This window comes from Mercenaria mercenaria, chromosome 1, assembly GCF_021730395.1.
Source record: "Mercenaria mercenaria strain notata chromosome 1, MADL_Memer_1, whole genome shotgun sequence".
NCBI lineage: Eukaryota > Metazoa > Mollusca > Bivalvia > Venerida > Veneridae > Mercenaria > Mercenaria mercenaria.
Window position 1 is genome coordinate 2,971,941 of NC_069361.1, and position 121,896 is coordinate 3,093,836.

The 121,896-nt window shown below is 35.0% G+C and overlaps 4 protein-coding genes across 18 annotated transcripts in view; 3 read left to right on the top strand and 1 right to left on the bottom strand.

The window, feature by feature from the left end:
• The window catches only part of LOC123545166 (uncharacterized), a 15,587-nt gene extending 15,313 nt beyond the window's left edge, over window positions 1-274 (top strand). Inside the window, exon 3 of the mRNA XM_045331486.2 lies at window positions 1-274. This exon is cut by the window's left edge and continues 1,630 nt beyond it. The gene's annotated coding sequence lies outside the window, so the exon portion shown is untranslated.
• A 3,898-nt stretch (window positions 275-4,172) lies between these two features.
• On the bottom strand, window positions 4,173-65,572 carry LOC123524761 (tubulin polyglutamylase TTLL5-like). Of its 11 annotated transcripts, XM_053538025.1 has the most exons (36): window positions 65,422-65,571; window positions 60,526-60,721; window positions 59,335-59,447; window positions 58,633-58,822; window positions 58,180-58,243; window positions 57,603-57,669; window positions 56,955-57,037; window positions 56,101-56,255; window positions 55,484-55,585; window positions 54,972-55,063; window positions 54,057-54,164; window positions 53,560-53,641; window positions 53,031-53,092; window positions 52,600-52,688; window positions 50,644-50,676; window positions 49,230-49,420; window positions 47,014-47,076; window positions 45,908-45,970; window positions 44,317-44,343; window positions 41,119-41,173; window positions 40,272-40,371; window positions 39,469-39,898; window positions 39,137-39,251; window positions 38,194-38,340; window positions 34,755-34,778; window positions 33,274-33,303; window positions 30,723-30,841; window positions 30,110-30,222; window positions 26,771-26,917; window positions 24,430-24,633; window positions 23,664-23,756; window positions 21,902-21,988; window positions 12,079-12,817; window positions 11,318-11,388; window positions 10,520-10,539; window positions 4,173-8,348 (listed from the first exon to the last, which is right to left on the bottom strand). In XM_053538025.1, the coding sequence occupies exons 2-36, from the start codon at window positions 60,642-60,644 to the stop codon at window positions 8,301-8,303; spliced, it is 4,245 nt and encodes a 1,414-aa protein (XP_053394000.1). In that variant the 5' UTR covers window positions 60,645-60,721; window positions 65,422-65,571; the 3' UTR covers window positions 4,173-8,300. The 11 variants fall into 11 exon arrangements, with proteins under 11 accessions (XP_053394000.1, XP_053394049.1, XP_053394021.1 ...); XM_053538074.1 differs by lacking the exon at window positions 24,430-24,633 and having other exon boundaries at window positions 65,422-65,572; XM_053538046.1 differs by lacking the exon at window positions 50,644-50,676.
• On the top strand, window positions 65,531-84,105 carry LOC123545165 (lysophospholipase-like protein 1). 2 transcript variants are annotated; one of them, XM_045331484.2, is made up of 5 exons: window positions 65,531-65,646; window positions 76,691-76,793; window positions 78,283-78,458; window positions 79,089-79,204; window positions 81,588-84,105. In XM_045331484.2, exons 1-5 carry the CDS (start codon window positions 65,538-65,540, stop codon window positions 81,807-81,809), a joined length of 726 nt encoding a protein of 241 aa, XP_045187419.2. In that variant the 5' UTR covers window positions 65,531-65,537; the 3' UTR covers window positions 81,810-84,105. The 2 variants fall into 2 exon arrangements, with proteins under 2 accessions (XP_045187419.2, XP_045187420.2); XM_045331485.2 differs by having other exon boundaries at window positions 78,283-78,449.
• A 7,696-nt stretch (window positions 84,106-91,801) lies between these two features.
• Window positions 91,802-121,673, top strand: LOC123545164 (kinesin-like protein KIF28). 4 transcript variants are annotated; one of them, XM_053538098.1, is made up of 24 exons: window positions 91,805-92,264; window positions 96,057-96,245; window positions 97,026-97,232; window positions 97,708-97,836; window positions 99,252-99,386; window positions 101,142-101,305; window positions 101,685-101,796; window positions 103,378-103,445; window positions 104,108-104,235; window positions 104,835-104,916; window positions 105,278-105,408; window positions 105,548-105,605; window positions 105,897-106,023; window positions 106,286-106,549; window positions 108,568-108,675; window positions 109,125-109,270; window positions 109,573-109,833; window positions 110,491-110,654; window positions 111,154-111,209; window positions 113,618-113,653; window positions 115,553-115,612; window positions 118,650-118,764; window positions 119,165-119,323; window positions 119,786-121,673. In XM_053538098.1, exons 1-24 carry the CDS (start codon window positions 92,208-92,210, stop codon window positions 119,950-119,952), a joined length of 3,123 nt encoding a protein of 1,040 aa, XP_053394073.1. In that variant the 5' UTR covers window positions 91,805-92,207; the 3' UTR covers window positions 119,953-121,673. The 4 variants fall into 4 exon arrangements, 3 of the variants coding, with proteins under 3 accessions (XP_053394073.1, XP_045187417.2, XP_045187418.2); XM_045331482.2 differs by lacking the exons at window positions 113,618-113,653; window positions 115,553-115,612 and adding an exon at window positions 113,326-113,403; XM_045331483.2 differs by lacking the exon at window positions 115,553-115,612 and having other exon boundaries at window positions 91,806-92,264.
• Window positions 121,674-121,896: the final 223 nt, after the last annotated feature.

Consider the following 121,896-nt stretch of genomic DNA (forward strand, 5'->3'; position numbering starts at 1 on the left):
TTCCTGGAATTTCACTAGCTTTAAACAAATAGATTTAATACATCTCCAGTTCCTGGAATTTCACTAGCTTTAAACAAATAGATTTAATATTTTCTAGTTGCTGGAATTTCACTAGCTTTAAACAAATAGATTTAATATTTTCTAGTTGCTGGAATTTCACTAGCTTTAAACAAATAGATTTAATATTTTCTAGTTGCTGGAATTTCACTAGCTTTAAACAAATAGATTTAATATTTTCTAGTTCCTGGAATTTCACTAGCTTTAAACAAATAGATTTAATATTTTCTAGTTGCTGGAATTTCACTAGCTTTAACAAATAGATTAATACATCTCCAGTTCCTGAATTTCACTAGCTTTAAACAAATAGATTTAATATTTTCTAGTTGCTGGAATTTCACTAGCTTTAAACAAATAGATTTAATACATCTCCAGTTCCTGGAATTTCACTAGCTTTAAACAAATAGATTTAATATTTTCTAGTTGCTGGAATTTCACTAGCTTTAAACAAATAGATTTAATACATCTCCAGTTCCTGGAATTTCACTAGCTTTAAACAAATAGATTTAATATTTTCTAGTTCCTGGAATTTCACTAGCTTTAAACAAATAGATTTAATACATCTCCAGTTCCTGGAATTTCACTAGCTTTAAACAAATAGATTTAATACATCTCCAGTTCCTGGAATTTCACTAGCTTTAAACAAATAGATTTAATATTTTCTAGTTCCTGGAAACAAACAGTAGTTCTAACCCTGACCAAGAGTAGGCTGGAACGGACTTGGAGTTGATATACGGACTGTGTCAGAATCTTTCGAGGGTACAGCAATATAATCAAATAAAACAAGATGCAGTAAATATGAACTTATTATCAAGTAACTGCTTAGTTATGAATAAAAATAACTGAAAACAGATGGAATATTTCAATCATTTTATTTATGTGTTATCTGTGTAAACAACTAGAAGAATGAAAATCAAATAGGCATCTTTTTCAGCAACATCTAAGGAATAACATATTTCTTTGTAAATCTTCATTTAACTTTACCAGTCCTTCATATAAAATAAACATCATTGTAAAGAACTAATAATGACAGAATTTTTTAATTTTGACAAACATCCTAAGTTGTTCTAATGGCCAGAAATGTCTTTTTGTTGGAAAATCAGTATGTAAGATTTGGTTAATAAACTAAATATGTTCTTTTAACATTAATATTGTGTTTGTTTCCAGTACATGATTTTTGGAAAGTTTAATAATGGTCTGAATTGAAATGGCATCAATTTCATTTTATTGAAACATTGTGGCTGAAGTTTACCATGCAAATTCAAAACTATTTAACCTTTGAGTTCTTAAGTATGAAGTGAAATATATTTTTTATCAGGTACAGCTTAAAAGGAAATAAAATAAGAGCTGTCTCCATAGGATGACACATGCCCCCGATGGCACTTTGAATGAATAGTTATGGCCAATGTTAGAGTTTAGGACCTTTGACCTACGGACCTGGGTCTTGCGCGCGACACGTCGTCTTACTGTGGTAAACATTCATGCCCAATAATTTTAAAATCCATGCATGAATGACAAAGATATGGACCGGACACGCCCATCAATGCACTATCATAAAATATGACCTTTAACGTCTAAGTGTGACCTTGACCTTTGAGCTACGGGCCTGGGTCTTGCGCGCGACACGTCGTCTTACTGTGGTTCACATTCATGCCAAGTTATTTGAAAATCCATCCATCGATGACAAAGATATGGACCGGACACGAATGCACTATTATGAAAAATGATCTTTAACGTCTAAGTGTGACCTTGACCTTTGAGCTACGGACATGGGTCTTGCGCGCGACACGTCGTCTTACTGTGGTACACATTCATGCCAAGTTATTTGAAAATTCATCCATGGATGACAAAGATATGGACCGGACACGAATGCACTGTCATGAAAAATGACCTTTAACGTCTAAGTGTGACCTTGATCTTTGAGCTACGGACCTGGGTCTTGCGCGCGACATGTCATCTTACTGCCAAGTTATTTGAAAATCCATCCATCGATGACAAAGATATGGACCGGACACGAAAATTGCGGACAGACCGACAGACGGTTCAAAAACTATATCCCTCCCTTCGGGGGCATAAAAAACTGCTAATCAAATATTGATATACATCCGGTATGTTATATAAATCTTTGGTTTTAATTATAATACTAACTTCATTATATTTTTAACACCAACATATCAATCTCAAGAAGAAAAACAGGAAAAAATGATAAACAGTATACTATTCTACAAAGATGACCTTTGAACATCCAACAGGATTTTTGTCTTTATGCCAAAACCAATGTACACAAATACCAAAGAATGTCCAAATGAATTGTTAAAAAATGTTGGACATTTGTCTACTTTGATAAATTTTTACCTACGTTTTGTACAAAAAATAATTATATATTTCTAGTGCCCCTTTGTGCAATGCATGAAAAATGATTAAAAAGTGTACCATCTTTATACAGGTTTGCGCGAATGTCACTTAATGCCAGATTATTTAAACATCCATCGAACAAAAACTTGGACACACAAATTGGACTAGACGACACGGTTTAAACTATATCCCACGAGTTGGGATAAAACTTAAAAATATTATATACGAAGGTACTTTAATATAAATCATTTGGTAATAATTATAATCAAACATTTTACTATTATTATATTTAAACACCAACATATCAATGCATCAAGAAGAAGACGGTAAAAAATGTTTAAAATGTATACTATTTAAAGGCCTTGAACGTCCACAGGATATTTGGGCTCTTATGCCATGTACACAATACCAAGAATTCAAATAATTTTCATAAATTGTTGGCTTTGCTAATTTTAAATTTTTACTACGCTTTAATTTACAAAAACAATGTTTCTTTCTTGTCCTTTTTGATGCATCAAACTATTTTAAAAAATGGTCATATCTTAAAGCTGCTCCTCCACAGTTGGGATGAATTTTTAAACCAAGTTTAGAAAGGAAGTATCAGAAACACTGATACATTACAAAGTGTTAGATTCTGATAATTAAGAGCTCTGCCAAGTAGACCAAGTTCATGTGCTATGGACATCGTCTCATCGCCACCTACCTACATGCCAAGTTTGAAGTCAATACCTTGCATGGTTATTAAATTATGCTCCGGAAATAAAATATAATGGAGAACTTCTACCTTTTAGCTCAATTTGTGACACTGATTTTTGAACTACAGACTATTTGTTCCTTACAGCATTATAAGATGCCTGAAACATTAAATATGGCACATGCATATTGTCAAGTACCAAACTCGGTTGCTAATAAATAAGAAGTGATCTTCTATTTAGATACAAGTAGTGTTCAAGTTCTAACAAACCTTAAGTAGATGTAATCGCACCAAATTTTGATCTGCATGGTTAATACCTAGCCAAAGGGAAGATATTCAAGAGCTGGTTCAAACTGTCGTGAGTTGTGCTGCAGAGAAAACAAGCTTCTCCCATTGTATGTACATGACTTGGCTTAAAGGTTATAAATCACTTCAGAGTTAGTTTGTTGAAAGAGTATAAAAACTGAGCTTAGAGCCCAATCACAGAATGCATTTTTGTCTACTATTTATTTCAAAGTTTCAGTTTAAAAAAAAAACGTTGATATATTTTTTATGTAAAGTATTTCTCAAAATGCTCAACTTACAATCAAAATTATCAAAAAATCAATTTGCCTTTAGTATTTTCATTATCTGTGTAAATACGAATTATAATCCATGCTAATCACTTAATTACTGTAGTTAAAATCATGACAAGAATAATAGTCAATGCTGTTCTTTCTCAGTAATATAGCTATTTTTTTGCCATATGGCACCTGCAAAGCGTCTCCCCATACTTGGACATCCTTACAGATTTTACTTCTGATAGGATACAAATTTTCCGAACGTCTAGTTTATGCATTTGTGTTGTTACGGTCACAAGCCTTGGGTAACAACTGACATACTAGGTGACAGTTCTAGAGGACTCCTGTCTATCTTAACCGCAAGTACAGCAGTTGAAAACTTATAGATGTAAAGTATGATATGGTTATGTGTATTCACAGAATGATTTTCCTGTTCATTCTTAAAATAATCACATAATAAACACAAGTTTTGTAGTGTGTAAAAATAAAAATATCAAAAAACATAGTAAAACAATACACTGATTTATTTGAAAAAAGATAATTGTCATTTTTCAATAAAGCTGATCTTAATTTTACACTGATCTTCCTCATCCAGCCACAGGCGCTTGAAGCTCTATCAATAAATATAATATATATGCATTATCATATTCGACACACTTAATATACTATGAAATAGCTGAATCTATTTCAAAGCTCTTATGGAGATCTAACCTGTATATTTATATATATATTACTGATTGAACTTCAAACACCTGCGATCCTGCCTCCCATACAAGTGTTCCACATTCTTAAGAAAACATTAAAGAGTCATACAATGAAAGACTAGAGATGCTTTTGAGAAAAGCGCATGTCTCCCACAACTGTCCCTATGAAAAATATCTAGTTTCTCTACATGGCTTAGATGAATGGACCCAGTTAGACAGCTTGGACGAGTGGACTCTTATCAGTAATTCAAGGGCCATAATTCAAAAGTGCCTGGGCGGATTTGGCTAGTTATCGAACTTGGCCGAGGTCTTATGGTCAAACACATTATGTTAAGTTTGGTGAAGATCGGATGAGAAATGTTCGACTTAAGAGTGCGGACAAGCTTTGTGACAGACAGACAGACACACAGACTGGAGTAAATCAATAAGTCTCCCACATAATTACCTTAATAATGCATTTACTAGGTAACAAATTTAATTAGGTTTTTGATAATATACTTGGCGTCACTGGAAAGTTACCACTTACATATACGTCTTTACTTTTTTATACAACATCGACATCACCTTTTCATGGCCTGTGTTTGGTCTATCACTCACAGGCCCCGTCTGATTGTGTCTCCTTACCAGTTTCACGATTGTCAGGTGAGAACAGCCCATACGACGTGCAATTCACAAAATTTAAGTCCGGCGTCAACCATGCCATTGACCTGATGACGTTGAGCATCCCTTAAATGTGCATTCTTAACAAAGATATTCTGGTTTTGATTGTTTTTCTCTTACTCTGTCTACTAACTTTTAAGTGAAACTAGAAAATGCTTTTGTAAAAAAGCGCATGTCTCCCCCAATGCAAAGTCCTATAGGCAAGAAGTTAATAGGGGTCAGGAGCGAAAGTCAAAGAGACACTGATGGTTGGCTGCAATAGGGATCATCTACTTGGCATGTCCAGTCATCCCGCTAAATTTCAACACTCCTGGCCTAGTGTTTCTCAAGTCACTGTTCAGGCTCCTGTGACCTTGACCTTTTTATTAAGTGACCTCAAAATAAGTAGGGGTCATCTACTCTGCATGTCCAATCATCCTATTAAGTTTCAACATTGTAGGTCAAGTGGTTCTCAAGTTATTTCCAAAAAAATGATTTTACATGAACAGGCCACTGTGACCTTGACCTTTAATAGACTGACCCCAAAATCAATAGGGGTCATCTACTCTGCATGTTCAATCATCCTATGAAGTTTCAACATTCTGGGTCAAGTGGTTCTCAAGTTATTGATATGAACTGGTTATCAATGTTCAGGCCTCTGTGACCCCAAAAACAATAGGGGTCATTTACTCTGCATGAATAATCATCCTATGAAGTTTCAACATTCTGGGTCAAGAGGTTCTCAAGTTATTGATTGGAAATGGTTTTCCATGTTCAGGCCCCTGTGGCCTTGACCTTTAACAGAGTCACCCTAAAATCGTTAGGGGTCATCTACTCTGCATGATCAATCATCCTATGAAGTTTCATCATTCTGGGTCAAGTGGTTCTCAAGTTACTGACCGGAAATGGTTTTCAATGTTCAGGCCCCTGTGACCTTGACCTTTCACAGAGTGACCCCAAAATTGTTAGGGGTCATCTACTCTGCATGACCAATCATCCTATTAAGTTTTTTAACATTCTGGGTCAAGTGGTTCTCAAGTTACTGACCGGAAATGGTTTTCAATGTTCAGGCCCCTGTGACCTTGACCTTTAATGGAGTGACCCCAAAATCAATAGGGGTCATCTACTTTGCATGTACAATCATCCTATGAAGTTTCAACATTCTGGGTTAAGTGGTTCTCTAGTTATTGATCGGAAATGATTTTCCATGTTCAGGCCCCTGTGACCTTGACCTTTGATGGAGTGACCCCAAAATCAATAAGGGTCATCTACTCTTCATTATCAATCATCCTATGAAGTTTCAACATTCTGGGTCAAGTGGTTCTCTAGTTATTGATCGGAAATGGTTTTCAATGTTCAGGCCCCTGTGACCTTGACCTTTGACGGAGTGACCCCAAGATCAATAGGGGTCATCTAATCTTCATGACCAATCATCCTATGAAGTTTCAACATTCTGGGTCAAGTGGTTCTCTAGTTATTGATCAGAAATGGTTTTCAATGTTCAGGCCCCTGTGACCTTGACCTTTAACGGAGTGACCCCAAAATCAATAGGGGTCATCTACTCTTCATGGCCAATCATCCTATGAAGTTTCAACATTCTGGGTCAAGTGGTTCTCTAGTTATTGATCGGAAATGGTTTTCAATGTTCAGGCCCCTGTGACCTTGACCTTTGACGGAGTGACCCCAAAATCAATAGGGGTCGTCTACTACAGCAGCCCTACAACCCTATGAAGTTTGAAGGTTCTAGGTCAAATGATTCTCCAGTTATTGCTCGGAAATGAAGTGTGACGTACGGACGGACGGACGGAAGGACGGATGGACAGACGGATGGACGGACAGGGCAAAAACAATATGTCTCCTGGGGGAGACATAATGAATCGTTGGCGATAAAAGTTGCGTAAATGTCGACTTTGCTCGAAAAAGACATTGTGCATGTGCAGTCCGTGTCTCAAATGGAGTTCATCAAATTTGACAAATCTTTAAATTTTAAAAACCTACATGCATAAAATTGTTATAAACAGACATAAAAATGCTACAAAGGCCTTAAAGTTCCACTAAACACATTATTTGGAATGGTACAAAATTGAGCTATTAACTTTTATGCAAGAAAGAATTGTAGTCTAGACTTGAAAACTTTCAATTTAAGTATGACTGATTACCTTTCAAACAGAACAAACCTTACAGTATGGTCTAATATTTGAATAGATAACTAAAATTACTAAATGCATTTCATGACACTGTTTTCAAAAATAACGTTGGAGAAGTTTTGTAAGATGTAAATTATTTAAAAGAAATACGACATGTCTACACATGAAGAATATGTTGGTACTGCATACCAATGTCATGTTGATATATGTTCAAGTTTTAAAAAATGGTAAAGTATGAAAATAAAACAAATGATGTGTCGAAAATGAAGCTATGGGCAAAAACCTCTTACACAAAAGTTATCAATATCACACATTCAGATCTAATAAATTAACATTTAGACCAGTAAATCTGAACACCATAATCACACAGTTTCATATATTACAATATTGACAAGATAAAATATATATCACAGATTAAACATGAAAGCACATAATCAATGAATCAATAATGGACGGATGTCATACATATATACATTATATACATACATGCAAAGTTGATATGGCATTAAAAAGTAATTAGGCAATCATTCTCCTTTTTTAACAAAGTATGTTATTTTAAGATTCTAAATTAGATTTATATTAATTAACAATTAATAATTTTTACAATTTCACTTGAAAAAGATGTCCTGTAGTTTTTATTTTTCAGGAATCATATTCATGAGTTTGGAATGTGGGATAAAGGCTTGGACGCCAAACTGCAACATAAACAATTTGCTAAAATTTGATTTACAATTCTCTTATGCTGCTGACTTCTAACAAATCTTTACTCACTTTATTTTTTTTATTAAATGCATGAACAGAAGGTTATGCATCTTAAAATTTTGAAGAATATGGTCCCTGTTTGTCTGGGTAAAATGTGGGCCCTGAGCAATGTATGCATTTGCAGGGTTTCTGTAAATCTAATTGATTGTCAATATAAACAAACTATTAGTAAGTTATCTTTATTTGTTTCATTTAGTCAGATTTGCCTCACATTTACCATGGCATTTAAACATCCATGACACAGGAGAAATGCACTACCTTGGTATACCATAAGGTAAAATCACTGGATAATTTTCAGTCCAATTTATATTTTCACAGCATGATCTGTGCTGCTACGGGTCATAGTTGACAGTCTGTCCAATTATCAGCAAATAGCTGGGCATCAGAGAAATGTCTTCATCTGTAACAGTTTCTTTGTTAAGCTACCATCCTGAAACATGCAGACAACAAGTATTAGCAAAAGGCGGTTCCGGAGTTCTATGCTTAACACACATTTAAAATGATTTTGTTATTATTTGTGGCCATGCTGGATGATAACTGCAGAAATGACTTAATGATTTTTCCATCACATGTTTAGATCATTAGCTGAGAGATCTAGCGTGGGTATTTAATGTTATTGGGAAGTGACAGTCTACATATTTGACTCTAAAATATCATCATAGAGGTCATTAGGCTGACAGTAATTTAATGTTCTTTCCTTATAAATACACAAACAGCAAGACCAGTGCTGAGCTTCTGATAATCAATATCTAAATATTTATCAATTGATCAGGTCTGAACTGCTCTATATTCAAATAACAAGAAAGGTCCATTATCACATTGTTTAACCTACCATCATCCATCTGTTATCATATAATTAAGAAATAATTTATAGCAAAAGAGTGCTTTAACACTATTTATGCACAATGGTCAGTTATACGTTGGGTGTAATAATAGCACGAGGGCGCAGCCCGAGTGAAATTATTTGTACGATGTATAACCGCCCGAGTGTCTAAATAGTGTTAAAACACGGTTTTGCTATAAATTATTTCGATTCTTATATACCCTTAATCTGAAACAGTAGATAAAATATAGAAACGCTCTTTTTTGGTCGCAACAAAAACTTTGACGTCACTGCACATTAATGTGATGTCATTCTAGCATAAGAGTGTTTTAACAGAGACAAGCATGTTAGAATGCTATTTACAACATTATAATGTCAATCCTAATTGTTACAAGACTCCTTATATAAATTGCTGGTCCACAATTTGTGCTACATGACCAGTCTATATTCAGCATAATTATTATGTTTAGCTGGTTAATAAGTCAAACATTTAAATATAAAAGTGTGAAAATCAATAATCAATTTCTGATGTTATGCAATAAAACACTTATTGAATGGCATGTTGGTTAACAGTCAAAACTATTGGCTCTCGGTCTTTTGGACTTTGGGCTAGTTTTGACTATTGACCAGCAAGGCATTCAATAAGTGTATATTATATGGGATACTGTTTCATTTCTGTATCAATCTGCAATGGGATGATTCATTTTTGTATAGAAAAATAGAAAAGTAAAAAAATATTATACCAAAATAGCATCTATATAAATTGAAAATAAAATCAAAAAATGAAAATAATAAATTGGATTATACTTGAACTAATTTTTCTACTAAAGCATCACAAAAAGGTAATATGGGGAAGAACCTGAAATACATATTAAAACTCAAGATTTAATAGTGATTAATTCATCAACAATGAGAATACAAGCTGGGAGAAATACAATTCAAACAACCATGCTTTTAGGTACACTAGCACTGATTTTAGGCAAACCCCAGCATATCCAAAACCCTTTGCAGGTCAGTCTGATATTACGTCCAGATATATTGATGGACTAACTAAAAAGCTTCACTGGAAATCCCAGAAAAGCATGATGAAGCATAACTGCCTCTGTAAAGGTTTGAGAAGTGTATGGATATACCACTGTTATAGAAATTCCTGGTGGTCTGAATATTGCAGGTGCATCAAAAGCCCCTTCAAATGACACTCCAACTGTTCTACAACAGCAAGTAACAAACTTGGTTAAAAGAATCAAGAAAATGACAGAGAATTCTACCCAATACAAATCACCTACACGCTGTGACCTTTTCCTACAAATGTTGTGTGCAAGGTCATGAACAATCCAGGTGCTATATATCTGACAAATCATCAAGCGAAATACTAGTTTACAGAACTGATATATGGTATCAAACTGTGTATATAGGCAGGATAACAATTGATACCCAAGAGATGGGCACTGGTGCTTGAACCGTATTAACCAGAGCGCAAAAGGAAAGTAGAAAGCCGTGAGTGAGATGGTGTACATGTCTGATGCTGAGCCTAGCACTTTTACCAGTAGCGGATTACAATTCCAATTAAAGCATTTTTTTGTATTTTTCAGTTTTCATCTCAAGAGCCTTAACAATCACAGCTGTATGAAACAATGCACTTCTATAAAATGTAGTAAAAAAATAAATATGTTTACTAAGGATATATATATATACACATATAACCAAATTTTAAGCAAACACAAAACTAATTTGGCAATCAGTTCAGAAAATAAAACACAACAGGCAACTAAACAAACCATGACTGTGTCTGGTTGTGCTGAAATACAAGTGAAAGTAAATAACATATAACAACTAGCTGAAGTCTATAGTTTGCAGGACACTTCCCACCTATTCATTAATAGCTCTATATGGAAGATTATGGTTTTGTACTAGAATTTGTATCGAAGTACTGTAAACACACAAAGTTTTGCTGGGTCAAAATTTCGTGTTCGCGAGGTTTAATATTACAAAATTGTTAAAATGGTATCCTGCTTTAATTTAAACTATACTAATGGTCAATATTTAAGCAAGGATTAATTTTCCTGAGATGCAGGCCTCGCAAATATAGCGAAAATTAAACCCTCGCAAAAATTTCTGCTTTTACGGTACTGAAGCCCAGTCCAAATACACAACGTCTACCAATTTTAATCCAAAACAAGGAAATTATAGTATTAGGTACAGTCGAACATTTTTTTTAATATTGCCACTCATTCTAGTAGTATACACATTGTGTATCAATTGTTTCCAGCAGCAATGAAACACTTAACCATACAAAGTAACCTCTCATTGCTATAAAATTAAACTAGGGATGGGAACGGTTATCTGGTTAACTGAGTACTCACTCAGTGTTCTAAGAATTGACTACGAAATTAATTATTAAACACTAATATAAATGGTATGATATCAAACTCATTATAAGTACGAATTGTGATGGTATGACTGTGACATTTACAACAATAGACTGCAAATGATTATTTTTACAGACCAATGTGTTTGTTCCATCCCTCCCCCACCCCATTTCCACTCACCAATACACTAAATAAACTAACACAAACCTCCATTCATAGCTGATTTCTCGGTGGAGCAGAACTGGAAATTCAAGCTCGTCTCATCAGGTACAGCTCGTCTGAAACACAGTACATATTTCTGTTAGTGTATACAACTATTTCCATCTCACCCACAAGTCACAGTTAAATAGGGCTTCACTGATTGAAAGTTTCATATGGGAAACAGGATTTACAAACTGACAACTTATCAACAGCCACATCAGATCACACACAAAATAGTTGTTAAGGACAAAATGCCATCTTAAAAGAACTGGTCTGTAGTAAGCAGTAGCAATTAAAACTTACTACTAGTTCATTTTTCTATCTTATCTGCACCTATTTACCTAAGCTTTCTTTGCTCTGTTTGTTACTTTTTTGTTAACATAATATCCCTGATATTTTATATAATGAAACTTATTCAATGATGTATGTAAATTTAGCATAATTTCATGAAAGTCTGAGCAAGATGGTTTTAATGTTGATACAACGTTACTCAAGTTCCAGCATAGACTAATGCAGATTCCAGGTGAACTAAAAGCAGAAGATGAGGTTTGTTCTTGTGGTTTTTTTTTCTGTTGGCTTAGGTCGTCATCAATTATACATTCAAGGCGGTGAAAGAATTTTCAAATTCAACATAAAAAAAGAGAAAATTTCAACCTTTTATCAAAATTGTAGCCATTATGTTTCAATGAAAAACAAAAAGGTCCGATTTCAAATTTGTTAGCATTATTAATAGTAAAGACCATGACTTTCATACTAAAAACCCTTACCTAGGCATCCTATGGTGAGCACTAGCTGCCTTCCTACTGCCTGGTCTTACTGGTGGCTTGGGAGCATACATATGCACCATGCTGGCCTCTGACTCTGGCCTATCAAGTTTAAGCATTGACTTCTGGACGGCATGTGCTTGAGCAATCATAGCTTGATGTTTAGCTTTGCTTTGTTCCAGTAACACTTTACTCTGTTGTTTAAGAGCTTGTTGCTGCAGTATCTGGTACTGTTTGCTTGACTGGGATGGTGTGTGGTAATTTTGGGGAGTCACACCTGTAACCTGATTGTAGGCCAAGGCAAGATCATTTCGCCAATTAGGTCCAGTATCCTCTATAAAACTATTGAAAGTAGCATTGGCATTTTGTAGATTAACATTTGTCTGTTTCCTTCTATGAGCTTCAAAAGATTTCATGTCTATAGCTGAAGGCACACATTTAGGTACAGTACCTGAGGGAGGTCTATTTTTAGTAACATGATCCTCCATTGAAATATATTTACTAGCCATATCACCACTACCTTTATCAACCTGAGAAATGGCAGTTGCACTATTTATATTTTGTGTTTCATTCACTGGTTTTCTGGAATCTGATTGCTCCCTGTTACCACATGCAGATGAAGGTCTACTAGCGGAGTCAGATGGCACAAGACTAGTTCCATTATAAGCAGAATACTGCCGGGCTTGCTGCCTCATTGTCAACCGCTGCAGAGCTTCTGATATCACTTTGTCATTGTAAGGATCTGCAAAACCGGGAAGTATCTCATATTAATATGATAACAAAAACAATATTTACACTTCTTCTGTCTAATGGTTACATTACTATAAATTTGGTAATACTGACATTGGTTTTATATCCAATAATATTCTTGAATACTGCAATTTATAAATTCACAGGAAGTCTGAAAATTTACAAGCATATGTCACACAGTGTAACCATTTGTGTCATACAGTATAATCTGTTGTGTCAAACAGTGTAACCAGTTGTGTCATACAGTGTAATCAGTTGTGTGACACAGTCAAGCAGTTGTGTCTTATTGTGTAACCAGCTGTGTCTCATTGTGTAACCAGTTGTGTCCTACAGTGAAACCAGTTGTGTTAACCTTTAGCCTGCTGGCGGTGAGTTATTCTGCCTTTGCGACCAGTGCAGACCAAGATTAGCCTGCACATCCGTGCAGGCTAATCATGGTCTGCACTGTTCACTATTCAGTCAATAAATTTTCAGTGAACACCCCTTCGAATAATAAATGGTATTGCCCAAATTGAAGGATGGGCCAGTCCATTATAGAAATTTAGCAGGCTAAGGGTTAAACAGTGTAATCAGTTATGCCATACAGTGTAACCAGTTGTGTCCTACAGTGCAACCAGCTGTGTCCTACAGTGCAACCACTTGTGTCATACAGTGTCACCAGTTATGTCATACAGTGTAACCAGTTGTGTCCTACAGTATAACCAGTTATGTCATACAGTGTAACCATTTGTGTCATACAGTGTAACCAGTTGTGTCATGCAGTTAAACCAAATGTGTCATTCAGTGTAACCAGTTGTGTCATACAGTATAACCAGTTGTGTCATACAGGGTAACCAGTTGTGTCATACAGTGTAACCAGTTGTGTCATGCAGTTTAACGAAATATGTCATTCAGTGTAACCAGTTGTGTCATAGTGTAGCCAACTGTGTTATACAGGGTAACCAGTTGTGTTATACAGTGTAACCAGTTGTGTCATACAATGTAACAAGTTGTGTTATACAGTGTAACCAGTTGTGTCATACATGGTAACCAGTTGTGTCATACAGTGTAACCAGTTGTGTCATACAGGGTAACCAGTTGTGTCATATAGTGTAACCAGTTGTGTCATACAGTGTAACCAGTTGTGTCATACAGTGGAGGACGGACGTTTTGGCCACGGACGTTTTGGCCTAGGATCTTTTAGCCTAGGATCTTTTGGCCAAGAAAATTTTTGAGGTAGAATGTTTTAGCCAAAAAAAAAAAAATTATTTCCATAATATGCAAAATATGATCTGGATATTAATACCCTATCATATGTTATAGTTAAGGTTGGCAAAAACCCAGGTTTTAAGCATATTGCCCAGCCCAGTGGGTAATACTGGGAAAACCCGGGTTTTACTGGGCAATAGTGGTCAATACTGGGCAATATAATATTTCAGTTCAAACTTCAATACATGTTCAAATTAGTTGACTAACAACCCATATAGTGATAGCAGTGACACCTGCATGCCTAGTGCTATAATATCTATAATAAGAGCTGTCCGTAAGACAGCCAAGCTCGACTATTCGGAATATTGTCACAGAAGCAGGAAATTATTACCCAAAATGTTAAATATCAATAGAGTTTTAAGTTTGAAACGGGACATAATTTGACCAAAATGCATATCAGAGTTATGGGACTTGATGCTATCAACTAGTTTAATAACCCCGAAGAAACATGTTAAGTTTCAATTCCATATCTGCATTAGTTTTGGAGATAGTAACTTGCATGTAAAACTTTAACCAGAATTTTCTAAGTCCAAAAGGGGGCATAATTTGCTCAAAATACATGTTAAGAGTTATGGAACTTGACCCAGTGAGGTTGGTAACTGACCTAGAAAAAGAATAAATAAGTTTCAAAGCTATATGCCTTTTGGTAATAGCTGTATGTACTTGCACGCAAAACTTTAACCAGGATTTTCTAAGTCCAAAAGGGGGCATAATTTGCCCAAAATACATGTCAGAGTTATGGGACTTGATTCTATCAACTAGTTTTATAACCCCGAAGACACATGTGAAGTTTCAATTTAATATCTGCATTAGTTTTGGAGATAGTAACTAGCATGTAAAACTTTAACCAGGATTTTCTAAGTCCAAAAGGGGGCATAATTTGCTCAAAATACATGTCAGAGTGATGGGACTTGGCCCAGGGAGGTAGGTAATTGATCTAGAAAAAGGAAAAATAAGTTTCAAATCAATATGCCTTTTAGTAATAGCTGTATGTACTTGCACGCAAAACTTTAACCAGAATTTTCTAAGTCCAAAAGGGGGCATAATTTGGCCAAAATACATGTCAGAGTTATGGGACTTGACCCAGTGAGGTAGGTAATTGATCTAGAAAAAGAAAAAATAAGTTTCAAATCTATATGCCTTTTAGTTATAGCTGTATGTACTTGCACGCAAAACTTTAACCAAAATTTTCTAAGTACAAAAGGGGGCATAATTTGGCCAAAATGAAGGTCAGAGTTATGGGACTTGGTGCTATCAACTAGTTTTATAACCCCGAAGACACATGTGAAGTTTCAATTCAATATCTGCATTAGTTTTGGAGATAGTAACTAGCATGTAAAACTTTAACCAGAATTTTCTAAGTCCAAAAGGGGGCATAATTTGCTCAAAATACATGTTAGAGTTATGGAACTTGACCCAGTGAGGTTGGTAATTGACCTAGAAAAAGAATAAAAAAGTTTCAAAGCTATATGCCTTTAAATGATAGCTGTATGTACTTGCATGCAAAAACTTAACCAAGGTGTGACGCCGACGCCGACGCCAGGGTGAGTAGAATAGCTAGACTATTCTTCGAATAGTCAAGCTAAAAATCTATTGAACAGACATTATTATGATGATGATTGATCAATTATTGAGCAAGATTAGGGGATTAAAGTTAAGAAGTGTGAAGTTCTGTGAACAACTTAAATCTGGTCATTTTACTCAGACATGAAAATCAGTTTAGATCACACTGTCGATTCTATCATATAACCATATAATCTAAGGACCCTGTGTAGAATTGTTTTAATGTTACTGTGGATGAATAAAAAAAGATGGCACTGTGGTTAGTGCCAAAATCGACAGTCTGAAAGTTCATAGACTGAAACGTTACATTGTTAGTCAACTGAAAGGGTGTTTTCAAATTTCGGTATTATTCAGACAAAAAACTCAGAAACAGACTCGGCTCGAAACTGCAAAACTTGTGTTCAGTTACAGAATGCTTTGTAATAAAGAACTAGACTGTAGACTATCTTTTCAGAAATAAATTTTTAGAAAACCTATCATATATTAATCAAAATCTAGTAGTGACCTAGTGAGATCTAACTATAATGTTGAAAGGTGTTTCATACACATGAATAAACACAAATTATTTCATTTCTTTTATCTTTAGTTTGTTAATTCATGGATACGATAAAAAGAAAATATATAATAATGATATCATCAAATCACCAAATACTAGACGATGGTAGACTTCTATTTACTCAAGATTATGTTCAAAAGTTACATGTATTAGGTATTTCATGTTAACGATAGTAAACGAAAATTGGTCATGGTCATACTATCCTAAATAAATGTGTTAACTACACGTGATTAACAATGGCAAACAGGCCAGTTTGCCAAATTTCCAACTGTAAAAATTATAGGTGCTAAAATGGACCATAGCAAAAGTATAGGTATAATTTACACTTTAATCCATATGTAGTACACTTTTTAAATTTTCATAAGTAGTCAATTTAACATTTTTGTTAATAAAAAAAATAGCATGCAGTCAAGCAAGGTAAGGGGAGTAACTGCAACATATCTTATAGCCATCGTGTAGCACTCTCTAAAATGAAGATAGAAATAACAGGCAAAAATAAACATAAATTACTGTCATTCTTCTCGAAGAACATTTTGGCTTTGTTTCGGCTTTTAACGCCGAGTTTCAACACTATTTCAGTCATGTACATGCAGGCAGTTTACCTTACTATCTCTCCAGGAAAAGACCGGTACTAGAAACGCAACTTTTACACATAAAGATTCAAGGTTGGCCCGTAGCCCTTATCAAACATCAGTCAAACAGTGTTCGCTATACAAATTGTGTTCGTTATACAAACCTCGGTTACAAGGAACTAGCTCGCTATATGGATATAAGGAACCTTGGTTATAAGGAACATTTTTAGAGGTCCCAAGCTGTTCTGGTTGTAAGTGAGGTTTACTGTAACCAGTTGTGTCATACAGTAAAAAAAAATCCAAGTTAAAAAGGAACATAACTCTGTCAAAATTCTAATCAGAGTTATGAGAATTGTGTCTCCTGGTGTAGACTTTGATAGTAAATAACCATTTTGAGTTTCAAGTCAAAAGCTTTAATAGTAACGGAGATATTTGACTTTATCAAAAATTTTAACAAAAATTTCTAAGTTAAAAAGAGATAAAATTTTGTCAAAATTCAAATCAGAGTTATGGGGACTGTTTCTCCTGGTGTAGACTTTGATGGTAAATAAGTATTTTAAGTTTCAAGTCAAAAGCTTTGATAGTATTATAGATATTTTACTTTATCAAACATTTTAACCAAAAATTCTAAGTTAAAAAGGGGCATAATTCTGTCAAAATTCAATCAGAGTTATGGGAATTGTGTCTCCTGGTGAAGACTTTGATAATAAATAACTATTTTGAGTTTCAAGTCAAAAGCTTTAATAGTAACAGAGATATTTGACTTTATCAAAAAATTTAACAAAAAATTCTAAGTTAAAAAGGGGCATAATTCTGTCAAAATTAAAATCAGAGTTATGGGGACTGTTTCTCCTGGTGTAGACTTTGATCCCCAAGTGTGACCTTGACCCAGTGCAGTTAGAACATGGGTTCTGCACATCGCCTTGGTGAGCTTAACATTTGTTGTTAATATAATGGAAATATGTCAAGGGGTTCAAAAGATATGGACCGGACACAAAATATCACCCCATGACCTTTGATCCCCAAGTGTGACATTGACCTTGACCCAGCACAGTTGGAATATGGGTTCTGCACATCGCCTTGGTGAGTTTAAACATTTGTTGTTAATATAATGGAAATATGTCAGATATTGCATCATCTTTTTGTAAATTTTTGGGTTATTGAGGTAAATGTCAGATTTCACGCATGAAATACCTCTCATGTTCAAAAGATATGGACAGAACACGATTTTTTTATGGACGGAAGGACGGACAGACGGAAGGATGGACAGAAGGACAGATGGATGGACGGAAGGACGGACGCAGACCATTCCTATAATCCCTCCGCCACGGCGGGGGATTAAAAATTCTAAGTTAAAAAGGGGCATAATTCTGTCAAAATTCAAATCAGAGTTATGGGGATTGTTTCTCCTGGTGTAGACTTTGATAGTAAATAACTCTTTTAAGTTTCAAGTCAATAGCTTTGATAGTAACAGAGATATTTGACTTTATCAAAAACCTTAACCAACGGCGACGCCGACGCCAACACCGGGGCGAGTGCAATAGCTCTACTTTTTCTTCAAAAAGGCGAGCTAAAAACCATCGTTGACAAGAGTGCATCTTGAAAATGAACAGACAGAAATACTTATTTAAATGAAAAGAAGCTGATATTGCTGTTGCAAGAGATAGAGGGACTGAATTAAGGAAGGAATTGTTTTATTGTTAATGAGCATTTATACTTCTAAGCAAATGGTTAACAACAACACACAAAAAAAACAACAAAGATATTGATATTCAACATGGTGGCCATTGTAAGTTTACGCATAGTCACATTGTCCCAAATGTCACATTAAAAAACTTCAGTGGGTCGCTATGACAAAATAACATTAGGCACTCAGAGGCATAATTGCTGGACGTGGCTCATAATGATGACAAAACAGCACCATTTTTATTACTATATATAGTAACATAGGTATTATTATACCGTTAATAACATATCAAAATTTCAAAAATATCTAATCAAGCAAAGATATAGTTTACACCCAATCTTTAAAGTTATTAAAGTATGTACAAAAGTATGTTTTTTGATAACAAGTCAGTACTGTTTTTAACAAGAGCTGTCCATAAGACAGCCAAGCTCGACTATTCGAAATATTGTCCCAGAGGCAGGAAAATATTACCTAAAAAGGTTAAATATCAAAAGAGTTTTAAGTTCAAAAGGGGGAATAATTTGACCAAAATGTATATCAGTTATGGGACTTGCTGCTATCAACTATTTTTATAACCCCTAAGGCACATGTGAAGTTTCAATTCAATATCTGCATTAGTTTTGGAGATAGAAACTCGCATGTAAAACTTTAACCAGAATTTTCAAAGTCCAAAAGGGGGCATAATTTGCCCAAAATACATGCCAGAGTTATGGAACTTGATCCAGTGAAGTTAGTAATTGATCTAGAAATAGAAAAAATAAGTTTCAAATCTATATGCCTTTTAGTAATAGCTGTATGTACTTGCACGCAAAACTTTAACAAGAATTTGCTAAGTCCAAAAGGGGGCATAATTTGGCCAAAATGAAGGTCAGAGTTATGGGACTTGCTGCTATCAACTAGTTTTATAACCCCGAAGACACATGTGAAGTTTCAAATCAATATCTGCATTAGTTTTGGAGATAATAACTTGCATGTAAAACTTTAACCAAATTTTTCTGAGTCTAAAAGGGGGCATAATTTGCTCAAAATACATGTCAGAGTTATGGGTCTTGACCCAGTGAGGTTGGTAATTGATCTAGAAAAAGAAAAAATAAGTTTCAAATCTATATGCCTTTTAGAAATAGCTGTATGTACTTGCACACAAAACTTTAACCAGAATTTTCTAAGTCCAAAAGGGGGCATAATTTGGCCAAAATGAAAGTCAGAGTTATGGGACTTGCTGCTATCAACTAGTTTTATAACCCCGAAGACACATGTGAAGTTTCAAATCAATATCTGCATTAGTTTTGGAGATAGTAACTTGCATGTAAAACTTTAACCAAAATTTTCTAAGTCCAAAAGGGGGCATAATTTGCTCAAAATACATGTCAGAGTTATGGGACTTGACCCAGAGAGGTTGATAATTGACCTAGAAAAAGAAAAAATAAGTTTCAAAGCTATATGCCTTTAATTGATGGCTGTATGTACTTGCTTGCAAAAACTTAACCAAGGTGTGACGCCGACGCCGACGCCAGGGTAAGTAGAATAGCTAGACTATTCTTCGAATAGTCGAGCTAAAAATATGAAGGTGTAGATTTTGATTATTTACAGGGAAATGGTTGAATATCACACAAATACTAAATGCTCTTTTTTGATAGGGCATAACAACAATGCTTATTCTGTTAATATTGTCATTTTTTTGCCTCTAAAATATTTTTCCCTAGTTTATAAATTCTTAACATTTTTGTGTATTTTTGTAGCTTTTAAAAAATGGGTCAAAGTTGAAAAGTGGGTAAATTGATATTACGGCATAGTTTAATAATTCTGTTAAAATTTTAAAACTTCGTCCACAGCATATTTTTCTAAGTGTACCCTAAATTTCAAAGAGAGTATCTGCATTAAATTTCAAGGAATGAACAAAATAAGAAATAATAGGTAAGCTGTTTAGTTCAGTATACAACATTAAAGCAAAAGTAGAGATAAAGGCACCATTTAAAGCATAGATAACTACGAAAACACCTGCATTCTAAGAGAGTAGGCAAACTGTGCACAAAATTGCAAAAAATGGCTACTGTCCCGCAACTTTATGTTAATAGGCACCAGGTATTTAAGCACTATTTGAAACAAGAACTGAACGAGCACAGGCAGGGCCCTCCATTTTTTATGCTGATAGTGAAATAGGGCATATCTGAGGAAACTAGTGCAATTACGTTTATATGGAGCAACATTTTTTTAAGTTGAATCAAATCCATTCAGTTACAACACAGACAGAGTGGAAGTGAATCTAATCTTTGAAATATTATAGTCTAAGAAAAAGGGGGCACAATTTATAAAATATGGTGTAAGTTATGGACCTTGTGTCATATGATATGAGTGATAGTGCAGCAAAAGTAATAGCAATTATAGGATGAAAGTTAACCTGGTAAGTAACAAGAGGTGTTTCATGAGAGCCTGCTGGACAATATGAAGGCTTGTCACGATTTGCTTTTGTTGCATTTAATGTTTCATCGACACAGTTTAGGTCATGTGGCGACTTCCAGCTTTGGTGAAGGAAGAATATCTTAATTTATGAAGAAGACATTGGACTTTATAAAAATTTTAACCAAAATTTCTTACTTTAATAGGGTATAATTATGTAAATTTTGCCTGAGGATATCACACTGATAAACATTGTCATTATTGGCAAGTACAGCAAGTTTCAATTGAATATCTTCAGTGATGAAGTAGCTATTGAATTTTGTAAAAAACTTAAACCAACAAAGATGCCAACATTTAATAACCCTCCTTGTTCTTCCAATAGTTAAGACAAAGAGGGGGCATAATTTATGAAATATAGGAGTCATAGACCTTGTATTATATGATGTGAGTGTTTAAATGAGGAGCAACTCTTTCAAGTTTGAAGCAAATCAGTCGAGTAATAAAAAAGATAAAGAGAAAATGCCTCAGAAATTTAAGGCAGGAGTCAATCTATATTCTCTGGCACACAAAAAAAGAGTCTCTGGTAGAAGCTACTGTGTGAAAGGTTTAAGTTCACATCTAAACTGCACATGAATATTATAAATGTATGTAATTTTTCACATAATTCTTTATCAGAGGAGTCTAGGAGAGTAATTCGCCTGAATCAGAGTCCAATACATTTAAAGATGGAATATGATAAGAGTTGGGCACAATATCAAAACATGCAAGTTCAAGACTTTAACCTTTACCCTGCTCTTATTTCTAAAATGGACTGGTCCATCATTCAATCTGGGCAGTACCATTTACTATTTGAAGGGGTGTTCAATGAAAATTTACTGACTGAATAGCGAACAGTGCAGACCATGATCTTGGTCTGCACTGGTCGCAAAGGCAGAATCACTTGCAGACAGCAGGCTAAAGGTTAAGTTGCATATGTCTATAAAAGTACCCTCTAGTTTATGTATTGTACTCTTGGTGCAGTTCAACAAGAAACTGAGGTGCATTTAACAGTACCTTTAAAATTTCTAGCAAAATGTTTGCTAAATAATATAGAGGGTCTTTTATTGGAGCTGTTACATTCATCAGAGCTAGAAATATCCCCTGAAAAGTTTAGTATCCTCATTTTAAAATTATACATATATCTTACAATATATATCATATTTTTCTTTATCAGTTTGAGGCTATACCTTATATTGTATACCCAAAACAAAAGTCAATAAACACGTTTTCATAAAGGGGGCTTTTTTTTCAGACAAAATTGGATTGTAAAAAATAATTTTCCTGTTTAAAGCACCTTTCCTTGTGACAACATTTTTTTCTGATAGAACTTGGATAAGCTGGTTAAATAATGTTAAATATTTATCCTTCACGGTACTTCACAGGCTGTCATCGATTAAACCAAGATAACAGTTTTGCAACCTTACTTTCTTGGATATCTGATAAACTTCAAAAAAGGGGCCATGTTCAACCATTTGAACAAACCTGAGATAGTCCATACGAAGATGCCTCAGACCATGTTTGGTGAAGATGTATAAAGTCGTTTAAGAGAAAAAGTTGTTTAAATCTTTTCTGTTTAAAGCTCTAGCAGCCCATTACAGAGGTTAAAAATACACTTGAACAAACTTAACAACAGCACTGCTGTGAGGAGCATTATATGTAGGAAGGATTAAGCCTGAACATCACCTCAAAATCAAGAGAGGTGAATGATTTATCTTAATTAATGGTCACTTTAATCTTAACTTTAGACACAGACCTAACAAGGTGGCGACTAAATGCTCCACCCCTTCAGGGAGCATAAAAATCAAAATCAGTAATGGTCATTCACTGCCCATGAGCAATGTTGCTGCCAAGTTTAACTGTTGTAGGTCAAGTCATTCTAGAAATACTGAGCAGAAAGCTTTTATGTACTAACACCACTATGATCAATAGAGATCACCTAATACCCACTGGCGATATGCCTGCAAAGTTTGAGGTGAGCAGGTCAAATCTATTTCAAAGCTTTATACTTTACAGTCAGTGTGACCTTGACCTCTGACCCTATCAACTCAAAACCAGTAGGGTGCTGCACACAGACAATTTAACTGAGATGGGTTGCAGGTAAAGAGTTTCTCGGAAAAGGTTCTTGTAATATCAGTTACTGTGGTCTCTGGCTCACTGATCTTAAATTAATAGGGGTCATCCACTGACCATGAGCAATGTGCCTTACAAGTTTAAGGATCGTACATCAAAGCATTCCGAAGATACTGAGTGAAACAGTTTTTGTATTTACAGTAACTGTGACCTTGACCTCTGACCAACAGACCTTAAATTCAAGAGGACAATGTGCCTGCTAAGTATGAGGATTATAAGTCAAATCAAACTACTGAGTGGAAATGGTTTTTGTACTAACAGTCATTAGGTGGTTCATTAGAAGAATTTGTTTAAAAGTTTTTCTGTCTTAAGCTTTAATATGAGTCAAATGAAATCATGTGGTCAAACCTGAGAAAGACCAATGCAAGGATGCTGCAGAAAGTATCCATCAAGTGGATAATGAGAAGATGTCTTTTAAAGGTTTTCATCTATTTTTATTCATTTATATTTTAAAAAGGTCAAGCAAAACAATTCAAACTTGATACAGCTAAATGCCAGTATGCTAGAGACCCAGTTTTGTGTAATTCTGGCCAGTAGTTTCTGGGGAGAAAATATTTAATAAGTAAAAGGATAGAAGCTGGACCATCCACCTATACTAATAGCTTACTTTGAGCCTTTGGTTCAGGGGTGCTAAATTGGTAGATACCTTGCAAGTCTGTGTTACTTCCATAAGCATTACTGGAAGCTGATCCTGGTCTAGCCATAACAGCTGATGATGGTCGTGATCTAATCTGCCTGTCTGTAAAATGAATTTATCTCTAGCTATTCCACTGTTATAGTGAATCAATATAAAGTGATAAATATTGTTAATATTCTGCATATGTTTTAAAATCTAAGCATAAATACAAGCACTGCTTTACTAAGAGAAAATAAAAATGTCTGGACACCGGTCAATTGCAAAATGAATGGCAAAGTTATTATGTGGCAAGACATCATGTGAATTAATTTTAAAGGAAATCTTCCTTAAAGCAAAAATCTTCATGACCTATGACTACTACACTGTACCTCCAAACTAGGTGAGCTATCAAAGACTATGCTACACTACTAAAATATTTCTATCTTATTGTTCTCAAGTGAGTGCAAAAAGCTGTTATCTGCAATGACAGAAAGAACCAGTTACCCACTTTCTGCACTGATGTAAACATGATACTACTTTATGCAGCAGTATTTGCAGATAAAAATATACAGAAATTGTAAAATCAAAGAATATATTCCATATACTCTAATCATATTAAGTGAAGTTAAGTGTGAACAATTCAACCTCTGTGAAGCAAAATACTGTTGAAAGGAATGAAAATGCAAAAATGTTACTGCTCTAGACAAGTTGATTAAACTAGCTTGAAAGAAAAATGGCTTTCTTTGGAATGTATAAAATTTGTTATCTATATGCCATCAACATAATTATACTATACCTGGTTTTTGAGTAGCAGTTGTTGCAGACCTTGGTCTCAGGGAGGAGAGTTTCTGGGTGTATATTTGTACAGCGGAGGCGTAGGAAGCTGCAGAGTTGGTGTTGTAGGAAGCAGGTCGTGCTCCATAGACTACGTTGCTATGGTTACCCGTATGAGAGGAATGAGGTCGTAGGTCATTACTAGAGGTCGGTACACTATGTATAGCTGGAGGATTAAAAGCAAATCTACATGCAGACTTAGTACTATATATAATAATTTCGGAATGGTTTGAATAAAATCTGGAAATATTTTTATAAGAAATTATCTTGAAATGAAAAATAAAATTTAGAAAAAATGCAGTGGATTCCAAAGATCTGACAACATGCAAAATATTTAGACATAAATATGACAGCTTAGAGGAGACAATCCAGACTTTAAAAATTTTGGAAGGAAGATTAAGAAACCTTAATTTTTGAGGTCCTGTAACTCTATCAAACATCAGTCAATATAAACTCATGACAATATACCAGTCAAAACACATCAGATTGCTCTTTGCCTGTTTCATGAAAACCTTTGACAAAATGATTAATCCAAAACAATCATTGAACTCAAGTGAAAGTTATTCTCCTAAGAGATAATCAACCAGATTACCATGACAATATACTCAGACTTAATACCAAGCACACTTGCCTATTTTGTATAAGATCTTTAATCAATGTAAGAAATCATACTGTATCTGGAAACAAAAATAACTTAATATTCAGCCTTGCAACTGTACAATAAAACAAAATCTAGCAGAACGTGCAAAAACTAGAAGCAAGTAAGCTGTAACTGACATCCATTTCAATTGTGTATGTACCTGTACATTTTCTACCATATTTACTCGCTTATAAGGCAGATCGCTTATAAGACGGGCTACGAAGTTTGCGCCAAAATCAACAGTATTTAACTATGACCCTCTTATAAGGCGAGTTCATTTTTTTGATATTTGTGGGAACTTCCATCAGAAAACTAGGCCAAAATTGGGGTATGACTTCATCATCATTTTATTAGCAGAAAATGGACTTTAGTAATAAATGGAACAAAACAAGTCAGAAAAGAAATTCCTTAACACTACAATTAAGTTTTCTTATTTTGTATTCAGCTTTTGGGAACAGACATTTTGTATCTTATAAGACCAGTTTTTCTTAATCCTATAGACATATCTAAATTTAATTACACAACTTACATACATTGTCTTTAAGAAGAAGAAGTTCAGCTTATTGTCTTTCTAACCTTTAACTTAGGCAACAAGTTGCAGAATAAATTAAAGATGAAGGTCTTCCAGTAACCTTTTTATTCTTTTTGTCCGGACTTCACATTAAACATTCTATTTTCTAACCTAATAAAATTTACCCAGATGGCATAATTATGCAAAAGAAAGTTATCTACTGTTAAAAACACTACAACTAGCCAGTGTTAGGAGCTATATGGCTGCCTGCCAAGTGCAAGCGGCCTTCTTATTAGTTGGTAAGAATTAGATAGAATTGATTTTAATATGAAATTCAATTCATCATATTATTTTATTACATTTGTATCTTTATATGGGTGGTACACCAATTTGAACATCAAAATTGTATAACTTTTTAAGATTTTTGTTTATCAAGATGTGCTGTTCTAGTAGGTAGGCCATTCTATATCTACTGTGCTGAGTTTGTATGAGTTATGAAATCAGTGAAAATGCATTATAACTTTATTTACATAATTCTATTTTACTCTCTATTACAGCCACAAATATTGTGAAATGTTGAAAAATTGTCATCTCCTCTCAACAGTGTAAACCTGTGGTGGTGTGATAAAGCTCATGTTTACACAGCAGGCAGGTGTAATAAATGGTGTATTGAAAGTTTGTTCCAGTTAAGAAAACAGCTCTATTATTTTACAAAGATGTATCTTCTCCAGTAAGAGAACTTAGATTAACCATCAATGTCAACATATCAGCATTTAGTAACTAAATTCTGTACATGTCTTGGCTCAATCAAACTGGGCCTGCAACATTTTCATTTGTTGTGTTGGGTGACCTGTGGATTTCCAATTATTCTATTACATTTTACTTTCCATGTTGCTGTGATACTCTATGTTTTCAACTGGAACAAACTTTCCTTACACCCTCTACATGCGAAGTGGTAGGATTAAATGATTTATATGAATAATGGTCATACCAGGAGAGATAAGAAGCCTTATATAGCATTACTTCTTGCTGCATGTGTAAAGTCCATGTTTATATCATGATGACAAAATCTGTAGAAATTGTCAAGGAAGGAAAGTGCATGACAGACAGAGAGACAGACAGACAGTCTGGTTAACACACAGTTAACTTTACCTCTAGGTACTTCCTCCCAGCCTGTTACTGTTCTAGGTTGTGTTGCCGGTTTATCTGAGGCATCGCTGTCTTTTCGCCTGTTCAACTGTACTTGTGACTCTGTTCTCATTACAGGGGACGAAGCTCCTATATGCTGCATTGAATTTCCTATTCAACAAGTAACTTTAATTAATGCATAGTCTTATGGAATATCCACAAGTTTTTAATATGATTAAACATTTTCTCTCTAAATAAACTGGTTATTTTTACCAAGTAAGTTTTCTCCAAAACTGTGTTGTAACTGCAAAACAAGGGACAATCTGTACAAACCAAAGTAAACTGTCTTTTAAACATGTATGTATGACCTTGACTTTGTATGGCTAAAAGTTGCTATCTGTAATTCATTTCACTGTGGTACCAGTAAATAGGTCTCCCTTTAAAATAACTGAAAACAAGGAGTTGTGTTCAATAAATGTTTGATGCACGTGGCATCCTTGTTGATACAAAGCAACCTAAGTCCAAAACGAGGTCAAGTTCAAGGTCAAGGTCAAACTGAGGTCAGGTGATGTCTGAAGATGAGGAATGGTCACAGGTTACATCTGCATTAGTATCAAGTCATTCTAGTTAGGGGTATTGATGCTAGACAAAACAGTCCCATTTGGTTAACCCCGTACGGACGGACAAACGGACGGAAAGGACAATCCTTATATGCCTCCCGCATCAGTAGATGCCGGGGGCATAAAAATTATGAGAGGTACCTACAAGTGAATTACATGATATAAAGCAGAAATCTTATACTGTCTATTAAACTTTTCATGTTACTGTGCAACTCTCACCTTATAACAACATGGCTAAAAGTTCCTTCTGCACACTGTCTCAGTATGGTCAACACCTGTGAGAAGTTACTTCAAATACCTTAAGATATTAAGAGTATGTACAATACTGCCTTCTGACCTCTGACCTAACTGTAAAACCTTGACATTGAATAAGTATGATGGTTTGTGCTCAAAGCATTTTCTCATACACATTTTCTTGTACACATTTGTGTCAACTTATTTGAAAATCTTTCTGGAGTTATAGAGAATAACAGGTTACTGTCTTTTGAGAAAAGGTTTCTCAGACGAGCCTCGCTCCTTCCGGACCATATCTAGCCAAGTCTGAGAAATCCCTTTCTCAAAAGACAGTTACCTGTTATTCTATTTATCATGCCATAATTTATTAACAACTTTTATTCTACCTTCATTCGAAATAAAGGGCAAAACTTAGGGCTAAAATAAATTTTGCTGTTTTGCTGGACTTCTTTTTTTATTTTATTTTCAAAACGATGCCATCTTGTTTTTGAGAATAACTGCTGAAAGACATATTTACGCAATTATTTTTTATAAACATGCCCTTACTAGGTACATGAGACCATGTCACTAATGTATAGCATATGCCAACCGTATTTGCAATTACCACAAAAAGTTTTTATAACGAAAACGCTTGTAGAAAAATGGAAAATGACTCATGTAAAGCGTTTGTTCAGGATTTCAGCTCTCTGCACTTACATCAAGGAATATTGCATCTGGAATGGAATGTTATTGAATAAAATCATCAAGGAAATGGTAAAGCGGCGTTATGGCATGTGTATTTAAGTCACGTCTAACGTTTGCTTGGTGAGAATGGGTATCCGTCTTGCAACTGAACAATTGAACTTTGGATAAAAATTCACTTGGCAGCAAATTAAAATTATTGATTCATGTTCAACAGAACAGAGATGTCAGGTACAAAACACAAGGTTAGCCTTTGTTTTTCTGCTTTTATTTTATAATATTTGGGGTTTTAAAGACCTATTTCAGTAAAGTATGAGAGCATAGAAATTTTTAAAAGGCAAGGCAGACACAATCTGATGTCCTTGGACTTTATCATAGGTCTACATGGTGTAAAGCATTCTCAAGTCACTGACCTGAAAAAGGCTGCTTTTCTCAAACAGGCTTTATCAGGCAGTTGTTACAGTAATGGCATGATAAAATAAGAGGGTCATGATGACCCTGGATCGCTCACCTGAGTAATATGAGCTACATGTTTCAAATGTCAAACTGATGATAAAATGTTAAGAAAGTTAGTAGGTCACATTCATAGTCAATGAAATTCAGTTTTACGATTTGTGCGCAAAACTGTGTATGTCATCAAAATTTCAAGGCTTATCTTAAAAAACAAGATAGTAGGCCAGTAGGTCAAGGTCACAGTCAAGTGACATCATATTATTTGGGGTCATCAGGTAATTATAATTAAACAGTCTTGGAAATAGGATCAGATGATTTTTTAAGTATTTTTCCTATATAACTCACATAATAACTAAGTGACCCCAGGGCAGGGGCCTCTTTTAACCCCAGCGGCATAATTTGAACAATTCTGGTAGAGGACTACTAGACAATGAATCATACCAAATATCAAAAGCCTAGGTCGTATGGTTTCAGACAAGAAGATTTTTAAAAGCTTTTTCCTATATAAGTCTATATAAAACTTGGGACCCCCAGGGCAGGGCCTCTTTTCACCCAAGGGGTACAATTTGAACAATTTTGGTTGAGGACCATAAGACAATGCTACAAACCATATATCAAAGGTCTAAGTGTTGTGGTTTCAGACAAGAAGATTTTTAAACTTTTTTTCCTATATAAGTCTATGTAAAACTTGGGACCCCCAGGGCAGAGCCATATTTGACCCTTGGGGGATAATTTGAACATCTTGGTAGAGGACCACTAGATTATGCTACATACCAAATATCAAAGCCCTAGGCCATGTGGTTTTGTACAAGAAGATTTTCAAAGTTTTCCCTATTTAAGTCTATATAAACCATGTGACCCCCCGGGGCGGGGCCATATTTGACCCTAGGAGGATAATTTGAACAATTTTGGTAGAGGACCACTAGATGATGCTACACATCAGATATCAAAGCCCTAGGCCCTGTGGTTTTGGACAAGAAGATTTTTAAAGTTTTTCCTTTTGGTTGCCATGGCAGAGTTCTGCATTGAATTCAATTCTTTGAATAATTCTGAAAGGGGGCCACCAAAGGATCATTCCTGTGAAGTTTGGTGTAATTCTGCACAGTGGTTATCAAGAAGATTTTTTTAGAAATTGTTGACGGACGACAGATGACACACGACTGACGACTGACATCAAGCGGTCACAATAGCTCACCTTGTCACTTCGTGACAGGTGAGCTAAAAAGTTACAGAGTGAACAGGATTGTGTAGAAGCTGGAGAGAAACAGTCATGGTCCTGAACTTTCATGCATGCTGTAAAAACACAATTTCACTACCACATCATTTAATACGGATGAGAATTAAATAAATTGAGTACTACATGTCAAAAGAGTACCTGTTGTGGGTACATGTGAACTTGCTTCTCCCGCTGTTTTACCACCAAGGAATATACTTGCTGACTTGTTGATTTTGGTATATGTTGTAAGCACTTCTTCTAATTCACCCTCACTGAAACATTCAGATCATCATAAAGCAACACTCAAAAGGAAAATCAATACAACTGTTCTTATCTTGCTAAATTAATAAGGTGTATGTACTGCCCAGTGAATCAAGTATCTTCTAACCATAAAAAAAAATCAACACAGAAGTGAATGACAAAAGATCTATTGTAATGTCAATAAAATAAACTTTTGATAAAAGTAAAAAAGAAATATTGCAAAATTCTTTAGAAAATTGTTCATTTTTGTAATGGTTTAAAGTTATTGATTTTAGAAGTGGAAACAAATTATTGTTTCAAAAGGCCAAACAACATTGCAATGCTTTTTAAATTTCAATTAATGAGTTTGTGCAAATATATTACATATTTTGATAGCACCTGTCACATATTCAGTTAGTTCTCTATATAAGATATGCATTTCATATTAAACCATGACTACAAGTGTAGCAGGATACTGGATATATCACATCATTCTGTGATACAGTAAACCTTTAGTATTTTACCTACTAACCTTGCTGTGTGTACAAATCTGTCAAATTTGTCCTCATCTAGACCATCAACACTTTCTGCTCGTCGCAGGTGGGTATGCTTCCTCTCCAGCTGTTTCCTAGCTCGGAGCTGCTCTGTTTCCTGTAAAAATACCAGATACTACTTAAAATTCGGTATAACACCTTTTATATTTCACTTCCATTTGGCAAACAGACAGTCTGGGTAAACCTGTCTCATAACTGCAATTCCATCTACATTACATACTTGATATATTCCCTTAATATATATGTTAAAGAATTATATCTATTTGAATACATCAAACATAACTACAAGCTGGAACTAGATACCCATGAAAAATGACTGATTGAGCTAACATATTTGCAAATGTTTCCATTACTTCTTAAAACGTGCTGTGCCCCAGAAACTTACTTGCTAAAGGCTTATTGAACAACTGATAACTGTAACTGACCGATAATTTATGAACTTGAATGAAGCTAAGAGAATATCTACCTGATTATGCAGTTATGATCTATAAAAGATAAAGAATTTTCAGCAAGGTTGCCCTTCTTGTTCTTGTCATGTAATGATGGTTTCATATGTTAAAATACATGATAACCATTACCAGTTACTATCGGTAGTAAAATCAGATTACCTAAGGCAGGGATAAAGGGCAATCAACAGTATGTTACATTTACCTCAGAAAGATCCTAAGTTTTAGTCCTCCATGTTGCAACTAAATGTACTGACAGTCTTTTAGACAAAATATTTCACTGGCAATCAAGTCTTAATGTGACTTTAATAGACTTTAATATGACCTTTAGAAGGGTAAGTCATTAGAGAATAAGTCTGGGAATAGAATTATCTTAGTATGACAATAGTTTTTCTAAGAAGCAAGCATAAAAATTGAAAGGCAGCCTGAAAACCCTCCATCAGTCTTCTAAATTAACCAAATACCTCACTTAAATCTATTTACCAAAATCTAAACAAAACACAACAAATTTGCCACTGCTATCAATACAGCATTTTGTGTAGTGTAAATCAGTATGACACTGCAGTGCTTGCAATTAGTTTGGAAATAATAGGGTTCAGTGTACCCCCACCATGACAAAAAATGAGGAACTGTGAAAAAAGTTTTGGGTACAAACTAATTCTCAACAATTTAGCTCTGCTGCTTTTTTGTGATTAAATGTCTGGTCAATGAAGACTTCTGTTGACCTTAACATCCTGTCACAAAGATGTTACCTTATTTAGAATGAATGCAAATTAAACACTTCATGGACAAACCGTCCCACAAAAGTCACTTACATAATGCAGGATCACTTAGCCAGTCATCTTGGAAGTTTTTAGGTTATTTTTTGCATTTTTCTTCTAAAGGCAAGCAGACGCCATTTTTATTGAACATTGCCAACTCAACTTGTAAGGCTGCAACCCACCAAATGCACTTAGTCCCACACACAGCCGCAGTACTAACAATTCAGTCTGAGTTTTCTCCCCTTTAAAAAAGTCTCTAATCTCCTCCATGTCGACAAAAATGTCAAAATAAAAGTTTCTTTCTCAAAACTGAAAGGATATTTTTGTGTACATTCTATGCAACGGCTTTGTCTAAAAATTAATGTGTACTGTTTTATTTCAATGCGTATTTTGATATGTTTACGCCGTAATCGAGATCACTGCACTGGCAAAGGTTATACACATATTCATTAAAATTCAAAATATTGGTTTATCACCACTACTATCTTTTATTTGTGTAACCATATACAATGGTATGTTACCTTCCTCCTGAAAAGTTACTTTGAACCCTCTATACCACTATTCTTCACCAAACTAACAAATGTAACTTTTGTCCATTTTTGCAGTGGGGTAATATCTCCAAATATAGCTCATTTGACTGAAGCATGTGCAGTGACAAAAGGAAGTCTACAGGTTACTTAAACATTTATTTGAAATTTAGGACTAAAATTTTGTGTCTCATTATAATGAAATACCTGTTTTGTCAGCTGATCCTACTCAAACCAACTCAGACTGGATCAAGAGAGTTTACTAATGAACCAAATTTTTACTAATTTAAGTACTTTTCACCCAAATGGCATTTCTGACAAAAAAAGCTTTTGAGAAAGTAATTAATGTTTCAAAGTCTTTTTTATAAGAGGGTGTACTTTAAAACAATACTGAGATGAAAATCTACAGAAGTTCTAGTATCTTTTTTCATCAACTTTTGAGGGTGATGAACAGGTAAGATAATTATAATGTTTAAACTTCAATAACTTAACTGGATTTTTCTTTCTTTGGAGAATGGTCTGTGCTTTAAAGTAATACTGATATGAAAGTCCAGATCAGTATATTTTCCAGAGCTCTGGAGGGTTGTGAACAGGTAAGACACATTGTTTTTCTGACAAAAATGGTATCAACAAATCTAAATGATATTAAATGAAAATGATAAATTCTGAAACAGTATGAAAGTCATTAGTATGGCACCAAAACTGAGAGCTATTATTTGAAGCCTTTTGTTCCAGTGTAAGTATCAAATTTGCATTTCACCAAAGTAAACTTCAAGCAACCGTTACATTATTTACCAGTCTGTCCAACAGTCCTGCCATGCATTTCTGAAATATTCAACTTTAAATTCTTAACTCATATTTCTTTTATGTCTGAATCAATCATTCCTTAAATAGATCAGCATCATTTCTATGATGTTTGTAAATGATATAATTATTTCTACAAATGAACATGTTGAGATTTGATTATGCGACTTCTATAATAAAGAAGAAAAAAAACATCTCAGGACACAAAAAACCACTAAAACCAAAAGTTAAGTTTTTGAAAATAGTTCTGGAAAAAGTTTTGAAAAATTAAGGACATCTGCTACCCACTTCAAAACAAAAATCAATAGTCGGTTAAAAAGCTCAGTCACAGCTTACGTTGTATTGTTAATGTCTTGCCGATCTAAAATAAAACTTATATTATCTTATCTTAACAGAATCCATACAGTTTGCAGAATTTCAAGTTCTAAACAGAGTATGTAACCTACTACTTTTGTAAAGTATACTAAAAGGCTCACAGAACAATCAAGATGTCTGCCTTCTTTTCAAAGTATCCCAGTTTTCATCATTAACAGTAAATTGCAAAAAAGACACTGCTGCCTTAAAAATTACATTTCCCCTAGATCAAATTCAGAATCAGGTTTTTTTTCAGTATTTTAATGTAACATTTGTTCAAATTCGAGCCAAATACATATTAATTTCTATAACGAACTCAACTAATACATACTAACAGGTCTAGCAATACACATTACCTCTTGTGACTTGGTAAGTAGCTGAAATAAGACAAATGTCTTCTCTTGTCAATAGACTGTGATCTTTAATAATCAACAGGATCTAGATTGGGGCCTTAAACATATACAGCATAATTATAAACCTCTCAGATTGTATATCCTATTTTATCTTACTTCCTTTGATTTTTTTGAAAAGTACTCCAGAAAAAATACATTTAAAACAGCTTAAAGTAAGGTTACCATATAAGAACTTTAACAATATGTGGACTAATGAATGTTATAAAACTGACTTTAGAGTCAAGATTTAGAATTAAACCTATTGATTGGTTATTTCAAAAATAACCAATCAATGTCCTGAGAAAAGATGACTAGTAAAATATCATTCAATGCCTGATATCATGATGACCTTGACCTAAAAGCAATGGAAATCACAAAAATGCTATTTCAATTAGTTCTAGAGTATTCACATTATAGAGAAAGTTCAGGTGGACAGTGCCTAGTTATCCCACTCTGACCCCTGCACACAACAGTGTAGACAGAACATAGCTCTCAGCAATGTTGTGATAAATATTTGTGCTAGGTTTGAACAGAATCAGAAAACTGATCATGAAATGATGTCTTAGACCAGTGTCACCATCGCTATCTTCTGATCAGCTGGAATGGACCTTGATTTATATGACCTTGACATGGATGCTGTGCATTGCATAGTTCAATGATAAGACCAATATAGTGTGTCAAACAGCAAACCAGAGTATTGCATGGACAGTACAAACAGTTTAGTACCTTTTCACCTCTGCAGAACTTAACCTGAAAGTGAGCAGCATTATAACGGTGTACTGTACAAATCCATGGTCCACTTTTATGTATAAATCAAACTAGAACAGTCACAGGAGTGACTTATACCCCCACAGTATGGTCTTGTCACAGAAGAATGGCAACCATAAGAAATTTTAAAAATACTTAGAATAATATAAAACATAAAAAAAAAAAACTTAATACTTAAAAAAATGTTTTTACTTGTCTTTAGAGTTCTTCATCCTGGGCTTCCACGGTACATATAAGTAATACTAGTATATGTGCCCAGGATGAAGGATGAGGTAAAATAAAAATCTCTAATATTAGAGATACACTAAAAATAAATACAAAAATGAATTACTAACGTGTACCACAGAAAAATTTTACTTTTCTAGGACTAATTAATAATAAATTGAGCTGTCATAAGAACTAGCGTCGCTCGATTTTCTCAGTGCTACTCTAAATCAGAGCTTTGCCAGTAAAAAAAATACAAGTTAAAATGGAATAACTCTTGTCATAATCAAAAAGTGTTTGGTTGTTTCCCTCGGTAGATTTGATAGTAAAATAACTTTTTTAGTTCCAAGTCAAAATCTTAAAAGTAACAAGATATGACTAATACCAAAATTAAAAAAAATTCAATAAAAAAAATTTAGTCCAAAAAAATCACAGTATGGGGGTTAATCACCTCTTTGGTGTAGATGATGGTATAAGAAAATTTCGATGTTTTCCTAAAGCTAGTGATGAAAAAGTTAATTATGACTTTATAAGTAACTTTTAAAAAAAAGTAAAGTCTAAAGAAGGAACTGACGCATGATACACTAAAGTATCATATAGGATTAAATTTGACCAAGTTTCATTAAAATCGTCATATGTGGAAATGTCGGTAAATAGCCATTCCTTTGATTGACCCCTACTAGTTTTTGACCTATGACCCAGACTGTTCTTGCCAAGACACTCTCAAGTTTAACATTCTGACCTAAGTTTAATATACAATCCTAATGTGAAGCTAGAAATGCTTAAAAAGGTTTTCCTTCTGTATCCTTTGTGACCTAGTTTGTGACCTACCTAACTGACCTGGTTCTTGTCGAAATGAATCTCATGGTTGAACATTTGTGCCCAAGTTATTCAAAATCCTCATCATAAGAAATGTGGACTAAAGTGTTCAATTCTTTTCCTTTGACTTAGATGGCTTGACCTTTAACCGACAGGACCCTGGTATTCCAACCTCCCTGTACAGGTTGAACATTTGCCAAGTTTCTAAAATCCTATGCATAGAAATATGGCTCCAGGACACAAGTTTTCTCTTGTATCTGACCTATGTGACCGTTGACCTACCTAGGACCTGTTCTGCGATGACACTCCTTTCAGATATGCAAACATTGTGACCAATTTAATCAATATCGCATATGCATGAAAATGATTCTCCAGGAAATAGCTTTCCTTGATTTGACCTTGACCTCAGTTGACCTTGACCTTAGACCTAAGGACCTTAGATCTTCGCATTAACATTCCGTCATTCATTGATGGGCAAAATTGTGCCTAAGTTTACAAAGTCCTTTGATGTGACCTAGCTCGGACATAGTTGTGGAACCCAGCCGACCCAATCGCTCGCCAAGGATTTATGAGGGCGTCATAATTCTGACCAATTTTCAAAAGGGCCAAAAATGTACCTACAAGTGTTAACAAATGTTTTACTTTTTTACATAGGACTAGATTTTGACACAAGAGACCCATAATCGAACTCGCTCAGATTTTATGTTGAGGTGAACAGACTTTCAGAAACAAGTTTCAATTAAAAGGGCCATAAATGTAAACACCAGAGTGTTAAATGTTTCCTTTGATTTGATGAATACCTTTTTTGATCCAAAATAAAGTTTCAAACGTACCAAGATTTTATTTTGGTAACATTTTAACAAAAGTTTCATTAAATGGGCCATAATTGACCTCTAGATTAAATCAAAGTTGACGGGGGATCGCCTGGTGTACGGACTGATGGTAAACTGAATTAGTATCAATAAAACCTGTTGCAGAGATTTGCATCAATTTTACAAAAAATTCTAAGTTAAAAATGGGCATAATTCTGTCAAAATTCAATCAGAGTTGTCGGGATTGTTTCTTCTGGTGTAGATTTTGATGGTAAATAAGTATTTTAAGTTTCAAGTTAATAGCTTTGACAGTAACAGAGATATTTGACTTTATCAAAAACTTTAACCAAAAATTCTAAGTTAAAAAGAGGCATAATTCTGTCAAAATTCAAATCAGAGTTATGGGGATTGTTTCTCCTGGTGTAGATTTTGATAGTAAATACCTATTTTAAGTTTCAAGTCAATAGCTTTGATAGTAACAGAGATATTTGCTTTTATAAAAGAACTTTAACCAACGCCGACGCGAGTGCAATAGCTCTACATTTTCTTCAAAAAGTCAAGCTAAAAAGTGAGAAAAATGCCTAAAATATTGAAAATCTAAAAACAGAATTTCTAAAAATAGACTAATTCTTGGAATTTATGGGGAAGTACCTCGGTACAAAAGTTAAAAAAAGGTTACTTCCCTTTGGCTCTAAGCCAATCAAAATGATATATAGTGAGAATGCATCAAAATTAACCTTAAATTCTAAGTAAAAGGGGGCATAATTCATGAAAAATTGGCTCCTATATAGCCCCCACCCAAACATGTTTGGTGGGAGTATAAACATTGTGACTAAGACATTTGCTAAGTGGAAAATGGCCCTGCTTGGCATATGACTTTTCAATGGTCAAACTTAACTTCTTTCACCTACCTAAATTCAAGGCCAAAACTTTGCGTTAGTATTCTGGGATAAATATTATCATGTCTGGATTTACTAAGAATCTCCATGAAGATCTCTATTTCACATGTATGTTTGTTTGTTTCATGCTTGTCAATGACTGTATTCATATCTGTCACAGAATTTGTGACCTCAATATTTCTAATGGCTAGTTTAAGGTGAAACAAATAATGCAATTCAAGAACTTAAAAGCAGCAAATATGTTTCTATATTTCTGACACTTCATATCAATCAAAATAGTGGGAATCAACTTTATTCTCAGAGGAATTCCTACAGGTTATCAATTTCGTAGGTGACAACAAGGGACCACTGGATAAAATGGCTAAGCTACCATCCCAAAGTGAGATGTCCACAGAGTGTGATGTTTTTTTCCTTACTAAAGTTTGTATCTTAAAATACTCTATATATGAAAATGTGTACAAAAAGTCAATTTATTACAAACTGAAAATCTAAAAAGACATACAGGAGAATTGGAAAATTTGGAAATCCACAGCAATACAGGCCTAAATTCAACTGGAAACTCACCTACATGCATATCATCTTTTTACAGTGACTGCACAGTTTGTCCACTTGTATGCACCCCTTACGACCATTCATTATTTGCTCCATAAAGTTTTAACTCACCTTGTTGTATATATGAACAAAATCCCCGAGCTGTTTCGCAAGGATTCTGCGTCTGTCATTCAATGGCAGTTTCCTACTAGGAACAACAACTTTGAATGATTGCTGCAGATTTACAGCTGCTCGCTTCAAAAATCTCAGAACCAGATCCTGTAAACAACATATTCATACAATTAATACAAAAAATCTTTCATTCTTTTGATTGCTGAAAGTGAAAAACTAAAATTGGCAGACAAGACAGTTATCATTCTTTTCTAAACTACTAATAAATTGTGACCTCATTATTAAGTGTGAATATAAGACTCAGTATGTACGCCTGAACAGCTGAATACAAAAAATCACTACTACACTCGAGTCAAACTTAATTTGAAAGTTCTCAGTTTTCTTTGGCAATACAAACACATATATAAACTACAGCTGCTTTTCAGAAAAGTGCATGTCTCCCACAACTGCCTATTCATCTGAATAGTAGTATAAGATCAAATGAGAAATGTTTGAGCGTAAACCCTACTCATATATTCTTAATTCCCAATCAGACTTTCAGTGCTTTGATTATCAAAAACAACCCAATCAGACTTTCAGTGCTATGATACAACCCAATCACACTTTCAGTGCTTTGATTATCAAAAAGGGCCATAATTACGAAGTCACCTGGGCCAATTTGGCTAGTTATCAAACTTGGCAGAGAACTTATTGGCAAACACATTTTGTTCAAGTTTGTTGAAGATCGGATGAGAAATGTTCGACAAGAGTGCGGACAAGATTTGTGACAGACAGACGGACAAACAGACAGACAGGAGTAAATCAATATGTCTTCCACCACACAGTGGTGTGGGAGATATTACATATATGAAAATATAAAAACAAACATAACATGTATCAACAAATTGAAGAACATAATGAAAATTGAAGCCAGTCATCATGGCTTGAAAAAAGAATTAGTTACCATCTGCTCGTTTAGTCCATCCATGTCATCCTGTGTCATAGAGTTACAGTCAGTCATCAATCTCTGTTGTACTCTCACAAGGTACATAGCAAATGCTGTTCTAGCTTGCACTTTACTGAAAACATACATCTTCTCATTAGTGAGAACCCATACACAAGATAAAACAATCAGTGCTAAAGAAGCAATCCAAGTTCAAAATGGTGTAAATCACTCACTGGAGCCTGTTATTTACGACTGTCATTTGGTTAAAAGAAATAATCAATCTTAAAACTTGAAAAAAGACATATGGTTTTAGTGATTTTTATCAACATAGCCAATACAGAACTGCTCACCTTAGAGAATGACCTTTCTGCAATAGTTCTACAACATTATATTTTGGCTCTGGTGGGGCAGGTGGTGGCGAGGGTGACCTAGACCGGGATTCTTTTTTCATTTCAGCACCATTCTCTACAGTATTACTAGAGTGATCTCCCTTCACCTCGGCCGCTGAAACAGCACTATTGTCTACATTAGTTCTAGCAAGGGCTGCCAGCCCTGTACGCTTTTCTGAACTACCTTCCTTTCTAGCTTCTTTTTCAACAACTATTTTAATGACTTCTTCACTCTGAGTTCTGGAAGGTGGTTTGTCCACTTTTTGTGACATCACATTATTTTGTTCTGATATATTTCTTTCTGTGATCGGAGGTTCCTCATCTTCATTCTCCTCCTGGTCCTCGCCAGAATCCTCCGGTACACCTTGAACCAACTTTCTACGCTCATTTCCTGAAATTTTACCATATGTAGAAGTATGGCCTAACTGTGTGGACAACTTTCATTCTTTGGAAATTGAATCATAGTTAACTTACTGGGGATGTCATACTTCCATGTACATATATGTGCTGCAGCCAAAACACAATCTAACCACCTAACAAAAACTGGAAATATTTCATGAACGATTGATACTTTTGACAATGACCTGAATAGAAAAATAGGATATTTATAGTAAAATATAGTCTGTCTGATTACTGGATTTACATATTACATCAAATGACAAAGTCTAAAAGATCATGTGGAAATTATGGAAGTTTCTCTGAACAAAGCACATATTATTTCAAAAGAACACTCAATCCTAAAGGACTAAAACCCAAATACATACTTGCTGCACGTCTTCGTCTCCTGCTTCTACACCGTTTTGTTCCAAGCTTCCTCTCATATCGTCTAGTACGTAACATAGCTTGGGCATATGCTGCTGCCAGCTGATAATTACAACAATGTTCTAAATAATTATATACTATAAGATGACATATTGACAGATATCGGTGTAATATGTATTATTCAATTTAATGCTAAATAATGAAACACTGTGCATATAACTCACTTCAAATCACTCACTGTGAGTAATACACCTTTACCAATCTTTATGTGCCTTGTGTATTTATATCTAAGGTTTCATGTAAAACGGGATAAAAATTTTTCGTTCCTCTTTGCTCTTTATAGTGTATTTCTTGATACAACTAACCTTATATGATGAGAAATTTATAACATAATGCTGCAAATAATAAAATGAAATGGAACTTCATGTCTTGTGCATATGCAAAACTTCCCCGTAAGAAAGACTCTTTTTAAAGTTAAATTTTGATCTTGTACTTCTTACCTATTTTTGAACCCTTTAGCATCACATTTACTGTTATCATTACCATAATGATAAAGATCATTTCAGTGAAAGATTTCCATAAAGATGAAACATAAACCCACTTTTTACATATCATTTAACCTTTACCCTGCTAAATTTCTAAAATGGACTGGTCCATCATTCAATTTGGGCAGTACCACTTCTAATTCAAAGAGGTGTTCACTGAATTTACTAACTGAATAAAGAATAGTGCAGAGCAAGATACGTGCAGGCTGATCTAGGTCTGCACTCATCACAAAGGTAGAATCACTTGCTGCCAACAGGCTAAAGGTTAAGAAAAAGAACCATTCGTAAAGTTGTGTATACTCACCTCAACAGTAGGTTTTACAGAATTTGAATTATTAGCCAGCTGAATGTATGCACTTCTGTAAATAGTAAAAACAATATAGCTTATTACACTGTAGTAATAGTAATTTTCTTTCAACAGGCTGGTCAGAATAACTGAAATACATGTGTTAGAACAGTGTGAGTTTAAGTTCAATTTAAGTCTGAATAAAAACAAGAGCACCGCCTTGCGGGTGCTGACGCTCATCTGATTTTTTTTTGTGTAATAGAAATATTGTCCTACCCATGATTTTCTAAGTCTTAAAAGGGCCATCATTCTTGCAAAAAGCAGGATAGAGTTATGTTTCTTGATTTACAGTGTCCACTTATGATGGTGAAAAACTGTTGCAAGTTTTAAAGCAATAGCTTTGATAGTTTATGAGAAAAGTTGACTTAAACATAATACTCAACCAAGAAAATGATTTTCTAAGTCCAAAAGGGGCAATAATTATTGCAAAAAGCAGGATGGATTTATGTTGCTTGCTGTACAGGGTCAGCTTATGATGGTGAACAAGTGTTGCAAGTTTCAAAGCAATAGCTTTGATAGTTTAAGAGAAAAAGTTGACCTAAACATAAAACTTAACCAAGAAATCTGATATTTTCTAAGTCCAAAAGGGGCCATAAATCTTGCAAAAAGCAGGACGGAGTTATGTTTCTTGCTGTACAGGGTCAACTTATGATGGTGAACAAGTGTTGCAAGTTTTAAAGCAATAGCTTTGATAGTTTAGGATAAAAGCTGACCTAAACATAAAACTTAACCAAGAAAACTGATTTTCTAAGTCCAAAAGGGGCAATAAATCCTGCAAAAAGCAAGATGGAGTTATGTTTCTTGATGTACAGGGTCAGCTTATGATGGTGAACAAGTATTCCAAGTTTCAAAGCAATAGCTTTGATAGTTTAGGAGAAAAGTTGACCTAAACATAAAACTTAACCAAGAAATCTGATATTTTCTAAGTACAAAAGGGGCCATAAATCTTGCAAAAAGCAAGATGGAGTTATGTTTCTTGCTATACAGGGTCAGCTTATGATGGTGAACAAGTATTCCAAGTTTCAAAGCAATAGCTTTGATAGTTTAGGAGAAAAGCTGACCTAAACATAAAACTTAACCAGGCAACGCCGACGCCGACGCCGACACCGACGCCGACGCCGACAACCGCTCAAGTGATGACAATAACTCATCATTTTTTTTTCAAAAAATCAGATGAGCTAAAAAAAAAGGTTTAAGTATATAAACACAGACTTCTTTGTTCTTACAAATTTCAGGTAGACAATTTGTCAGTGTGGCATAAAAGCAAAGCAATAAAATACTATGCAATATAAAATAAAATTTACAGTTACATACTCACATGATGCATATAGTAACTAATTATGTCTACCATCCGTGAGTACTCTAATATGCCAAAAAAGTACTGAAAATCTATCCCGGTATTATAACAACAGGTTGACTCAAACCATAATCCTGGGGGATAGTACATGTCCAAAGACTCACTTAATCAGTATATCAATTTGCAGGGCTATTTGATGTTCTAGTAGATCACTAGCATGAGTACAATGTACCGGTACTGTACTTTTAAACAACCTGTAGTAGTTTATAGTTTTGATCACAAAAAGGTCTAGACTTCATTATACAGAAAAGATTTAGTTGACTAGAATGAAGGAACTGTCTACACAGCCATATAATGAAGTCTATGAGAATGTTTCACAGTTCTAAAACTATGACAGTCTCTAAACACAGAAAATAGTAGAGTCAGAGAGACATTACTATAGCCCCTGATGAAGTTTTTAATTCATACAATGAGCTATAATAAGAAGAGCTTTTGCACTCTATTCATACAATGCAGACATGGATCAGTCTTCACCACCAGAGCTCATGGTCTATACAAGTCTGAGAGATACAGCCACTTAAAGGCAGTCAAATTTAGCTTTGATAGCAGATTCATAAAATTATAAAGGTTGCTTTGAAATTATTTCATTGGCATTAAATGTCTTCAACTGAAACTGTTTTCCTGAGGCAGGGATCATCCTAGGCGATTTGAGCGATATCGCCGCTTTAAAGTCGGCCACTTCGCCTAATTATCGCCTCCGGGCGAAATCCAAATCGCCGAGTTTTTCAGCGAGTTATTATCTGTTAAAGTTGTAAAACTTGATGCATATTCTAGATTAAATTATCGATAAATCCACAGTCAACCCCGCCTACTCGCCTATCAAACTTCAGCCAATCGTAGCGTTAATATCCCACAGTGTCAATCAATAATATTGTAAGCCGCCGCCATTTTGAAAATTTTCAATGCACCGGTACAAAATATTGTAAAAAGGCCGCCATTATCTACGAGTTTGATATTATTTTCAAAAAAAATAATAAATAAATAAATTAAATGTATAAATCGGAACAAGTTGATGCAAAAATCAGGCATTATAAAAGCACGAGAATCGAAACATGAATGAAAATTTTCACGGCGTTTTGATTGTGCACCTGTTAAATTTACGAGTTTCGGCCATGTAAATTTCGGATAAAAATTTAAAGGCGACTTTTTCATAGCAAAGTTTTTACTTTATTTAGAAATTCATGAAAATGATAATGCAAGAATCAATTTCCTTATTAAATAATTACTGTTTATAAGTTACAGCTAGACCCACAGAAAGTGGATATATATAGGCAGGAAACTGAATGCTATGCCGATTCTTCTCCTTAAATTCCTCAACTTCTCCCTAAATTTTTTGGAGGGAGAAGTCACTTCTCCCTAAAATTTTGACCTAGGATGATCCCTGCTGAGGGTATAGATAAATTTAAATAAATAGGAACTTTATTTGTATGTTTGAATGTAAAATAACAATCATGACACAAACAAAATTTATTCCCCCAAAGATAATAATAATTTTATATGATCCTTATGCAAAAAAAATAACAAGAGCATTAACTAACTAATAAAGTTATGTACACAAATACTGAAAATTGTGACAGCTGTACAAATGAAAGAAAACCTAATTGCAGAACTAAAATAGTAAAAGACAAATGTATGTCAGGCCCATGCAAAGTGCCGTTATACATGTACCTGTATTTCTAACTTACTACAGAAACAATGCTACCAATTAACTGAACAGAACAAGTCTAAACTACAGATTATGTGTATCAGTGGTATATTATAGGAAAAGGGTGTGTAAACTAACTGGGTTTGATACTTACAGTGTTAATTTTTGGCTAACTGCACCCCTAATAAAAACCATTTGTAAGTAAAATTCTACGATATATACCTTACAATAAATATAAGGCCCTTAATGACCCAAACTTAATAAAATACATCTGTAAACCATTTTAAAACTAGAAGGTGTTTTTGTCACAAAAACATATGTCTCCCCCCTATGTATACCTTTAGCTCTGGTGGCTATTTTGTGCAGCAGAGCAGAACGTGCCAGCAATATGCACAACTAGGGTTGGCACTGACCACTCCTGTGAAGTTTCGTTGAAATCTAGCCAGCAGTTTGACCTGTGAAAGCCGGACAAGATTTTTCTATCTTTAGCTCTGGCGGCCATTTTGTGCAGCAAAGTGGAATGTGCCAGCAATATGCACAACTAGGGTTGGTACTGACCACTCCTGTTATTTTTCGTCGAAATCAAGCCAGCAGTTTGACCTGTGAAAGCCAGACAAGATTTTTCTACTTTTAGCTCTGGTGGCCATTTTGTGCAGTGAAGTGGCACATGCCAGTGACATGCACAACCAGGCTTGGTACTGATCACATCTGTGAAGTTTCGTGGAAATCCAGCCAGCAGTTTGACATGTGAATGCTAGACAAGATTTTTCTATCTTTAGCTCTGGCGGCCATTTTGTGCAGTGAAGCAGAACATGTTGGCAATATGCACAATAAGGCTTGGTACCATTCACTCCTGTGATGCTTCGTCAAAACCTGACCAGCAGTTTGACCTGTGAAAGCCGGAAAAGATTTTTCTATTTTAAGCTCTGGCAGCCATTTTGTGCAGCGAAGGGAAACGTGTTGGCGATATGTACAACTAGGCTTGGTACTGATCACTTCCATGAACTTTCGTTGAAATCCAGCCAGCAGTTTAGCCTGTGAAAGCCTGACAAGCTTAATGCAGATTGACAGCAGACAGACAGATGCACAGACAGTCCCACGGACAAAAGACAAAGGCAAAAACAATATGTCTCCCCCATCTATGGGGGAGACATAAATATAAGAAAGTCTGAGTAAAAATCTTGTAAACATGTTGCTAGAAAATCTCACGTGTGCAAGCCCAAGGGAAAGAATGTGTATAAAAGTTAAAAAGAATGCCACAATGTACTAAGTTTAGTGAAAATCAATCGTATGGTTATTTTAAAGAATTTGTTAATAGTTAATATTTACTTCTGTTCCTTAACATTTGTCATCAATGTTATGATAAATAAATTTTAACTTTCATTTTTACATTGTTTCTTTAAATGCTTACTAAATGATTTAAATATTTCAAAAGTGTGCTTATATACTGCTATTCATCAGTGTTTGAAATGTGAAGGGATGTTAAAACTGCCATTGACTTTCAATTTATTACAACCTAAAACTTTCCAGAATTTTGCAGCTGATAAAAGCAAGGAAATGGGGATACTATAGCTGAATTCTATTGATAAAAGTTTTTGTACCAAACCTCCATACAAGGTTTCAAGTAACAACAAATGATAATAATTCAATAAATAAAATACAACAAAATGCATAGTTAACATAAGAAAGCAAGTAAACAGCACAAAGATGTTAGTCAGTACTAACTGGAAATATATCTAACTTACTTTGCTCTAGATCCTGCAGATGTGGAGCTTCTTGAAACAACAGCTGTTGATGTACCTTTGTGTCTGGAGGAGAAGTAGAGACAAAACTTCTAATAATTAGGCAACATTCATTCACATGCACTTAGTAACAAATGACTTGAGGAGAATTGCTATCAAAAGTAAAATAAACAAGAGCTGTCAGTTGACAGCGCGCTCAACTATTCTCAATGCTTGATAGTATAATATAAGCTATGAGTAAAACTTTAACATTACAACAAGCATATTCAAAGTCGAAAATTCAGTCAAAATGCTTGATAGAGTTGCCTCCTCCTTTTTACAGACTGGGGTCATGATGGTAAACAAGTATGCAAAATATGAAAGCAATATCTCAATGGACTTTGAAAATATTTGAGGTGGTACGCAAACTTTAACATTTATTCTTAGTCGAAAAGGGGCCATAATTCAGTCAAAATGCTTGATAGAGTTGCCTCCTCCTTTTTACAGACTGCGGTCATGATGGTAAACAAGTATGCAAAATACCAAAGCAATATCTCAATGGACTAAGCATATTCTAAGTCGAAAAGGGGCCATAATTCAGTCAAAATGCTTGATAGAGTTGCCTCCTCCTTTTTACAGACTGGGGTCATGATGGTAAACAAGTATGCAAAATATGAAAGCAATATCTCAATGGACATTGAAAATATTTGGGGTGGTACGCAAACTTTAACATTTATTCTAAGTCGAAAAGGGGCCATAATTCAGTCAAAATGCTTGATAGAGTTGCCTCCTCCTTTTTACAGACTGGGGTCATGGTAAACAAGTATGCAAAATATCAAAGCAATATCTCAATGGACTTTGAAAATATTTGGGGTGGTATGCAAACTTTAACATTTGTGTGACGCTAACGCTCACGCTCGCGCTCACACCGACACCGGGGCAAGTAGGATAGCTCCCCTATTTTTCGAATAGTCGAGCTAAAAACCTTACTGTTAACTGTCTATGTACCGGTTAGTGCAGAAATTTAAGAAGTAATCAGTTTACGACAATGAAATTTTAAAGAATTTCTTTCCAACTTGAGATTGATGTTAAAAGTTGTGATGATTTGGTCTAATGCAAAGCCTACATACCTTTCTGGGTAAAGTTTCTGATGCAACATCAAGTTGTTTGTTGTTGTGAATTGCAAGAAACTTCTGCAAATAAAATACAAAGTAAAATGTTAAATCATATAACTAATAACACTAGTAACATTTGTCGTTGGTAATTCATGCAAAATATAATATCACAGTGAGAAAATCTTCCCTGGCAGATACCCTCACCCTTTTGCCATCTCTTTTATTTTACACATTATTTTCAAGTTCAAACTAGAAAATGCTTTTGTAAAAAAGCGCATGTCTCCCCCAATGCAAAGTCCTATAGGCAAGAAGTCAATAGGGGTCAGGAGCGAAAGTCAAAGAGACACTGATGGTTGGCTGCAATTGGGATCATCTACTTGGCATGTCCAGTCATCCCGCTAAATTTCAACACTCTTGGCCTAGTGGTTCTCAAGTCACTGTTCAGGCTCCTGTGACCTTGACCTTTGATCAAGTGACCTCAAAATAAATAGGGGTCATCTACTCTGCATGTCCAATCATCCTATTAAGTTTCAACATTGTAGGTCAAGTGTTTCTCAAGTTATTTCCAAAAAATGATTTTATATGAACAGGTCACTGTGACCTTGACCTTTAATAGACTGACCCCAAAATCAATAGGGGTCATCTACTCTGCATGTTTAATCATCCTATGAAGTTTCAACATTCTGGGTCAAGTGGTTCTCAAGTTATTGATCGGAACTGGTTATCAATGTTCAGGCCTCTGTGACCTTGACCTTTAACGGAGTGACCCCAAAAACAATAGGGGTCATTTACTCTGCATGAACAATCATCCTATGAAGTTTCAACATTCTGGGTCGAGAGGTTTTCAAGTTATTGATTGGAAATGGTTTTCCATGTTCACGCCCCTGTGGCCTTGACCTTTAACAGAGTGACCCTAAAATCGTTAGGGGTCATCTACTCTGCATGACCAATCATCCTATGAAGTTTCATCATTCTGGGTCAAGTGGTTCTCAAGTTACTGACCGGAAATGGTTTTCAATGTTCAGGCCCCTGTGACCTTGACCTTTCACAGAGTGTCCCCAAAATCGTTAGGGGTCATCTACTTTGCATGAACAATCATCCTATGAAGTTTCAACATTCTGGGTCGAGAGGTTCTCAAGTTATTGATTGGAAATGGTTTTCCATGTTCACGCCCCTGTGGCCTTGACCTTTAACAGAGTGACCCTAAAATCAATAGGGGTCATCTACTCTGCATGACCAATCATCCTATGAAGTTTCATCATTCTGGGTCAAGTGGTTCTCAAGTTACTGACCGGAAATGGTTTTCAATGTTCAGGCCCCTGTGACCTTGACCTTTAATGGAGTGACCCCAAAATCGATAGGGGCCATCTACTTTGCATGTACAATCATCCTGTGAAGTTTCAACATTCTGGGTCAAGTGGTTCTCTAGTTATTGATCGGAAATGGTTTTCAATGTTCAGGCCCCTGTGACCTTGACCTTGACCTTTGACGGAGTGACCCCAAAATCAATAGGGGTCATCTACTCTTCATGGCCAATCATTCTATGAAGTTTCAATATTCTGGGTCAAGTGGTTCTCTAGTTATTGATCGGAAATGGTTTAGGCCCCTGTGACCTTGACCTTTGACGGAGTGACCCCAAAAACAATAGGGGTCGTCTACTCCAGCAGCCCTACAACCCTATGAAGTTTGACGGTTCTAAGTCAAATGGTTCTCCAGTTATTGCTCGGAAATGAAGTGTGACGTACGGACGAACGGAAGGACGGACGGACGGACGGAAGGAAGGATGGACGGACAGGGCAAAAACAACATAACATAATACAGCAGTAATGGATGAAGATAAATCTTACCTGAAGAAATATTGAACTATTGCTTTTTAAAATGTTTTTGTTGAAAAATGACAGGGAGATTTTGTCAGGAAAAATTGCCTTTTACTTGAACTCAGGGCTTTAAAACTGGACTTTTTTTGCATTAAGTCACATTTTAACACAATTATGCAAGAAGTAACTCTATAAACGAAACAAAGGTCTAAATGGTCTTGCAGTAATTTCTCTACCTTAGCAATAATACATGTATATACCTTTCACATGTATTTTAAAGTTCCCTTCATTTTGTAATTTCAATAAATATTAGTGACAGTTTTTACAGTTCATCTATACTTCAAGTCAATGGTAAATTACAGCGTAATATACAACTGAAGGATATTCTAATAAGAGAGATGACAAGCTACATACGAGTAAAGGTCCCATGAATCTGCGGTAGGAAATATTCTGACCCAACCTCCTTTACGTGACTCCTCTTCTTTAGCTCGACGGACAATACGTATCTCATCACTGTTTAAACCAGATAATGCTTTGTTTGTAGCACTCTCGCTGCTAGTGCTTGCCCCTCTCTTCATGCTACCAGCAGAAGATGGGCGCTGTTTCTGTAATATAACACAGAATACCATCTGTTTGCTATAGGCTTAACACTTTTCAGTTAAATAAATGACATTTAAGCTAACAAGTGTTCCTGGGATTTAGTACATGTATTAACTTGTTCCCAACAAGTAACTGACAACTTCCTCACATTGATCACAGGTGAAGGGATAATGAATTTAAATGTACCGTCTTTAGTCAAATCATCAATGAGACCATCCACATCTGCTTAGGATCGAACACATGACCTTTACAAGTCTAGTATTCTCCTTACAATAATCTAATATGGCGGAATGTATTATGAAGTACATTGTACTGTAAAATCATTAATTGAACTTAGAATTTTGTGGTTTTGGCCAAAATTGCTTCTCCCTGAAATTTGTAAATTTTAACCTTTGCAGATAAATGAATGAGAATTTTGTTTGTTCATTGGGATTTAAAAGTTTGTGAATCAATACAAATTAGACCCTCATGAATATAAATGATTTTACAGTACCCAAACTAATTTGTAAACATTTTTCACTGAAATAAATGTCTTACATCACCAATTAGTTGTACAGCAAAGTTGCATGCAAATGTTTGTTTTTTTATGGAATTGTTAGCAATAATTCAGAAATGGCAGTTGCTGCAAACAAAGAGAACAGTTTATGAGCTTAATGTAAACAAAAGACCAGATGTTACATGCAGAAGTGACATATCTTTTAGCCTGGGAGTTTCAAATCACTTAAAGTAAGATATTCTTAGTGAAAAACAAAACATAGTTTTGAAAAATGATAAAAAAAAATTTGAATAAAGTACAAAAACCAAAATTCATCAAAAGTGTGTTAAATTACTTTAATATCTACAAAATAAGTGCTCCTAAAAAATCTAAACAGTAAGTCTCCCACAACATAAAAGACAAATATTTCATTACCCAAGAATATTGTTAATTCCAAATAATACAGCCATTACATACAATAAATTAAGTCAATCAGATCTGAATCTATCTGCAATGATTCGGTTCATTAATTCACTTCACTGACTACTTGAATCAGGATAAAAAGTTATTTTGCCTTTCCCCAACTAAGTTCAAATCTAGCAATAACTAGCCATCAGTAAAACAAGATGATTAAAACAATAAAACATACTAAACCAACAGAAAGATGGTTAAACAGAAAACTGTCATAACTTGTTCTTTATATTCAGTGAGTTACGACAGTTTTCCATTTTGCCCACAAAAACAATTGCTTACCATAACAGCCTGTGCTGACCTCACCTTGGCTGACTACAATGCCAGAAAACAGCCTTACAAATTCATAGCTAATTCAAATCTTAGAATGACACCAATACTTTGACTGGGTCTAAAGATATAAACGTGAGTTTGGATACCAGTCTCAGTCAGTATCAAGACTGTGTCAAAGAAAATTGGCAAACAGACTGGTTTCCAAACTCAAATTTATAATCTTGAACTCAGTTTTAACATTTTATGCAGATGCTAATTTATAGCAAGCACACAGGATTATATTTGTGTGTACCTGCATCTTTATCCAGTGTGACAGTCCAAACTGCAAGTTTTTGTAAAGAGAAAAAAAAATAATATGAATGATAACTGACAGCATTAAAGCCCAAACAAAGTTTTGGCTATATACATATATCACCTCATGGAACCCCAGATGATTTAAAATTGTGTTTTTGTGCTCTCATTTGCACCCACATCATTTTTCCCATATCTTCAGCTTTTTCAAAGTAATTTCATATACTATAACAAGATCTGTCCGTAAGACAGCGCGCTCCACTATTCAGGGATTTGACAGTAAAATGAATATATGTCTGAATAAGAGACCTCTACTATAAAAGGAAGAGACACCAAGTGGCATAATTCCATCAAATACACAAATTAGAGTTATTAGGATTGTTACAACAAATGCAGATGATGATGGTAAAGATATATTTTGAGTTTCAAGTCATTATCTTATATAGTACCAAAGTTATGTCCAGAAAATGAAGTTTGTTAAAAAAAAATTAAGTGTAAAAGGGGCATAATTTGGTCAAAAATACAAAATCAGAGTTATGGGGATTGTTACCACACATGCAGATGATGGAGATAAAGATACATTTTAAGTTTCAAGTCGTTATCTTATATTGCATTAACAAAAGGGGCATAATTCTGTCAAAAATACAATTAGAGTTATGGGGTATGTAACCACACATGCAGATGATGATTGTAAACAAATATTTGGTGACCTTGACCTTGGATAAAATGGGCCCAGTCCCTGTACATACTTTGTTCGCATACTGGACAATGTTTATGTGAAGTTACAGTAAGAGTAATAGTAACAAAGATATGACAGAAAAACAAAGGTTGCCGAAAAACTTTAACCTTAAAAATAACCTAAGTACAACACCTTGGTGACCTTGACCTTGGGTATAATGGGCTCAACCCCTACTTTGTTTGCATACTAGACAATGTTTATGTGAAGTCACAGTAAGATATAAGCAATAATAACAAAGATATGACAGAAAAACAAAGGTTGCCAAAAAACTTTAACCTTAAAAATAACCTAAGTATAACGGCTTGGTGACCTTGACCTTGGGTATAATGGGCTCAACCCCTAAATATACTTTGTTTGCATACTAGACAATGTTTATGTGAAGTTACAGTAAGATATAAGCAATATTAAGAAAGATATGACAGAAAAACAAAGGTTGCCAAAAAACTTTAACCTTAAAAATAACCTAAGTATAAGAGCTTGGTGACCTTGACCTTGGGAATAATGGGCTCAACCCCTATCTATACTTTGTTTGCATACTAGACAATGTTTATGTGAAGTTACAGTAAGATATAAGCATTTTCAGTGGTGGGCACAGTGATATTAAGGCACAAAGCATCAGCTGACTATATAACATGTGTCTGATGTACAGCAACTTTGCTGGAAATACATGTACTGTAACACATTCATTGAGTTGGCATGTCTGGCTGGTGTGAATGAACAGTACCGATAACTTGAGAGGCAGAAAATACATTTCTCATACCACGAAACTTGGAAAAAGGTAACTTTTAGGCAGACCAGACTAAGGTTTTTGCACAGATCTCTTTTGTTTCATGTATATGACTTTAAAAAAGTTGAATTCTCTGAAAGAGGTACAATCATACCTCTGAACATATAATACATACATTGGAAAGAAATATTAACAGAGGTTATGTTACCTTCGCTCTGGCAGCCATTTTGGAAGCTATGTCCTGATTTCTTTTACTTTGTTGAAGAGTTCTCATCATTGGATCATGACAAATAATACCTGTAAAATACCTCGTGTTGTATCCATTGTGTATTAGAGTGAAATAATAGTGCTCAAAATTTATATTTTAAGGAACTTTTTTAAATCAATCCAGCTAAGCTTTGTGGAGGAAACCCCACATGCATAAATGTGTAGACAAATAATGACCCTTTTATGTCAAAGACATTTCAGAAATAATGAATTCAATGGTTGAAGAGACACTACCTCTCAAATATTTTTTAAATGTTAGCTTTAATTTTTAAATCAAACCGCAATTAAAAAAGTAAAAAAGTGGCAAACATTACTCAAAAACAGTTCTTATAGTTCTTTCAATGAAAACTTGTCAAAAACAATGTCATGTACCTGTCAAACTAAAGAGATCACACAGCAAGTTACTCTTGATCTTCATATCCAATGGACTATCACTGAAATATACAAGATCATACACTACATAATCAAATATGCAAGATGCAACATGGTTGTGTCTATTGATCCTCTGGAAAGAATTTGACAAAAGCTGAATGTAGGAGACAAAAGTTGACAAATGGATACTTATAAACTTTAAAACTCTAAAATTGTGAATCATTATTACCCGAATGGGAAAGTTCAGAAATGTTATATTAAGATCATACAATGAAAAACTAAAACGGCTTGCATACGTCATTATTATCAACCACTTACTGTTAAATTGTTTAGTTTTGTTTTTGTCTGAATGACTATTTCATATTCACAGATATTTTATAGAAAAGGATTAATGAGACATTTATCTGTTCGTTGAAGTATATTTTTCGGCTGACATCACTGCGAAATCCATGAAGTAACCATGAAATTGATGACAAACTCAGATTATATTAATGATGTCACTGTATGTTCTAAAAAGACTAAAGCTTACCAGGCAAGAGAAGGGGACAAGTTAACCTCTATCACCCATGGCTTCATATTTTCATCTATCATAATATCAAAACCATAAAGCTCTACAATAAAAAGTTCACATTGTTAGAAGAGTGTGGTTTCATTATTTTCTTTCATATAATAACACTATGAAAATAACACCATTCATTCATACTGGATTATGATAAAACTTACAGAGTGGACAGGATAACCATGACAGTTTATTCTTCGAAATAGTTGCAATCTCTTTTCAAATTTACTTTTTGATTTCTATATGTCTATAAGTTCTTTATTACTGGTACAATTTCCTATACAAAACTCACTTACAAAAATATGAAACTGCCAATTATTCTGCCAAATTATCATTCAGACAAAAATGCCAAAAAATATGCACAACTGAAGTGACCACTTATATAAATTTCTACATAAGGTCATCAGCAATTTTGGTGAAGTAATCTGGATATACAGAAATAGCCAACATTAAGGAACATAGCTTACCAAAACAGTTTCCTTTGAAAGGCATGAACATTTTACAGGCAGTAGCTATTGGCAGTTCTACAGACACTATTGTCTTTATAACAACATCTTCTATCTTCATCATCAGGGCTAAAATAAAGGAAGATTCACATATCACATAATTTACGATATATTGTCAAATAAAGTAAGATCCCCAAATGGACATTAGGTCACTCACCTAATGAGAAGACTACATGTTCAATTTGCTTCTGTTTTAACACCCAAATCTTCTCCTCATATTACTGTGTAAAACTTGAAAAAACAAAATAAAATGGGAATCATCAAGCAATGTTATTTGTAGAGTTTAAACAAGAAATAACAACTGCAATTTTGGTTAAAGTTTCAACCCTATGCAGTACCAAAACTGACTCAAAGGGCTTTGCTTGACCCCTCTCAGCTAGCACATCAAGTTGTTCAACTTGATATTTATATTGCAACAATATCTCAGCTAAACAAAACAGTTCTTGTGAAGTTTTTATCACATGACTCTATATCTGCGGCAGCCCTGAGTTTTATTCCAGCTTGAACAAACTTCACATCTGCTAGTACAGTATGTAGAATGACACTGACATCTTTACCCCTGAATATAGACTGTATGTAAAGCTGCGTTTGTTAGAGGTATAGAGTCGTCAAGGTTACAGGTAATTAGAGGTGTTCAGACATCCATATCGCTCTTTACGGTAGACAGTCTAAAGGTAATGCTTTACAATGTGTAATTTTTATGTGCCACTTATTAAAAAGCCAAAACAAGCATATCAATATTTTACAATTTTGAGACTATAAAACCTCGCGAACATATTTCAATATTTCAAATTTGTGAAATTTTGACCTAGCGAAAATATATGCTTTTACAGTATGTAAATATCTTATATCTAAATTTCGAGCTTGTGTACGTACCTGCTGTATCTTTACCATTGGATCTGAGATATCTCAACATAGCACCAAGAGACCATTTATTGCCATAATCTTCCACATCAGCATCGTCATTTCTACAAGCAGTAGTTCAAACAGTTTCAATCTTTCAAAATATGATTTGGGTACTGATCTTTCAATTTTTTTCAGACCAGAAATTCCCACTAATTGGTAAACACTGAAGTTTTCTTTCTTGAACATAAGGTCATTAATCTATGTTTAATAAAACTAATTTTCTTAGATAGTAATCATAGGCCTTACTTTGTGTGTCAACAATCTCAGATGTTTCTTAGAAAAACATACTAATGTGCACAGAAATTCAAATAAATAGTTTATTTCTACATGTTCCTCCATTACCTATATATTTACTATAAGATTGCAAACTCACATATGATTAGTCATTAAACAGATCTACAATAACAAGTTCAAAATAATTTCTGGAGGTATAAATGTTAGAGATTGCCACACAGAAGTCATGTAAATTAGAGTGGACCTACTTGACATATTCATCATTTTTCTTGTTCACACTGTAGTTGGTGAGATGCATGCAGTGATTCCTCATATGCCTCATACTTTTCTCATACTTGACTGTGGCAAACCTGGTAAATAGAGACACAAGACACACTGACACTGTGAATCTTACCATCTTATACAGTCGCTATCATAAACACATTTACTTGGATTTTATATATGCAGTATTACTATGATTTTGCAAATTTGTCTTACATAGTTCAGGAAATGATATTACACAAAATTTACTACATTATGAATTTATCAATTTTCCTTTGTTATATTTTCCTTGTTCTTACTGACTAAGACTTTATGTAATTCTCATTTTTTCAATTGGACAAATAATCACATATTTTAATGGCAAAATTTACCATAAAATGTAAGCTAACATCTTTTTTAAAGCTTGGATCTGTTTAAAGAAACAGTCCATTCAACTCCTTTTAAAACTATTAACTGTACTGGTAAGCTACCCTTCACAAAATATTTGACAGAGATATGGAGCAGTATGAGATAGCAAAACATGATCTGCTTAAACAAATAGTTAGAAAAAATAAAAATTTACTTATTACATGTATAATGGATAAATTTCATGAATTTAGTTTACCTAGTCAAGCCCTCCTCAAACAGGTATATTTGCAATGGATCATAGGATGTGACAGCAACATACAATCTCACATCAAACTTAAAGCCGTCTATTAATAATGGATTTGAAATATAGCGACAAACAATGATGTTCTCATCCAGTGGTATCTGGTCAGGCTGAAAAATGTATTCTCTTAATACAGAAAATTGATTAATCAACATTTCCTTTAACAAGGGTTTTCCTTGATTTTTCTTTAAAAATAAAAGACAATACTATTGAGATTTAAGTTCAAGTTAAAGAACTCCCAGGGTGGTAAATTTTTATAATACTAGTGAGTTCTGAATTTATTATCAACAAACAATTTTGATGGGGTATTTTCATTGCAAATTTCAGTCATTTCTGATACCAAAAATTTTAACTGCTGTATCTGTTGATAGACTTTTATAAAACTTTCAGAATATGTTAAAAGCAACATTTCCATGAAAAGAAAATGTAAAACTTCTAAAATAAATACTTCTCAAAGTTGCATTTTTGCAAGGTTTTTACAACGGGAAAAATGTACTTTTGACCATACAATTGACATTCTGAAAGATATTTTAAAACTTTTAAAAAAAATCCTACTACCATCCTAGCAGAGCTTTAGAATTATCTACAGCTTATATCTGGATCTTGCAAAATAAAGCTACAATGCAGAAATAAACCTGTCTAGAATTAGGTGGAGCAAACAGTATTTAGTCTAATATGACATTTTCACAACTCAACTAATAGATGTAATTTAACTTTAATCTCATTTTTGTTTCTGTAAAATGACTGAAACTTCTGAGCTTCTGTAGGCAGAAATTACATGTGAAACAATCTTAAGAACATGAACTTACATGATTAACCAAAAATATGCCTCTCCCTCTCGATGATGCCACTGGTTTCACAATCCATGGTCCTTTGTCTTTAAGAAATGCAGCTACAAAAAAGGATAACTTCTTCTGTCAGTTTTCATAAATGGATGAAAATTTATGTGGTATGTTTACAGTGCATGTTCTAAATGTTTCAGTAGAAAATATTTTTCCAGAATTGCACCAGTATAATCTAACGGTAGAACAGGTCTGCAGTAAACTTTTTCAACACAGATGATATACACTGGAAGCTTTATCATAAAGCCATTTTATTTCGACAGCTCAATGACTGTGATGTTTGACAACACTAATTATTTACCATCCATTAATAATTAATGAAGAACATGCAAATGCAGTAGGGTTGAAACTTCAGAGGTATGTAGCTAATGCTAGCTTTAAAACTATAACCAAAATTTTTGACCTGCTGGGGGGAAGGGAAACAGACATGCATTATTTTAAAACATATAAATTATAACTGAAATCTAATAAATCTATAACTATGCTATGGCCTATGAAAACACTAATTCTGAAAATGAAAGATAAATTGTTTGAAATCATTGCCCCCTTCCTTGAACACACACTCTCTATTAACCAGCTATTATTATTCTCCAGTTAACCTATTTTCCTACTTACTGCAAAATTCCTGGTATTCTCCTGGTAACACAAAGCTTGAAGGAACAATATCAAAATTCTTCACTCCCTATAAAAAAAGAAAACATTTTTACTCGAACTTCACTAATTTAATAATAGAAATCTTTACCAGGCATCCATTAGTAAAATTGAATGTACAACATATACTGTAATTGAATTCAGTCGTAAAGAACTGGCAACATTTGTAAATGTTAATTCAAGAACACCTATCAATAAATGTAATACTACTTTGCCACAAAACTTAAAGGGATTGAGGTTGGCTACCCAACTGATATTACACTTTATAAAAGTGAAAAATATGTATTACTGGTGACTGCTATAAATAAGCTTACATACACATATTTTATTTCATTTAAATACTGACATGCTTAAAATTGCCAAAATTTACCTTAAGTACTAATTTATTTGTTTTCAGTAATTAAACATACTGACAGAACATCAAGAATGCATAGTTTGCAGCTGTCATGCATATCATAATGTCTGTTACAAAAACATCTTGCAAGCATTTATTGCTACCAACAGACGTGCCGCTGAACAAACTATAACTGGGAGAACTTACCTTTATCTGCTGCATTCTCTGTATGTTCTTGAACAATCTGTCCTTCCGTGTTAACTCGTATGACCTATAAACAGATATAGTCACTTACACAGCAGGATGCATCAAACATCATTTAAAGATGAATGTTTAAAAACTTTGCTTACAAGGCTTAGTTTATACTAATATTTTAGGCCAATTGTGAACAAGTTCTACAATTTATATTAATCACTCTCGACACCTCATTCCTGATGGAATCCATTGCCATGAGGATATGAGAGAAGAGAAGCCAGTTTCCCTTTAAATGCTGGGCGCCAAGCAAGGGAGCTACTGATACCATTTTTCATGTCTTTGGTATGACACAGCCAGGATCGAATCCATGACCTCCCGCACTCGAAGCGGACTCTCTACCATTAGGCTATCAAGGCTTAAACATGCTATTATAATAAAGAGGAAATTCAGAAAACTGAAACATACCTAGGGAAATGATTGATTTTCTGGAATTCTGATAAACTGCGGAGAGTGAAGGGTTTAAGATGTGCTCCAGTCCAGACAATATTGTAGTCTGAGCTGTTTGGATGTACTTCATGGAAACCATGGCTGTTGAAGATGTTTCTCACAATCTTACATTCAGAGTTGCCAAACTTGTATGTCATATGATATCGCTCTGTAAATACAACAAACACAATGAGGTTCTGTACACAAAAGCCTATCTGTTAAAATTGTTTCAGTAATTAACTCTTGCTAATACAGGTAGTCTTAACTGAATGCACAACAATGAAGGTAATTATTACTGCGAAATTATAAATGTAAGATTTCATAACTGCATTCCTTTTGCAATACACTTAACAAATTCTATTTCAAAATTACAAGGGAAATCTTAATTAGTGTCAGAAAAATAACAACTCTTCATCTTACTTTCTTGTACAAATTAAATCTGGTTGCCCCTTTATGTTTAACTCTTATCATGCTGGACACGATTAATTCTGCCTTTGCGACCAGTGTAGATCTTGTTCAGCCTGCACATCCATGAAGTCTGATCAAGATCTGCACTGTTCGCCATTCAGTCAGTATTGTTTTGGTATAAAGCACCTCTTTTAACAGTCAATGGTACTGTCCAGATTAAAAGATGGACAAGTTTGTTATAGAAATTTAGCAGGGTTATGTTTGTTTACTTACCACCGACTGTTCTCATGTTGGACCGCTTTGTGAAAATTGATGCTGCATTAAATAGAATAACTGGTGTTTTCTTGCCATACCCTGTCCACTGTATATTCATTGAAGGTTTAGATCTGAAAAAAACAAAAAAACAGAAATATGTACACACTAACAGACATCTTGCGAAATATCTTTAATGCACTATCATATTAAAACGCATTGATATTTTCAACATCCTAGTTTTAGTTAACAGTATATTTCATCATAATTTACCGGTAATGGTAATCCATTTGCAAACTCTACCAAAGTAACAATATGCTTCTGGCTGCATATGCTCTCTGCACATTGGCACAGTGTGAGTATACCAACATAGCTGCACTTATTTTTTCTAAAATTGTCCATTTCACAGAGCTAAATATGCACATATTAACCAAGTTGAACAGAGTTCATTAACTTGTTAAGTATGCTTTTATTAACATTTCTTTCAAGATTTCAACAATTAGGCTAATCATACATTTGATAATATATATCCCAAACAGTAATTTTGTAGTTGAACAAATTTGGATAATAGAATAGTTCAGAAGTGAAAGAGGTATCCTGAAGAAGGTACAGTCTGATTGACATAATAGTACACATCTGAAAAAAAAATTATTTTACTAACGAGAAAATCACACTGAGATATATTATTTAGATTCTAACATGATATCAAGAATCACTATCTACATCCTTGACTCATCCACCAAATATTTGCAAGTTAATTTGAATTTCATGTCCAGGGCACTGTTAGGATGTCTGATGTAACAACTGCGACATACATACACTGATTTCCTGGCTTAAAATGTCACAGTATCAATTTTCTTTGTTTAACAGGAAAACTAATTTGGTTGTGTTAGAATGAAGAATAATGTACATGTTGTTGTACTTATATATACTGCCCTACTCAGACAAAAATATATCATCAATCATTCTGGGCACTTTGCGGGCACAACATTTCATGCTTTTGGCCAAAACAGTCCTTTAGTGGGGACATTTATAAACTAGGATTTTGACCATTTGATAAACATGAAATGAATGGGAGTTTGACTGCTTTGTTGCGATCAATTTTATGAATGGACCCAACCATGAAAATAATTCCCCCAAGAAAACTAACGATTTCACAGTTTTCCTAGAAAACTGACACCTTTTACAATACAGTAAGTCTGTATTACTTACGTAGCATCCTCTTCCTCACTCTCATAATCTGAATCTCTGTCACTTCTGTCGTCAGAGGAGCTGCCATCAGATGGTGTGAACGAGCCCCCATCAGAATCAATGTCTTTTGTTGATGCCATACTGTTGGGTTTCCAATTGTTTATCTATTGCTGTCCACACATAATAACTAAACTAACCATTTCTGTCCATTTCTAACCTGTGAAGTAAATACAGGTACAAAATTATTCAGTTATACATGTACATAATTTTATATATATGTTAGGATGTATGAAAAATACTTTACTATCATTTAGAGCTCTAAGAGCAGCCTCTGCAGGTGAATACTGCTTGGATAGAAAAATGTTTGCTGTACTGAGATCATTTCCCTAGTGACTCTGCTTTAGTAAAAAAAAAATCACAATCAGAAAACTATCTCATTTCATCATGTTGGTTTGACCTATTTGACAATATAATGCAATATATCATAATACAAATTTCATCGATACATGTACTTACTAGAATCTTGTTAGTAGAACAATTCTGATGTCACAACTCATTACAAATTGAAATATAACTTCTTATAAAAAACAGAAAGGTTCACAGACATTCACAATTTTATCACTAGAGACATAATCAATTACAAAATTATTCACATACAAGTATATCCCAAGATGTTAAATGGTGCCTTTAAAGGCCTTATTTCATAAATGCCATGATAACATTTTAAACTTGTTTCAGAGAATTGTAACTTACACAAATATGTGAATGAAAGCAGTGATTTTTTTTGCGCCGATTTGACTCCGAAATTCGGCGTCTTCCCAACTGAAAAAAATGGTCAAAATTCCCAAAAAATGCTTAAAAATTCCCCAAAACAAGATGATTTTTCCCAATTAGATTGATTTCTTGTGAAAGTTGAACTAAAACGTTGCAAATAATCATAAAAATTCTGACTCTATGGTTTATTTGCAAAATTTTGTTGCCAACTCGAAGCGCGTTGTTTACATAAAACGGGTCACGGCATAGTACGGCATTTAGTATGACTTTCATCACAATCGCTAAAGGCTTTTTCATATGTCAAAATGAGCCGGAAAAAAATTGTTAGAAACTTAGGTAAATTATCGAAAAATGTCGCATAATTCCAAATATTATAATAAAAAAATAAGACTTAAACACGCCATCGGTACTCCGGACATTGGAACATCTTTTGGTAAAGTTAAAGAGAAATTAAATTCAAATCAAACGTCAGAAAAGCAAAGTGATCTGTCCAAGAAATCTGAGTCCCCACAAAATGACCCTCAGAAATCAACAGAAGCTCATGTTGACCCTAAGCTATCTGAGCCATCAGATCCTGTGACATCAGAAAATAACCTGTCTGTCCTGTCTGTTCAACCTCAGTGCATATTTGAATGAAATAAATTTACCTTAAAATAAAACTTTTCAAAATTATTTCTTTATTTAGGTTTGTTAATTTTTCCAAATTTTGAAGTTTATCGCGCTAAAAATTCCCAATTGAAAAGGCATGGGCTGTTGCCAAAAAGAGTAAAAAAATCACTGGAAAGACAAAAATAAATCACATTTCAGTAGTTTCCATTAAGAATTTAATACATTGGCTACATGTTTAAAGTTTGTGTTGAGTCCAAAGTCCATAAATAAACACAGACTTAGTAATTTCAGTCCGGGTATGAATTAACTGGCTGTGTATAAAGTATGTGTCATGGTCACTTCTTTCTGAACACATTTAAACTGCGGCTCATGATCTATATATAATACTAAATGCATGATTTCATCTATATTCTACCTATTACTATTGCTAAACAATTTATTATAGCTGATTATAGAATATTGGTACTGTCAAGTTACAAATCTGATATGATAGTTGTTAAAAGTGAGTTACATGATCTCATAAAGTGCAGTTTAATAAGAATTAAATGTATACAGTGTTAGATTTAATATAAACAGTATATTTTTATCTTCATTTAGCAATTGTGTACTATCTTAATTTAGTGTTTATATACTAAGTTGTTCTGCTTGACTAAGATAAGCTTGATCTAAGCAAAGAGCTATAAAAATAAATAGACCGGCAACTCGAAAGGCATTATAGAGCAAATCTCGCCAAAAATACGTGACAACTGAATGAGATCTTGTTTACCGAAAGTGATGCGTTCTCCACACGCCATTTTGTATGCGAAAGCAATTATTCATCGGTAAATTAATTATCATTGTATGACACGCTTCTTTTGATGGTAAGAAACGTGTACTTTGTGTCTTAAGACTATTTCACACCAAACTAGTGTTGTTTTAGAAGCTAATGTGTATTTTAAATGTAGTTTTAAAGGTACAAATTGTAACTCCATGCTTGCCGATGTTTGTTTTTACAAAGATAACACCGATTCACACTCTGAAAAAAGATCACGCAAGATTACAGCCAGTTGCCATTCTGTGTATTTTATGCTTCTTTGATCTAAGATTGGGGCTAGAGTAGTTCAATTTGCTGGCCATGTCTTAAGAGACAACAAATTTTTTAATAGGTGATGTCTTATTTCCCTGAACAATAAAGAGTGTTATTTTTGTGTACTGACATGCGCATTTAAAGTTGCTGGGAAAGAATAATTTCCTAATTTGGACAAAAAGGCTTTCCTTTTCTGGTATGATATTTGACAAATTATTATGTTGACATCATAATAAAATTATAAATCACTACAATGAAAGCTGCATTTAAACAAAGACTACCACTTTTATCAAAAAGTAGAAAAGGTATATTTCAATGAAGTATTTCATTGGAAGACAGACAACTGTTTCTTCCGACAATCTAGACTATAGTTTAATCTAGATATGTTTCCAGCAAAAATTTTATTCAAGTTATATCCAATATTTAGTCATTTAATTTTCATGCTTAAAAATAACACTTGAAGTTAGGCAGAAGGTTTTAACAATAAAAAATAGTTTATAAAGGATCCAATCTGAAATCAAATTTTACACATTACACTAGGGATTGATAAAACAAGGTTTCGGAAGTTATTAATGATTATTTCTGATACAGAATTTTACTAAGAAAAAGAAATTCATATAATGTATGTGAAGTTTAAACTTGGTACTTCAAGTTCCTGGGAGGATTTTGTTGATGCGATGTAGTCTAGATAATTTGACATTTAGATTGTTTTATATTTGTGATGGGCAATCTAAATGTAAAAACTTTAAAAGGACCAAAATAATGGAGAATAAATCACAGTATACAGTCATGTAAAGTAATTGGTTTTATTGCTTGTGCATACTGCATTAAGGGTCATGTAAACACCTTTGAGATCACCCCTCGGGTAAATTTTCATTTTGGAAATCATACCTGACAGACCTGTAATATTCATAACATATATATACAGAATTGTTCAGAAGGGATAGAAAATACTTTCTGTAAAGGTTACCTTGTCCGGTAACATGTATTTTGTCTTACAACACAAGTACTTTGATTGTCCACATTCTATTTTGTTTTTTTCCTCTAAATGATTCTGTAACATATATACCTACATGCTCCAGGAAAAGAAAACTGATTAACTGATATCTTTTTGAAATATTTCAGTTTTTGGTCATTTTGACAGCTCTACTTTCACTTTCATTTTGCAACTTTTTATCTTTTTTAAAATGAACATTGTTTGTAACACTTTCAACTCCCGGAGTACCTAGAGAAATAAGTTAGACACACAATAATCATAAAATTAAAGACAAAATACTTTTGAAAAAGAAGCTTGATATCTTCTACAAAATAGAAGATGAACAGTCAAAGTACATATGATATAGGACAAAATGGGCTGTTTGATAAAATATAACGTGTCTTGAAAGTTTCTTCTACTTATTATAAATAGTTTGGTATGTATATTGTATATGCTAAACCAAGATATATGTGGCATAAAAAAACTAAAACAAAAATTCACCAGAGGGGTGGTTTCAAAAGACTTGACAAGAACCATAAGACGCAGTAAATTGTGTACAGTATGTACATAGGTTTAAATCACCAGAAAATTCATAATTTTGGAAATTATTTGATAACTTTTACATAAATCAATGAGGAATCAAATCCTCTTTTGATACATGTAAGTTTTATTTGAATTTATGGCCAATTCCTGACATAATCGGCAATAAAACCTATAGCATGTAAAAGTGTCAGCAGTGATGAAAGTTTCATCAGAAATTTCCTCCACTATTTTGGTCTTTTGAGTGTTTGACACAAGTGGATGTACTGCCCATAAGAAAAATAACTTAGTAATATGTCTTAGGATCGCGTCAAATTTGTTGGACTATAAATGTGATGTTGCCCATCGTCAAAATAATTCGACGTTCATATTGTTTTATTTGTGATGGGGCAATCTAAACGTCAAAACTTTAAAGGACCAAAATAATGGAGGATAAATCACAGTACATGGTCGTGTAAAGTTATTGGTTTTATCGTTTGCGCATATTGGCGAACTTGTAATTTTGGATATTATTTGGTAATTTTTACATAAATCAATGAGGAATTGAATCCCCTTTCCATACATGCAAGTTTTATTTGAATTTATGGCCAACTGATGAAACAACCGGCATTTAAACCTATATTATGTAAAGCGTCTTTTTGGTCTTTCCAGTGTTTGAGGTGGGTGGGGAATATTGCCCATATGAAAAAATTATCTCAACATTTCCTAGGATCGCATCAAATTAGGTGGACTAATGTTGCCCATGTACATCGAGAGCATATCTAAAGTAATGTCATTTCAATGAAATGTAATTGGCAGTGTGTAGTAAAGGTAAACTAAACAGAGGAGTTAATTAGTGTACATCTAGGACAACTTAAACTGTTAAAAGAATCAAAGTCTACATTTAGTAAGAGATTACACATTGAATTTTGAAACACAACATGTAAAAAACAACTTGAATACAAGTACATACATTAAAATAAATGACAGGTGACGTTTAATGATAAAAATCCACCATTTATTCAGTTGTTTACACTAGCGACCCCGTTGCCTGCAAGTTTGAACAGGCGCACCGTCTAAAAGTATGTGATGCATTTTGGGATAAAAATGGCTGCGCCCATGAAAAAGTTTTTGACAAGAATTGTTTCTCAGTCTGGAGATTCTCCGCTCGGCACAGTTATATTTTTACATGGATCAGGTAACAGTATATTGTTTAAAGAATATCCATATTTGTTTCTCAAGTTGGGAGAAAGTAGACAAAAATATCGATGTTCCTAAACGGTGCTTGTTAATTTAACACGTCATGAAAAAATTGCGCAACGGTCAGAAACTGACACTTTCCAATCCCCCAACAATTTGGGGGCCCAGCCCAAAATCTAGGGGCCATAGGCTACTGAGCCACAGCTAATTTATATCACTGTATATACATGTAGTGTTCACTTGTAAATAATAACACTTTAAATAGTGAGCACAGTTCATAAAAAAGAAAAATACAGTACCTCTCCTGAGGGTGCGCCTAATACAAGAGGCTGAAATTACCTGTAATATAATACAATACAATACTGGCTAAGTTTTATTTTAAGTCGACAAGACATATAACAACACAGCATCAGCTCTGACTGAGCTTCTTAACCACCAACAATATATCTGGGCAATACAGAATCCTGTTAGGACCAGGTCGTATGTTGTCTGTCGAGCTTTGAGGTTGACACGACGTCCCGACAATGCGACATGACAGACAACAATAATGTGTCGCTTTGTCGTGATGTCTTGTTGTGTTGCACTGTCACTATTTAACGTTGCATTGTTGTGTGTCGCAGACTGTCTCTTTGCTGCTCACAAGGCGACAACTGGATGCAACTCTTGACAATGCGGTGCAGTATTTTGTATTGTTGTCTTGAAATGTCCTGCATTGTGACTGTGGAGGAATCGTAACACACAACAGTTCCAAATGATAGTACGAAGCGACGCTCGACTGCTAAGCGACATTTAAATAATATCGTATCAAAAAAATTGTTGCGCTTTTTTTATACAACTGACGGGACGTTATACAATTATGGACTTTTTCATAGGTTGATATCAGGATTTATCAACCCAAAAAAAGTTATATTCACCGAGCCGAAGGCTCGGTGAATATAACATTTTGAGGGTTGATAAATCCTGTTATCAACCTATGAAAAAGTCCATAATTGTTTTATTACATGAATAGATGTACAGTCAGTCTTGTTATTACAATTGTATCTTTAATAAAGAAATAAGGAATAAATTTAGACCAAATCAGGTTGATATTGGTTTTCCAAGCAACTGCTTCGATCTATTTTTATTATCGTACTATTTATAACCCAAGATAAGTTGATATGATATGTACTCATTACTTTTCGAACCGTTTTCAGCCAATCAGAGAAACAACAGAATACAGCCATGTAATTAATTATGTTATACCCCCGGTGTCCTGGGGTCTACGAGCTTCATTCCGTCCATGTTTGATATGAAATTAGAAGAAAACCACCTAATTTATGTGGTAATTTAGCCCCTAAAGATCAAAGAAAATGCCACATAAACAACATGTGTTGGCACGTCCATCTGTTCGTCCGCCCGTTAGCAATTTCGTGTCCGCTCTGTAACTCTTGAACCCCTTGAAGAATTTCAAAGAAACTTTACACAAATGTTCACCACACTGAGACGACATGCAGAGCTCATTCTTTGGATGGATTGCTTCAAGGTCAAGGTCACACTTGTGGGGTCAAAGGTCATATCAGTTTGTTTCTTGTCCACTCTGTAACTCTTGAACTGCTTGAACGATTTCAAAGAAACTGGGCACAAATGTTCACCACACTGAGACGATGTGCAGAGCATATGTTTCGGATGACTTGCTTCAAGGTCAAGGTCACACTTAGAGGTCAAAGGTCATATGACTTTGCTTTGTGTATATTGCTCTGCATTGCAGTGCTCTTGATATTTGGCAGATCCCTTTTTTTTTCACTTACAATAATTTTTTAAAAAAAATTTTGAATTACTTCTCTTTTATGTTACTACTTCTCTTTTTTGTTACTATAAATAACTTATTTTGAAACTTTTTCATTATTGGCTGTAGGGAAAAAGCGAGACCACTTTTCTGTGGTACAACATGGATGGTACCTCCAATTTTTAGATGTATTTTGACATACCTTTACCTGGTAAGGATTTTTTTGTGGACTTAGAATTTTTTTGGAATTTCTTCCCTTTGTTTCTGTCCCTCTTTAAATTTTAAACTTTACTACCATCCTCTGATGTTACCCTTCAGGCGTATAGTGCCCCGCTTGGCAGAGCTTTTGTTTGATGATGGATACGGGAGGAAGAACTTGTTTGGCACGGCCTCCTTAAAATCTGCAAGTGTTCCTGAAAATGTTGCAGACTAGTGCAGTTGAATATTAACTTGTAAGGGATGTCTATGAGAGGAAGAATTCATTTGACATCGCTCCTGAAAGTCTGCGAATGATCCTTAAGTGTCGCAGAACAGTGCAAATGGATTGGAACCTGTTTTGGATGTTTTTAGCCTCCTGAAAGTCTGCAAATAATATGGCAGTACCTAGCCATCCAGTAGTCCCAAACTGTTACTCTAATTCATCCACAGGCACATGAAACTGCTATTAGAAATCAATGTAATTATGGAACTTCAAACTTCCAGATATGATTGTCAACAGAAACTTGATTTAATAGCGGAAAGAATGACACTTCCGAATCCTGTGCTTAGTTTTGTGCAACATGTTATGCCTCCCGCAGGAGCATTTCACTGTAGCATATGCATATGTTTAATAGCTGTTTTTCTATAGGTGTCATATGTTCTACAGAAAAACAGCTATTAAACATATGCATGAACATACAGCATTTAGCACTGTGTAAAGTGGTGCTCGACTTGTATGCTAAAAAACATTTCTGGTCACGAAATATATATATGTAATATCAGACTTGTATGAAATGAAAGTAATAATTACATCACTAGTAGAACTAGCCGCCACAAGTGGTGGGGCGGTGGGGGGGTTACAGGAATGGTCTGCATCCGTTTGTCCATAGCAGTTGTGTCCGCTCCATAATTATAACTTAAACCCCTTGAAGGCATTCATGAAACTTGGGTCAGATGAATCTTGAAATGATCACCTTATCAAGACAATGTGCAGAACTCATGAGTCAGCCATGTCGGCTCAAGATTAAGGTCACAACTCAAGGTCAAGGTTTGAGCCTTTTATTTTGCGTCCGCTGTGTGTCTCCTAAACCCCTAGAAGGACTTCCATGAGACTTGGGTCAAATGATCACCTCATCAAGACAATGTACAGAACTTGTGAGTCAGCCATATCGACACAAGGTCAAGGTCACAACTCAAGGTCAAAGGACCCGCCCGCTTAGCTCAGTAGGTAAGAGCGTTGGTCTACGGATCGCGGGGTCGCGAGTTCGATCCTCGGGCGGGGCGTATGTTCTCCGTGACTATTTGATAAACGACATTGTGTCTGAAATCATTAGTCCTCCACCTCTGATAATTCATGTGGGGAAGTTGGCAGTTACTTGCGGAGAACAGGTTTGTACTGGTACAGAACCCAGGAACACTGGTTAGGTTAACTGCCCGCCGTTACATGACTGAAATACTGTTGAAAAACGGCGTTAAACCCAAAACAAACAAACAAACAAGGTCAAAGGTTTGACCCTTCCATTTTGTGTCTGCTCTGTATTTCCTAAACCCCTTGAAGGATATTCATGAAACTGGGGTCAAATGATTACCTCATCAAGACGATGTGCAGAACTCATGAGTCAGCCATGTTGGTTCAAGGTCAAGGTCACAACTCAATTTCAAATGTTTTAGCCTTATCCTTATCAAGACGATATGCAAATTCACCCATGCCAGCTCAAGGTCAAGGTCACAACTCAAACGTTTGAGCCTTCAGTTTCCTGTCCTTTCCTTATGTGCTAAATTACTTGACAGATTTTCTTGAAATTGTGGTAAAGTGTTCACCTTATTGTGATGGTTTGCAAAACCTATGAGTCAGCCATGCAGGCTCAAGGTCAAGGTCGCTATAAAACATACCTAACAAAATCATTGCTTCCACCTAGTACCATCAACCCTTTCACTATCCATTACAGCGGTGGGGGATATAGCTGTCTTTCAGACTGCCTTGTTATATTTTAGCCTAAGATAGCAGTATTTACCTGTAAGTACTAGTCTTGAATACATGATTTTTGGTTTAAACAATATTTTATTCTACAAATAGCATGTGATTACAATATATGTTACAAAAGCAAGGGATTGAGTAGTAAGTTAATAAGCTTACTAATAAACTTTTTTAGAAACTCTTTCCCAATACATGATTTTTTAATAATATAAATTAAAATATAATCTACTTAAATAAAATAGTTTGAAGAAGATGTTTAATGACATTTTAAATTGCTATTTTGTGATCATATTTAGGGCATGGATTTTGGTAATACAGGATTTCTATCAGTTCTCATTACTTTCAGTTTAACACAATTAAACATTGTCTTTGAAAAAAATTCTATTTGTCAAAATTTGTCTCAGCACAACAATTTTTAACAATCTAATTATTGGAACACTTTTAAACAACAACAGTAACTTTATGAGCAGCAGCATTTTTAACAAGAATGTTATCAGGTATAGTTAAACAACTTATTAATATCTAAATTTATTACAATAATTTAATAGAAAAATATATAATTCATGAATAAATTGAATACTGGATGCCTAGAAACCCCTCTAATGTAGTTGACATATGTTTATGGAGCTGTCAGTTACAGAAGTTTAGGATTGATAGAACAGAACAGAACAAAAATTCATTTTCATAATAGTTTGTCATCAGTTTAACAAACTACAATGTAGATGCATGTGCATAAGTGCAAATTTTATCATTATAACATGAATATTCAAAACATAATTTATATGCATACAGTGAGAGTGGATAATATTTTTCAGAATATTAATAATATTTAAGTTATTCAAAGCATGTATATACGTTTGTGTATAGAAATTTTGTATTGTAAGCATTTCAGAAAGGACTGAAGTCAGATATTCAATATCTTAGTGCTACTTTGTATGTTAAAATTGGTGTGTACCTTCTTTTTATGGATAATTGTTAGCTAAAATATATCATTACAGTATACACTCTCCCAAAGACAGCTTTGTACTCTGGCAATAGAAAGGACAGCATTAAATGAGTTTCACATTTGTTTTTTATATCCAAAGTGTTGAAGATCTAGGGGGCATCAAATAACACTCTTGGTTTACATCATCATTTTATATGAAGTTTAAAATGACTGAGTATTCTGTCCCTTGATCCCATAAGTTATCTTCCTTTTGACACCAATAGAGACATATGACCCTAGACCTAGACTACCCTAGACCATGCTTGTTTTCAGGCTGTCAGTGATTAAATTGGATTTTGTGAAAGACTTGAGAGTATTTTATAAGGTGATCTGCAAAATTTATGACCCTTGTGGAGATTTGATATTTTCTTGCACTCATTCTTGTGAGAGAGCCAAAGTAGATTATCAACACATTTTTAGCTTGTCTGATTGTCGAGGTATTGTCATCCCTTGATTGTCGGCGTTGGCATTGGTTAAATTCTTTGTTTAGTTCCACCTTTCTCAAAAACTATAAGAGCTACAGCTTTTAAACCTTGCACACTTGTTTATTATCATAAGGTTACTGAGTAGGCCAAGAACCACAACTCTGATTTGCATTTTGACAAATTTATGGCCCTTTTTGTACTTAAAAAATTTGGGTTTCTTGGTTAAAACTTTTGTTTAGGTCTACTTCCTCAAAACCTAACTGAAGAGCAACAGCTTTGAAACTTTGCACACTTGTTTATCATCATTAGATGACTGTATGGGCCAATAACATAACTTTGATTTGCATTTTGTCAGAATAATGACCCTTTTTATACGCCCGTTTGAAAAACGGGACTTATTATGGGAACGCCCCTGGCGGGCGGATGGGCGGGTGGGCGGGCGGCGTCCACAGACCTTGTCCGGAGCATATCTTCTACATGCATGGAGGGATTTTGATGAAACTTGGCACAGTTGTTCACCATCATGAGACGGAGTGTTCTGCGCAAGAACCAGTTCCCTAGGTCTAAGGTCAAGGTCACACTTAGAGGTTAAAGGTCAAATTCAAGAATGACTTTGTCCGGAGCATATCTTCTTCATGCATGGAGGGATTTTGATGAAAGTTAGCACAGTTGTTCACCATAATGAAAGGGAGTGTCATGCGCAAAAACCAGGTCCCTAGGTCTAAGGTCAAGGTCACACTTAGAGGTCAAAGGATACGGGAATCAAAACTTTGTCCGGATCATATCTTCTTCATGCATGAAAGGACTTTGATGTAGCTTGGCACAATTGTTCACCATCATGAGACGGAGTGTCATGCGCAAGAACCAGGTCCCTAGGGTTAGGTCAAGGTCACACCTAGAGGTCAAGGATACAAGAATGAAAACTTTGTCCGGAGCATTTCTTCTTCATACATTGAGGGATTTTGATACAACTTGGCACAAATGTGCACAAGCATGTGGCGGAGTGTCTTGCGCAAGAACCAGGTCCCTAGGTCTAAGGTCAAGGTCACACTTAGAGGCCAAAGGTCATATACAAGAATGACTGTCCGGAGCATTTATTCTTCATGCATGGAGGGATTTTGATGTAACTTGGCACAATTGTACACCATCATGAGACGGAGTGTCATGCACTTGTCCCTTCTTTTGAAATACTTCCCTTTGCTGTTACTATAAAAAGCTTATATTGTAACTTTTTCATTACAAGTCGAAGTGAAAAATCGAGACCACTTTTCTGTAGTACAACATGCATGTTACATCCAATTCTGAGGTGTATTTTGAGCTATCTCTACCTGGTAAGGATTTTTGTGTATGGACTTGTATTTTTTTTTTTTCTCTCTCTCTCTTTAAAGATTAACTTCCCTTAGTTGTTACTATAAATAACTTACAATGTAACTTTTTTATAATTGACCCTAGGGAAAAACTTGAAGACCACTTTTCTGTGGTACAACATTGATGTTACTTTCAAATTTTGGGTGTATTTTAAGGTATCTCTACCTGGTCAGTTTTTTTATGTGGACTTAGAAAAATAAAAGAATTACAATAATTTCTAAAAAAAACAACATTGTAAACAATTCCATTTGCAAATACAGGTGCTAGTGTAAAGAAATTTGCTGTGACGGGCGTATATTGTGACATTCTGGCACTCTTGTTATACTTGGAAAATTTGAGTTTCTTGGTTAAAATGTTTGTTTAGGTCACGTATTATGTTATGTTCCCGGTGTCCGTCTGTCCGTCCGTTAGCAATTTCATGTCTGCTCTGCTGTAACTCTTCAACCCCTTGAAGGATTTCAAAGAAACTTGACACAAATGTTCACCACACTGAGACGACGTGCAGAGTGCATCTTTTGGATGTCTCATTTCAAGGTCAAGGTCACACTTAGGGGTCAAAGGTCATATGAGTGTGTTTCGTGTCCGCTCTGTAACTCTTGAACTGCTTGAAGGATTTCAAAGAAAATTGGCACAAATGTTCACCACACTGAGACGACGTGCAGAGCGCATGTTTTGGATGTCTCATTTCAAGGTCAAGATCAGACTTAGGGGTCAAAGGTTATATGAGTGTGTTTCGTGTCAGCTCTGTAACTCTTGAACTGCTTGAAGGATTTCAAAGAAACTTGGCACAAATGTTCACCACACTTGTTTCGGATGACTAACTTCAAGGTCAAGGTCACACTTAGGAGTTTAAGGTCATATATGACTTTGCTGTGTCGGCTCTGTAACTCTTGAACTGCTTGAAGGATTTCAAAGAAAATTGCCACAAATATTCACCACACTGAGACCACGTGCAGGGGTCAAAGGTCATATGAGTGTGTTTCGTGTCTGCTCTGTAACTCTTGAACTGCTTGGCACAAATGTTCACCACACTGAGATGACGTGCAGAGCGCTTGTTTTGGGTGACTAACTTCAAGGTCAAGGTCACACTTAGGGGTCAAAGGTCATATATGACTTTGCTTTGTATATATTGCTATGCACTGCAGTGCTCTTGTTTTTATTTCGCAGATCCCTTTTTGTTCTCTTACAATAATTTTTTTTTTAATTACTTCCCTTTTTAGCTCACCTGTCACATAGTGACAAGGTGAGCTTTTGTGATCACGCAGCGTCCGTCGTCCGTCCGTCTGTCCGTGCATAAACTTTTCCTTGTGACATCTCTAGAGGTCACATTTTTTGTGGGATCTTTATGAAAGTTGGTCAGAATGTTCATCTTGATGATATCTAGGTCAAGTTCGAAACTGGGTCACGTGCCGTCAAAAACTAGGTCAGTAGGTCTAAAAATAGAAAAAACCTTGTGACCTCTCTTGAGGCCATATATTTCACAAGATCTTCATGAAAATTGGTCAGAATATACAACCTGATGATAACTAGGTCAAGTTCAAAACTGGGTCACGTGGGATCAAAAACTAGGTCAGTAGGTCTAAAAATAGAAAAACCTTGTGACCTCTCTAGAGGCCATATTTTTCATGAGATCTTCATGAATATTGGTCAGAATGTTCACCTTGATGATATCTAGGTCAAGTTTGAAACTGGGTCACATGGGATCAAAAACTAGGTCATTAGGTCTAAAAATAGAAAAACCTTGTGACCTCTCTAGAGGCCATATTTCTCAATGGATCTTCATGAAAGTTGGTCAGAATGTTCACCTTGATGATATCTAGGACAAGTTCGAAACTGGGTCACATGGGGTTAAAAACTAGGTCAGTAGATCTAAAAATAGAAAAACCTTTGACCTCTCTATAGGCCATATTTTTCATGAGATCTTCATGAATATTGGTCGGAATGTTCATCTTGGTGATATCTAGGTCAAGTTCGAAACTGGGTCATGTGGGGTCAAAGACTAGGTCAGTAGGTCTAAAAATAGAAAAACCTTGTGACCTCTCTAGAGGCCATATTTCTCAATGGATCTTCATGAAAATTGGTCAGAATGTTCACCTTGATGATATCTAGGTGAAGTTCAAAACTGGGTCACGTGCGATCAAAAAAATGGTCAGTAGGTCTAAAAATAGAAAAACCTTGTGACCTCTCTAGAGGCCATATTTTTCAATGGATCTTCATGAAAATTAGTCAGAATGTTTACCTTGATGATATCTAGGTCAAGTTCGAAACTGGGTCACTTGGGGTTAAAAACTAGGTCAGTAGATCTAAAAATAGAAAAACCTTGTGACCTCTCTAGAGGCCATATTTTTCATGAGATCTTCATGAATATTGGTCGGAATGTTCACCTTGATAATATCTAGGTCAAGTTCGAAACTGGGTCACGTGGGGTCAAAAACTAGGTCAGTAGGTCTAAAAATAGAAAAACCTTGTGACCTCTCTAGCGGCCATATTTTTCAATGGATCTTCATGAAAATTGGTCAGAATGTTTACCTTGATGATATCTAGGTCGAGTTCGAAACTGGGTCACTTGGGGTTAAAAACTAGGTCAGTAGATCTTAAAATAGAAAACCTTGTGACCTCTCTAGAGGCCATATTTCTCAATGGATCTTCATGAAAATTGGTGAGAATGTTCAGCTTGATGATATCTAGGTCAGGTTCGTAACTGGGTCATGTGCGGTCAAAAACTAGGTCAGTAGGTCGAAAAATAGAAAAACCTTGTGACCTCTCTAGAGGCCATATTTTTCACGAGATCTTCATGAAAATTGGTGAGAATGTTCACCTTGATGATATCTAGGTCAAGTTTAAAAGTTGGTCACGTGCCTTCAAAAACTAGGTCATTAGGTCAAATAATAGAAAAACCTTGTGACCTCTCTAGAAGCCATATTTTTCAATGGATCTTCATGAAAATTGGTCAGAATTTTTTATCTTGATGATATCTAGGTCACATGTGCTCAAAAACTAGGTCACATGTGCTCAAAAACTAGGTCACTATGTCAAATAATAGAAATAACGACGTCATACTCAGTTCAAAACTGGGTCATGTGGGGATAGGTGAGCGATTCAGGACATCATGGTCCTCTTGTTTGTTACTATATATTGCTTATTTTGAAACTTTTTTATTATTGGCTGTAGGGAAAAACCGGGACCACTTTTCTGTGGTACAACATGGATGGTACATCCAATTTTTAGATCTATTTTGACATAACTTTACCTGGTAAAAATTTTTTTGTGGACTTAGAATTTTTTTGGGGGGGGGGAATTCCTTCTTTTTGTTGTTCCTGTCCTTTGGGCTTCAGCAGTCATGTTCTTTAAATTTTGCTCCCATCCTGTGATGTAATCCTTCGGGCGTATATTGCCCCGCTTGGCGGCACTCTTGTTTTTTAGTTATACAACATGCCACAAGTTGTACCACTCCCTCAACCTGGCACGTTACTCTTGCCCTTCACTGCCTCAACCTGGCACATTACTCTTGCCCTTCACTGCCTCAACCTGGCACATTACTCTTGCCCTATACTGCCTCAACCTGGCACATTACTCTTGCCCTTCACTGACTCAACCTGGCACATTACTCTTGCCCATCGCTGCCTCAACCTGGTACATTACTCTTGCCCTTCACTCCCTCAACCTGGCACATTACTCTTGCCCTTCACTCCCTTACCTGGCACATTACTCTTGCCCTTCACTCCCTCAACCTGGCACATTACTCTTGCCCTTCTCTGCATCAACCTGGCACATTACTCTTGCCCTTCACTGCCTCAACCTGGCACATTACTCTGGCCCTTCACTGCCTCAACCTGGCACATTACTCTTGCCCTTCACTGCCTCAACCTGGCACATTACTCTTGCCCTTCACTGCCTCAACCTGGCACATTACTCTTGCCCTTCAATGCCTCAACCTGGCACTTTACTCTTGCCCTTCACTGCTATGGGTTTGAAACCTTGCTTGGGGTGTAGAATTCATGCGAGGAAGCCATCCAGCTGGCTTACAGAAAGTTGTGGTTGTACCCAGGTGCCTGGCCAGGATGAAATAATGTAAGGAGGGGCACATGGGGTCCTCCGCAACCATTAAAAGCTGGAAAATCATCATATGACCTATAATAAAACAAAACAAAAAAAATGAAGTTCAGCATCTCCCCTCTGCAGATAAAAAAATCTGTACAATTTTTCTATTGCATTCATTGTTTTCTGTCAATTTCACTTATCTGTTGGCAAACTTTTTCAGATAAAAGAGCATGCTACTATTCTAACAGCTTTTGTATTTTATATGTTACTCTTTTTTCACAGGTGACAGTGGTTTAGGTGTTCAAGAATGGGTAAATAGTGCTCTTGGTGTCAAACAGTTGACATTCCCACATCTCAGACTCCTTTATCCTACAGCACCAGCCAGGTAAATTCATTGCTTTATAATTTCATCTTAATTAGATACTGTCAGATTTATTTGGAGTAGAAAAGATTGAAAAACAGTTCAGCATAAGCTCAACTGAGCTTTTTAAATCACTACCATCATTAATGATCTTGCTAAGGTTTTATTTTAGGCTCTCCTGAGCATGAAGGTAGAGTTAACCTTTAAACAACTTCTTCTCATGAACAACTTGATGGATCTTCATCCAACTTGGTATATAGCATTAATGTAAGGTCCTCTCCAAATTTTGTTCAAGCTGAGGTGCTTTGTCCTGTTAAGGGGTTGCAAGAGCTAAGGATAGGAATACATTTTAACAACTTTTTCTCATAAACTACATGATGGATCTTCTTCAAGCTTGGTATGTAGCATCACTGTATGGTTCGCTCCTTTCTTTGTTCAAATCAGGGAACTAGGCCTCTTTTAAGGGCAATAAAAGGTAGAAATAGAAGTATCTTTAAACAACCTCTTCTGATGAACCACTCACTGGATGAATTTTCATCAAGCTTGGTCTATAGTATCATTGTTAGGTCATCACCTAGTTTTGTTCAAATGGTAGAACTTTATCAAACATGGTCAGTAGAATCATTTTAGGTCATCTCCAAATTTTGTTCAAATGAAAGCACTTGGCCCCTTGTAGGGACAACTGGAGCTAAAAATAGAAGTACCATTAAACGACTTTTCGCATGAATCTCATGATGGATTAACATAGTATTAGTGAAATTAACTAAATCATCAACTTCTTTTCATAAACCATTTGATTGATCTTCATCAAACTGTGTCTGTAGTGTCAGTGTGTTAGGTCCTCTCCCAAATATGTGTGAAATATTAGGGCTTTGCCCCTGTTTGGGGTCGTTAGAGCTAGAAATATAAATACCTTTAAAAATCTTTTTCTTAATAACCCCTTCACTGATCTTGATCAAATTTGGTCTGTAGCAATATTATAAGGTCTTCATGTTTGGATGTTTGGCCCCTTTTGGGGGCTGCTAAACCTACAGATAAAACTATCTTTAAACATCTACTTCTCATGAACTGCTTGATGGATTTTACTTAAACTTGGTCTGTAGGATCTTTAAAAGGTTATCTCCCAAGTTTGTTAAGATGGGGACCTTGGCCCTTTGAAGGGGTCATTAGAGCTAAAAATAGAAAATCATTTAAGTGATTTCTTCTGAACTGCTTGTTGGATTTACTGAAACTTGGTCAATACCATCATTGTAAGGTCCTCTCCCTAATTTGTCCAATGGTGGCACTTAGCCTCTTTTTTGACCTACTATTTTATACTAAACACAGTTGTTACCATAAATGATCCAGTGTGTCATACATATTCAAGATCAAACAATTAAGGTCAGATGAACCACTATGTCCCTCTTGTTTATGCCAGTTTCATAATTTCTGCATGAAATGAATTTTTGTTGGATTTGCAAATTGTATTCATTAAGTGTGCATTGCAGAAGATTTATCCTTTGTTTTGTTTTAGGCCATACACTCCAATGATGGGACAATACTCTAATGTATGGTATGACAGACAACAGATTTCCCCCTTAGCTCCTGATGATGCATCAGTAGATGTAATGGCTGCTGACCTTTCTGAACTCATACAGTCTGAGGTACAACTAGGCATACCAATCAACAGGATACTTATAGGTAGTCCAGGTTGAATATGTTTTGATGTTATTTTGTAGTTTTTGTTATTATTATACCAGATTTATATAACATTCTCATTCAAAGGCACTTTGCATAGCACATAGACAGTCTGGTTCTTTTACATGTCGGGTGTATAGCACCAATAGATGCAAAGTGGTCATTCCTGGGAAGAACCAATACTGGCCTCTTAGATAGTTGGGAGACACTCGAGATCATCTCAGAAATTTCCAGTGCCTCGACCAGGAATTGAACCCTGTACAGTCAAGCTTGTTACCACTAGACCATGGTACCAGCTATTAATTTGTTGCTTTGATAACTCATTCCATGTGGTACTTTAAGTCGTAGCTCACCAGTTTTATAAACCCTGGCCTGCTTTAACTGAGTTGCCAGTGCATGACAGTCTTCAAGATGCTTGTTTAGCATTGTACCTTTGTGCAGACTTAGTCATGGGCAGTAACAATGAGCAAGTAAAAAATACTTGCCTAATTAACACAACATTTTATACACAAGAAAATGACCCACAGAATAACAGTTTGGACTGTAAGACTTTATTGCTGTTGGTGTTAAAGACGTTTTCAGTGTGTATGATCTTCTATAAATTGCTCCATATAAGTGATCATGTTGTTGTTGTTGTTTCAGGTGGATTTTCTATGGGAGGAGGTATGGCACTTCAGCTAGGTTATAGATATTTGAGGGAAGTGGCTGGAGTGTTTGCTATGTCAAGCTTCCTGGGAAAACAGTCTTTAGTTTATCAGGTAATAGGATACAGCATACAGACAAAAGACATGATGGTAGTATCCATAGAATCTGTTTGAAGTTTTGATAGTGCAAACTCTTACTAGTATGTGATAAGCCTGTGTGTGAACAGGTTGTTTTATGATAGAAAAGAGATCTGTTCATCACCTCTTCAATCCTTGGCAATTTTTTTTGTGAAAAAAGAAAACATTTTTAGCTCACCTGTCACAAAGTGACAAGGTGAGCTTTTGTGATCGCGTGGCGTCCGTCGTCTGTGCGTAAACTTTTACTTGTGACCACTCTAGAGGTCACATTTTTCATGGGATCTTTATGAAAGTTGATCAGAATGTTCATCTTGATGATATCAAGGTCAAGCTCGAAACTGGGTCACGTGCGGTTGAAAACTAGGTCAGTAGGTCTAAAAATAGAAAAACCTTGTGACCTCTCTAGAGGCCATACTTTTCAATGAATCTTCATGAAAATTGGTCAGAATGTTAAACCTTGATGATATCTAGGTCAAGTTCGAAACTGGGTCACATGCCGTCAAAAACTAGGTCAGTAGGTCAAATAATAGAAAAACCTTGTGACCTCTCTAGAGGCCATATTTTTCATGGGATCTGTATGAAAGTTGGTTTGAATGTTCATCTTAATGATATCTAGGTCAAGTTCGAAATTGGGTCAGCTGCGGTCAAAAACTAGGTCAGTAAGTCTAAAAAATAGAAAAACCTTGTGACCTCTCTAGAGGCTGTACTTTTCAATGGATCTTCATGAAAATTGGTCAGAATGTTCACCTTGATGATATCTAGGTCAAGTTCGAAACTGGGTCGTCTGCCATCAAAAACTAGGTCAGTAGGTCTAAAAATAGAAAAACCTTGTGACCTCTCTAGAGGCCGTATTTTTCAATGGATCTTCATGAAAATTGGTCAGAATGTTCGTCTTGATGATATCTAGGTCAAGTTTGAAACTGGGTCACGTGCCTTCAAAAACTAGGTCAGTCGGTCAGATAATAAAAAAACCTTGTGACCTCTCTAGAGGCCATATTTTTCATGGGATCTGTATGAAAGTTGGTCTGAATATTCATCTTGATGATATCTAGGTCAAGTTCGAAACTGGGTCAACTGCAGTAAAAAACTAGGTCAGTAGGTCGAAAAATAGAAAAACCTTTTGACCACTCTAGAGGCCATATTTTTCAATAGATCTTCATGAAAATTTGTCTGAATGTTCACCTTGATGATACAATGTATCTAGATAAAGTTTGAAACTGGGTCACGTGTGGTCAAAACTAGGTCAGTAGGTATAAAAATAGAAAAACCTTGTGACCTCTCTAGAGGCCATATTTTTCATGAGATCTTCATGAAAATTCGTGAGAATGTTCACCTTGATAATATCTAGGTCAAGTTCAAAACTGGGTCATGTGCCTTCAAAAACTAGGTCATTAGGTCAAATAATAGAAAAACCTTGTGACCTCTCTAGTAGCCATATCTTTCAATGGATCTTCATGAAAATTGGGTCATGTTGAGACTGGTGAGCAATTCAGGACCATCATGGTCCTCTTGTTGACTATGTGTTGTATGTTCTTGTTAGTGGGAATTTATTAAGTAAAGTAATGGCCAGTCATTTTAATTTTTATGTCACTGGGAAAAGTTAACACCCACTCAGTAGAGTATTTTTTCATTAGAACTAAACCAGACTTGTACAAAATGTGACTCTCTAGAAAATTTAGTTTGATAACAAGTCGATAACAAGTCGCACATTTCTCATCGGATCTTCACCAAACTTGAACAAAATATGCTTGCCAATTAGTCCTCGGCCAAGTTCGATAACTAGCCAAATCGGCCCAGGCACTTAGGAATTATGGCCCTTGAATTACCGATTGGCCGCTTACTCCAACACTTATCCGATAGGCTGCTTACTCCAACACTTACTCCAAAAATGTCGGAGGCATATTTTCTGTGAGTAAACAGTATATAGAGACAGACTTACTATTCATATGATTAGACAGTCGTGGGAGACATGCAGTTTTCTTAAAAGCAGTTCTAGTTTTTCTTTGATGTCTATCATACTTACGCAAAAGCAATTTTTTTATAAAGTTTTTGTATGTAAGCTGGTATCTCGGTACCCACTAATGGGAATGGATTGAAACTTCACATACTTGTCCACTGTGATAGGTTGATGTGCTTTGTACAGCTTCCATAACTCAGTTTTGCATTTTTACCAAATTATGCTTCTTTATCGACGTTTATATTAATTCAATTGACAAGGTTGTTGAATAGTCGTGCCTTGTTGGCCTCTGACAGCTCTTGTTTCTTTATTTTCTGATCATGTTTGTTAAAAAAAATAATCATTTATTTTGGCATTTCTTATTCATACTTCATACTTCTCTTGCCTTTTGTCATCTATCAGGCTTTACAGTCAGATGCCAGACCAGTACCACCATTGTTTCAGAGTCATGGTGAAGAGGACAGTTTAGTCATGTATCCATGGGGACAAGACACATTTAAAAGACTGACAGAACTTGGTGTGAAGGGGCAGTTCCATTCTGTTCCAGGTGTTTATCATGATTTAGACAAACAAACTTTATTGAAATTATGTGACTGGATCAATGTACAAGTTCCACAAAGTTGATGGTTGCTTCAACACTTCCATATGTGCCACATCAGTTTATCAGCGCTTTTGAACGTTTATTTTATAGATGAAAAGAGTGCTATAAAAATCTGGTAAATAATAATAATAATAATAATAATAATAATGTAATATGCCTGTTTGTGAAATTCCAGTCTATTAATATATCCTTGGGTGCACCAGTTGTCCCTGGTCACAAATTGATATATGGACTTATATTGCAAGATCTATACAAGATAATAGTAAACAGAATGGTAATTGTAATCAGCTATCATGTATAACTGTTGATCAGGTAATGGGATGTAATTTGTAGTATTGCTAAATCTGTGATATATGATTGTTATTCAATTAATTATAGTGATTGTAATTAATATTATGATTATTACATATAATTACATTATGATTACATTTCCATTGCTTCATAACAAGTTGTCTTTAGATTATTGTCCAACAGATATAGAGGAAAAAATAGAAATTTTCTTAATTTCTTATTTATGTTCCCATTTGTTTCTGTGATGACAGCTTGGGTATGAAAAGAACCACTGTCTTACTTTTGCATGATCATATGATTTGACTAATAGGGTCTTATGTCTTGGTTTTGCTGCAACTCTGTGATTCCAGCAGGTATCAAAGTTTCGATTCCATACTTTATATTAGCTTGACTATTCAAAGAATAGTCTAGCTATTCTACTCACCCAGGTGTCTGCGTCGGCATCGCACCTTGGTTAAGTTTTTGCATGCAAGTACATACAGCTATCATTTAAAGGCATATAGCTTTGAAACGTATTTTTTCTTTTTCTAGATCAATTACCAACCTCACTGGGTCAAGTCCCATAACTCTGACATGTATTTTGAGCAAATCATGCCCCCTTTTGGACTTAGTCTAGCTATTCTACTCACCCTGGTGTCGGCGTCGGCATCGCACCTTGGTTAAGTTTTTGCATGCAAGTACATACAGCTATCATTTAAAGGCATATAGCTTTGAAACGTATTTTTTCTTTTTCTAGATCAATTACCAACCTCACTGGGTCAAGTCCCATAACTCTGACATGTATTTTGAGCAAATTATGCCCCCTTTTGGACTTAGAAAATTCTGGTTAAAGTTTTACATGCAAGTTACTATCTCCAAAACTAATGCAGATATTGAATTGAAACTTCACATGTGTCTTCAGGGGTTATAAAACTAGTTGATAGCAGCAAGACCCATAACTCTGATATGCATTTTGGTCAAAGTATGTGCCCTTTTGAACTTAAAACTCTTTTGATATTTAACCTTTTTGGGTAATATTTTCCTGCTTCTGGAACAATATTTCGAATAGTTGAGCTTAGCTGTCTTACGGACAGCTCTTGTTTTTATTTTGATGTAAATTAGGTTTGAAACCAAAACTCTTAGTCCTGTTTTGCACCGTGTTATCTGTACTTTGTTGGTGCACTGTAAACCCCAAATCAAATCGGATCTTACTATATGTTTTTTATGCCCCCCCTCCCCTCCCTTGAACTAAGAAGCATATCTTGTTTGAATTGTCAATCCATCTTCCGCCACATTTTTTTTTTGTGCTCAACTCCTACAATTTTCATTCAGTTTAAATGAAACTTGGTGTACTTTATTAGCATGAAGTGGACATATCACATTATCAAGACTTCCATATCTGATTATTAATTTTTTGAAAGATGCTGCTTGTCTGGACTTGGTCATATTATATCTACCTCAATTCCTCATACAGTTTCCATCCAATTCAAATGAAACTTGGTATATTTCATCAGCATGAAGCGACCAGACACATATTTTTTGGACTTCCATGTCAGATGTAATTTTTTGGGAGTTTGGCCATTTTTTGACTTCAAAGCATTTCCAGAAAGCATGTGTCATGCACTGTTGACATCATTCTTGTTTGTTTTCAAGAGGAGTAATGACTTCAGATGGCCATGTTAATGTCAAATATTCTAGTCAAAATGTATATGACAGAACATGGTCCATATACATGTATAAAGTACTTGTATAGATATAGATATTTGTTGGTTTCAGTGTAAGGTCAAAATATCTTTCTCCTAGTGAACAGCAGATGCACTTTTTCACTTGTTATTCACAAGTGAAAAATGTTTTAATCTAAATGTTTATGTATTTTATATGAAAATATATATCTCTGGGAACATACCTGATACTCACGCTGAAAAAAAAAAGTTATTTATTAATTTATTAACTATTTATGGTATAAATTCAATCACTATCATACAATTGTTTGTATAAGTGTAATTTACCTATTTGTTAACTAATAAAACGGAGCAGTTGCAAAATGAATGTGATATTCTCCTTTTGACTACTAAGTTCTATAAATCATCTGAAATTTCAGATTAAGAGCTAAACTACTGTACAGGTCACTATTACTCACCATTAAAGAAAATATTAGATGGAAAAATATTGATTAAAGTTTATAGTTGATGAAAGAGAACCTTTTAATGCTCTCTGCATTTCAATTTAAGGGATTTCATAACTTTAGGCTTAGAACTTTCTGGTTTCAACAAGGCTTGGCACCTGTTGAATTATATTAATATGAAAGACTGTTATTTTGGATTCTTTAGCTTCACAAGGTTTGAATGTTTGATTTTATTGTGACATATTTGCTTCTTTTGGTCCTGACTGCAAGTTCCTTCCCTTGGTCCACCAGTCTCATTTGTAAGTGTTATTATATCAATTGCAGTTAGATTGAACATCTTTTCTTTCACAGAACACCACATCAAAAATAGTTCCAACACCACTACAGTTTTCATCAAAGGTGGCACATTATAAAGCAACTTGTGTTTTAGTATATAATTTACATGGTGTATCAGTGCCCTCTAATAGATTGATGACCCTTTTAAGCGTAGAAAATTAGTATTTCATGCTTAATTTTATGTTTAGGTCCACTTTTCTTGGATATTATAAGAGCTATAACTTTGAAAGTCTATACATGTCTTTATCAAAACGGGCAAAAACCACAGCTGTTTCTTGCATACTGCTAATGCGCACGAGTGATCTGTTGTGAGTTGTAACTACCCTCCATCAATCATTGTCCACCTTTCCATCTGTCAACAATTTTAGTGTTAACACACTACGGATCTCCTTTCTTGAGAAATCTTCATGAAACTTGGAATGTGTATGATTTCAAAATCATAAGACCATACATGGAGAGACTTTAAAAGCGCAAAAACTTACTTAGCTGAACATCTGACCATCACCTAATTTATGCATAATTTTTGTTCAAAGTTTCCAAGAACTTGACATTGCATTATAATTATGCTACTCCTACTTGACTAAAACATCATTATGAAGAAATCTTTATTTGCCTGACTGTGCTGCAGAAAACACATTACGGACATGAAACTCACAACTCGACACAAAGTTTATTTATATAAGAGCTTTCTCCCGATAAAAAAAAATTGTTAACACTGTGAAGGTTACTACCTGATTTACAGAATGTTTGTTTCTACTAGTGTGGATTTTTTTACAGTTTTTAAACTGGGTCATCTATGGTAAAAACTTAAAACTGGGATCAGAAACAAGGTCACTACGTCAAATTGTAGAAAACCTTGCATGTTCCTACTTTTTGCCAACGATGCCACAGCATATACGCCTTCAGTGGAATGGCCATAGATTTAATGACGGTTCATTCGTTATTGCAATTTGGTAAATTCCGATTTTTTTTCTGTTAAAATAGTTTTTTTAAGTTCTACGCCTCATTTTAGATATGTCCCATCTTCTGTTCAGTAAGAATTACTTACAATGGACATTTAAAAAATCATGGCAAGTTGTCACGAGTCTGAATCGGTATCCCATTCCAGAATTAGCATTTGGAGTCTGTCTATACATACGATGGAGACATGAGCCACATAGAATATCCTTGTTTTGATCACCCCCTTGTGTGATCGATCAATTACATTAACAACCACCTTTTCATTTCTTACAATCCTCTGTCTTCCCCGTATATGACCCATGATAACATTGCCTCTTTTCCAATTTCGCCTCTTACAAAATTACATTTCTTACACAACAGTTTTTACTACGAAAAGGCCGGGGACAGTCTGACTAAAGTACGTCTCCAATTAATGCTACGGTTTGATCCTTCGTTTAGAAGATCAAGTACTATAGTCAGATTGAGACAAGGACTAACCCCCTTTCATCTCTTACTACCTGCTATCTTCTCTATATATTCCCCTTGTTTTATGATCCTTGATAAAAACTTGAATTTACTACCAAAACTCAAGGAATTTGTACATATTAACATTCACTTAAAATTGATGTTTTGTGCGGTAATGTTCGTAGCAATAATATCAAGGGTGGCGATTTCCGCGAGGTTGCAAGTGCAATCTGACGTCATTCACACACAAAATAAAACATTAACAAAATGGCGTCGTTTGAAAAAAAAAGCAAGTTGAACGTCAAAATTAACAAAAAAAAAAAACATACAGTTCGCCTTCCGATAAATTTTTTTTTAAAAAGGTCCTGATATCAGTACTTTTAGTACCTTTTTATGCCCCGGCATCTACTGATGCGGGAGGCATATAGTGATTGTCCTGTCCGTTCGTTCGTCCGTCCGTCCGTTCGAGGTTAACCAATGGGGCCGTTTCGTCTAGCATCAATACCCCTAACTTGAATGACTTGATACTAATGCAGATGTAACCTGTGACCATTCCTCAACTTCAGACATCACCTGACCTCAGTTTGACCTTGACCTTGAACTTGACATCGTTTTGGACTTAGGTTGCTTTGTAGCGACAAGGATGCCACCGGGGGCATCAATCGTTTATTGAACGCAGCTACTTGTTTATTTTTATTGGAACGCGAATTACACAAAACGTGGGCGAGACTTTAGGCTGTTCTGCATATATATTGAAAAGGTGACCGATGTCCTTGCATTCACTTTGATTTTCTGTAAGTGCAGTCTGACGTCATTCAGAAACAAGAGCTGTCTGTTGACAGCGCGCTCGACTATTCGAACAATTGATGGACGTATGGGGTCAACATATTACTAGAGATTTTCAGACAAAAGAAAAACAGATAAGACAAACGATGTACCCGTATTTGTTGATTTGGATAAGTCTAGCATTATACGGCAATGTGTGACCATGACAATAAGCAAGTGTTCAAAGTTTCAAAGCCATATATCAAACACTTTAGACAAAATATGGAATGGTATGGGAACGTTACTAATTTCTATGTCAAAAAAGGGCCATAACTGAGCTGAAGTCCTTGTCCTAGTTATGTTGTCTTGCCTACATATGTAGACTATGGTGATAAACAAGTGGTCAAAGTTTCAAAGCCGTATGACGAACAGGCTAGGCAAAATATGGACTAGTATTTAAAAAAAATTAAATGATTTCCACGTCCAAAAAGGACCATAATTCAGCCAAAATGGTTGACAGAGTTATGTACTCTTGACTACAGACAGAAATCATGATGATAAACAAGGGTTCAAAGTTTCAAAGCCACAAGTCAAATACTTTCGACAAAACATTGACTTGTACGAAAACTGAACCAATTTCCAAGTCCAAAAAAGGCCATAATTCAGCCAGAATAGTAGACAGAGTTATGTACTCTTGCCTACAGACGGAAACCATGATGATAAACAAGTGTTCAAAGTTTCAAAGCCACAAGTCAAATAGTTTTGACAAAACATTGACTTGTACGAAATCTGAACCAATTTCCAAGTCCAAAAAGGGCCATAATTCAGCCAGAATAGTAGACAGAGTTATGTACTCTTGTCTACTGATGGAAATCATGATGATAAACAAGTGTTCAAAGTTTCTTAGTCACATGTCAAATAGTTTTGACAAAACACTGACTTGTACGAAAATTGTACAAATTTCCAAGTCCAAAAGGGCCATAATTCAGCCAAATTAGTAGACAGAGTTATTCACTCTTGCCTACAGATAGAGACTGTTTTAATAAACAAGTTATAAAAGTTTCAAAGCCATATGTCAAACACTTTACACAAAATATGAACTGGTACGAAAAACTTAACCAAGATTTCTAAGTTAAAAGGGGCCATAATTCAGTCAAAATCCTTGATGGAGTTATGTACTCTTGCCTAAAACTGGACATGGTGATGGTAAACAAGTGTTGAAAGTTTCAAAGCTTTTTCTCAAAAGACTTTGTCAAAATGTGGTGGTACGAAAAACTTAACCAAGGTGTGACGCCGACGCCGTGGTGAGTAGGATAGCTCTACTTATTCTTCAAATAGTCGAGCTAAAACATTAACAAAATTGCGTCGTTTGAAAAAAATATTTAAAATTGAACGTCAAAATTAATAAAAAGCATACAATTCGCCTTCCAATAAAAATGAATAATATCAAGACCTTTTTTTTATTATTGGAAGGCGAATTATAAAAAACGTGGGCGAGTCTTTTAGGCTGTTCTATTTATACATTGTATATTGAAAATGTTTCCGATATCCTTGCATTCATTTTAATTTTCTGATATTCATGGAATGCAAACCACTTATTTATGTGGCCAGCTTTTGTAGAAATTGAATGCTATTTCTGTGCGTTTATACGGGTATAAACCATATTTGGATTTCTTGCAAATTATCCATAAATCGTTAGCGCGATTCACCCAGTGTGGTATACCGTATAAACGCACAAAAAAGAGCATTCAATTCGTAAATTATTACACTACACCAACTCATTTAGAATACAGGAGGTCTTGGTTCAATACCACCAGCTGTTAGCATTCCTTCTTTGATATGTTTGCGTATACATTGTTTCTCAAAAATAGCAATGATTCACAAGACATAAAATCATTGCGGTAAGTAAGGCCATATTCCATAAACTGTTCATATTGTAAGGATTCTATTGTTGCATAATTATGTCTGTTTAGTTGAACAGTATTTACATATGAATTCATATTGTAAAGAATTCTATTGTTGCATAATTATGTCTGCTTAGTTGAACAGTATTTACATAATTATGAATTCATATTGTAAAGAATTCTATTGTTGCATAATTATGTATGTTTAGTTGAACAGTATTTACATATGAATTCATATTGTAAAGAATTCTATTATTGCATAATCATGTCTGTTTAGTTGAACAGTATTTACATATGAATTCATATTATAAAGAATTCTATTGTTGCATAATCATGTCTGTTTAGTTGAACAGTATTTACATATGAATTCCTATTGTAAAGAATTCTATTGTTGCATAATTATGTCTGTTTAGTTGAACAGTATTTACATAATTATGAATTCATATTGTAAAGAATTCTATTGTTGCATAATCATGTCTGTTTAGTTGAACAGTATATACATATGAATTCATATTGTAAAGGATTCTGTTGTAGCATAATCATGTCTGTTTAGTTGAACAGTATTTACATATGAATTCATATTGTAAAGGATTCTGTTGTTGCATAATGATGTCTGCTTAGTTGAACAGTATTTACATATGAATTCATATTGTAAAGGATTCTGTTGTTGCATAATTATGTCTGCTTAGTTGAACAGTATTTACATATGAATTCATATTGTAAAGGATTCTATTGTTGCATAATTATGTCTGCTTAGTTGAACAGTATTTACATATGAATTCATATTGTAAAGGATTCTATTGTTGCATAATTATGTCTGCTTAGTTGAACAGTATTTACTTATGAACTTTGAGAGAAAAACATGTAGGTAAGACAAGAAGACCATTGCTTCCTTTATCGAGTTATTTTGTGTTTATTAGTCTTTTATTTAAAGAAAAGGTAGACCACATGCTTAATCGTTACAGTAACAACCATTTCGCTACAATCAACTTCCTCACTGCTTTCATTTTAAAAACATTGCCAGAAATCAGCGTGTTTTATTCCAGTTTTAGCTGTTGGACCGTCTTGGTCCTGTTGTTGTATAGCATCGTTTATTTGTTAATTTTTCTAAGGCAGGTGGTAAGGGTCCGGTAACCGGACATCTGGAACCAGAGGTTGATGTTCTAAAACAGGTGGTAGGGGTCCGGTAACCGGACATCTGGAACCAGGGATTGATGTTCTAAGGCAGGTGGTAAGGGTTCGGTAACCGGACATCTGGAACCAGGGGTTGATGTTCTAAGGCAGGTGGTAAGGGTTCGGTAACCGGACATCTGGAACCAAGGGTTGATGTTCTAAGGCAGGTGGTAAGGCTCCGGTAAGGGTCCGGTAACCGGACATCTGGAACCAGAGGTTAATGAGGTACGTTTGTTAATCAAGTAAAATATCAATTATCAAAGATATTAGGATTTGAAAGTCAACTGCATGTTTATAGTTAAACTTGAAATGTTAAATTCAATGACGTTGGCTGACAACGTATTCATTTCTTAGACGTTTTACACATTTATGCTAGAATAGCGTTAGTGCGTGTTTTAACATATTCAGAATCCATCAGGCTAGGGCACCAGTCGATCCCTCGGGATTCTGCAGATGTTTTGCCACGAAAAAAACATGCGTTATCCATACAGTGATACACGGAATTAACATGTTGCTGGACAAATTCTTCTGAACATTAAGCAGGACAATTTAAACATCCTGCATCGTTTTACAGTAACGATAGCCTTTTAACTCTTACCCTGCTAAATTTCTATAATGAACTTGTCCATCTTTCAATTCGGACAGTATATCTTTAACTGTTAAAAGGGTGCTTACCAAAAAAGTACTGACTGAATGGCAGTGCAGATCATTGTAGGCTGATCATATCTACACTTGTCGCAAAGGCAGAATAAATTGTGTTAAGCATGATAAGGGTTCAGTTTGACAAAAAAGCAAAAAGAAAAAGCACACCCAGACACAATATATCCACTATATGACCATCGCATAAAGCTTAACATAGCCACCCGTTTCTTGCCCAAAAACAATAAATTTCAAAGAGGGGCGTAACACTTGGTATACACTTAGCACGATATTTTTCTAGTATATGTATATATGTGGAGGGCATCCCATAATACTGTAATCCCATTTGATCTGTACTAATGTTTTGATCCTCAAATTTATAACAAATGTGTTAACAATTTCCAGCCAATAGTTTATTCAAAATGGTGATATACAAGTTACTGAGAAGCGATAAATAAAAGTTTCCTGGTTCTGAAAGGTTAATTAAACTCTTAAAGTACATCGAATATAGCGGTTTGAACAAATAGAAACTGTCTTCAACAGACGGCTCAAACCGCAGTATTGAACAAGTCAAAAACACACACTTACTAAACGAACCTGGCTTTATACGAGGGTTTAGCCCGAGTACCTACACAGGCTTAGAAGCGCTAACAACCGCGTAAAGAACGTCATTGCCATTTGTTAGTTAAGACCAATTAATTAAGTATCGGATGGGAAATGATTAAAATAAGAAAATGAGTACGCTTACTTAAATTACTTATATATACAAGTTTTGTTCAGAAATAAGGAAGTTAACGAATATAACTGATACCAGATTCGGCATTGGCGCACGCTGAAATATACGAGCATGGATACAAAATTGACGAAAATGGTTCATCGGTATATGGACGTCTCAGCTAAGGCAATAAAATTACTTGAATTAATACATATTTGAATTATTTGGTAATGTTTAGTCGAATTTGACACTCATGGTTTTGGTGAATGTTAATATTCCTGGAAGAAGGTGTGTGTATTGCACGACTTTCACGCAACATCGACTGCACTAAGTTCGTATGGCAGCTGTCCAGCTTAAATGTAACAGATTAACATTGGTGCCCGTTTTGGCATTAATTCAAACCCATGTGTGACCCGACATGAGTAGAAATCTAATTAAAAAAATACTGTTTAGCGGATTCCTTAGATCTTCAACTCTTACAAAAATAGTGTTTTAAGTTTAAAATTTCATTCAAGAATGAGATACCTACAGCGACCAGGGAATGTATCAATGAACCTATTGAAATTTCATATTTTGTCGTGCATTAAAAAATCAGCCTTTGTTAAACTTCAAATTGAATATCAACAAATTATACTTCCGCGTACTACGCATTAAACCGCAGATTTAAAATGTAATCAAAAGATCATATTACTTCGAAGGCATGCAGTTATAGCATGTTACTATTTATTGTTTCCCGCCGTCGAGAATTTCTTTCATTTGAACTTCAAAGATTTTCACCTATGTGTTACAATTATTTAATATCTTATTGATCAGAAGACTTTATTTGTCACGGCTGTCTAGTTGCGTTCAAACTGGAATATTCATTTATCTTTTTACAAATAAAATCCAGTTCGTGATTGTGTGAGTGTGTTTGTATCGCAGCTGATAACGAAAATCGATTGGATAAAAATATGAATAAATACCACAGATACTTATGAACAAACTGACCACTGATTCAAGAATGTCCGGAACGTACAAGGGATTGTAGTTTTGTGTGTAATTGGGATTTTGTGATTTATTTGTTTGAAATAAAGGAAAGTTAGTACTTAACATGCCGGGGACATCGGACAGTGTTAAAGTAGCAGTGAGGGTTCGACCCTTTAATCAGGTAAGTCTTACAAGATTTCTTCATCGTATAATATGACATTATGTGAAGCATTTTTCTCTGTTAGCTTCTTATTGGATTTACCTGGGTAATTAGCAACATGCTGTAAGACATGTGAATTATGAATTATATATGACAACCATCGTCTTGTTTTGTGTTTCATGTTTACCTGTAGAACTTCTCCAATTCACTTAAATTTCGATATGAATGTAGCTTAGGAAATACAGCAAAATTCCAACCATCTCTCTTACCACCCCCCCCCTCCCCCAACCGCTTCCCTGACATTTTCTGTTAACCCGCTAGAAACTCTGAAAACGGACCCCACGCCGAACCCCAACCACCATTACAACTTAAGCCTCCGAATTTCTGTAATCTGAGGCTAGGAAAACTTAGAAGAACGACCCGTAATACCCCCAATATAACATAAGTAGAATTTTGTGATCTAGTTTAACGGACACTCTATAATTCAGGACACCTCTGATCTTAGATTTAATTTTAAGCTCCCTGTTATGGTAATTGCGTTCGAAGGCGCTTTACATACAGAAAAAACGCAGCCACACAGGGCGCGAAATTCATCCTCTACTAGTACAGTGTGTAGCACCGATATACGCGATGCCATCTTTCCTGGGAAGAACCGGTACAGGCCCCTTAGTTAGGTGGGAGACTCTCAAAGCATCTCAGAAATGTCCAGACTCCAGGATCGGGATTCGAACCTCGGACCTTTGGATTTGCAGTCAAGCGTTTTACCAATAGACCACCGGCCCACCTACTATTAATTCAATGTATTTTATTTCCAAGAATCGAAAAGTTGCAGCTTTTGTCCCTGTCGTGTTGACTTGGTAGTAAAACAATCACGTCAAGTGTTCGATTCACACAAAATTTTGGAAACGTTTACTTGTAATAAATCACTTCATCAGTGTGTGACAATAGCACGTGCGCATGTGACAGTTTTATTGCAAAACAACTACGTTTGAAATGAATGATAAAGGTCGTTCAGGTATAAACTCCTCAAAACTTATTTTCTGAAATTTTAGAAATGATATTTTGGCCACATCAAAGGGTCATAAAAATCTTTGTAATTATAAAATACTGATTACAGTGCGCACAACCTTTGTTCTTTTTATCTAGCAACCGTTAGTTGTTGGCTGTTTGTAGCAATAAAATTAGAACTATTTGTTTTGTCATAAATTGTGGTCACAGATGTGCTCAATATTTAACCGTATTGGCGTAAAGAAGTCAATAAATTTTACCTTCCTAATTTGTTTAAACAAACAATTTTATTATACACTTCCGCGTTTCTCAAGGACCCTATATTTATGTACAGATATTTTAAGTTGAGCCAACATAAAAATATTACATCTTTTCACGGCATTATGCTAAAAACTGTAAAATACCTTTTAATGTTTATATTATCGATGTTAAATTTTGTTTCATGTCAAGGCGATGGCTTAAGTTTATTACCTATACGATAATAAATGATTTTATCATTTGCATAGGCTTAAATACCCCGGCTTTCAAAACAGAGAAAAAATGTTATAAATTGCATAACTGTTTCTATAAACACAATAAATATTTTGACAGTTTTTTCATTTGATGTGGATTATAAATGACATGGCTACTTTACTAAAGTGTTTACCTGACAACGACAAAACATACTGCAAAATGATACCTACCTGCATTATGTTCTAAAAAGGATCCATAATTTTTTTGAATAATTTATTGGTAAAATGGCAAGCTACTTACCTCACAGCGAGACAGCTTTGTACTTAAAAGTTAAAAAAGACCAGAACGGCATTTTAACGACTATTTTAGCTGTCTTGCACAATATGATGTCAAAATGACGATAAACGAGGGTTTTCTGAATTGAAAATTTGACTTTATGTTTCCACACCCGTTTTGAAAATTTTATTTAATTGTTCGACATTCGCTTTGACATCTTGAAAATAGATTCAGTATCATGAGGTAATGCCTTATAGTAAGATTTTTTTTTCTACATTGTTACTTGTTAGGGATGTGGTCTGGGAAACAATGGACAAATGTTTGAGAAATTCAAATTTTGTCAAAGCGACGCCAACTTTAATATGAGTGCCAGTTCAATGAAAGTCATCTACTCTGTTTATTTTAATATACTAAAAAAAAAATATAATTATGTAACACTGCCGCCCTTAGACTTATAAAGTCGGCTGAGATTAAGAAATCTGTAATATTGTTTATTTCTTCCTTCAAACTGACACTGATATTCTTCAAGAAACCATTTTCTCTCTTCACTCATCTCAACAGAGAGTCAGAGATAAGATATATTGTACTTTTTCTCAGAAAGTGCTATTAAAGCGGATTATATGGCGGAGATATTTATTTTAAAGGAGTCAGTCTAAGCTGTCCTATATTTATTTTTTCTAAACATTACATCATGTAGGGCCACAGGGCAAATTAACCTGTCTCCGTTACTGTAAGGTCATACAGAGCCCTTTGCAGAAAAGCCTCAATCTGTGTAAGCCTCAATCTGTGTAAGGCTTTTTGCGGTTGTCTCATAACAATATTGTTTTACTGTATTGTATATCTCTTTTTTTTCTTTGACATAATTATAAAAGTTTGCTCGTTGAAGCAAAGTGTACACAATTCTTACTGGTTTGTTCTTTTCGATTTTATGGTCATATCATATAAAAGATTCATATTACTCAAAATTTCATAGGAAATACGAACCATTTTAATAGGAGTGTTTAATCTGAAAATCACTTCCCTTGACTGTTGCAAGTTGTCCAATGGATATCTAATACAGTCGCCTGACTTGTCCTTATAAGTGTTTTATGTATTTTCCTCGCACTGTTATCAGCACGTTTTAGTGAAGTTCTAAATTTATTGCCCATTCGCCGTTTTTAGCATTCATAAATCTTCACCAAGGACAATGAAATTCCTTAGTCAAACCGTATTGTAATATATTTTTGAAAGATAATTTTCGTTTCAACACAAAGACTGTTGTATACTATACTATGTAGTACATTAGAAACAAGATACAATCAGTAAGATGCGTTTTGTGATAAGTAGTATAAATACAATAATGCCAAAAATAGTGTTTTGATACTTTGTTCCATTTAAAAGGTTGAAAATTGTACCTACAAATACTTTCCGTTGTCATTATGTAATTATACTAGTTCAGTAAAAACCAATAACCACAATATTGCCTAATCAGCAGTTTTTCAAATTCAGTTAAATGTTCTCCAAGGAACCGTCGTAAGCAAAGGTCATGTGTAAGGAAAGGGTATAAATTTCTTCGAAAACATAAAATGAGCCGCACCATGAGAAAAGCAGCATAGTGCGTTTGCGACCAGTATGTATCCAGACCAGCCAGCGCATCCGCGCAGTCTGGTCAGGATCCATGCTGTTCGCTAACAGTTTCTCTAGTTGCAATAGGCTTTGAAAGCGAACAGTATGGATGCGCAGGCTGGTCTGGAGCCATGCTGGTCATACACGCACTATGTTGGTGCGGCTCAAATATAGTATGCGACGGACGGTGACATCAGATACCCTGCTTCAATCATAAAGGCAACACTCTACTTTCAGGGTCTATCTCCTGCACATTATAGAAAACTTTTGGTGAATTGCACACACTTTTTTTCTTCACAATACATGCAATCGCATTTCATGTAGAAACGAACCTCAATGTAATAGAACGAAATCGCGCGGTACCATACTATTTAAATGTCTTTAGATATATGCAAACAATCTGGAAAAAGTAACAGCGTTATATGCGCAAGTCGTTTTTACGTAACTGAACAAACTTGTGTTTACTTTCAGAGAGAAAAGAATGCCGGGTCTAAGTGTATTTTATCAATGAAGGACAAATCAACTACAATAAAGAATCCTGATACTGGTGAGACTAAGACATTTGCCTATGACCACTCCTACTGGTCACATGACGGATACACAGAGACACCTAGCGGCGTTTATGAACAAGAGTCTCCTTCTAGCCAGTATACCGACCAGGTAGGAACCAACCGTTAGCATTATTTTTTAAAATACTTGCAGACTGTAATTATATAGGTTACTTTGTTTCCAGTAAAAGTATTAAAATTTCGCCAATCCGCCCTTTTCCGAAAGGGATATCGCCATAGCTTAAACTGTTGTATACCTTTTATTATTTCTCCCTTTCTACCGCTTGGTGTACTGAACTATTACTTCTAGTACGCTAAGTCAGTTTTCACAATTTTTCTAGCCATTCAGCCAGCTTACGGAAGTTCGTTGGTACAATCCAGGTTCTCGCTTGTACCTGAAACAATTCACGAACGGATACCTCTGGTGGTATTATTATCATTATTATTATTACTTCCAATTGCGCTTTGCATACATAATATAAAACCAAATTTAAATAGCGCCCTTTTTATGAAAAACACATTCAAAGGCGCTTTATTTTTAAATCAGCCATTCAGGGCGCCAACTTCATCTTCTACTAGTACAGACAAAGAGCGATCTGACCAGAGGATCAGAGCGAGAGAAAGCCTAAGAACAGACAGAGAGAATTCTATCGAGGTTATACGCCAGGCATATTAAAGTATCAGACTGTCTATTTTCAAGGAACTAGGCTAAGTTAGACAGACAGACAGGGCTGTGTCAGATACACGCAAAGCATGTTCTCTTAGTTAGGTGGAAATATCTTGGACTATACAATACATAAACACGCACGCACGATCGCACGTACGTACGCACGCATACTTTAAGCCCAATAAGCTAGCATCCTAATGTAAACATCTTTTATCACCTTTACAGAAATGTTTGTTTCAAGATCTTGGACAAGGTGTGTTAGACAACGCCTGGCAGGGTTACAACGCTGCCCTTTTTGCTTACGGGCAAACAGGCTCAGGTAAAAGCTACTCTATGATCGGGTATGGACCGAATAAAGGTATTGTTCCAATCACGTGTGAGGAATTGTTCAAGGTCATCGGTACCAATGAAGATGGCAAGAAACAGTTACGGGTTAGTACAAGAGCTTTACTGATCTTTATTCTCAATTATGTTTTAAGTCGATAGATCTTTTAGCAAAACGACACTCTCATAAATTAAGACATATTCACATAGGAGTGGTAATAAAAGCTGTTTTAATTGTTCATTGAACAGACGTTGATTTATGCAGCGGTATACTAGTAAAGCAAAAAATTTAAGTATCGATGCCTGAATCCCGGAATATAATTTCAGTTTAAGTTACATCGATCAACGATAAAGTTATTTGTATACAACTTTTTTTATGATGCATTGAAATTCAATGAATATTTAATACCACTTTATTGTTCAGTGTACAAAAATACAAACATATAGACAATCGAGTTTTACAACATAGAAAGTCGGTCATCTCCTACACCACAGAAACAGTTTTGCAAGAATGAAAATTTGAATGCAGCATATACTTGGAAACATAGCAACTGAACTAAATACAGTAATATTCTACTTACAGGTGTTTTTCAGTATGCTGGAGATCTATAATGAACAGGTTCGAGACCTACTGTTGAAAGGAAAACCACCACATGGCGGTCTCAAGATCAGACAAAACCCAAAACAAGGTTTCTATGTTGAGGGATTAAAGGTATGCTCAATGCCTGGTTTCTGAGTAATGGCCAATTTCTATAGTTGGAATGTTTCTAGAATGAATACTCATCGATCTTTTGTTGTATAAAGTTCATTTGTTGAGGGTTGAACGGTAAACTGTCGCAACTCGCATGAAATAAAGACAGAGTTACGATGGTTTTCAGTTCAGCCATTTATATATATACATGTACTATAGGCGTGTTCGGAACAAATCAAGTATTTCTAATGACAGAATATGCTACCGAAACATAACGAAACGAAGTATGTTGTGACGTTAAAGTCCCATTATGTTAAAAACTGATAAACAGTTGTCCAGATAGTGAGTATGAAGAATTACGAGGTTAGAAAAGCACTACTTAGAGTGTTGTTCATGGACTCATAAAGTGAGGCAATCAATCTCTTTATTCAATAATATATCAGATATCCAATCCGTTGACAAAGAAACGAGAAAACGATTATAGAAAATTTAGTATTAAATTAGAAAATGATGCATTTAATGTTTGTATCAAAATTGCGACTACCGCATTTAAAACATGTCATTATGATCCTTTAACATTTGTATAACTTTTTTCATTATAATTGACAATTTCTTAATGGTTAAAGCTTTCATTGTTCTGTAACTAAACGTTTCCAAAATAAACACGTAAAGAAAAAATTAACAATTATTACATTCAGATCGCAATCCTTTACTGATGTAGACACTCCTATAGTTTTCACTTAAAGCAAACATTTCAAAATGCATTCTGTTTTCAGTCTCAAAGGAGGCTTTAGTTTGTTGTCGTGATTCAGATTTTGTCCCGCCATTTTATTCTATAGAAATTCTTTATAAACCATTTTTCGACCGATTCATCTAACACCTTGACAATTAATGCAATAATTGATATGCTTTTAGATAACCCCATATTCAATTTATATCTGCATTGGACAAGTTAGAACTGCACAGATTGAAATGATAAAGTTACTGGAATCATTTTTAGTCATTAGTCTCAATCTTCTTTACTATCTATTGTTTCTTAATCTTACTTTTTTTCAATTTTCAGCCATTTCTGAATAATAAAAAAATCTGTGCAACACTTACCTCACATGTTTCCACATGTAAATAATAGGTCTGATTCTTATGACACTAGCGGACCCCCTGGTGTAGGTCCTGTGAGGTTTATAATTGTAACTAATTTTGGAAAATGTATCGATTTCTGAAAAATAATTGTTAATTTTTGTTGAAAATACGTTGAATAAAGAAGACGTTTTTTGAAAGAAAACAGAAGTTTGTCTAAAAAGATTGAAGTTGAGGGATTCCTTTGTTTGCCTTTTAGAGGACAGCTTACTTTCTTTTAGGAAATGTATAGCAATAATGTATTTACATGTGAACTACACTAGAAGTTCCATGAATACTTGTTTTTACTATATTTTCAGCAAGTACCTGTGAGAAGTTACAGTGAGATAGAGAAATTGATGGAATCTGGCACATTCAACCGAACCACCGCCTCTACCAACATGAACGCCACAAGCAGTCGCTCGCACATGGTCATAACTATTCGCTTTGAGCAGGTAGGCACATCTGACATTGATCAACTTTGAGGTACAATGATGTGTTTTTCGGCCAGAGACTAATTATTTGAGGCATAATGGCGGTTTATTTTTGGTTAGAGACTTATAATTGTAACAATATAATTACTGCGGCTAAAACAATTTGGTCTCTAACATGCACATGAGATCTGTATCTAACATAATTGTGTACTGTTGAGTAAAATAAGGGTTGAAAACATCAACTGCGTCCGTTCCGAAACGCAACATTCGTGGTAACCACAGCAAGCGTCAGTTTAAAACTGCCACATGGTTGCCATATAAAATCATGGCAGTCATACAGGCTTGTAGTAATTCCAGTATTTTGAGTTCACCTAAGGTATTTTGTATGAATGATGGACATACAATCTGCATAGAACATAGCCTAGCTCTCATTGTTTAGCATAATTTGAACGTTATGTTTCGGTAGCATATTCTGTCATTAGAAATTGCTTTAAAGATACCTATCTAGCCCCCTGCAAATGTGACTCACTCAAAATGACATAAACTTTTAGCCATAAATGTAAGGAAAATATTACATTATTTAGTTTTACATGTAAAATGTACGCGTCTGTATTTAAGGCCTTATTGGAGATTACCTACAAGTTTCTTTTTTTTGTTGTGTGTTAAAAATGCATGTAATATTGTGTGTAATATTGAAACAGAGAGCAATAAAATATGATTAAACTAAACCTACAAGTTTCTCATTTCATTTCTGAGGCTGTGGGTTCGAGTCCCAGGGGGTTACGATTTAACACCAGGAAGAAAAAGGACAGTTATCTAGATAAGCTTGAAACATTCATCACCATCGAGCTTAAATGAATTGGTATAAATTAAATTAAACTAAACAAAACTTCGTTAACTTAAATGGTCGCCGAAGTTCTGACATAAATATCGCCATTTGTGGGTCATGAACTGGAAAAAACGAAGTTTCCAACTCTGAATATCAGTGTGTATATTATGGTCTATGAAACTCGTACGACTCGATAGCCTAGTGGTAGAGCGTCCGCTTCGGGTGTGGGAGGTCGTGGGTTCGATCCCTGGCCGCGTCATACCAAAAACGTGAAAAATGTTACCAGTAGCTTCCTTGCTTGACGCTCAGCATTAAGAAAGCATCTGGCTTTTCTCATACCCTCGCGGCGATGGATTCCACCAGGAATGAGATTACGAGAGTGAATGAGCGAAGACGCATATTCATAAAACCTGACTTGGACTTCAAAATGCTTTTTTCTGCTTTCGCTCACTCAACGTTGAAAAAAATAGCATACATTATGATTGAATCTTGTATGTGTAGCGAATTGCAGCCTGGACAGTATAGTGCAAATTGAATATTTACTGACCTAAGTCAAAGACTAATTTTTAACAAATGCAACACATGATGTGTGTATTTATATGTGTAACATTAAATGGATTTGAAAGTTAGATCTAAATTGATAATCAGATTACAAGGTTTTGTTCTCTTACTTTTATACTCGGTATCTCGAATTCTCAGGGACCGAGCGTTTTATTTCAAGATATCCGAAATTCGCTTTATAATTTTTTGCGCACGTGCTTCATCACGGGACTGAAATTTTAAGTTAAGGAGCTCGAGATATTGGGTTTCAACTGTATTCACCAATAAGATTCATGTTAATATGTTCATACCTTACTCTTATGAATAATTTAGGCAAGTTATTGCATTCTTGCGAATATGGACATAATGTAAATCTTAAAAGTGAATGTTAAATGTCCTTGTTTCAGGTCATACAGGGAGACAGTGGGCAGAGTAACACACGTAGCAGTGATATAAACCTTGTTGATCTGGCCGGGTCGGAACGGGCTGATTCTACAGGGGCCACAGGGGACAGACTTAAAGAAGGGTCCGCTATAAACCAGAGTCTCTCCACATTAGGAAATGTCATAAGGTAGACTTATCAATGCTATTTGTTTGTCGATCTATCCCGTCTACAATGAAAATTGTATAACAAAAGATTTTTCAATAAAAGGTAGTGATCATATTACAAAATATTTTGCCGTTTCTATCAACACAACATGTTTCATAACACGTACAATGCCGATAATAGCAAACCTATTAAAAGCTTCAAATGCCTCCACAAAACATAAATAAACCAAATAAATAATGTATTAGAGAGGATATTGAAAAATTTCATTCCTGCTTGTCGGTATCATAAAAATGTTACCGAATGAGTACAGTAAAATTCATGAATTATATATCAATACATTTATTTACTAATGTGTTATCTATAACTTATAAAAGGTAAAGTAATTTTCTAAAACATTCAGTGCCCTGGCCGATATAGCGATGGGAAAGAAGAAGGTTCTGGTACCTTACAGAGATTCTGTCCTCACTAAACTATTACAGTCAGCACTCGGGGGCAACAGTAGAACTATCATGGTAAGTTACAAATTTCCACTCCCATCGGATATATAAAGGCTTGTGAAACAACAAACAGTTTTAACATTTCATAATTGAAAGAACAAAACCCTACTGGCTTAATGACAAGATCTTTGGATAAAGTTCGACCCCATTGAAAGCAAAAGATATATCGTTTAAGGTTTAACCGATACATTTTTCAAACGATGGAAATTGTCAGTTGCTAAGAAATCTATGAACAATGATTTTCCTTTCACATAAGTACACGCACTCCCACAGGTACCGGGCGACATCGTTATTATGAATAACAGTGAAGAACAATAGGCCTAGGTCAATACAGTTGCCCATGTTTAATACAAAGCATTTTCTTTCATCTCAGCTGAGTTTGAGGTAGAAATTTTGATAGTTCATTTAGCTAGAACTTCAAGATTATTTTCCAAATGAGTTTGACTATCAAAACTGAATTGTCGCTTGAAAAAAGAAAGTCATTAAGTTACCGTTTGATCTTAGACTATTCAACTCAGCTTAGACTGAAATATTTGTGAACATGAGTACGTGTTCCCATACTAAAATTTCTGGTTTTGAAGCTAGTCGAGGGAATTTTCCATCTACATGTATACAGATACCAGAAAAGAATGGTTATATTGGTCATTGATTGTACGATAATTGCTGATAAGGTGTTGATTTATTACTATAATAGTCCCATTTTCTCATAAATACTGAATGAAGCTGGATGTAACAGCACAAGAATAATGCAGTGTCATACTTCCTATATTCATTTTACATGAAGATGAACACTTACGTAAACAAAAGGGTCTCCCTGTGGACAGACGGTATTGAATAAAAGTACCTCGTAACTGCTGATCAATAACGCATACCTAATACAGAAGAAGTCTGACTTATTTATTGTCTGTGTTCAGACTACCGACCTTTTCATGACACGAATGTCTTATCAGCCTTTAATGTTTTCTTGTGATTTATCTATGATACTGCGGTTCTCAATTGTAGGTGAACAATTTATATAACACAAAGCAATTTAGATATTTATTTCGTGCCTGCTTCCGTGTGACAAAGGTATTTGAGCCGCGCCATGAGAAAATCAACATAGTGGTCTGGATCCAGTCTGGTCAGGATCCATGTTGGTTTTCTCATGGCACGGCTCATTTTTATTTTGTCGGAGTGTATGTTTGATTTGAGATAAATTGACTTTTCAATTCCATGGTAATAAAACTATTATTATGATATCTGACGATCTCTTTATCAAATGATCAGATTCGTACGTCTGTTGGTAAAATACAACTGAAATGTAGCAAAATGTAATTTAAAAAAAAACCGCTTAGTTCAAGGTCTTCAGTGTATTCAGTGTTTAATATCGTTCTTGATAAAAAAGAAAGATCAACGGATCCCGCATTCATTGTAAATCATAATTGTATACTTTTTAGCAGTTATAAAACAACTCTGAATGTAAGTCTATATTTGCACTAAAAACCCTAAAGTATAAATGGGGCTTTGACATTTAAATTACACTTCCTTAACCTGTCTGTGGCTTTCTGACAACGTATAAAATGTAACATGTATCTTACAGATTGTCATATTTTACAGATAGCTGCTTTAAGCCCAGCAGACATAAACTATGATGAGACACTTTCTACAATGAGATATGCAGATAGGTAGGTTCACATAATGAGGTACCAGCATAGATGCTGCTGACTTAAATCGCCTGTCTTCCTTATTTCTTTTGTGGAAAGTATTCAGATGATAAGAAAATGGTCGATTTTTCGATTCATGCACCCTCCTGGTAGGAGGTACGCTCAGGGAAGGAACATATTGGTTCTTCATCCACTATCAACATTGGAAAGTCTCCATGCGGCCCGAATTGTGTAGTTTTAACCTTAAACTCTGTGCTCAACGTAAACACACAAGCATACGTTGTTGCAAGGGTGTCGGTAAATTCTCAGCGGTCATAGTCAGATAAAATTTGTTTGGTCTGTGATTTTCCTGTTAAGTTTAGCTACTAGTAGTTAGGCTTGCAAGTGTAACTGAACATCGGAATGAATACATTTCACCAGTACTATATTATGAAGATAGGAGAGTTACGTAACAGTTTTCTTCAAGACACTTTGGCGAAACACAAGGACTAGATAAGTTATAACTACACACGATATACACAAATGAACATGCTCTTCATGTCTCCATCTATCCAATATTCATAACTTAAAGATAAAATTGCGAGACATTTTACAATGTCTCAGCAAAACAATAAACAAACAAAAAACTTGAAGAGATACTTACTGAACAATTTGTAAATATATTGACCTAAATATTCAAACAGAGCAAAGAAGATACAGAACAAAGCTGTTGTAAATGAAAGCCCTACTGATCGTCTCATCAGAGAGTTGAAGGAGGAGAATGCACGGCTTATGGCCATGCTGAAAAAACAAGGAACTGGGGATACTACAGGTAAATAAACCACAGAATTAAAAGACATACAGATTATCAGTCCATTCCTCTGTACAAATGTTTCAATGTGTAAATCATTCTAGCCAAAATATAAATAACAAAGTTTTCCATAATCATGCTTGGAAATCTTTCCAGTGTATGAATTAAAAAGGAGAGAGTAAATTCATTGTGCGAATGAACCTGTACTTATACCCTCTAATTCTAAACACACATAAAACAAAATGGTCTTAACAACGCGTTGCTTTCTCTCTAATATAAATACAATTTAAGTGTTTATCATTGTTTATCTCATTTAGCGCTCTTCAACATTATTATACTGTAAATTGCTATCTATATTTTTGACCTTACCTGTTCTCATTATCATGTTTATATTTCTCTTTAAAATGGAAGGATATTGGTATTTGGAGTATTTGATAAGACTTAATTCATGGCAAATTGAACATAATGAAAGCCTTAACATGCAGACAAATACTGAATCTATTATATTTACCTGGTCATAATAACCTAGTTCATCTTAATGACTTAACTCTTACTATAATGAACGGTCGTAGAAAAGAAGTTATTTTACAATAATTAGTAGCATTTTGTACATTGTGCAGATATCCAGAGTATGTTAGCAGACAACCAGAGAAAAATGGTTGACATGCAAATGTCATGGCAACAACGATTAGAGCAGGCAAGGTATGATATGTGAAAACATTGCAAATATTCCAAGCAAATCTGATACAGATATTTGATTTGAGTGTAATGTTTTCATTTTTTTTCAGAACGCCTATCGTATTCACACAATTTCACCAGAGTCTTTCGGTAGTAACCTTAATATAAGTTGTCTCAGACATATTCGCGTAAATTAGATGCACAAAGAAACTCCTACTAGTAAACCGTACTAAACTGTTGTACTAAATGACCCTGTGATTCCATTCGACAGTCCTATTCATCAACAGCCGCTGGCTGCATTAACACAAAACTAGTCGACATCCTTTACCCTTTTACTCTGCCGGATATTCAAGCTATTTATTGAAATAGGACATTTTTATTACAGACAAGAATGGGAAAAATCTCACCACATAGATGGTAGTGTCATAGATAAAGAGTGGATGAAACATCCTTACATAACAAATGTGAATGAAGATCCACAACTCTCTGGGGTTATCAAACACTGTTTCTCTAAAAGTAAGTGTATATGGTATTTCTTCATATATCTCTGAATCAATGCTTTGATAGAACTGATACTCGTATCTGAGTTTGATGTATCTATGGTGATCTGGAAGCTGTAAAACATTGTTGTGATGATAATCTTTCTCTGTTTCAGAGTGTACATTTGTAGGACGGTCGGGATCAGAAGATGCAATACAATTACGAGGTCTTGGGTAAGATCATTTCAGATATAAGTTATACAGATATACTATGTCAAGTTTGTATCCGTTCCAGTCATTAGGCATACCGAATAATTACTGCAGTCGTCAGTCAGTCCGTCTGAAAGTGAGTGCGATGTGTGCTGGCCGCTGTCCATCAGATGTATTTCTATATAAATAGTGCCCTTTATAACGTGCTAAAATGTAGAATGAACGGTTACGGTATTTTACAGTTTGTTACTCCTAATGTTGTCTAGCATGTAATGTTTTATGTTTAGTTAAGGATGAAAGCCTTGTATATTTTAGCATTGAGCCAGAGCACATTGAAGTGAACGTGGATGGTGACAAAACATTCATTAAGCCATGCAAGGCGACGGCAGCAGTGTTCGTGAATGGGATTAAAGTGCATGAACAAACCCAGCTTAAACATCAGGTAACAAAAAGCTTAGTATATACGAAACAGGTCACAAAACGAGACACTATATCAAAATACTCCCTGTATTTGTTTAAACCCCCAGTCTATCTCTATTTTTGTTTTATTTCGTAAATTTATGTCATACCAGCGGTAATAGCCGACAGTCCATGAGCTCAAAATGTAATTTACTGTATAAGTACGGTTACAGAGGTATGTCGCTATCATAAACTATTTATCCAACTGAAATAGAAAAAACTCAAATTTCTTTCATAATTTACAGGATAGACTAAAGCTTGGATCCGCCAGTTTGTTCCTGTATATAGGATATCCTGAAGAACGTGGGAACGACGGTACCACAGACACGTATGATTATAATTATTTTATGCTAGAACTTGCCGAGCATGCAGGAGTATCTGTTGACATAGCAACGCCTCGAGATACACACCATACTGATGACCTGTCTCACAGAGTTCTCTTTCAAGATTTTGTTGATCTTTTACCTAAACTTGCCGAAGCCAATGCCATTAGTGAAGAACTTAAACGTGTAAGTTGCTTTCTGTATTAGTATACCAGTAACATAGCTGACTGAAATATTTATATTGTCCTCTCCTGAAAATGAAACAATAATTGTTTTACAGTGGCTTCTTCCAACAAATAAAATTATCGGAACTGAAACAGAGCATAAAAAGTAAAAACATAAAACCTTCAACAATTATATTGAAGTATTAAACATGGTTTAGCGACAATGAAATATGATTTTGCAAAGAATGTTTGACCTTTACCTACTTTAAATTATTGTTAAGGATACAGTTAAGTATTATTGTCAATGTTGCAAGATAACTCCTTCCCAATGCATTGAAGTAAAGTGCACTTCCGAATGCAAGCGCGTAAATCATGATATCTGTTGACACACACAATTATTTCTAATTTATCTGCTGTGCAGATGTGTTTCTTTATCTTATACACATGTAAATATTGCATTATTAATGCTACCCTAACAAAATGAAATTCTTACATGAAAAAAAAATAAATGATGAAAAATGGAAATTTAAGGATATGATGGTAGAGTATGTTTTACAAGCGTGATGGCAGAGTAAGTTTAACAGGCATGATGGTAGAGTAAGTTTTACGGATGTGATGGTCGTGTATGTTTGACTGGCGTGATGGTCGTGTATGTTTGACTGACGTGATGGTGGAGTATGCTTTACGGACGTGATGGTCGAGTATGCTTTACGGGCGTAATCGTCGAGAAAGTTTTACGGATGTGATGGTCATGTATGTTTTACGGATGTGATGGTCGTGTATGTTTGACTGACGTAATGGTCGAGTATGTTTTTGCGGATGTCATGGTCGAGTATGCTTTACGGGCGTAATGGTCGAGTAAATTTTACGGATGTGATGGTCGTGTATGTTTTACGGATGTGATGGTCGTGTATGTTTGACTGGCGTGATGGTCGTGTATGTTTGACTGGCGTGATGATCGTGTATGTTTGACTGGCGTGATGGTCGAGTATGTTTTACGGATGTGATGGTCATGTATGTTTGACTGACGTAATGGTCGAGTATGTTTTACGGATGTGATGGTCGTGTATGTTTGACTGGCGTGATGGTCGAGTATGTTTTACGGATGTGATGGTCGTGTATGTTTGACTGGCGTGATGATCGAGTATGTCTTACGGATGTGATGGTCATGTATGTTTGACTGGCGTGATGGTCGTGTATGTTTGACTGGCGTGATGGTCGAGTGTGTTTTACGGATGTGATGGTCGTGTATGTTTGACTGACGTAATGGTCGAGTATGTTTTTGCGGATGTGATGGTCGAGTATGCTTTACGGGCGTAATGGTCGAGTAAGTTTTACGGATGTGATGGTCGAGTATGTTTTACGGATGTGATGGTCGTGTATGTTTAACTGGCGTGGTGGTCGAGTATGTTTGACTGACGTAATGGTCGTGTATGTTTGACTGGCGTGATGGTTGTGTATGTTTTGCGGACGTGGTGGTCGAGTATGTTTTATGGGCGTGATGGTCGAGTAAGTTTTACAGGCATGATGGGCGAGTATGTTTTACGGATGTGGTGGTCGTGTATGTTTTACGGGCGTGATGGTTGAGTATGTTCTGCGATCGTGGTGGTTGAGTATCTTTTACAGGTGTGACGTAAGTATGTTTTGCGACCATGGCAGGTGAGTATGTTTTACGGGCTTGTATGTGTTAAGGGTGTGCAATGAGTGTGTTGTACGGGCGTGATGATGTAGTAAGTTTTACGGGCGTAATCACAGAGTATGTTTTACGGGCGTGATGGCTGAACATGTTTTACGTGCGTGATGGATAAGTATGTTGTACGGGTGTGATGGTTGAATATGATTTACGGGCGTGATGGTTGAGTATACTTTACGGCGTGATGGTTGAGTATACTTTACGGGCGTGATGGTTGAGTATACTTTACGGCGTGGTGTTAGGATAATAGATATACATAGATGTACTTTACAGTCCTATAACTAGCGATGCTTAGTACTTAACCATCATGTTTTGTTTTAAATGTATTTCTACACATTTGTTTCCAGTATACAAAATTTGAAGCAGTTGTTCGAAGCGAGGCTAGTCATGACCCAAAAGGAACAGCAGCAGGCAAAGAAGTCATCATTAAAGTTACAAATAACCAAACGAAAAAAGTACGTTGCTTTTCTCATACTTTAAATAATCACACATATTCCAATCCATGTATTTGAACTGTGAAAATTTGTTGTACATGTTATGTGTATGTTGTTTCAAAATAAACATCGTTTAAAGTAAATAATCACACAGACACAATTCAGCAAATACGTCTCTGAACACATCTTTCTGTTACGTAAATTGTAGCCTGAAGTAAATATACATTTAGAACTCTAACAGACTTGAGCCTTTACATCACTGTGTTGTTGTGTAACTTGCTCGCTGTTTCCGTGTCTTTGCAAATACTTCAAAATGAAAACGAGGAAGAAACAAAGAACTGGATAGAAAATTTTAACTTTCATGTCCTTTTCTTTAGTTTGTTTCTGTTCCACGTATAACTTCTTTTGTACAGAATAACGGTGTTTTCTTTGGATATGCTAGCAATTCATGTGTGTTTTATATCGATCAGGTTTGGATATGGTCGATGAACAAGTTTTATAACCGTAAAGATTTGATGGATGAACTGTACTTAAAGTGGTTGGACGGTTACAATGTTGTAACGACAAGGGATAACGATCCTTTCTGGGATCCTGTAGAAGATATATTTCTTGGGAGGTAAGCAGTGTGTTACTCACACAGAGCATCTGTTTCAAATTAAGGAAATTCGAGAATAATCATTATCACAGATGCAGCTATTGTATTCATGTTATTTAAGTTATCCTTAGCTTCTGTAAAATGATTTAATATTTAAATAAACTGCGCAATGGAGATCTTGACAAAGCTTTCTGATTTAGTCCCTTTGGTTAGGATGTTTCTTGATTTTCCAATTTGTTTTTGTTAACTATTGTAGCATTAACAAAACTCAAGTCATAGTTTTGATTAGAATATGGACTGAACTTATTTTCGTTTGATTTCAGTTGCCATATTATGTTACAAAGTATTGGTTATTGTGCGGAGGTAGATGAACATTTCACCTTACATAATTATCACGGCAAGGAGGAGGCTGTCATTCACGTTCAGTTGTTACCCTGTGATGAGAAAGGTCATGCCCTTGAGGATGATATTGTAATGGAACCCAAGGATCTCCTAAATAAGACATTAAACTTCACGTGTGTAATATCACAATGCATGAGTGTCCGCTGGATTAGTGAGGATCACTTACGAGGAGTTGAATGCAGGTAGATTGTCACATTAGACCATTTTACCAAAGCTGGGGGTGTAAAAATGTTTGTATATCAAGTAGCAGCTGGTTCACTAAATTGTATCAGAATTTACAAATGTCCAACTATAATGTAGTCAGTGGTTCACAAAAACTTAGAAAATACACTATAAATTTCCACATTTAAAGACGCGGGGGATATGGTGTACACAAATCCGTATCTGAAGTAGAAAACGGTGTACTGAATATTAACTTGTAAAGTATTCATGGGTCTATGTTTACACATACATGTATTTAAAGACGCAAAGGTTTACCAGAACATTTGGTGTACAGATGTTCATGTAGAGATAGCCAATGACTCAACAAACTTGAAGTGTTTTTATTGCATATAATGCAGTAAATTCTTAATTAAAATCGTACAAATGTCTGTATTGAAATACACCAAGAATAGGTTAAAACGCCGGATGTACTAAATGGCCTAAAGTGTACAAATTTCTTGGTGTGCAAACGCTTGTTTCTTCAGTAGCCAGGCATTTCCAAAGCACAATGTTTAGAGAAACGCATTAAGTTTATGTCCTTGACACAAAGACGGTTATAAATTAGGACGTTAAATATTTGTATTAGGTATCCAAATTGTATCAAATACATAGAAAATGCCATGCCTTGTTTTTTTCAGATTTACTTTGCCTTTTCAAAAACCGACCAAAACGAAGACTGTTTGGCACAAAGGATATGTTGAATTTGACTTTAGACAAATTTACAAATACAAACCTGTGACACAGAAATTATTGGACTATCTCCACAATAACTCATTAGTCCTAGAACTGTGGGGGAAACAAGGTACTTCAACTAACTTTTTATTACATACTCGTTTCTGTTCACCGTTAAGTTACAATGGCACCGGAAACTTCAATATTTTTCCATACACTGAATTGGGTGCATGACGTAATTGAATGTTTGTCTTTGCATTTTATTTAATTTGTGAAGTATTGTTAATCTTATTCAGGTTATCGAACAAAGTAATATTAACATCACATTTTTACGTGTAGATACTTGTGTATATCTTTGCATCAGGGAAATATGCACTGAAGAATTTTGCGCTCCTAAAGTCGCGCAATATTTCCGCTGCAGAACTCGTGCATATTTCCTGATTTAAAGCTAATAACCTACAGATATCAAACTCAAATGAAGTATGTTCTATTTCACACATACCTGTTACAGATTCCATTTAGACATTTGCATTACTAAATTAGACAATATAGGTCCAGAGTATAGGACACTATGGCTATGCGAGTGTTTCGTCATGTATTTATCTTATGATGCTATTGATTATTTCCAGTGAGTGAAGATGAACAGCTACATTCAGACGGTATGCCGCATGCAGACATTGAAACTGTAAGTAAAATCCGCGGTTTAAATAGTCTGATTTTGTTAAACTGAAATGTTTGTCGAGTGTCAAAGGAAAGATAACAGGCGAAAAATATTTTAAGTAACTGAATCAAATTTTAAATATAGTGGCACATTTCTGCCATAAGACAGTCACTTACAACATAGAGAAAATTATCTGGTTATCTTGTTAATGACTGCCATTTCCCCCGAAAACAAAAATAGCAGCCACAAATGCTCAGAACTGCCACAAGTTAAGATATTTTTCCTCCAAACATGGATAAAAATTAAGTAGCAGGAGAAGATCCGCTGCTATTGGGCAGTCCGAATACTTTAGACATATTCGCTTTTCATACATCTTGCAACACGAATTTTATCTCGTTCAGGACACATTAAGTAAATTGACTTACATCCCGAGTCTTGATGTCCAAATCCTGATAAGACTTTAACTTTATTGTGTAAAAATGCGAATATTAGCTAGATATGCAGTAAATGTTTTAATGGAATGGTGAAAGTCCTGTGTACTCATGGAATTTCCCGAACCTTAGATCTATCTGAAGGCAGAAATATGCTACCCCTGGTGAATGTTGTTTTAGACTTTGATTTCATTGCATTTTATTTCAGTTTGTGAAGAACATTCAATTTAATCTATCTGACATAAGACCATGATTATCTGTTAGTTCTGATAACAGTAATTACCGTGTAAATAAGAACTTGTCATGTAACTCGTAAAATCTTCTTACTTTGTTAACTCTAAAATGTCTCCATGTGCGTTTGGTGACCTTATTTTGTAGGTAAATGGTGAGTTTGGTATCCGAATTAACTCATCTGAACTTTGTTTCATTTTGAGTTATTAACAAAGGTAGATAGTTCAGCGAAAATTGTCAGTCATCCTTAATCCATCACATCCCACTGCGTCAGTATTTTACTGTAGTATCTCCTCATCTGACACTTAAGGCCTGAATTACACCAAACTTGGTCTGTAGTATCATTATCTACATTTTTTCTCCAAATTCTTGCTATGGGTCTGCTTTCCCTTTATATGAAGCCAGAGCTGAAAATAAAAAAAGACGTCTTCTAAGAACCATTGGATGGATCTTCAACAATCTTGGTCTGTAGCATCCTTGTTTAGATCTCTTGCATGTTTGATCAAATGATTTCGATTGACTCCTTGTAGGGGCCGACAGAGGTAGGAGTAGAAAACAAACTTTCAATCAACTTCTGATGATATACGGCTTGATGGATCTTCACCAGACTTGTCTTGAATCATCCTTACATAGATTTCCTTCCCATTTGTTCCAGTTTACCCCTTTTAGGGACGGTCGCAAGAGCTTAAAATAGAATAAAAATCTGTAACTAACTTCTTAAATCCATTCATTGATCACCACCAATGTTTGTCTGTAACATTCTTGTTTTGACCAACCTTAAAAGTTCAAATGGTTTCACTTGACCCTTTTTACAGACCACCAGAGCTATAAATAATGGAAACCTTTAAACGCATATGCATGAACTGCTTCTTTGATCTGTACTAAACTTGATGTGTAGCATTTTCGTATGATCCCCTTTCAAGCTTGTTCAAAGGGATCCGCCTGAAAAGCTGTCAGAGCTAAAAATAGAAAAGAAATCTCCAAACAACTTCTTTTCTCTAACCATCTGGTCGGTTGAATCTTTGTATGTAACTCCCCATAGTGTATTCTGATGGAACAATTTAAACCAAACTTGGTCTGATGAACCTCTCTCAGGTTTGTTCAGGTCACTTTCTTTGACTACATTTAAAGGCCGTTAAAGCTGCAAATAGTACGGTTTTTTATTATTGACCGCTTGGTGCTCGCCTAACTTTGTATAGGAAGCATATTTTGCATGGCATGGATATTTCTAAAGTTTGTGATTGACCGCCTCTTTTTTTTGCCATGTTCATTCTGTCCTGTTTGGAGATCAGTCATTGCATTTCACGATCGAATGTGTCACGACATGGATTTAAGATCAAATGGTCAAGGTCATGTGATGGCTTTTAGGGCCATCATGGTCTTATGTTTTTTTTAATGAATGAACAAATTTATGGACAAATTTTATCAACAAGGCATTTACATGGAACAAAATTTGTGCTAAATTCTTTCTATTTTAGGAGAGATTAACCAAACATCAAAAGACAAAATTAAAAGAGAAAGTGATAGAATATCGAGACGATGAATTAATGTATATGGTACTCTCTAACCTTCTAAGCAATCTGTCGGAAGTTCGCTTGCCTCAGCATCATTCTGCTTAATACTGAAATAACACAGCTGATCAATTGCTCACATTTTCCTGCTCTATAAAACACTTTTTCAAGATACCGATTATTGAAACTTATTGTAGAATAACCACTTAGAAAATAGTATTAATTTCTTACTTTTATTTTTATATTCATTAATTTGTAGGGAAACACGGATATTCTTACGCAGTTGAAATCGAGAGTAAGTGTATTGCACTAGATTAACTAACAGTACACATTGTATATATTATCACATATCATATTATACTAGTTTTACAGCAATATGTAATTTATTTTTATTCATTCTTATCTAAAGATATCTTTGTCACCTACTAATATTCCTTTCTTATTATATTTTTTCGTTTCTTCATTACTACAGTAGAGGTAGTCTTTTTTGTATCTAACTCAAACCTTTATATCAATGCCTCATGTTAAAAACATTTTCAGTCTCTGTGGTTAATAATGAACCTCTATTTGTCATTTACGTCTAAATTGCATGTTTAAAATCAAATGTTAAGTTAATTACTACTTTCAAGTGACTATTCAGTGTTGATGGTCAGTCGCATCTCTCAGTTCTAGTAAAAATTTAATATCAAAGTTTGAAACTCGGCTGAGAATGTTTGTGTACATGAGGTGTCAGTTGTTTTATTCATTCTATGTATTCGCCGCTCTCTGTATTCGCCGCTTACATCATTTGATGCTTCCTGCTTTACGTATTACACGCACATATATATCACAACTAACTATTCGGATATTACCATCATTTAGTGTAGATTTGTCCATAGCAGTTTAAAATGTGTTTTATAGTCAGACAAATAGAAATAAATAGTTTGAATTGGGTTTTACGGTGGAAACAAAATAAATCGGTTGACTATGTCATTTAAATCGAAATAAAAAGATGAGGTATGGAACCAGAACGTTTGCACCTTCTGGAATTACAGAGGTAAGCAGAACTTTTTAGTTGCCTCTGACCATTATGCAAAGGTAATTTTTTTCATACACAAGTTGTCCCAGAACTACATGGGATTAAAAGCGCTTCGTAAATGTGTATAAACTGAAAGTACTGCTTTTCATTGGATTCTACTTAATGTGTGTATTATACCCCAAGATACCGTCGGTCCGTCCGTTTATCTGTAGATGGAATTTGTCCTCGCTATTTCACAACAATCATTTGCCAGATTTCCAACAAACCGTATAACTAACACACAAAAATAAACACAAAAAGACAAAACAAATACAGGAACACAGTGGGGCACCGCCTTTGAACGATCAGTGGCAAAACCACCACTTTGGAGTTTAAACCGGTTTATGATGCACCTAACCTCACTCTTATCCCCACCATGTTCCAAAGTCACAAGAAGTCAAGTTATGCATGTGCAAAGCTCATTCCATTTGAATGATATTTCAAATAGTAATGACACTTTATTATTTTATTCTTCATATGTATATTTGAAAAAGAAAGGGACGCGCTATTTCTCAGTCATTGTATGCCAGACTTTTATCAAACCCTTTTATCTCTCTCATCGGTGTCTAGTGTAGTTGTGCATGTGCGAAGCACGTTCCATTTTAATGATTTTTCACGACGTTATTGCCCTTTATTTGTTTCAAATATGAATAGAGTTACATGGGAAAAAACTTCAATAATTTTCTAACAGATTTCATATGCTTTTGAGTATAACTACTTGATGACCCTTAGTGATTACATGTAACATGGTGACAGGTCCCTTGACCATTACATTGACCTACTGACCTTCCTTCTTCTTTTTTAAGATATTGCCATAAAATTTGAACAACTTGTACAGTTTTGAACACACCTTCCAAAACTGACTTTCTTTGCTTCACCGTTCATATATCATTTGTTGAATTAAAGAAAATATAACTTGATGATTTTATTTAAAGATGTGTAGTTCTATTATTCAGCATCTATTTTATCTCAGTCAAGACTATAGCGTAGGTTTGTTCTTTGTCCTATTCGGCCGTCCGATGTTCAGGTCTGGTTTATCGTGTACCGTTCGGCTGTCCAGTGTTCAAGTCGAGTTTGCACTGTGTCCTGTTGAACCGTGCGATGTTCAAGACAATAAGTTTCTTTCACTGGTTGTAGGTGCAGGTGGAAATTTCCGGCCTCGAGGGTAACTGTTTAGGCGGTAACAAGGGAATTCCGGTATTTTTACGGGCACTGGAAAAGTCACGTTTACTGTGTGTTCTCTTCTGTCGTCTTATGTTCAAGTTTGGTTAATCAATTTGTTATGCATAAAAATGCACCAACAATTTTTCAAATACTAGTAACTTGTCAATATCAAGGTGATGTTGCACAAACGAGACCCGGATCCATTGCTCGTCGGTCATTGTCAATCTCTTTTATATATCATGGTATTTTCAAAAGAAACTAAATAGCGCTGCATTTTAATGATTATTATGTAAGATGATATGTTTTACCCTCTGTGATTCACAAACATATCTTTTTTTTTTGCATCCGATAGATTAGAACATAACTCACTGAAAAAATGATAGAAGCGTTATATAAGACGTATTATTATTGCAAATGCATGTTATACTCATTTCATTCTTTTATGCTTGAAACGTAACAAATTAAAAGTGTAAGGTAATGACATGTGAGGTCATTATAAGCTTAAAAACAGGAATGCTTATGACTCCTAGATTCGGGTCAAAGGTACCTGTGTCTCCTTAGATATACCAGTCTGTCGTGAAGATACTTGAATGTATAAGATTGAACCTGGTAGGAGACAGGTATTGTATGACAGCACACACTTCACTTTGTAGTGATGTCATAAATCCACCAAGAGGTTTTTTTCGGCGACGCCGCCTAAATTGGTTTTCGTTACCTATGCCACGTGACTTCAGTTTGCAAATCAAACTACTTGATAACGCATTATAGATGATTTATCAAAATGGAAGATTTATGCAACACACTGCCTGATTGGACGAGTGTCAATTTCTTTCACGCTGTTGATTGTGCTACGCTGAGTGAAATGTAGACAGAGCGTTTATCCTAAACGACGCTGTTCACAGTTTTAAAGTTAAATTTGGCTCAGTATATTTAGCAAGAATATTGATATATCTCAAAATGGTAAGTAAGTTTAATAAATATGATAAAAACCTGTTCAAATACCAACATATATCAAATTAAAGAAAGAGCTGAATACGGTCTGCGTATCACATGAATAAGGGTGTGATAAGAGTCTTTTATGTAGAGAAGTGCTTTTTAAAAGATTTTCCTTGTTACAATTGTCGTCTGTCTTGCTTTTGTGACTTATTCAGATTGCATATTAAAATGAGTACTTGTTTGCTTTGATATATTTGTTATAAATTATTTAACTGATTTATTATATATGAATATTTTTCTTTAGTATGGAATGCAAATACTGAACTCAGTTGAAATCTGTTTTATTATATATATGCTATATAGTGACTGAATCTCATTACACTGAAATGAAGGTACGCTGCATACAGTTTATCTATGTGATATGACTATGTTCAAACTTTGCTTATGAAACAGAAATATTGAAATAATTACAATTGTATGTTTTGCGTGACCTTCACTTTTTTATAGGTGTGACGTCATTGTCCAAAGATTCATGAATAGCGAATATGCTATTTGTTAAAGCAGGATCAGTTGGCCTATTTTAGAAATAAATAAAAATAATAAATAAAAAAATCCTTTAATTGATTTTTTCTCATGTATTCTAATCAAACTTGATTTGTAGCATCTTTATTAGGCCCGCAGCCAACTTTGTTCAGCTGGGACATTTGACCCCTTTTAGGGGCTGCTAGAGCTAAAACTAGAAATGTCTTTATACAGCGTCTCATGAACAGCTTGGTGGATCTTTGTCATACCTGGTCTGGAGCATCATTATAAGGTCCTCTTTCAAATTTATTTATATAGGAACTTGGGCCCTATTAGGGACCACTATAGCTAAAAGTAGATATGCCTTTCTTCGCATTTACCACTAAAATGTAATGGCTTTTTATCAAACTCGATGTGTAACAATATCGTAAGGTCTCCTGCTATTTTGTTACAAATGGGGATAGGGACCAATTTAGCTAAAAATATAAACACGTTTAATGACCTCTTCTCATGAACCGCTTCATGAATCTTCATCAAACTACTACTGTAATTATTCGTCTAAGAATAAGCGAAACAAAATTGCAACCCCACGAAACCTTTGCGAAAAATTAAAAGAGAACCATTTAAATTGTTAAAGTGCGGTGTTTAGTTTTGCAATTTGAAAAATGTTAGATGAAAGATGAATGTTAGATGAAAAATTCATAAACTTCTTTCCTTATTACAATTCGCCGACCATCATTTTTAAAGATATTTCTTGTTTTATATAAAATCAGCTAGTTTAAACGAAAATTTACAATTCCAAAACAAACTATAAATAAATTTTTCTACAAAAAAAATGTATATATATGCATACAGTAAAGTATGCAGATATTTGTCTGAGATAAAAAAAATCATCTAAAACTTATTTCATCAAAACATATCAACAAATAACTTGTAGTTTGTTTTGCCTTGATTACGTGGATTTGAGAGAGTAGTGATAATTGCACGTGTGTTTGATCCACATAATCCGTAATAGGGTTTTTGTGAATTGAGGCTTTATTTTGCACGAGCCAGATATGTAAATTACAAATCATATTGAAAATATTTGAAGGTTGTAATAGGACTCTTTTTACATTATCTGACATTATAAAAGTATTTGTTGTTGTTGTTGTTGTTGTTGAAATTTCAAACCATATTTGATAATGTAATAAAACTTTATGGTCATATTTTCACTCTTTAAGTTCTTTATTGTAATATATGGTATCAGTGGTATTGAACAGTGAATTTAACGAGGAATCAGGGAAAATAAATAGTAACTGCCACGGTGGTCTTTTTGCGTTACTATTTTTACATGTATGTCATTTGATGGATTCATTTGTCAGATACAAATGTACTGGTAAACGTAGTAATCAAAATCTTAGTTTTTTTCTGATTGTTATTTGCTTTAAATATCCATTGTTATAAGAAAAGGCTTCAAATTCACCAGTGAATATATTTTCAAACGTGTCTGTGTTCTCATTTACATATTTTTGAACAAATATAGAAAGAACATAATTATGTCTTTTAATAAAATACAAACTTGTTTTAAACACGTGATGTTTATTTTTTTGTAAAAGTACTAAATGTATTATAGGAAGATGAAGCGGAGATGTTACGTGAGGAATGTGAGCAGATCAGGAAGGAAAATTTCAAGCTGAAACAGACAGTGATGGTCACTGAAGAAAAACTACGGCTTTTAGAAATGAGAGGTATGCTATGCGTTTAAGGTAGTGGACACAATGACACTCGGTAATTTCCGAATGATTACTTATTCTGTCTATACCATTCGGCAGTTTTCGGACGTCAGTGTTGCTGACGTGATTTTCCGTAAAATCGGAGAACAAGTAATTTGCCGAATGACAATACGGATCCACTACCTTAACATTTTCTTCTAACGCAATACTTGCAGGTTTTTGCCAGTATGTTTAAAATTATCAAAAGTATATACCGTTTAAGTCTGGCAGACTTTAAGACTAAATTCTTTTTTAGCGTAAAAGCTGGTAAGAGGCTGGAAAATATCTCTGTTGAATGGTAAGAAATTAAAAACTGAAAACGTTTGTGTTACTGTTTGTTATCAGTCTCGTGACTAGTTTATGGTATATTATGCAGGTGGTTTGAAGCGGGTAGGCAATAAAGACAGGAACATGGGAGCCAGTAAGACAGCTTCATCTCAGACGGGATTGGACGTAGATTTCGCGAAAGCGTTGCGTGATTTCTTCCAGGAAATGAAAGACATACAGAATGGGTTTAAGGAGATGCGAGAGTTTGGTTTGTACATATGATGTCTTCGCCTCTAACATGTAGATATACATAACATAATGTCGGTCATTTGCTTAAAAATAATTAAAGATGTCGTTCTGTACGCACTGTACTGTAGTCATCCTGTGGATCGTGAGATACTGTCAAACCATTTGATTTCATGGGCGTGAAATTTCGTGGCTTTGCAAAACGGCTATTTCAAGGGATTTCAAATTTTTTACATAAAATGAACGGACATTTAACTAGTTTGATGGAATTAAATCGACCACGAAATCCGCGAAAATTTGTCCGGCGCAAGAATTAAAGATTTCACAGTAAACTCTGTCTAGAAATTTCATACTCGCGGAGTTATATGATGATAGATTAGACAAAAATAGATATCTTCTGAATTCGTCATTGTTCTAAAAACATTCAAATCTGTCATAGCGCCTGTACTGTTGTATGTCTTTAATATTTATCCTATTTTTTCAGTGACTTCAACAAAAGACAAAATAGGTGCAAATGGAATAAGACAATCTTTCGAAAACCATGAACATGCAATTAACGCTATAGATGATAAAATGACAGACTGTCTGGCTTCTTTAAAGAAAAGTGCAGCAACCGCGTTAAGAAAATCTCGATCTGGACCAGACAAGTGAAGACAACAGAAATAGTCGCGTGACAATAAGGAAATTTGTATTTGTATCTGCATTTGATATGGAGTGAAGTGCTACTCTGTGAGGGGCCTGACTGCAGCAATGGCAAGCGGCAAACGTATATACAGGAGTTTGAAACATATTCCACAGACGAAAATATTTTGTGTTTGTTACTTGCAATATTCGGGTGATATTAATTGCTGATTTAATGGCATCTTAGTTGTTTTATGTTCGAATCATTCACATATACAATATTGGAAATAATTGTAATACGCCGGTATGTTAAATCAGTAAATTGATTAAAATAGGTTATAGATAAAAACGTTTATTGTATGACAAATACTAGAATAGTTGAACCAGTGCTCAGCTTAATTTCTCTACAACAGAACTATTCTGACACAAAACTTCCTTTCATATTTTTATTCATAGTCCACACTTTTCACATCACGGCATTGGTAAGCATTAAATAAAGTGTATGTTTTGTTTGTTTGTTTTTTTTTTTGTGTTTTTTTTTTGGGGGGGGGGGGGGGCGGGTAGGGGCTAGAGGGCAGGGCTCGTCTTAGTGGAAATATAATTATGATGAATATCTAACACCTATCTGTTTAACATATGAGTAAACTTGAGTGTAAAACCCAAGGACTTGATCCCAGGGGAATAGCGCAACAGATGCGACACCCACATCCCCAGCCTACACTTACACAATACATGAACTGAGACAGCAGTCATTTCAGTAAATCGATTCGACTTTTCTTAATATTAGTAGTATTTTTTTATCGCTGAAGTGATTGTACCTGACGGCAGATAAATTACAGTAATCAACTAGGTCGTGTTGCCTTTTTTTTTTAAATCAATACAAATAAAAACAATGGCATTGTGTCAAATATTCATGCAAGAAGAGTCAAAACTATTTTTGACGTAGTGTATATGAAAGTCTGTCAGATAACCATATTTTTGGTCAAAAGGCAAAAATGACTGTTCTGTATAAAGATCAAATGTAGGGATACTACGTTTTTTTCGTGTTATCACCAGCCGAGAGATTCTAAAGATGTTATAATACGAAAAGAACATGCGCTACCGCCAATCTAGCATAAAACGCGTAAAAACTAATAAATGAATATACTAAATTAACAACTCATTAAATTTTGATGGAATGCACGGGAATAATTGAGTTGCTTTTTCACGTTGACGTCAATTCTTTTTTAATTATCTGTTTTGGGGCCGTAATACGTTTACGCTTTGACACGGAAAGCGCATACATAAAAAGGTGTTTTAACAGCACGTGCGCGCAAGAATCTCACCGTTAACACATATTTTCACTTCCGTTAAAACACCTCCGAAAATAGATAAGAACAGCACTTCTGCTAGAATGATTATTATTCCAACAAGATCAGACTATAAAAATTATAATTTCATTACATTGAAGGACGTAGAGAACAATGTCTGAACATGATTAACGCTGAGCACTGGAATACGCCGGCTGTCACTCTTTGTATTAAAACGTGTGTGAATTGATTTATACATTATGTATTATGTCCTATCATTTTATGATTTCTATGACATTCATGAATTAGATAAAGTTATTACATGTATTCAGAATAACAGAATGGCCAATGATAATACAAAGATATATTTTCTGTAAATTACTCTGTAATATAGACTGAATGATATCAATGAAAAGGCATTACATTGTTTTACCTCTCTTGATGAATAAATTATTAAAAATATGTCACTTTCTGTATGCTTCATTTGAAATATCATCTACTAGAAGATCTTTTGAGAGCATGAACACAACCAAGTAAAATAATAGCAGTGTCAGTTAATGAGAGGCAGTAAAATACGCAGCATCTCTTGCCTGCGTAAGCGGAATTCTATTAAACAGTTAACGTGCCAGCAAATAGTACAAGGAATCCAACTTTTAACGACTGTCTAGCTTCTTTAAAGAAAAGT

Bases quoted from the DNA above. Each gene is read 5' to 3' on its own strand.
- LOC123524761 (XM_053538025.1), bottom strand. From the start codon at position 60,644: ATGGCATCAACAAAAGACATTGATTCTGATGGGGGCTCGTTCACACCA. The intron at 40,372-41,118 runs GTGAGTATACAC...TGTAATTATCAG, and splicing joins CTGTAAAACCTACTGTTGAG to CTGGCAGCAGCATATGCCCA. The intron at 10,540-11,317 runs GTTTGTGTTAGT...CTTGTATTTCAG, and splicing joins GAAATCAGCTATGAATGGAG to CACAACCAGACACAGTCATG.
- LOC123545165 (XM_045331484.2), top strand. From the start codon at position 65,538: ATGCATTTTGGGATAAAAATGGCTGCGCCCATGAAAAAGTTTTTGACA. The intron at 65,647-76,690 runs GTAACAGTATAT...CTTTTTTCACAG, and splicing joins TATATTTTTACATGGATCAG to GTGACAGTGGTTTAGGTGTT. The intron at 78,459-79,088 runs GTTGAATATGTT...TTGTTGTTTCAG, and splicing joins GATACTTATAGGTAGTCCAG to GTGGATTTTCTATGGGAGGA.
- LOC123545164 (XM_053538098.1), top strand. From the start codon at position 92,208: ATGCCGGGGACATCGGACAGTGTTAAAGTAGCAGTGAGGGTTCGACCC. The intron at 92,265-96,056 runs GTAAGTCTTACA...GTTTACTTTCAG, and splicing joins GGGTTCGACCCTTTAATCAG to AGAGAAAAGAATGCCGGGTC. The intron at 111,210-113,617 runs GTAAGTAAAATC...ATTAATTTGTAG, and splicing joins CGCATGCAGACATTGAAACT to GGAAACACGGATATTCTTAC.